This window comes from Cornus florida, unplaced genomic scaffold (assembly GCF_030987335.1).
Source record: "Cornus florida cultivar Cherokee Brave unplaced genomic scaffold, ASM3098733v1 CherokeeBrave_3.0.0_Hap2_Chr02, whole genome shotgun sequence".
Taxonomy (NCBI): Eukaryota; Viridiplantae; Streptophyta; class Magnoliopsida; order Cornales; family Cornaceae; genus Cornus; species Cornus florida.
The window spans coordinates 49,947,392-50,091,570 of NW_026775572.1; the positions used below are offsets into that span (position 1 = coordinate 49,947,392).

Here is a 144,179-nt window from a genome sequence, read left to right on the forward strand (position 1 = left end):
CTTAAATGGAATATTTAATGGAGGAATCGATAATGGAGGATCAGAATCACTTGGCTTCTTAAAATAAGGAAAAGATTTAAGTGAGATCTGGCGAAATCCGTTCTCGTTCTCATTCGATTCTTCATCCTGGAAATATTGTTCATACTCGTCGGGTGGAACCACTTGAATGTTGTAGGTAGGCCATACAGGGGCCATTCTGTGCCAATCCCGCCAATCCCCTGGCATTGTCACTCCTATGGCATACTCTAGTGACATTCTTGAGATCTGCACTAGTTTCAAATTGCTAAGCCTGTCAAGGGGTCTCACTTTTTTAGACTCAACTTCATGTGTTGGCTTTAATTTGGGACAGTAACCAACAAAGAATATCTCAAGGCTTTCCATCCCCCCATTTTCCATCTCTAACAATTCAAGATTCCTCATACGTTGAATGGAGAGTTTCTTTAGCTCCGGAAACCATCCCTTGCAACACTTCATTTCTTTTCTGCAGAACGCATTTGACAGACAGAGGATTACAAGATTCTCAAGACTTTTAAGGCATTCAAATGGGTCCTCCTCTAGCTCGCTATCCCACAAATATAATCTAGTTAGAGAGGGGAATAAATCACCGAAATGGGACAGTGACTCAATGCGTCCTCCGATCTTCAGAGTTTTGAGGGAAATGACAGGTGACAATATTTCCATCTCCATTTGGAGTTTCTCAACTCCAAAAGTTTTAATCGTCAATGAACGGAGACTCTTCATGAGGTTGATGCAAGCACACAACTTGGCAGAGTTATTACCTCTAACCCTCCCAATTGATAGTTTCCTGAGTTGAGTCCACTTTTCAAGGTACCCCAACAGCAGTTCTGTGGCTCTCACTCCAGCAAGTGTTTGCAAGTTGGGGGCTTTTGGTTTCTTCTCTACCGCATGCAACTCCACCACCTTTCTCACAAATGACCCTGCAAAATGAAGGTGCCTAAACTTCCCATACCTCATCATGAAACTAGGCAAGCTTGTGACTTCTGTGTCCCTTATGTCCACAGACTGGAGGTTGGGTAATCTTGATGTCGATGCTGGGAGCTTTTTGATCTTTGTACCCCTCAATCCCAGATAACGTAAATGGACTAGATCACCCAATTGATCAGGCAACTCCTCAATGAACTCTGCACCAGTGAAGTCCAACACCCTCACTAGCCGATTTCCCCCAATCACTAATTTATTGATCATGGTGTTGGTGTTCTCAATCGTTTTTCTCATCCGGGGCACAGGGGGCAAAGCGGTGGGCCCAATCCTGTTTGTCAGCTGGGACACAAAACAAGAGCGCAGAAAGGCAACTTCTCTACTGCTAGAAGGGATGTCATCAGAGTTGCCAGTGATTGATAAGTGACGAATATTAACCACATCACTGTAAGAAGGGATGTCATCACAGTGGACAGTGATTGGTAAGTGACGAATATGCTGCTTATGATCTTTGCAATTCCGTGTGTATGAGCAAAATTCACGGTATTCCTCCTCCTCCTCCACGATAAGGGCAGCTAGTTTTCTCACAGCATCTGTGTTCCTAACCCTGCAAGTTTCAGGCTTGTCCGGCACTGCCCTCCGTACAATTAACTGGCATTGGATGAGCTGCTCCAGGTAGTTTTTTGTAGCGTCTTCTGCGGTGGTGTTTCCATCATCTGCCACAAATCCTTCAGCCACACACAGCCGTTGTAACTTCCTTATCGGAATTTCACGCCCCCCTGGAAAAAAGCAGCAATACAGTAATATATGTTTTAGTGGAAAACACAAGGCATTGTAACAGAGCATGAACATATTGCCATCATCATTATCAGAGTTGGCAGTAGCCGGAAGTGGGCGTTTCTTCATCAGATTCCCGCGAAGCGTATGCCATGCATTTGGCTGCGTCCCTAGCATCGCGAGTTGAGTGGCAGCTGTGACGATGGGAAGGGGCACGCCGTGACAATCTCTAGTCACTATGGCTTCAGCGACCTTTTCTAGAGGATCAGGAGTAGGGCGAGCTTCCTGATTTCTGAATGCAGTCTTATGGAGAAGATCCAAAGCCTCTTTCTGATTTAGTTCCTGATCAATGTGAATTATTCGAGTGCGAGGGAAGTCATGACGAAATGCGTTCGCCGAGTCAACATTCCGAGTGATGAACATGAGCCTGCTAAGAGGTTTTTTAGGGCCCCAAACAGGTTGAATAAGGTCCTTCCAGACTTGTTGAACATCCGGTACATCCTCGACAATGAGTGCTAGATGTTCCCTACTTAATAAGGAATTAATCTCCCTTATTAACCCTTCCTCACTCATATGTTGCCGGGCATAATCTAGATTGGCCTTGCAGTCTGCAGAAATCAGACTTTCGTAAAGATTGGCCAAGTTTTCTTTTCTTTCTAGAGAAGGATCATATGAGATCCACTTGAATGGATTTGTAAAACTTTTGATTATCTTGAACGTATCAAAGGCCTTCTTAACAAGAAAAGTTTTACCAATACCTGCCTTGCCAGTTACCACAATCATTTCCAGTGGATCTCCGACTCCCAAGAATTTCAGAACAATATCCAAATTTTTGTTGTCACAAACATAAATCATGGGTAACATATGTATAAGAAGTTCAATTTTCTCCAAGGTTATCGTGTGAACAGGGATTGGGGGGCGGCGTTGACCGGAAGCTACCTGCCGGAACTGTTCAATGAGGTCATCATCCGCAACAGGGTTGTCCTGGCCCTCATCACTTCCAGAATCGGCCACTGTCTTCCCTCTTAGGTTGAAAGCTTTCGAATTATCACCATTGCCGTGAAGGTTGTCCTGAACCTCATCTCCTCCAGGACCGGTCACCGTCATCTCTCCTCCTATGCTGATAGCTGCAGAATTATACCCATTGTCGTGGGCAGTGTTGCCATCATCCACTGTAGGAGCAGCTGAAACGTGATGCCCGGATAATCTTCTCCCATCCTCACTAATCTTCTTCAGGCTGTTCTGTAGTTGGCGGATGGCAGCCAAATGCTTCTTGAGACTTCTACAAAAGCGGATGTCAGTCCAATGCTTCTTAACACAGCTACAACTGCAGATGGTAGTCAAATGCTTCTTGATGCTGCAACAATTTGTGAATGTGAAGCGCAAACTCTCTGATACTATGCTGTTTCTGTATTGTATTGTCATGATCTGGTCGACTTCATCTTCAATGTCATAGAGAATGCGTTTTGCTTTCCTCGTCCACGGCTCTTCTTCTTGTTGCAAGCCGTCCTGGTCCGATCCTGCACTACTTTCATGATTATGAACATTGTCATAGCAACGTCCTCGACTTGCTTCTTCTTCCACGAACTGTCTTATCAGTTCTTGGACTTGACATTTGAGTGCCTCCAACGCCTTGTGGACGCACCCCTTGGTACGACTAGAATTGCTACCAAGATATTCATTCAGTTTCCGCAACAAAAGAGTGGCTGCACTAGCAGCCACTCCTATTACTACTACTTGCTGCTCTTCTTCTGGTTGTTCCATTTCTTCCTGACCAATATGTCAATGGCCGGTGAGGTACAAATCAAAACAACTCTCACTTCTCATTTTTCAACTCTTCACTTTTTGATGCGAGAATTCAATACTTAATGAGACAAGAATCCCGACTACTGCCTCGTTGTTCCTGGGCTATTTAGCAATCAAGCTCTCAGATTTTACTCTGCTAGTAGCTCGTAAACCAGTGCAGCACAAGGCAGTACAGAGGGTGTTAGCGTCTTGTTAATTGTAAGATCTGGATAACCAGAAAAGTTGAATGGACATAATTACAAGGTGTCCTGTCTGCTGTATTGATTATATCATGGTTGTGTTTATATTTTATTTACATGGACTGAGTGAAAAATCTTCTTATAGTAATAAAGTAAAAAAGTAAGCAAAGATGATGAAATGACTATGAAAATGAGACTTACCAATCTTTGTTGTGTGTAAGATAAGATGAGATATATGTAATAGTAATGTGAAAGGGTCTAGCTTAAAATTCTCGACTCTGTGATGGAAAAAAATATGTATGTACTCGTACACACTTTGTTCACGTCGGGGCTCGAACCCCTCTCTTTTTTTAAGATGGAGAGGTCATACGATTGGGCTTGAATCCCTTTGGCAGGAAGAAGATGTTTTTTTCACCGAAAACAAGTTCAACTTTAGTGCATCCCAAAAGTGAGTTGGTTGTTTATAGTTATTCTGTTAAGAAAATTTTGGAGAAATCTCAGAGAAGTTGAAGTGATACTGTGATAGTCCCTCAAAATATATAGAAACACCTTTCAATGATCAAATTATTTTTTCAGTTGGGAGGGAGAAATCGAACTTAAGATCAAGAGGGTGGGGGGCATTTTAGGCATGGTCCTTTTACCACTCGGGCAACACTATCACACCTCACTAGATTTGATTCACAACTGTGTTAACAAGAGCAATAAGACTTCAAAACAGAAAAACAAAAAATAAAAATAAAAAGGTTAAAAGAAAAATATAAGTGATTGCATTAAAATTTAAGAGTTGGGATCCTGTATATTCAACGGATCTTATTTGTTGCATGCTTGTGAATTGGGTTTCGTTAAAAACAGTACAACACTTATTTATATGTGAGTTGAGATTCATTGGATACAATGGAGTATAGAATCGATCTAGGACTATTTTTACACTAGAACATGTGAAATCATCATTACAAGATTGATGACAATGTGATTGTCACAAAGCAGACATGAAAAACGTGGGGAGACAAGACAAAATGAATCTTTGCTGATATAAAAAAGTGCCAATATGAGGAAATTTAAGGATTCTACTTCTAGAGTATGTTAAATTATTATAATTGTTACATTAGTCTAGTGCTTTAAGCCTCTAAATGAACATATTTGGTGATGAACATTTTGAGTTTGATTCAATATGTGTTGGTTGATCTTGTTTCGAGCTTGTTAAGTAAATAATTTGAACCTTGATAATACATGACTCAACTCACTAGACTCGCTAATAAATTTATGAATTATTTTAAACATAACTCATTATATTAGGTCTAAATTCTGTTTATAACCCATTTTTTCGTTAATCTTTTATACAGAGTATCAAATAGGAGTTTCAGCTCAAAATGGATCAATAAAATAGTTGAGTTTGAGTTTGGTGAGTAATGTAAAAGTTAAACTTGAACAAACCCTATCTAAGATCAATTAGACTCAAACTTAAATCTAAACAGGTGTATGCTTCTGGTTAAAAAAAAAAAAAAAAAAAAAAAAAAATGGGGAGTTAAGTTTATAGTGGGCCCTATTGGCCTGCATTATCTTGAACATGTTAGCCCAAAATCTTTGGCTAAAGATTCTCCTTTTGGAAGAACTTTAGGAAAAAATTATTGTCACAATTCTTCTAGCTTCTACTGAAAGAGATGTTTATGGTTATGATCAAAAACTGACAAAAAAACACATGTGAAACAAAGACTCGCGGCGATTGAATTTATCTATCAAATAAATGCATGCCAGCGTGTGTGTGTGTGTATATATATATATAAAGTTAATGTTTTGTTTATCGTTGTTTCCAAGAAAAGCTGAAAGAAATAGTGTATGGAAATGAGATCACACAATCCAAGATAAGGTGTCGAGAAAGAAAACAGCTTAAAAGTTTTCAAACTGTTTGATGCAAAATTGGTATATTTTATTCAAACATCAATTCTCGTTTTTTTTGGCTTGTTTGTGTAAATGCTTGTGAACCTCTTTTATGCAAATCTGTTGAAACGTCTTGCAAATCCGGATCGACTAAACAGCAACCATCTTTCTGAACCTGGTCCGGCACTCCCCGACGTTCACCCCACATGGTTTCATTTTAGCTCGTAAATCGTTGTCCAAATGGGAGTTTTTGGTGTTATTTCTTAATAAATTTGGAATCTATTCTTTATTTTCTTGTTTTGTTTTATAGTTTCTATGATTTTATCTGATTTGATTTATTTTTCTATACTGTTATTTTGATTTGACCTTTATGCCTTTCAAATGATATATTAAAAAAAAAAATAATTCAAACATCAATTTCATGTTGTTGCAATTTTAGGATGTGTTTAGATAAACAGGAGAGAAAAGAAAAAAAAAAGATAATATTAATTATGAAAAAAAATAAAAGAGAAATAATAGTAATAATTTTAATTCATGTTTGAATAGATAAAGAAAAAAATAATAGTAATAATTTTAATTCATGTTTAAATAGATAAAGAAAAAAAGAAAAGATAATTATTCTTATTTAGATAAGATAGAGGAGTGAAAAGAAAGGATAGTGACCAAATTACTATCCTATCCTTTCATAACCCGTTCACATATTATCCATTTCTAAAATCTAACATAGAATATTTGAAATGTTTCTTTGTGATAGTTCAATACAATAGGTAAAAACAAAAGTAAAAAATAAAAAATAAAAAAATAAAAATAATAGATGAAAACAAAATTAAGATATAAATGAAATAACTTTTTTTTTTTATATTAATTTATGGAGGGTATTTTTAGTATTAAGAATTTACAACTTACTATCCCTCCCTATCTCTCCTTAACTTCTCAAATTATGAAAGAAAACTTATAAGGCCCTATCCTTTATTTTCTCTCTAATTAAGTTATCCAAACACACTCTCACACTATCCTTTTTTTTCTTTTCTCTCCCTATCCCTCCAAATCAACCCGACCAAACACACTCTTAGAGATTATTATAATTTTTTTTTTAAAAAAAATTTAATTTATGTGATAATATCAATAATTTGCCGAAGTGTGTGGAAAACAGGTGTCAATTTGGGAGTTGTAGCCTGACCTTTCAATTCATGTATCAGTAGATTTTTATTAGTAGGGATGGTTTCTATGGTTATAAAAGGTCGTGTTGTTGGGACCTCTCATAAATAAGAAAGAGTCTTGTCTCTACATGTGGTTAGTTTTGGAGTGGAACCTACATTAGATCAGACAAAAATATGTTAATTAAACATATTTTTTTTTAAGATGAACAATTATTTTTAAATTTAAGAGAATAGTCTAATAAATAAATATAAATTCAAAATCTGAAGAAGAACTTATTAATATGTTTAGTTAAGTGAGTATGTATGACCACTCTTTTTAAGCACTACTCAAACTAAAAAAATAAATTATTAATGTACATAAATAAAAAGTGTTTAAGTAGGCGACAGGTGAATATTGATAAAATTAAGGATAATTTTGACACAATGATAAAATTGTTCTATTGTGACATGGAGGTCACATATTCAAAATCGAAAATAATCTCTTTTTTATATAAAAGTAAGATTATATACATCTAACCCTTTTCAGACACCGCAATGACGAGAGTCACATGTCCTGCACTAACCCATTTTTTCTACTTACCTATCCTGAATGAGTTCATAGCACAAAAGCAGTCTCCTCTCTTCTTATGATCTGCTTCCCATTTCCTCATCCTCTTGCTATCTCCAACAAGTGTTCATCCTCTAATCCTCATCGAAATCCTTACCACAATGACCTTCAAGGCCTTCTTGAGCGAGTGGCAGCTGAGAGGCTCATTCCTTATTAGCCTCCTTTTACAGGTCCTTCAATTTCTACCATTCAACACCAGAAAACGCAATCCATACATGCTGCTGACTGGTTGCCTATGGATACTCTACCTGGTCACCGACAAGGTCGCCATTTACGGCATAAGCATAGCTTCAAGGACCATAACTGACCCCACCCTCAAAATCCACCCTCAACTACTATCCTTCTGGACACCCATCCTTCTGCTTCACTTGGGTGGCCCTGACAACATCACTGCCTTCTCCTTGGAAGACAACCAGCTCTGGCTACGACAAATTCTCACCCTCGTCTCTCAAATTCTGTTTGCGGGTTATGTCCTAGTGAGGTCGTGGATGAACAATAGCATTAGGCTCCTCCTACTCATCTCTAGCATTTGCGTGTACATTGCTGGAACACTGAAGTATGGAGAGAGGGCTTGGGCATTCAAACGTGCTAGCACCGGCAGCCTCAGGGCGTCTATGATGAGTGCTGGAGATCCGGGGCCTAACTACACGGATTGTGTGGATCGTCGCTTGTCATCCAAACTCAATGCAGGCATTCCAGAAGACATAGAAGAATCAGTGAACAACTTACCCATTCATCCAGCTGAGGCTGGTAATGACCAGCCACAAGTGTCAAATTTGTACACAGCTTACAATTACTACCAGGCTTTTAAACGACTCTTTGTCGAGCTTATTCTCAGCTATGAAGATGGGAAGAGAAGTCGATTGGATTTCAAGAAGAAGAATGCCAGCGAAGCTTTTGAAATGGTTGGGATTGAGTTGAATTTCGCCTATGATGCGCTGTATACGAAGGCGCTGGTGGCTCATACTCGAGCTGGTTGCATCATTCGGGCAACTAACATGGCTCTAGTCATTGCAGCTTTGCTTCTTTTTGTTGTGATTGACAAAAAAGACTTCAGGGATACAGATGTTTTGATCACTTACCTGCTTCTTGTGGGTGCTCTTGCATTAGAAATCGGCTCGCTGGCAGTGTCCCTCATCTCAGATTGGACCATTGTTCTGTTGAGAAGCTCCTACAGAGATCACCAAAATCTGAAAGGGTTAGAAAAGCCCATCTTTTCGATCCTTAATTGGGTCCGCCAACCGAACAAACCACGCTGGTCTCACTCCATGAAGCAGCACAGCCTGTTGAGGTTTTGCTTGCATGATCAGGAATCATGGTTCGCAAAGCGCCTAGCTAATTTCAATGCTAAGGAATCATTTGACAAGTACTGGTTCACAGAGAACAAGAAAGTCCCCGGGGAACTAGAGAACCGCATTTGGGAGTCTTTGCTTGAAAAAGTCCCCCAGGAACAAGACATACACAATTTTGAGTTAGCGGATCAATACAAGAGCCTCAATACCTGCACAGCCTCTGTATTTGAGAGTTGTTCTGAACTAAAGTGGAGCACTGAAGGGGATTTCGACAAGACTTTACTTCTATGGCATGTAGCCACAGATATATGTTACAACTCTCAAGAAAATCAAGATGAAAATAAAGATACTTCACGAGAGGCAAGCAAGCTCATATCGCGGTATTTGCTGTATCTTCTGATTGTACGCCCATTCACGCTATCTTCAACAGCAGTATTGGGTCTCATACGATACAGAGATACGTGCGCAGAGCTCATTCAGTTCTTCAAAGAAGAGGAAGTGGTCGGACATGAATCCCCAAAAGATCACAAGTGTTGCAGGTCACTGTACAAAGTGCTGTGTTGTAGGTCAGGCTATTGTACTGCACCTGACGTGGAAAGAAAAAGCGATGCTTGTGACAATCTCTTGTTCATGCATACAGATGTACCACCCAAGAAGGTGAAGAAGGACCTGAGCAAGTCTGTGTTATGGGATGCAGTTGTACTAGCCAAACAACTGTTGGAACTGAAACACAAGATGTGGAAGACTATGGCCAGTGTGTGGATAGAGATGCTATGTTTCGTTGCACGTAACTGTAGAGGCGATTACCATGCTAAGCTGCTGAGCGAGGGGGGAGAGCTTCTCACTTGTGTGTGGTTTCTGGAGGCACATCTTGGTCTGGGGGATTACTTCAAAATGGCCATTGCGAACACTGATTGATCTCACTCGCTCTTGTACAAACAAAACAATCACTACTGAGAATATAAAACAAGCAAAAACTGCATTTTTATGAACTCCCTGTATCTTTTGTTTAGCATACTCTTGATCTGGCAATATAAAATTTGGCTCAGCACACCAATGTGTCATGACAACTAGGAAAACTTGCAACTCAGCCTCCCTTTAACCTGGCACTGCACCTGTATAGTTCATCAACAATTTTCAGGAATTGGGTTTACAGTAGCGCCAATGTCATTGACATTTGGGGTTAACGATGAACTTAGTTTTGAAGTAGCTAAAAGCCACCTTCATGGTAGAAGATAACAAAAGGGAGATGAAGTTGAGTGGCTGTATCATTATTCAAAGAGGTTACTCACCTTGGTAGCAAACCTAGTCCAACAGTCCACGAGTTTAAACAACCAGAACACAAAACCAGCTCAACAGAACATATAATACAGTTGAAACAAGGAAAAGGACCGCATAACTTCAGAAAATACCAAAAATAAATAAATAAATACCATGTTGGCCAACTAAAAAATCAACTTCCCAGGTTGCTAAGAATATAAAAAGGCATATGGCTGGAGCTGCCCATCATCCTGGTAAGCATATTCATCAACACTGAAACTTGGGATCCTGAATAAAGGATCCAGAGTTTAAAGTTAGTACACTGAGGGAATGGCTTGCTTTGCCCATGCAACAGTAGACATAGAAAGATCAGCCCTCGTTTCCTTGCATAGACATTTCGGAGAGCGCACCAAAAAGAAAAGATGGTATTTCTCATTTAATTGCAAAGTGAAAATAATAGTTATTTAATCTAATACAAATATGAGAAAACAGTAATGAAATAGAAAAAGCTTCAGCAATTGTTTCCTTGCATAGACAATTAAATTGTTAGGATATACTGAGCTTCCTCATGTTACTAAGAATTGAGAGCCAAAACCAAAACCATTTGGCCCCTAGTGCCAGTCAAGAGCTCAAGTCAAAAGAATGAAATTAAAGAAAAAGGGAAAAAACAAAATTCATCTTCGAAAATGCAATGACATAAATGGAAACTGCAAGTTTCGGAATGCTGCTCAGCGACAACACAACTTAAATGCAAACTTCACATTGCTCATCTTCAAGGTATGAGAATTAAGCCCGGTAGTATCTTCTCTCAAGGGTTCAATCCTAAAAACCGATCACTTCACTGCAAGTACATGATTCCACTATTGACCCAAAACAATTTCTTGTGTGTAAATTCATATGAGCTACTATACCTCCTCCTCCTGGACTTGACCATCTGCAGCAACAGATAGATCCTAAAAATTTACTTTGATGAATGATTATGAAAACTGAAATACAGATTTACCAAATAAAGCCAGAAAGTCTCACCAGCGAGTTGAACAGCAAAGTTGGCTTGAGCATCAGCCTCAGAGTTTAAGTGCTTTCAGAAAACACAACAAATGTTAGAATGTATCAAAAATCCATGGGAGGTTAAGCATCAGCTGGAAAGACGACAGAACAGATACTTTGCCATCAGTGCTAACAACCCAAAGAAAAGTTCATGGTGGACGGTATCAGAAAAGCAGTTCTCAATGTATTTTAGATAAACCCGGATGAAATACAATAAGATAAAAAAATGTTCACACAAGAAGGAAATTACAGAAAATACCCTCAGAACATGACTGATCTCGAAAGAAAGGAACTTTTTCTTCAGTTTTTTTGCCTCTTCACTCAAGGTCGACATATTTTCATTCTTTGCCTTCCATAAACCTTGAATCTGTTACATATAGCTTCCTTAGTATAAAAAACCGAAAAAAAAAAAACAGAGACAAACTAACCAAGTAACAACATGCCACCATGTATTAAGAAGCAGCAGTTAGTAGTGCAATGAAAGCAACATGAATTACTTGCCCTTATACATAGGGTATCTAGGTTTAGAAGTCAAGTATAGCAGTGAGGTTAAAGGTATGTTCCCGCTTCTAGTCTACACAAGAAAATGAAGTTGGTTCTACTAGGCTACCAGCTTTTTCTTCAATATCTAAGCTGGTCAGAAACAGTGACCAAAGCATGGCAACACAAATATCATCGGGAAGATGCAAACTTGGGCCTAGATGCCTAGAAGAGGTATTCATTGGGATCTTTTGTAATAGGTACAAAAACTTAAATCAGAAATATTAAGCTGGGTTGGTTTTGGGTCAGGATATACTGCATTCGCCCACATTTGGAACTGCCATTGGTAGCTGAAACAGGGTCAGTGGAAGGGTCAAGGAAAGAAGTTCCTTGCCCGAAGACGAGAAATAAGAAACTGATAGATCCTAGCATTGTCTGTACCGTAGTGATAAATATTGATCATCAGAGCACATTGACCATCAGACAAGTATTGGGCCGGAGGCGGAGATTAGCATTATTGGAAAACAAGTGTTTCATCAAAGAGAAGTAAATGATATATTGTGGGCTTGGTTCAAGAATCAGCCTCAAGTATAAGAGAGTATGATTATCATTCTCAGTGCATCAACCAATTATCTTTTTGCCTTCCTCTTGTTCTTCCATATGTAGCAAACAACACTTGTTTACTATTGCATCATTTCTCTTCATCAAATAGGACCAAACCATTTTAGAAGTTATTTCCCCCTCCTCTTTTCATCTCACCTTAAGTTAAATTAACCTGTCTTCTTTATAACAAATGCTTTATTTCTTCCAAAGAAAAATGCAAAAAAGCCCTTTGATCTTTTCTGAGATCTGCAAATAACTCCTGAACTAACGAATAGGCAAATAACCCCCTATACTTTTGTACCCTTTAAAATACCCCTACCATCTTCGTTCCATTAAAACGCGGGGCGGGGGGAGTGTTGAAACTCATGAAATTTAGTTATATTACAATTAATAATATCCTTTTCTGTGACTTAACCAAAAAAAAAAAAAATCATTTTGTGTGGACCAAATTGAGAGATAGGACCGTAATTCTAGGCTCTGATAGTCAAAGTACGTAAAGGTCAAACTAGACCTACAGGAGAAGGAGGGAGGGAGGGGGGTGAATAAATAATTGAAATTTAAATAATCACATTGGTCTCGTATTCTTATCTTAGAATCACCTACTTAACTATGACCTAGACGTTCTGCTCAGACTGCTGCTGACAGTTAACGAACCCTCTCCTCACCCAATCCACTCTTCAATTGGTGCTTTGAAGTTCAGTCCTTGGTGGTTGTGTAACTTGTGTGGATTTTGCTACAATGTTAAAGTCCTTGATGAATTTCCATATTCAACAGTTAAAGTCACTCACCATCTATATGAACTGAAGATGCAAGAATTCGTTCGTTTCTTCTTTCTCTCTCTGTAGAATTCTTCCAAAAAATTCCCCCCTTCTTATCCACCTGCAATGGTCTATTTATAGACCATTACAATTATTATTGTTAACTGATTATATTGGGCCTATATTCAAAAGTTTTCTTCCTTCTGGGCCTGATCTTCCAATGGGCTTGATCTTCCTCGGTGGATCCTCCAGGTTCGGCCCATTCCGGGGTGCTTTGGCATGGGCCATACTTCAATTGTCCGACCCGATCCCGTTCCAGCGAACTATATCCGGCCCATGCCACTTGCTGCATCCTCAACTGCCCCCATAATTACCCCTTATTGATTAGGGGGTAATTATTAGAGGCTGCTAATGATAACCTAACGGCTCGAGAAGATCGCGTGGGAGAATGGACGGTTAAATTTAGGGGTCGGCGTTTCGAGATTCAAAAAACTCATCGCTTTCCTGACTCCTCGGCTCTTGGGCTCACCTTGTCTTTATAAGCTTTATAGATGTTCCATCGATCCTCTTTACCGTCTCCATCTCACTTTTTGTTGTTCGAATCCTCTCCGGCGATCTCTTGCAAAAGATCCTCCTTCCAGTGGCCTTGCAGTACTTTTTGCCGTTCTCACTCTCTGAGATTAGTTTCATTTGCATTTTTCTTTTGAAAGACTTCTTTCTCCTCCTCGAAATCTTCATTCATTGTCACCATGACAGTAGATTTAGACGTTCTTCGCATGAAACTTCACCTCCCTGACGATGTAGAAATTAGAAATTGCCCCCGAGAGGTGAATATTAGAACCGGTGCTGGCCTTCTTCCCGGCAAGGTCCTGTTTTCACTCCTCCATCTTAATCTCCTTAGGTTTCCTTTGCATCCCTTCTTTTGCTATGTTTTCAACAAGCTAAATCTTTCCCCTTTGCAAGTAAACCCAAAATTCCTTAGGATTTTGTCTGTTATGCTACTCCTGATTCGTGACAGAGGTCTGGATCTGGACCTCGTAGATCTTCTCCTTTGTTACAAGGTTAGCAAGATCAGAACTGATGAACCGTTTTACCACTTTTTCCCCATTGAGAAGAGGTCCATCTGCACGGATAAAATCAAATCCGAGAAGGGTTGGAGGAAAAATATAATTGGGGTTAGGGGAGCCTGGTTCTCTCCAGCTGCGGAGGATTTCCCTATCTCGAGCACTTTTGGAGAGTGCTCTGTCTCTTTTTACAAGAAATATAAAAACCATAAGAGTGACTGTCCTTGCGAGATTTGCATTCCTCGTTTTTGTACTTTCTTGTGCCATTCCTTAGGCATTCCATGTGATGATTTGAGCTACGGTGTGTGCAGGGATAGGGATAACTACCTGAAGCAGTACGTTCTGACCAACGTTCCCTCCTACTCGGACCTCCTCACCTCAGACAATCTCCTCGAAATCTCAGTCCTCGACAAGACAATGAGCCAACTCCAGATCCCTTCCTTCGGCAGGAAGAAAACTGCCCCTAGGCCTGTTATCACCCCTGCATCAAATTCTTCACCAGCTTCAGCATCTTTCTCTGCTACCCTTTCTGATACCACTCCTTCCACCGATCTATCCGTGACGGCTGCTGACCCGGTCGCTAACACAGCGACTGCCAGTCCGAACGTTACCCCTTCTGTCAGCAATCCTCCTGGTTCTACTACTGCTTCCGCACGGGAAAAGGCAAGAGGAAAAAGGCATCAACCTGATAGTGCCCTCAGTGTCGATGATGTTCCTTTGTCTCAGAGGGTTAGGCCCTCTGGGCCGAATGTGATATCCCTAGCAAGACTTCCTCAGACTAGGCCCCCTACCCCTTCTGGGCATGCCTCCACTTCAGGAATGACGCCATGGAACCCTCGCTTCATTCGAACAGACGGATCGTCTGTTAAACCGACCGAGACCATGTTCAAGGATGGTCAGACCGCAATGGCTTACTACAGGAGCATGTGGACTCCCAAGGACATTGAGGTAGCCAAAGGTCTGTCTCAGAGGGAAGTGTTCAGCCGATTTCCCTTATCCGCCATGGAGGTAACTTCTGCCCCTTAGTCAATAAGTCTTTACACAATCTTTACACTTATTTTCTTCTAACCATCTGCTCGGCTTAACCAGTTGTCCTGTATATCTCTACAGACCCTGTACGGGATGATGGCTATGCAAAAACAAGTTGAGCTTGTAAATGCTAAGGTCCGTGCGCTTTCTGACAGCCTTAATGCAGCGAACAAGGAGAACGATGATTTGGCTGCTCAGAAGACCGGGTTGATAGTTCAGCTTAGTAAGATTGAAAAGGAGAGGGATTCGCTAAGGAAGGAGACTGACTCTCTTCAGGATGAGAGGAATGCATTGCAGCTCGAAAAGAGTGTCTGGCATACCGAGCGGGAATCCCTTAAGGCTGAAAAGGAAGAACTGCTACGCCTTTTGAGTGATGAGCAATCCGCTCGGATGGCCTTTGAGAAAAGGGCTTTGGACGAGCGCAACGCTTTACTCGATACCATCAGTAGGGTAAACGGTGGCATGCTAGCTCTACATGCTCGGTTTTCTAGAGTTGGAGCCCTCAGATATGCTCAGGGGTTCCGAGAGGGTTATGCCGATCGTGTTTCGGATGAGGGTCAGACCGGTTCTACCCCTGATAATGTTGACAAGGAACTGGATATTGACCCTCTTGGTGTTTATACCGATCTAGACTCCACCGCTGCTGAGGGCATATTTGATGAATGCCAAGAGATTGCCTCTTCTCGGATCACTCCTACTCCTTCTGCTACTCTGACTTTGGACATTCTTCCTCTGTCCACCTTGACTCCATCTGTTATTACTGCTGAAGATAACCCTCGGCAGAATGATTCTTCCAACGCTATTGAGGGTAGGACTCAACAGAACGATTCTGTCATTCACCTCGACTCTCCACCTCGTGAGGATGGTGATACCAACAATAATGAGGAGACAGCCCAGCACCATCAAGAGGCTGACGAGGCAAACGCCTCTTAGTTAGAACTCTTTTTTTTTTTTTTTTTTTTTTTTTTTTTTTTTTTTTAATGTACTGACTTTTGTATATTCGCCATCTTTACACCTCATCTTTTTTGTAACTCTTTGAACTTTATTAATGAGATGGCCGACTTCTGATCAAGCTCTTTATGTAAACTCTTTTTTTTTTATTTTTTTTTATATTTTTTTTAGCAAGTGTTTGGCGTTCGGCTCATAGTGCCAGCTGCCACTTACTTTGCTCAGGCGTCTGACACTCGGTTAGAATGCCACTTGCCACTTGGCCCTCTCTTCTTTCTTAGCAAGTGTTTAACGTTCGGCTCATAGTGCCAGCTGCCACTTACTTTGCTCAGGCGCCTGGCGCTCGGCTAGAATGCCACTTGCCACTTGACCCTCTTTTTTTTTCTTAACAAGTGTTTGGCGTTCGGCTCATAGTGCCAGCTGCCACTTACTTTGCTCAGGCGCCTGGCGCTCGGCTAGAATACCACTTGGCCCACTTATTTTTTTTATTTTTATTTTTTTTTTTGCAAGTGTTTGGCGTTCGGCTCATAGTGCCAGCTGCCACTTACTTTGCTCAGGCGCCTAGCGCTCGGCTAGAATGCCACTTGCCACTTGGCCCTCTCCTTTTTTTTTTTTTTCTTAGCAAGTGTTTGGCGTTCGGCTCATATTGCCAGCTGCCACTTACTTTGCTCAACCTTTTAAAGAGGAGTATAATCTTTATAAATCTCAGAAACTTGTACATTCGACTGTGTTCAATTGAAAATGAACAAAATTCAGTATTGAATCTCAACTTTTTATTTATAATACCTCTTCAGAGAAGTAGCATTCCAAGGCTTGTTAACCAGCCTTCCGGCCATGGTTTCTAAGGTATATGCCCCCTTTCCTATGGCTTCTGCAATTCTGTATGGGCCTTCCCATAGTGGCATCATCTTTTTGACTATCCCCACCTTCTTTTTCAGAACCAGATCACCTGGTCTAAAGTCTCTGTGCTTTACTTTCTTGTTATGGCTGTTCGCAAGCGTCTGCTGGTAGGATGCGAGCCTTACCGCTGCTGCATCTCTTTTTTCTTCCAGCAAATCGAGGCTAAACCTTAACATACTGTCATTATGCTCACGGTTCCATGCTAAGATTCGAACAGTCACAACTAAGTGCTCGACTGGTATAACTGCCTCGGTACCATACGCCATGGTGAATGGGCTTTCTCCGGTCGGTCGTCTTGGGGTTGTTCTGTAGGCCCATAGGACGTTCGGCAGTTCATCTAACCACCTTCCTTTCTTTTCTTCTAGCTTCTTCTTGATACAAATAAAGATTGTTCTATTTGTAATTTCCGCCTGTCCATTGGCCTGTGGGTGACTTACTGTCGCCAGCTTTTGATTAATTCCATATTCCTCCAACAGCTCTCTTACTTGCTTACTGTCAAGGTTGGTCCCATTATCCATGACGATTGACCTCGGAACACCAAACCGGCAAATAATATTACTCCAAATGAATCGTCTCACATGAGTTTGAGTAACGCTCGGATATGGCTCTGCTTCCACCCACTTAGTAAAGTAATCTGTAGCCAGCAGCACATACTTGTTCTGAGCTCTGGCAGTTGGTAGAGGACCAACTACATTCATCCCCCACTGTGCGAAAGGCCATGGTGTGGCCATTACGTGCAAGTCTTCAGGTGGTTGGTGAATTAGTGGTCCGAACCTTTGGCACTTATCGCACCTTCTGGACAATTCTTCCGAGTCTCGCGACATGTTCGGCCAGAAATATCCTTGCGCCATTGCTTTGTGCGCTAAAGATCTCCCCCCTGAGTAGTTTCCACATACACCTTCATGAATAGCTTGTAGTATTTGCCGAGCCTCTGTGGGGGTAACACACTTTAAGTAAGGTCCGGAAAAAGATCTTCTGTACAACTGGTTATGCACTACGGCGTACTTCGCAACATTCGCTTTGATTTTCCTAGCCTCATCTCTTTGCTCAGGCACAGTACCATCTCAGATGTAAGTTATGATCGGATCAATCCAGCTTGGCTCATATGGAATAACATTCACTTGCCAAGGATCCGAGCCTAAAGGTTCTTCGAAAATGGATGGCTGGTTTAATATTCCCACTGGAATCACCCTTGCCAATGTTTCTCCAGAACCCGAGGCACTACATGCTAGCCGGTCGGCATCTTCGTTATACTCCCTTGGAATTTGAATGAATTCAATTTTTTTTAAAGTTTTTGGCCTCCCGCATAACAGTAGAACGATATGCTTCCATCGTTTCATCCTTGGTTTCATGCTCACCCCTCACCTGCCGAACAATTAACTGTGAGTCACTAAAAACATTCAAATTCCTGACCTTAAGCTCCTTGGCAAGCTTAATTCCTACCAGCAACGCTTCATACTCTGCCTCATTATTCGTGGCTCCGAATTAAAGCGAAGCGCTTGGCTTAAGGCTGTACCTTCTGGCGTCTGCAGTTTGATCCCAATGCCTGCACCCATCTGATTTGAGGATCCATCAACGAAGAGTTTCCATAAGCAACCACGAAGATCCTCCTTCACGTCCTCTGAATCACATTCTAGTAAAAAATCTGCCACCGCTTGCCCTTTGACTGCTGTTCTAGGTTTGTATGTGATATCAAATGAGCTTAACTCTATGGCCCACTTCTTCATTCTTCCTGAGAGATCTGGTTTGTGCAGGATTATTCTGATAGGGAAAGTGGTTCAAACGATGATAGGATGGGATTCAAAATAATGTCTGAGCTTTCTTTTCGCATGCACTAGCGAGAGTATCACCCGCTTTGCCTTTGAATAACGTCTTTCGGCCTCAGTCATTGTCTTGCTAACATAGAACACTGGATATTGCTTCCCTTCTGCGTAGCGGATCAGAACGCCACTTGTCGCGATGCTGGATACTCCAAGATATAAAAACAGCTTTTCGCCCGATTCTGGAGCTGACAGTACCGGAAGGTTCTGCATATACCTTTTCAGAGCAGTTAACGCTAGGTGCTGTTCATCCCCCCAAACCTGCTTGCCGTGGCTTCGTATTGTGTCAAAAAATGGTTTGCATCGATCTGACAATTTGGAAATGAACCGGCTCAGTGCAGCAATCCGTCCCGTAAGTGTTTGCACTTCTTTGACTGTCGTCGGCTCGGCATTCTTAGTCAGAGCATCTGCTTGGGCAAGGCTTGCCTCGATGCCTCTGAGATTAACCACGTGCCCTAGGAATTGGCCTGAACTTACACCGAATGAGCACTTGGTCGGATTGAGCTTCATTCCATATCGCCTCAACACATCAAACACGTCTCGCAGATGCTTCACATGATCAGCTTTCATCTTACTTTTTACCACCATGTCATCAATGTAAGCTTCCACTGTCTTCCCTATTTGTTCTTTAAAAATTTTGCTAATAAGTCTTTGGTAAGTTGCTCCGGCGTTCTTCAGTCCGAATGGCATAACTTTGTAGCAATACGTCCCGCATTCGGTAACGAAAGAAGTTTTTTCTTCATCAGCGGGGTCCATGGGGATCTGATTATAATCTGAATAAGCATCTAAAAAGGTCAAGCGTTCATATCCAGTAGTTGCATCCACCATCTGATTAATCTTTGGCAGCGGGAAGTTATCCTTCGGACAGGCTTTGTTTAAATTGGTAAAATCAATGCATACGCGCCATTTCCCATTTTTCTTCTGCACAACGACCACATTCGATAGCCAGTCAGGTTAGTACACTTCTCTTACAAACCCCGCATCAAGCAGCTTGTCAACCTCCTCGGCAATAATTCGGTTGCGCTCGGGGGCAAACCGTCGCTGCTTCTGCTTTACAGGTTTTGCATTGGGGTTAACGTTCAAGGAGTGACAAGATACAAAAAGATCGATCCCTGGCATATCTAGGTGACTCCATGCAAACACATCTGCGTTTTGAGACAAAAAATCAACTAATTCTTGCTTTTCCTCCTCAACGAGTCGTTCCCCCACTCTGGTTGTCCGTTCCGGTCGGAACTGATCGATCTGCTCATCAAACAGGGGTTCTTCAGTCAAGCCTACTGGCTCCTCCTCCCCACTCTGCTTGGAGGGAGGCTCCTGTAATTGCTATCTCGGACTTGCTGAACAAATGGGAGCTTTCCCCTTTCCGACATGTTTCAGTGTTACAGAATAACATTCTTTAGCTGCAACCTGGTCTCCATGAATGTCAATCACTTTGGTTCCGTTTGGCCCCAGGCATCTCATTACCTGATGCAGAGTGGAAGGAACACCTTGAACTCTGTGGATCCACCCTCTGCCCATCAGAAGATTGTAAGAGGGATGAATTTCAACAACCACAAAGGTTTCCATCAAAACCCTCTCGGCAGCATGTACCGCTACCTCCACCGTACCGACGGGCTCCACTCGCTTTCCATCAAACCCAGTAGTGGATTCCCGGTGGATTTCAGCCGATCCTGTTTGATCTCGAGCCGATCGAATGTATCTCTTGGCATGATGTTCGCACTACTTCCAGGGTCAATTAGAACTTTGCGCACCAAGCATTTGGCCACTGTCAAACTTACGACCAGCGGGTCCTCATGAGGGATCTGAACACGCAACAAGTCTGTTACGTCAAACTTTATCTGCGTTGATGCGCTCTGTTGGTGCACAGTGTTTACACTGCCTATCCTTCTCTTCATCCGTGCCTGGCGAAGGCGTGTTCGAAGCAGTTCATCTGACTCCTCGGCAGGTTCTGGCCGACCGTGAATTGCATTGATTACTCGAACTGGTTGCGTGTTGTGAGAATTCGACTTCTGATTCTTCTTCACGTGCTCCATTGGTCGGTTCTGTTCCACCACTGGTCCTTGAATATAACTTTCGAACTCCCCTTTGGCTATCAGCATCTCTACCTGTCTCCTTAGGTTCCTACATTCGTTAGTCTGGTGGCCAAAATCAGAATGAAATGCACAGTGCTTAGACTGATCCCTCTGTTCGAGAGGTTGTCTGATTGGTAAAGGAGGTCGGAACTTATCTTCATTTTTTTGGTACAGTCTTGCTAGGGTAACTTTCAATGGAGTAACCAGCTCTTCCTCTCTGGGCCTCTTCTCAGATTTCCACGAGGAGCGTTGCGGCTGAACCTGTTTTTGCCTGATCTTTGCTTTGGTCTTTTCTTCCGTGGATATGACGGATGTCTTCCGAGCGTTTGCCGCCTCTTCTTCTTCCAAGCGCACAAATCCATCGGCTCTTTCGTTAAGTTCATCCATAGTCTTCGGCGTGTTCACCACCAAGCTTGTGTGGAATGGGGTGCCACGGTTCATGGCTAGTATGAATGCTTGAACTGCCGTTGAAGGGTGACATTCAATAACCATGCTCTTGGTAAGGTTAAACCTGGTTAGGAAAGCCTGGAGAAGCTCAACAGTATGTTGCTTCATTGTGAATAGGCTCGAAATATCTTTCGCTGGACGCTTGCTTCCATAGTATTGGCTTATGAACCGATCACACAAGCTTCGGAAACTATCCACTGAACCCCTCGGCAGGTTCTTGAACCAATTCAGAGCTGGTCCGGCCAAACTCGTAGGAAAGTACTTGCACATCAAAGAGTCATTCTCAGTGTTTAGAGCCATTTTCAACTGGATGTGATACACGTGATCGATCGGATCGGTCGTTCCGTCGAACAGAATGAAAACGGGCATGGAAAATTTCCTCAGACTCGGAGCATTCAGAATCTCATCGGTGAACGGTGAATCAACTGTTCGAGCTGCTGAACGGAGTGCTTCATTTTCCCTCTGGAACCCCGCGGTTGCTCTCTGGTCTACTAATCTCCTCTCTGAGCTGAGATAGTCGAACGTCGTCATGGAAAGCCGATAGGTCGGATCGAATGACCTGTCCTCAACAAAGTCTTTGCGCCATGGAAGCATAGCTTTGTGACGATTCAACTCTGTTGCTTCACCTCGGCTGAGCGTTTCTTGATGTGGATCAAAAGTCATAGCTTCGTTTCGCCTGATCTGCTCACGCCGTGGATCCATGTGAGTTGATCCTTCACGATCATCAATACGACGAAGATTTGGCGGCAAACCGTCTCGCCGGATTTCCTCGCGGTGAGGATCTACTAGATTGTTTCCGACCTCCTCACCGTGATGTGCTGCATCGGTACGTGCACCTTCTTCTCCTACCGGGAGTGGTCGTGGAATTACTGGAGCTTCTTGACGCTGCATTTCAGTCCTTAGATCCGCATTTTCTCTCCGGAGAGCTTCGATCATGTTCATCAACTCATCAAGTTTCACTTGCTGGACGTTCTCAACCATATTGGAGTTGTCACCCCCTATCATGATTCCGGATCGAAGCAAAGGCATGAATTACGAACTCCGAAACAGATCTAAGCGTCATCGTTGCAAACTCCGTTAGATCTGGGCTTAACTTCACCGAATCGTGATCACTGTTTGCTAGATCTGAACTTTTCTAGCTTTGAACTCACCGGATCTGACTGCAATTGAGCAAATCACAATTGCGTCATTCCGAAGCAAATGCCTCAGAATCCACAATAAGCAAGAATTCTCTCTGAACAAACTACAATCTCACTGATCTGGATTCAACTTCCAGAAATCACACTGTGTACTCACAAACTTGATTGAACTAATATGGTACTGATCGGGCTCGAATTGATCTTCTTCTCCGTTCCCACAGACGGCGCTAATTGAAGATGCAAGAATTCGTTTCTTCTTTCTCTCTCTCTAGAATTCTTCCAAAATTTCCCCCCTTCTTATCCACCTATAATGGTCTATTTATAGACCATTACAATTATTATTGTTAACTGATTACATTGGGCCTATATTCAAAAGTTTTCTTCCTTCTGGGCCTGATCTTCCAATAGGCTTGATCTTCCTCGGTGGATCCTCCAGGTTCGGCCCATTCCGGGGTGCTTTGGCATGGGCCATACTTCAATTGTTCGACCCGATCCCGTTCTAGCGAACTATATCCGGCCCATGCCACTTGCTGCATCCTCATGAACGGATGATGAGTAAAACAAACAAATCTAGCAATTAAATTGCCAAATTGCCAGACTGCCAGAATACACTAAAAAGTATGCCTTGCCTTGCTATAGGATGCTTAAAGTATACTTGGTAATTGTAATACGGGGGTATTACAGTAATTTTTTTCTAAAAATGTTATGCTCTTTATATAGAACTTTGCAACAATAAAGAATTAGGAAACTACCTTCCCGCATGCTTTGATCAAGAGCCATATATACAATCAATCAAACCAAGTTTCATGAGCTTCAAGCAATCGTTCAATCAAATAGAACTCGCTTGTCTGAGTTCTTATAGGAATTAAAAAATTGAAATAATTTTTAAAATCCACAAATTTCAAACCCTAGCATGTTTAGCGATGCGGAAGCAAGCATATGAACCCTAATTTGGTGAGTGCACTGATTTTATAGTTGCAATTACATTTTTGCCCTTGTTGAAACTTTGAATTTATAGTTTTACCCTTGACAAAGGTAACTCAAATAACTACCTTAACTAATTTTTTTTAATCTGAAATTTACCAACTTAAGTCCCATTGACCTTACACAAACTTCCCTGGGGATATATTTTAGGCCCCAATACGGGATTTAGGATGGGATATTTTAATGGTACATCTTTGTGATTTAAAAATAAATAAAAAATTGCGATTTTTTAAATGATCTTTTAACAGTTTTTCCATTTCCATTTCTTAAGGTTAATTACGTAATCATATCTCTGATGACAGCTAGGCCTCATTTGCAAATGCGGGATAGTTCAGGGTTTTTTTCCCAATTTGTCTATTCGTACTTTATTAATTGTTGTATTTGCTATGGACCGAAGGATGTGTATTGATTGCAGATGTATGTCTAAAAGTTAGACCTCCTTGAATCTTAAATCTCAGGATTAAAGGATCTGAGTTGAAAATTGTTAAAAAGTCAGATGCATTAGACAGACAAGTCTTGCATAGTTAAATAAACTATATGTTATGTAATAGTTGAATTACACTCAATTACATAAATCTGAATATATGATGGCAACAATTTTTAGATATTCACAATCAGAATTCAAATCAAGTGGCATGTAGTGAGAAGTCAGCTCAGACCCAAAATCAACTCATGCACCCTGATTCAGCCTCAACTGGAGAACGTAGATTTGACCAAAGAATCGAGCGTCAAATGAACCAGCTAACAAAACAAGCCGACTCAAACGTATTTGAAAAAGGAAAATAGAAAAATTAATTATTTTAAAATAAATTTTAAAATGAAAAATACCTGAAAACCATAACATTCTAGAGGCAAGTTCTCTCAGCCGGGGGAACTGATCATAACGAAGATGAAGATATATTTAAGATTATTATCAATGCTTTTATTTTCAGGGATTTGCAATATCATTTTGTTGTCCAATTTTGCTAGGTTTATTATTAATCTTCTGCTATTTTTTCTCTTTGCGTTTGACTACTAATAAGTGCATAATTTATACATAATTAACCTCCAAAATTATATTTGTTAGTAGTTTATTTTGTGTTATTTTATTTAATTCTTGTGTTTTTCTAGGTTATAGGTATTTTTTCTGAAAAAAGCCCAAATCCAACAAATAAAGAGGCCAAATACTCTTATGCGCATGCTTTACTATTTGGGCCATAACTCTCCGCTCAGGTATTGGATTAAAGCAAGCCCAGATGTTTCAAAAAGCTTATCCATAGAGAGAGATATCTGTATTTCACAAAGAAGCCCTAAATCTGATGTTTAAGGGGTTAAATTGGGTGTCAAAGTGGACCCAATTTTCTGTGCAAAAATTATACCAGTTATGGTAATTTGACCATAACTTCGACTCGGACATCAGAATGACGTGAAATCAGCGGCTGTGGAAAGATAACTTGAAGCCAAAGATATTTGTATTTCACAAAGATTTTGTGAATTGCATTCCAAATCAGTCAAAAATGGGCTCCAAGTTATTGCAATTATGGAAACAAGATTTTGACGGATTTTCGTTTCTACAATTTCCTATTTGTTTCTTCTGGAGGAAAACCCTAAAGGACCTCTATATAAGAGAAAGCAGAGCAGCCAAGAGATGAGGGAGAGAAAAATATTCAGAAAAATATAGATGATCGATCTGTGGCTAACGAGCAGAAGGAGGACGCTCGTGCAACTGACAGAAAAACCGTAAAATACCTTCTCTACTTATGATTCCGGGTTTGGTTGTAATCATTTTATTTTTCATGGGGTTCTAAATTTCTCAGCCTTCTAAATCTCTTATTAGCCAAGGCGGAGAGGAAACCCTAATCTTGTAACTCTATAATTTTCAATTGTTAAGTTTGTTGGATGTTCATAATTGATTAAAAAAATCTTGTTCTTCATCTTTCAATGCATGTTTCAATACACTTTATGTTATGTGCTTAACCAAGACTGAAATTGAATGTATTTGAACTCTAGCATATAGGTTACTTGTGTCTGACCATGAACTTGTAACCTTCATAAGACTGTTTGAGAAGAATATATAAATTATAATTATTTATGCCTAACCATGGATAAATAGTTGTAGTTTATGTGTTTTCCTTCAATTATTTATTTATGATTTGTGACCAAGATGAAATATTTAATTGAATCTATGTCTAACCAACGATAGACCGTCCATGAATTTAATTGAAAATATTATATATTGGATGTGTGGATATTAAATCAGACATTTAATAAATTCGCAATTGAAAATAGGGCAGAGTTATGAGCACATCTGATGGTTGGGAGCCGGATGGTGGGGCTTTGTCCTCTGATGTTGATGTTTTGAATGTGGCGGAATGTTCCCCTGCACTGGACATCCCACCACCAGTATGGGAGAATGGGGACACGATTGGAATTGATACTCCATTGGCAGTAATTAGAGACGTGCAAAGGGTTGCTAACTTGGATGGCAGAAGTGAGGAGTGGTTTATGGAGTGCATAGGAGGGACAAGTAAATTGCTGGGATTATCATGTGTTGGGGAGGAGGAGCAAACTCATGAAATGTTTCAAGTGGTTGAGGATGAGTAGGCGATGGTGAAGACTACGAAGAGTCCTGGGTGGAAGGGGGGGAGAGAGCTTAAAAGTTTGATTTCCTATGTCAACTATGAAGGGAGGAGTGGGGAGAAGGGTGAGAGGAGGAGTGGGGGAAGGAGGGGGGGAGGGAAAGAAATTGTGTCTTGGAATGTTCAGGGGTTGAATGACCCGAACAAAAGAAGGGTGGTGAAGGTTCTTTTACGAAAATGGGGGATACATGTGGTCTGTTTGCAGGAGTCTAATTTGGCTTCGGCTTCTAATCGTGTTATTAAAAGTCTTTTGGGGGGAAGAGGGGTAGGTATGTGGATTGAGAGGTGATTGATGCTGAGTGGACTGCTGGAGGTATTGTGGTGCTTTGGGATAAAAGGTGGGTCTCGAAAGCTGGCTTGTGAAAAGGGAGGTACTCTATTTCTATGTTATTCTCGCTGGAGGAATATGGTTCACAGTGGGTCTTTTCTGACGTGTATGGGCCAAGAGGGGATGTCTAAAGAAGAGGTTTGTGGGAGGAGTTGGGGTTTGCTAGATGAAGGTGGACAGTTCCATGGTGCATTGGAGGAGATTTTAATGTCGTCTGTATGCCTAGTGAGAGATCCACATGAGGTCTTTGGTCACCAGCCACGACTGAATATTCTCATTTCATTGACACCCACCATCTCATTGATCTTCCGATAGAAGGAGGCCATTTCACGTGGTCTAGTGGACAGGAATCACCAACGTTGTCATGTCTGTATAGATTCTTGGTTTCGGGGGATTTGGAGAAGTTCCCTGATGTTTCTGAGGTGTTTGGCCCGTGCTATTTCGGACCATATTCCTATTCTTCTTGATTATGGAGGGATGAGGAGAGGGAGATCACCCTTCCGGTTTGAAAATATGTGCCTCCAAACTGATGACTTCAAAGATGGGATTCATCTTTGGTGGACGGGTTTCGAGGTTAGGGGTAGTCCAACTTTCCAGTTGGCATCCAAATTAAGGTTGTTGAAGAGTGATATCAAGACTTGGAACAAAGTGTTTGGTAACCTTGAATGGCGAAAGAACAAAATCCTCCAGGAAATCTCATATTTGATTAGGAAGGAGGATGAGGAGGGTCTTAGTAGCAGGGATGTTAGCATAAAGGGAGGAGTGTACGGTTGAGTTTGGAGATATTGTGGAGATGGAGGAGATCTCTTGGAGACAGAAGTCTAGAGCCCTCTGACTCAAGGAAGGTGATCGGAACACGAATTTTTTTCACCGATTGGCTAATGCTCATAGAAAAGGTAACAACATTAGGAGGATTCGATTTAATGGGGTTACGGTTACTACAGAAATGATATCCGGAATGGATTCATGTCTTTTTTCAAGCACTTTTTTGAGGAGACTGCCTCTTGGAGGCCTTTGCTTAATGGGCTTGAGTATGCAGTTATCTCGGATGGTGATAAGAGAGTGGCTTGAGATGCCATTTGGGGAGGAGGAGGTGTTGGCGACTTTGAGGAGCTGCGATGGGAATAAAGCTCCTAGGTTGGATGGTCGTACTTTAGCTTTCTTTCAACATAATTCGGTGGTGAAGGCTAAGGTGATGGGGGCAATTGGCTCTTTTTTTTCTGCATGGATCATTTTAGAAGAGTCTCAATGGTTCCTTTATAACTCTTGTCCCAAAAAAGGATGGAGCAATTGAGGCATAGGACTTAAGACCCACCAGCCTTGTTGGGGCTATGTATAAGATTATTGCGAAAGTGCTAGCCATTCAACTAAGGAGAGTGCTTGATGAGTGATCTCGGATTCTCAGAATGCATTTGTTGGAGGGCATCAAGTTTTCGATTCAGTGTTGATTGCCAGTGAGTGTATTGAGGCTAGGGCGAGAAGTGGAATTCCGGGGATCATGTGCAAACTAGATATTCAAAATGGATTTTTTATGTATATGATGAAGAGAATGGGTTTTGGTCAAAAGTGGAGAGCGTGGTTCTTTTTTCCGCATTTCAACAGCACGTTTCTCTGTTTTAGCGAATGGATCCCCAGCTGGATTCTTTGCTAGTTCTTGAGGCTTGAGGCTTGAGGCTTGAGGCAGGGTGACCCTCTCTCCCCCTTCTTTTTTATCATTGCCATGGAGGCTTTTAGTCGATTGATGGGGAGGGCGGGGGAGCTTGGGTTTATTCAGGGATTCTCAGTGGGTAGATCCCCCAATCAGTTAGACAATATTGGAGTCACCATTGGCTATGGTGCGACCTGACAAACAGATTGTTGAAATGGAGAAAGATTGGGTAGTTGACAATATTGGAGTCACCAGTGAGCTTTTGGGAGTCTCTTCAGAAGGTAATAACGAACATACATTATCTATCCTTCATTCAATTGTGAAAGGGAGTGAGGTTGCAGTGACCAATGAAGTTATGAATACGAAGCCTTTATCATCTTGGAAAGGAGTACAGGAGATAAAGAATCTCATTTCTGAAGTCAACTACGAAGGAAAGGGAGGAGTGGTGAAGGAAAGGGAAAGAACCAGGAGCAGGAGTCTCAAGAAGGGTGGTGGGGAGCTTATTTTATCTGGTTTACAATGAAGCTACGAATCATATCATGGAATGTTTGTGGTCTTAATGATCCGAACAAGAGAAGGGTGGTGAAGGTAGCCTTACGGAAGTGGGGTGCTCAGCTTGTTTGCTTACAAGAAACCAAGCTGGCATCCATTACTGACAAGGAGGTTAAGAGTCTGTGGGGAGGTAGGTTTGTGGAATGGGAGGCATTAAATGCTATAGGTTCCTCGGGTGGAATAATTGTTATGTGGGATAGTAGGTGGTTAACTCGATCGGACGTTTGGGTGGGGCGATTTTCTGTTTCTTGTGTGCTTAAAATGGAAGAGGACAACTTCAAGTGGGTTTTCACTAGAGTCTATGGTCCGGTTGTTGATGATGAGCTGCCTATCCTTTGGGAAGAGCTTCGCCACGTCCAAGGATTGTGGTCCTTCCCTTGGTGCTTGGGAGGGGATTTCAATGCTGTTAGGTCCCCGTCAGAGAGGTCCACAGGGGGAAGAAGATCTCTGGAAATGGATCAATTTTCTGATTTTATTGATGAGCATCTTCTTGTTGATTTACCAATGGAAGGTGCAGCTTATACTTGGTCAAGCGGTAGGGATCCAATCACTCTTTCAAGGCTGGATAGATTTTTAATTTCCGGAGATTGGGAAGAGAAATTCCCGGATGTTGTTCAAGCGGTGTTAGAAAGGGTCACCTCTGATCATGTTCCTTTGGTCTTGGATTGTGGGGGTTTACGTTCTCAAAGATCCCCATTTAGATTTGAGAATATGTGGCTGCGTGCAGAAGATTTCCAAGAGAAAGTCAGAGCTTGGTGGGAGGGTGTTATTGTTTCAGGATCGCCCAGTTTTACAACTTCAAAGAAGTTTAGGGCTCTCAAATTAGCTCTTAAGCAGTGGAACAAGGATGTCTTCGGGAACTTGGAATGGAGGGAGAATAGAATACTTGCTGATTTTTCTGAGATTGATCGTCTTGAGGAGGCGGGAGGGGATATGGATTCTCTACGTTCCAGGAGAGCCTTTTGTCAGGCAGTTTTTGCTGAGATTGCTAGTATGGAGGAGATCTCGTGGAGTCAAAAATCGCGGACTCTTTGGCTAAAGGAAGGTGATCGGAATACAAAATTCTTCCACCAGTTAGCGAATGCTCACAGGAGAAGTAATCATATAGGAAGAATTCGGGTGGATGGTGAGGAGTTGTGGAAAGAGGAAGAGGTGCGTAATGGTATTGCTTCCTTTTATCAGAAGCTTTACACCGAGCCTTTAGATTGGAGGCCCAAACTTGATGGTCTCCATTTTGAGGCTATTTCTGTGCTCGATAGAGATAGGATTGAGAATCCTTTCACTGAAGAAGAAGTTCTTAAAGCTTTATCAAGTTGTAATGGGGACAAAGCCCCGGGACCTGATGGCTTCACTATGCGATTTTTGTCGAAAAGTTGGGCGGTTGTAAGAAATGAAGTAATGGGCACTTTTCAGGAGTTTCATTCTTCTGGCGTCTTTGAGAAGTCGCTTAATGACTCATTCATTGCCCTTATCCCAAAAAAGGGAGGCGCCTCTAACATAAAGGATTTTCGTCCTATTAGCTTGGTGGGTTGTATTTACAAACTTATTGCTGAGGTGCTCGCCTTAAGAATGAAGAAAGTTATGGATGGGATTTTTTCGGACTCTCAGAATGCTTTTGTTGGTGGACGACAAATTCTTGATTCTGCTCTTATCGCTGGTGAATGCGTGGATTCCAAATTGCAGAGTGGTATTCCTGGAGTTCTATGCAAACTTGATATTGAAAAAGCATATGATCATGTGAATTGGAACTTCCTATTGTATTTGTTACAACGAATGGGGTTGGAAGTAAATGGAGGAAGTGGATTGAGACCTGTCTTTCATCTGTCAAGTTTTCAGTTCTTGTGAATGGCTCTCCTGCTGGTTTCTTTAGTTGTTCCAGGGGTATTAGACAAGGAGATCCTTTGTCTTCTTTTCTTTTTCTTGTTGTGATGGAGGGGTTAAGTAGATTTATGCGCAGGGCAAAGGATCTTGGTTTTATAAAGGGTTTCAAAGTGGGCAGAGATTCAGCCCATCAATTGGAGATTTCCCACTTATTCTTTGCAGATGATACCCTGGTTTTCTGTGATGCCGATGCGTCTCAACTACGATATTTGAGGTGCGTCTTGACTTGTTTTCAGGCTGTTTCCGGGCTTAAGGTCAATGTGGCTAAGAGTCTGCTTGTCCCGTCTGCTTGTCCCAGTAGGAAATGTTTAGGATATTTCCTCTTTAGCTGCTGTCCTTGGATGCAGGGTGGGCTCATTCCCTATTCCTTATTTGGGCTTGCCCTTAGGGATCTCCTCAAAGCTAGTGGGGTGTTGGGATTCCGTGATTGACAAGTATGCAAAGAGATTGGCAGGTTGGAAGAAGCAATACTTGTCAAAAGGGGGTAAAGTTACTCTTATCCAGAGTACGTTGTCGAGCCTTCCAACTTATTTTCTTTCTTTGTTCCAAATCCCTTGTTCTGTTGCAGATAGGATTGAAAAAATTCAAAGGGATTTCCCTTGGGGAGGTAAGGGCGATGAGTTCAAGTACCACCTTGTTAGATGGGAGGAAGTTTGCAAACCCGTGAAATTGGGTGGACTTGGAATAAGACGTTTAGTTCCTTTCAATCAAGCTCTCCAAGGTAAATGGTTATGGAGATATGGAAGGGAAAGACATCGTCCATGGCAGAGGTTAGTTTCTTGTCGATATGGGGAAGAGGCTGGAGGTTGGTCTACTCGTTCGGTTACCCTGACGGGAGGAGTCGGTATGTGGAAGGCTATTCGGAAGGGATGGGATGTTTTTTCAGCTCATATCAGATTTAAACTTCGTGACGGTCGTTGTATAAGGTTTTGGGAAGATCTCTGGTGTGGGGAACAACCACTATCTTATGCATTTCCAGCTTATTTAGTATTGCTGTTGATAAACACGCCTACGTAGTTGACTATTATCGGCTTGATAGCAGCGGGATTATATGGGATGTGCTTTTTCGACGCTCTTTTCAGGATTGGGAGATGGACGAGGTATGTGCTTTTCTGGATCTTCTGTATCGGCAGGAGGGCGTAGGCGGTGGTAATGATGTTTTATTATGGGCTCCTCCTTCTCATGGTCGCTTTGAAGTTAGATCATTATTCTTATGTTTGTCAAATTTTGCTAATCGTGATTTCCCATGGAAAACTATTTGGCGATCTATGGCTCCAACTAGGGTGGCTTTCTTTGTTTGGACTGCAGTGTGAGGACAGATTCTGACAATTGATAATTTAAGAAGAAGGGGCAATTGTATTGTTAATCGATGTTGTCTATACAAGGATGATGAGGAGTCCGTTGATCACCTCCTTTTGCATTGCCCTGTGGCGAACGACTGTTGGAATCTCATTATTGGGTTGTTTGGCATGTGTTAGGTTATGCCACATTCTACTAAGGAATTAATTCATGTCTGGAGAAGCTGTCGAGTGAGAAGAGATGTTCGCGATTTCTGGAGAATTGTGCCACATTGTGTATTGTGGTGTATTTGGAAGGAGAGAAATAATAGGATGTTCGAAGGGAATGAGACGTCTACGGCTATGGTCAAACTTTACATTCTTCGTTCTCTTTTCAATTATGTGAAGAGGAGCTTTTGTTCTTCTTCTGATGATTTAATTACTTTCTTGGATTCTTTGGGGCCTTAGTCCCGGTTCCTCTTTTGTAATTGGGATGCGTTCCCTTTTTGAACGCCTTTTTTAATGCTATTTTTACTTATCAAAAAAAAAAAAAAAATCAGTTAGACATTTCCCACCTGCTATTTGCGGATGATACCATTGTCTTTTGTGATGCTAATCTTCATTAGCTGAGGTATTTAAGGTGCGTGTTGGCATGTTTCCAAGTTGTTTCTGGTTTAGAGATCAATATTGGAAAAGGGGAGATTGTCCCAGTTAGGGGGTGAAGGATATTCAAGTATCGGCTAATATGCTAGGATGTGGTATTGGCTCTTTTTCGATCTCCTACTTGGGACTCCATTTGGGAGCCTTGTCGAGGAGAATTTCTGTTTGGGATCCAATTGTTGAGAGGTTTAAGAGGAGGCTTGCAGATTGGAAGAAGCAATGCTTGTCAAAAGGGGAAAGGGTTACTCTTATGAAAAGCACACTCTCAAGCCTCCCGGCCTACTTTATGTCGCTTTTTCCGATGCCCAAGACAATTGCTAGAAGATTTGATGATATTCAGAGGAAGTTCTTGTGGGGCGGTTTAGGAGATAAGTTCAAGTATCACTTGGTTAACTGGGAAAGAGTGTGTTCTCCTGTTAAAATTAGGGGTTTGGACATTCAAAGGTTGGATGTGTTTAATAAGGCACTGTTGGGCAAGTGGTTGTGGAGATTTGGGAAAGAGAGGTCCAAGCTTTGGAGACGTGTCATCGCTTGTCATTACAGGGAGGGTGATGGTGGGTGGCAGTCTAGGGAGGCTAGATTCCCAGCGGGTATAGGCTCTTGGAAACTTATCCGTAGAGGTTGGGATGAACACTCTAAAAGGATTCGGTTCAAGGTTCGAAGTGGAAGAAATGTCAAGTTTTGGGAAGACAGATGGTGTGGGGATCCAGCTTTGGCCCGTAGGTTCCCTCAACTTTACCAGATTGGTATGAATAGAGATGTTGTAGTTGTTGACTAATATCGCCTTGATAATGGGAGGGTGGCTTGGAATATGCAGTTCCGTAGAGAGTTCCATGATTGGGAACTATTGGAGGTTATAGAATTTCTAGCATTCACTATAGGCAGGTGGTGGTCGGGGTGGGCATAGATGAGATGGTGTGGGTGGGTACCTCAAGAGGGGTGTTCGAGGTAAAGTTCTTCTATTTTAGTATTGTGGAGCTTCATAGTCCGGCTTTTCATTGGAAAGCCATTTGGAGGACAAAAGCACCACTGAAGGTGGCTTTTATCTTGTGGACAGATGCTTTGGAAAGCATCCTCATTATTGATAATCTTATAAGAAGAAGTCAAGTTGTAGTTAACATGTGCTACATGTGTAAAAAAATGGGGGAATCTGTTAGCCATCTTCTAATTCATTGCTCGGTGGCAATTGATGTTCGGTCTTTGTTTTTGGTTGCATTTGGTCTTCCATGGGTGTTCTCAAAATCTACGGTTGACTTGCTAGAGACTTGGAGAGGGTGTATAGTGGAGAGCCAAGTCAAAGATGCTTGGAGGGCTACTCCCCTTTGTATATTGTGGGGTTTGTGATGTGAGAGAAATAGCAGATACTTTGAGGGAGAGGAGTCTCCTATTTGGGCTCTTAAGTATGGTATACTCTCTTCTTTATTCTTTTGGGTAAATGGGCGGGATTGTAGTTCAATGGATTGCCTTTAGGATTTTGTTGATAGCTTAAAGCTATAGTGTCATCATGGACAGCGGTTGTCTTCTTTGGGAGCGCTCCCCTTTTGAGCATTTTTATGAAATATTTCTTATCAAAAAATAATAATAATAAGAGTTATTCGACTGTTGATGTATATCATTTAGAGGTTTATGTTGTCGATGGTAAGAAGATTTTGATGTTTTTGGAGAGAAAATATTGAGATTAATTATTAAGGATAAATAGGTCAAGTTAAAATCTAGGTTAATTGTTGAAGGAATTTCAAAATTGCATCCACCAAACAACTTTTTCTTGTAAATTCCTTCAACTGAAAGGCATTTTTTTTTTTTTTTGATAAGTAAAATTTTATTGAAAGCGCTCAAAAAGGGAGCGGAACCCAAAGAAACACAAGGGCCAAAGGTGCCTTAGACCTTCAAAGAGGCCAAAAAAAAACAACAATCTCCTCCGTAGATCTATAATCTCTCCCTGAGACCCAACAAAAAAGAGTGGAAATAATAGAGAACTTAAGCATAGAAATATGTTTCTTTTTTCCATCGAAATATCTCCTATTTCTCTCAAGCCAAATACACCACCAAATACAAAGAGGCGTAGCCCTCCAAGCATCCTGAATGAGAGCCCCAACAGAGACACCTCTCCAAGCCTCGATCAACCCTCTAAAGGAACAAGGCATAACCCAATGAACCCCAAATAATTCAAGCATCAAATCCCAACAGTCTCTGGCCATACTGCAATGTAAAAGAAGGTGATCAACTGTTTCCTCATCACACAAGCACATATAACAATGATTGACCACCACCTGATTCCTTCTCCTCAAATTATCCTGGGTTAAAATATTACCTAGGACGAAAGTCCAAGCAAAGAAGGCAGCCTTGAGGGGAGCCTTAGAACGCCAAATAGATTTCCAAGGTCTCCGGAAACAACCTAAAGGCACCTGAAAAAGGACCTAACCTCGAAACGACCCTATGAGTTAGGATCCCAGAACCAACAATCCGACTCCCCAACTGTGTTCAGTTTAGGAGGCATTTTACAAAGGCAATCCAATGAAAGGAATTTTAGATTTGGGAAGCTCCCCCAAACAGAGCCAAAATCGTTGCACATTCCATGCTTAGACATATGTGTAAATAAAGTCAAATCCTATGATTCTAGCTTATCGTATATCGGCTAATATATCCCTGCTAACACTCCACCTCAAGTTGGTGCGTGAAAATCTGAGATGCCCAACTTGGACAATGCATATTCAGTCACGGTCTTTATAAATATATAGCCAACAACTATGTTTGGCTGCATTAAATTGACTAGCCAAGACATAACCATGGCGCTTTCTCCAAACCACCACGGATAAATCTTATCTCACTGAGTTGTTGTCTCCTTAGACCATAAACCATTGTTAATGTCTCCTCAAACCATAAGCAACCAATCACAGACCATAAACCTATCTCCTCAGGCCATTTACCTTCATACACATGTTTAAAATATGTAGATGAAAGAATAAAAAATGTCTCCTCAAACCATAAATAATCAACAATGTCTCCTCAAACCATTCCCCTTCATACACATGTTTAAAAATATGTAGATGAAAGGATCACCTATGTCTCCTCAAACCACAAACCATAAAAATGTCTCCTCATACCATTCCCGAATGGATATAAATGCTTGAATGACATTAATAATATGTAAAGGCTTGAATGAGACTTAATAATGTAAAGGCTTGAATGAGACTTAAATACTCGTTCATGGCTCTAGTTTTTATATGCTAAAAAGAGCACATGTAAATATTAATTCCAAGAAAGGAAACTGAATAAAATTGTTGCATATTCTATACCTAGACATATGCGTGAATAAAGTCAGATCCTATGATTCTAGCCTACCACATCTCGGCTAATATGGTAAGTTACATCCATGATTCTAGCCTATCATATCTCAGCTAACAGATAGACTTTGATTTTTTTTTATGATAACAATTTTTGTAATTGAAAGAGAATATAATCAAGAAAAGTGTAATAACAGATCAAGATAAATAAATGGTAACTAAACTCAGGACATGGAAAATGAAATATAAACCTGCATGCAGACAAGTTTGGAGTCTCCCAGAACACGAACATTTGTAAACCCCTTTTTGAGTGCATATCTCAACCCTAAAATCACGGCTCTATATTCAGCAACATTATTGGTAGCTATGCCCAAACCTTCACGCAATCTACAAATCTATACAAGATACAGGGTTAGAGATATGAAGTATGAAAAAGAAAATCTAATCCCAAAAAGTGGATTGTATACCACGCTTCCATCATTATTTCGCAGCACAGCTCCTGCACCAGCTTGTCCAGGATTTCCTTTTGAAGCACCATCAAACTCCAGAATACAAGAACGCTGTGTACAATTATGGAAATCAGGGTTTTGTTGCACCATGAATTCAGAAAAGCATCACAATATAAAACTTTCTTAACCTGAGCCTGACAAAACATTATTGAATTTTTATTTATCCAACGTAAAAGTTGACCAAAATTTTGCACAAATCAATGGTGGGTAGCCCCACCACCCAATCCAAGATCCACACGTTTCACTTTATTAACTCATAAGGGAAAAGGAAAGAACTAAAAGAATGGAGAGAGAGAGAGAGAGAGAGAGAGAGAGAGAGAGAGAACATTCATGTTTTGTATCCAATAGGCATCATTACAACATTCACTCACAGTAGAAGACAGAGCTTGGGCCTCGACATGAGAATCTAACTTAACATGCTTTTTCAAGGGATCAATTGAAATAGATGTTGATCCAACAGCTCCCTGCAAAGTAAAATGCACATGAACAAAAGATAGCCAAAATAAAGTCAAGACCCTCCCAAGTCATTGAACATAATATTCAAGCACAGTAGCAAGAATCAATCATCTTATATGCAAGAATGTATATCTGGCTATGGTGCATTCAACTACATACAACGTTACTGGATGACATTTTGCAAAGACTAAATGAACTACATATGTTTTTTGTTTTTTTTTTGTGACATGTAAACAAACTACATACAAGATTAAATAGATGTTCTACACATGCAAAAGATGTTTTTAGCAGCCTATCCACAACCCCCATAATCAGTAAGTAAAGTTTGTTATGATCTAATCAGAGTGATTAGACATCCCTACACTACACATTTTAATGCTGATTCCGATTTTTACTTGGTAATCATATGGATGGAACAGGCAGCAATTTTTTACTAAGTTACCACTGTTTCTTCCCTTGCTTTGTTCCTCTTCCCCTCAGGGAGTGAAGATGGTGTGGCAAGAGCTACTAATGTTTCTGCCTCTTTTTCCTTGTTATTTTTTTTCTTTCTTATTTACATGGATATTTTATGAAGGGCCCCCTTTTCCTTCTTTCATTATTGAGCTTGATTCATGATAATAAAGACTTGTTTTGCAATGCCATTGAGAGTTGAATTCAAATGACCGCTTAACCTGGCTAGAAATATATAATCAATATAGTAATTGAATTATTACCAAATTCAAAAGAAAGACTACCCAAAGCTGCGGGGTTATATTTTTGGTAAGATTTGCTTGAAAAGAAAAAAACAATGGTTTTGCTTTAAGAAACTTCAACAAAATTTACAAATGAAGTGTAATGCTCCATGAAAACTAAACAAATCTGAGAATAAATAATGGGAAGAAAACAAGAAGAGAAGGCCCATCCTTCAAGCTGTTACATTCCATATTTAGAGCTCAAGGCTTGCTTGAGGAGGCAATTGGTAGTGGCCATGATTTCTTGAAAAACAAGGCAGATGACGGAAACCGCCAAAGAATGGCACGTCTCAAACAAAGAAGGCCAGCATCGCAACAGTAAGCTGGAAACCTCTATTCCTGAGCCCGGAGAAGTGCTCCTGACACCTCTCGTGTAAATACATAAGTACATGTTTTGATGATCCGTATTACTTCAGAAAGCGTGATGATGTGAACCAGTTCAACTGGCCAACTAAAGCGGGGCCTTCGGCACTATCTTTTTCATATATTAAACATATTTGTACATTGTAGTATGAATAATCTGATATCAGCATATGTGGTATCACTTTATGTGGTCTGAATAATCTGATATCAGCATATTGAATCTGTGTGATCACATATGCATTCAACCAGTCACTAATTTCTTTAAAACTGAACAAGTAACAATTACAGTATCGAGGTCTATTGTCTGCCTCCAATGCATTTGATTATGATCATTAAAAGGTTAAGTCCAGAGCAGAAAAGGAATAAATTTAGCCCACAGTTCCTCCTATGGAATATCAACAATTACATGCCATTCCTTGTAAGCCACTTATAGAATCAACAGAACTTAGTTATTATCAGATTGTGCCTCTTAGAAGGACCTCATGTATCAATGTACTTGACTCCGCTGCCATTAGTGCATGCACATTTTAATATTAATCAATAAATGGAATGAAATTGGTCGTTCTGCTTTGATTGCCAACCCAATAGAAACATAAGGATATAGAATTTGGGGAAGTGATTGCAAATGCTATCTCTTCTTGTCTCGACTGGGGAGCTCCTTCCCTCTGTCAAAGTGAAAAAAGGCAATAAAGGAAGAAGATCACGTTCGAGGTCACGAGGAGCAATTCTAGGAATAGCCATTCTAGAACAATCAATCAATTTCTCATCATAATTGCTACATCTTTCAAAAAAAAAAATTAAATTAGATTAAATTAAATTAAATTAAAGTAATATTTCATTATAAAGGGAGCTCAAGAGGGGAACAAACCCCATAGGAGTCTATATTTCATTAACGCAAAAGAATAAAGTATGAAGAATACTATATTTAAGAGTATAGGAGTCTCCTCTCCTTCAAAGGATCTCCGAATCCTCTCACGCCACAAACCCCACCATAAACAAAGGGGAATGGCCCCTCCAAACATCCCTGACTCGGCTCTCCACCAGACACCCTCTCCAAGCCTCAATCATCTCCATTGTGGATCTTAGGAACACCCAAGACACACCAAACACAACCAAAAACATAGCCCAAACATCCCTCGTCACTGGGCAATGAAGAAGGCGATTCATAGTTCTTCTGTCCTCTTGCACATGCAACACCAATTAACCACGATATGCCTTCTTTTCTTGATATTGCTGAGAGTAAGAATGCTTCCATGAGCACCACACCATGCAAAAAACGCCACATTCAAGGGGGCTTTCGACCTCCAAATCACCTTCCATGGGAAAGAGTGACCTGGAGTCACCACAAGACTACGATAGAAAGCCCTAATCTCAAACACCCCTATTGGCAGACCCATCCACACAATCTCATCCATCCCCACCCCTCCACCTCCTGGCTATAGAGCAGAGCTAAGAATTCAGCAATCTCCATGAGCTCCCAACCATGAAACTCTCTACAAAACTGCACATCCCAAGTCAACCTCCCACTATCAAGACGATAACAGTCGGCAACCAAAGCATGTCTACTCGAACAAATCCTGAACAACCGAGAGAACCTACATGCCCACCAGAGATCCTCCCAAAACCTTAGATTCCCACTCCGAACTAAACCAAATACATTTGGAAAACTCATCCCACCCCTTCCAGATAAGCTTCCAAATGCCCACCTGTTGGAAATCTCCCCCCTTCCCCCCCCCCCACCCAAAATACCGGCAAGCAATGACTCTCCTCCATAAACATGGCCTCTCACACCCGAACCTCCCAATACCGGCAAGCAATGACTCTCCTCCATAAACATGGCCTCTTGCACCCGAACCTCCATAACCATTTACCTAACAAAGCATTGTTAAACAACTCCAATCTCTAAATATCCAAACCCCCTTTTGAATAGTTAAGCACATCTCCTAGTTCACCAAATGGTATTAAACTCATCACCAATGCCACCACCCAGGAAGTCTTCTCTTGAATCGCTCAACCACGGGATCCCAAACTGAAATCCTCCTCAAAATTGCCCCCCAAGGGCAGACCTAGATAGGATATCGGGAGTGTGCGAAAGCGATAAATTTGTTCACAAGGAACAGTTTACTTTGAATCCACATAAAGAAGGATAAAGTCAGAGAAATATGATATTGTATTTATATAATTGAAGGAGTAAAAAGTTATTTCTACACTTAGCAGTACACATATTTATAATATAAGAAAAACTAATACTAAAGGGAACTAAAAACATAAAGAAACCTAATAGCAAAAGCAAAATAACACTAAAAATAAGCCTAAAAATAAAGTTTCTCTAAAAATTTCAAAAAAAATAGAATAAGAAACCTGATAAATAAAAAATACTAAATCTAAAATTTGAGAGCAATCAGACTTCGTTTACGCCTCAAACAAAAATCCGGAAATAATCGACAGGCCTCCTAACAGATAAGAGAACCCGATTTCAAAGCCCTAAACGAAGCTAAAAACCTAGTAGGCTTTTCTCAAAAAGTAGTTTACACCCAAAAAAACACTCTATAAGGCCGAAAACGAACTTGTCGAACTATTCAAAACTCTATCCTACATCACAACCCCACACCCAAGATTAATTGCTAAGTCCTAAATTATGTCGACTGCTCCGATTGGAACCAACTTGCTCTTTCCAATGTTGATCTTTAATTCTTAAACGACTTGGAAACAAGCCTGAACACACCTCAAAAACCTCAATTGTTCCACCCTAGCATCACAAAAGACGATGGTATCATCCGCAAAGAGCAAATGAGAGAGAACATTTCTCACCGCGAAACCTCGAATAAAAGCCAACTCTTTTGCTCTCCTTATCAATATGTTGAAAGCTTGCATAAGAATGATGAACAAAAATGGAGAGGGGCGTAAACCTCGAGAGCTAACGAAGAAACTATTTGGGGAACCATTAACCAAGATTGAGAGTTGCACTGTCGAGATGCATTGGTAAATCCAATTCCTCCATCTAGTGCCAAACCCCGTCCTCTCAAGCAAATACAGCAAAAAATTCCAACAAATACGATCATAAGCCTTCTCGATGTCCAATTTGCAAATAATCCCAGAAACACCAATTCTAGCTCTGGCTTCCAAACACTCACTAGCAAGATTGAATCCAAAATCTGACGATCGCCAATGAAAGCATTATGGGACTCCGAGATCACCTCCTCCAGAACTCTCCTTAAATGGATCGCTAAAACTTTAGCAAGAATCTTGTAAACCGCTCCCACCAAACTAATCGGTCTAAAGTCCTTAGCCACCAATGCACCACCCTTTTTAGGAATACGGGTAATGAAGGATGCATTGAGACTCTTCTTAAAGTGCCCTCTAGAATGAAAATAACTCAAAGTACCCATCACCGCAGGCTTCACCACCTCCCAATTATGCTGAAAGAAAGCCAAAGAAAAACCAATATGATTACCTCTTCTATAAGCATTAGCCAGGCAATGAAAATACTTCGGGCCAGCTACTTGGTTTGTAATTCTGAGAACAGTTTTTTGTTTTCAGAAAACTGAAAACATAAAATTGTACAAAAAGGCCTGTTTTCGGATAACTGTCTTTTATAGTTCTCTGAAAACAGTTTTCTTTTCTCTGAATTCTTGAGAACTGTTTTCAGAGTTACAAACCAAGCAGTCCCTTCGTATTCCGATCCCCCTCTTTCAACCACAACGCTCTAGACTTCTGTCTCTATAAGACTCCTCCATCAATAGAATCTCACCAAAACTCTGCCTTGCATTCCTCTCTCCTACTCGACTCCAAATCACTAAGGCCACCCTCTTCCTCCTTGTCCAAATATGAAATTTCAAGAAGGATTCTATTTTTGCACCATTCAAGATTGTCAAACACTTCCTTCTTGCAGACTTTAATATCACCCATAGTTGTTAAAGGCTCAAGGCGCACAAAAGCACAAATGCCTCCTGGAGCCTGAGGCGCAAGGTGCAAGGCGAGGCGCGCGCCCGACTGAAGTAAGGCGCACGTTGAAAAAAAACAAAACAAAACCCACCCAATAAAGTATTAAAGATGCAATAGTATATATAAAGATTGCAATAATGTTTGGATGCTAGAAAATTTGAGTTCATCTTGCAAAAATCACATGGATGTGCTATTACTACTTTTAAGTCAAATCAAATCTAATTTTGATTAAGCACGATTTAAGCACGAATAAAACGTTTTTGCAAGTTGCAAGCACCATGTTTGGATGCATTAAATAGAAATTATGAATTTATCTTGCAAAAACCACAAGGATCAACTGATCAAGGATGTGCTATATTTTCAAATCAAATCAATCTAATTTTCTATAAGCACCATGAGTGATTGATTAGGTATATCTCTATTATCTGTTTTAATAAGGAGTAAACAAAATCAATCAGGCGCATCACCAAACACATGCAAGGCAGTAAGGCACTAATCTACAGAAACAACAACTACGCAAAAACCCTCAAAAAAACAGAGGACCAACATCATCGAGATTCTAGACAAGCATAAAAATAAATAAAAAAAATCTGCCAAAAGCAAAAGGAAAGAACTCAAAGAACTGAAAGAAGAGAGAGCCGAGAGAAGAAGATGAAGAAGAAAAAGAAAAAGAAAAAAAAAAATCTGACATTCTGAGGAGAGAAGAGAGAAGAAGAAGAGAGAGGAGGAGGAGAAGAAGAGAGAGAAGAAGAAGAAGAAAAGAAGAAGAAGAGAGTAAAAAAAAAAATCTGACATTCTGACGAGAGAAGAGGAGAGAAGAAGAAGAGAGAGAAGGAGGAGGAGAAGAGAGAAGAAGAAAAGAAGAAGAAGAAAAGAAGAGAGAAAAAAAAAAAAAAAATATGACAGATTCGGTTAGAAGAGAAGAGAGAAGAAGAAGAGAGAGGAGGAAAGAAGGAGAGAGAGAAGGAGAACTGACCGGCAGATCTAAGAGGACCGAGACTGAGAGAGCCGGCAGATTCGAGAGCTTCGCAGATATCGTCTTCGCTGCCGGCAGATCTGTCTCTTTCCACTTTTGCTTTTGGTTTTCTTTTTATTTTTTCGTTTTGTAACTCGTAAGTTGTGTAATAAACAAATAAAAAGTAATAATAAACAATTAATAAACAAATAATAAAGTATAAAAAACTGAAAAAATAACAAAACAACTATAAAAAAGGTCCCTTTTTCAAGAGGCGCGCCTTCTGTGCGCCTGTGGCCTTGCGCCTGTTATACAAAGGCAGCCGCCCTATTCAACCCCAGCGCCTTAAGCCATTGGAGGCGACGTGGTGGCACCTGGAGGCGCCTTTAACAACTATGATATCACCTTTCAGCAACCTAAGTTTATATGCTAAAATGAACCTCGAGCTGCCCCCTAACCTCATAACAGGACCACCAATGCTGGACCCTTGATTTAAAATCCTCCGCACGAAGCTACGGGACCAGAAGAAATCATGGGTTTAGCTGAACATCAAAAGGGCCTTTCGCAGAAACCCTGGGTCCATAACTTTATTGGGCCTACCTCCTTTAAATGATCAAAACTAGAGAAGTCCTTGTTCCCCTTTGGCCCAGCCCAAAAAGAGGAATAAGTGGAGTCACGTGGCCCCTGTGTGCGAGATGGGGCATGTGTAGTATTTTTAAAATTCAAATGATCTCCACCTGATCTGCCAAACCATCTGTAATCCGGATAAGGCTTCCTTTGCTGAACACATGTCCCCCAACTTCTTCCTCTAACGCCACTCGCTTCAGGCATGTGAACCACACTCCTCCTTCTTCCTTCACAATTGGCCTTTCTCTACAACTCCCGACACTCCTTCCACCTTTGAAATTCCTTAACTCCTCTCTGTCCCTTTGCCATCATCTTCCACCAGTCATCTTCCTTCAATAGTAGAGAGCCGTCACCACCTTCCAAACTCTCCGTCATTGGGACGAGCTCGGGAACAGAGTCTTTCATCATGAAAAAAAATCGTCGGTGGGCAACGCTTCCATCACGCACCGTAATTCAAACAATCTCAATGTCTTTTGACTCATCTGCCTCCAAAACCCCCACAAAAATCACCTACCGTCACAAAGAGAGCGTGGCACCAGAGATGCAGAGGTAGCCCATACAATACAACCCTCTTCATCGCCTTCTCCTTCAGCAAACCTGCGCAACCCACCCTAAAACACCATTTGTCCACACAAAGAGTGGCGTTACCCCATTTGTGTCGTCCCTCTCTCAACACACGGCTTGCTTCAACTTGCGATGGGAGACGAAACAGAAAAAGCGAATCAGGCATTGGCAAGACTCCAACTCCATAAGAAATACTCCAAGCACGAGAAGGATCGGGGTAACCCTTTTATTTTACCAATTTGAGTAATAATTAAGAATATTTTTATGAAACAACAAAATTAAACATTACACTATACAAAAATAAAAACAAAAATTTCTTTTATGTTACCCGGACTCGAGTACGGGTGTCGGACACGAGTGCGTTTCTATGGTTCGGATTCATCATTCTCCTAAATTATTGGACATGGAGACTCGGCTAAAAAATGTCCAAAAATTGGACTTGGATACTTGGACACGTTACATACTTCAAAAATAATAATTCCTACTTCAAAATTTACATGTAATCTTTTCACTTATAGCTATTTTATGGACATTTATTTATTAGAAGTTAAAGAGGTGTAAAAGTATGAATGTCTTCTTGTGAAAAAAGAGTTTGAAATTGATACGGAGTCTTAAAATAAATAAATAATTATTTTATATATTGTGAGTCAAAGTACTTGGACACGTTACATACTTCAAAAATTTACATGTAATCTTTTTACCTGTAGCTTTTTTATGTACATTTATTTGTTAGAAGTTAAAGAGGTGACCAATGGATGAGTGGCCCAATGGTACCAAGCCCCTACTTCCCAAAGGGAGCTTAGGGGGTTCGAGCCATAGTGTAGGCATGTGTGTGCGAGTACCAACTACAAAAAAAAAAAAAAAAAAAAAAAGGTTAAAGAGGTGTAAAAGTCTGAATGTCTTCTTGTGAAAAAAGAGTTTGAAATTGATAAGGAGTCTTAAAATAAATAAAAATTATTTTATTTACTGAGAGTCAAAGTAAAATTACGCTTTCCAAAAGTTTTTAGCCTATTATCTTTTTATTAAATAAAGAAGAGCTGTCATAGTGTCATCAACTTTTCAGAAAAGAACAGCTGCCATTAACGTAAAACAGCTGTCACTCCCACTCGAGAAGCCTAAAAGTCTCCATTATCTGAAGATGTGGCAGCAGCACAACCTTTCAAAAAACTGATCCAGTGTGTGAAAATACTCTAGGCTGACTCAAAACACCATGCAAAGGGACCGCGTGAAAAAGGTCATCTTCAACTCTCCGAAAAGGCGCCATTTTTGAACCAGAGAGCCTACAAAACCTTCACAAGCATCCATCGCCCCAAACGATCTGCAAGTTTTTTTCACCAACCGTACCCGATAGACACAAAGGAGAGTCGCCATATCTTGTGTCAGTGCCCATGTCATATTGTGTCGACACGGACATCTTGGCCTCCCATGAAGAGTCCAGGTAACATAGACTGTATTACTTTCTTCTTTTTTTTTAGCCTACACTGTATTACTTAACAAGAGGGGAAAAAAACAACATATAGTGTATTCAAATACATAAAATGTGTCTACAAAACTATACAACATTTGCACACATCTACCCATAGCTTACGATTTGGATTTGAGGAGATCCGACACTTTCTACATCGGCATGGTCGCACCCGATACACTTAGCCAAATCTGGGTAACATAGAGGCTGTGGCTGGAGGGTCAAGAATCCATGTTGACCTTACCTTTGGTTCCAATGTGGGCAAGCATGGAAAGGTTGGAAGTGGTCCCATAACCAGTCAGGCACATTTGAGGCTTTAGGAAGGTAAGAGGTTAAGACTGGGGCTTCACAAACCCAGAAATGAGCTTCAATCTAGGAGGTGAACTTGGTGAATTCCATGCTTGGTGCCTCATTTTCTGTCATCCATGGCTGGTTGTAAAGACTGGTTGCGGTTCTGGAAGTCATTTACCTCCGGGCGAGGTGCATCATGGACAAAACAGTAGCTCGTTAAAGCGAGCAGGTGGGTTCGCAATGGGTCTCTCATGGGACACCAGTTGCTTCTTGTGATAGAGACTTTTGGGGCTACGGTGAACAGATTCTTACACGTGTCCCCTTCCTTTTTGTGGATCATTTGTGATCTGAGGATCAACACTTCAACACATGATTACTCCACTTGGTTGGCGTTTTTACTAACAAGCATTTTGAAATTCTCTGATGTCATGTCCCTTTTTTCTGGCTTTTATGTTTGCTTGGCTGACTTGTGTCAGTAATTGGTGGGCTCTCCGCACAAAGCAAAAGTCATCTCAGAACCAGCTGGATTGGACTATGATTTGGCCTTCCTTTTGGATCTGCTTTTGGGTTTGAGGGTTTTGTACTTGGGTAGAGCCTCTGCTCATTGGGCTTGTTTGTTAGTTTTCCATGTTTTAAAGAAATTCATTATTTATGACTGTTTTTATACTTATCCGGACTCTGGGATTGTAAGAGTTATGGACTAGGACAGTCATGTCCTTTTGAAGAGAGGTGTGTTGGCATTCAGTGCGCTTTCAGAGTTCCATTGTCTATCTTTATACTGTCTTTTCAACTAAAAAAAAAAAACTCTTAAAGTTTAGTGATGAATTTTCAGCTGACTTCTACTGCGTATATCAAATTTTTTTTATAAATCTTCTACTACATATAGCAAAGGGACTAACAACATTCTCAACATGAAAAACTTATAGCACACAACAATTATCACTTTGTTTTTATGTTCTTGAAGGAAAATGATTCAACATTATAATTTACTATGATAATCAACTTACCTCAACTTCTGATTCCAGCATTTCCAGTGATCTCTTTTTTGAAAGATCCTTGCTAGATGTCTCGCCATTGGAGGAAAATGGTTCCTGAAAGAAAATGACATGTCAGTTCTCTAAATTATAGGACAAGTTCAAAAGAATAAGAAGAAAAAAGGTATATTTCGTTATTGTCTAAAGCTAATCACGATAATAACCAGCTCAGGTCCACCTGTTCTATGTAGATTTCTATTTTTAACATAGCAGATTCAACCCCAAGGAAAAGGGAATAGGGGAAGAGAGAAAAATGTTATTTGAACCAACAGGCCAGTGGCCTAGCAGTACCAGGCCCCTACTTCCCAAAAAGGAGGTCAGGGGTTCGAGCCTCAGTGGAGGCATGTGTGTGTAAGGTAAAAAACAAATTTGTTATTTGAGGTAGACGAAGTACATAAAAGACAAACTTTTTTAGGTCAAATTTATAAGCATGATCCTATACCAATTCAGGCACTGATGAAAAGACACTACAGTTAATGAGAAAAACTAAAATTGACTTGTGACCTATTTAGACAGGATACTTGGCAGATTTTCACACCATACACATTCAAAAAATGATATACATTCACCAGGGAGTAAACTAATTAATTACACTTGATAATGTTAAGACAAACACCACGAGCCAAGAACAAACCAAGAACCACGAGAGAAAGTTTGGGGTACACAAAAAAACCGGTGAAACCAATAAACCAAACCAGACCGGACAATTAAGTCCGGTTTTCTAACGGTTCGGTCCAGTCACGGTTCCAAAATAGTGGAACCGTAAAATTATTGTTCAGTTTGATTCAAGCTTATTGCAATTTTGTGGTTTAGCCTTTTGGTTCAAACCTTTGATGTTGATTTAGATTGTGTTCTCATTCTTCTGTTATTTGATTTCTTTGCAATTTTTATCCATGTTCTTGTGAAATCAATTATTTATTATTGTTGGAAAATATGGATCCTAATTGATAGAACAGGTTTTTTTTTAAAAATTATAATAACTAGGCATAGATAAATTCCTTTGCAATAATGAGCAAAAAAGTATTTTCTATAGCTACGTAACTGTGATAAATATTTTAAGTACGATGAGAAAATATTAATGTGTAATGTGATCTATTATCTTACTTGAAAAGGGCAAGGCACGAGAGAGCCGAAAATATCCTCTTTTAGATCTGCAGCTCTAATTGAATAAAGAGCATTCTTGAGCCCACACGAGAGAAGATATTCCTCAGTGTCCTTGGGCATAGAGTAGCCTTTGTACACACCCACAGGAGGATCGCATATCTATCAGGAAAAGAAAAAGGCAATTATACACTTATTTAATAACAAGTCGTGTAATTACATAGAAGAAACAGTTCTAAATGTAAACTTCCTGAGATGGCTTTCGAGGATCAATTAAGCGAAGAAGCAAGAAACATATATCCAGAAAATTAAAAATTAGCATGCTACCATCTGCCAACTGAACTGACTGATTTCAATCATGGACAACCAAAATATATATAGATAGATTTTATTCAAAAAGACTTGCCTCAAAGTATGATGAAACTCTTATGCTTCGTTTGGTTTGAGGGATGGAAAAATGGATGTAAGGGAGAGGAGAAGAGATGAATGAGGCATCCCTAGGGAAGGGAAGGTGTCTCCCTCATTTTTTGTTTGGTTGGATGGAATGAATAGTAGAAAGGATGTATGTGGTGACACATTTTTTTTGTTTGGTCGGAAGGAAGGGAAATAGAGTTTTATATTGTTTTTACTAATATACCCTAATTATAAAAATAAAAATCCATTCCAAATTATGCAACAACAAGGTTAAAAATGGAAATTAAAAACTTGTTGGTTATTATCCTGCTTTCTCTCTCCTCTTCCCCCAATTTTGGGCGGATAGAAAATTACAAAGGAAGGAGGGATGCTTGCTGCCTCCCTCTTTTCCCTTCCCTTCAACCAAACACAAAAAAAACTTCTTTTATCCCCCCTCTCATCCTTCCCTCCAACAAAACATAGCATTAAGATTAATCATCCTCAAAAACGAAAGAGATGTTCCCATTTGGTTGCAAAATGTAAATAATGAGTGCTGATTGCTGACTAGTTTTAACAAATGAAATTTCAACCAAACAAAATACATATACTAGTAGTAGCTTTTCATGCAAGATTTTATGATTCAATACAAAACATAAATGTGCCCATGCAGGTCTATATCCTTCATTACCCTTAAAAAAATGTAAATTGTTCAAATCTCACATAAAAATGAATAAAATAAAAAGATGAGATATTAAACCATTATAAAACACGTGCATTGCTAATTTACTTGAAGAACCAGAAAATGATAAATCACAGCATAATATGGGTAAAGAATAATTACCGAAGATCCAACTTGAGCCTGACAATCACTTAAATTCTTGTAAACACCAACAATATCACCCTTCCGCACAACAAAGAATGCATCCTTCTCTTCTTCCATCATCGGTTTAGGATCCACCTTTTTTGCAGTAGACTTACTTTTGCTGCTGCCCTTTCGAGATGAGTAGCACTGAATGCGAAATCTTGACAACACAAACTCTAAATCAACAGTTCTAACAGACAAATGCTCAAATTTTGTTTTCCATGTAGGAATGAACAATCTACTCAATGGACTCCTTGCAACCAAACAACTAGTCCTTGATAATATGGCCGTAGAATATGCACGAAACAAGCAATTCATCCCAGAAAAGTTTCCCCGAAATTATCCAGATTTCTGGAATAAAAAGTCTCAGATTAAAACCAATTCATATATAATGCACAATTTCTCAAGGACAATTTCCAGTCAGTTCATTTGAAAGCAATACTTTGACTTAACCCTTTTTGTTTGATTGAGATAAAATGGAGGAAGAAGAATTTGACTCAATTCAACTCAAACAAGTTGAATACAGGTTTAATAGATAATACGTGTTTTAATGCTTGTGAGGTTTCCTGCAATTGCGTTCAGAGCCAAAAAAATCACTCAGATCATAATTCACATATTTAGCTTGGGGTTTCAAGACCAAAACATAAGCAAACAAAACAACCCAAGAATGCCCATTTTTAAGGGAAGTCATTGGAATAAACCCCAAGGCGACTATTACTGAAATCAAAGAGATACCCAGCTCAAATCAAGACTACCACTACCATGAACTTGGTTCAATTTGACATGATTATAGTTGCAATGATTTTCAGATACAAGAATGAACCCAAATGAAGCAACTCAGCAAGCCCACACGCCAGACACCTCTGAAACCACAACTTACCAAGTAACCACTTCAAGTGAAGCAACAATCACTAACACAAAGCAAACCTGAAATCATTCCCCAATACCCACCTGAAATTGAAGAAACCCAGGACGTTACTTCAATCTAAAAACAGTCATTGCTGCCTTGTGTAGAAAGAGAAAGAAGTAAAACTTCAGCCCATATCCCAAAACACCTTGCAAATCCCAAAAGGAACCCGACTATTTACAAATTGCAATTGAAGCAATCAGCACTAGCAAGAACCCTAGTACACCCAAACCCAAAACCCAAATGCCGCACTCAGAGTTGAATCGACTATTTTATTGATTTTGGGGTTTTCCTGAGTCTAAAATCATTATTTTAGCATGATTTCAATATCTTTTATTTTCCTTTGCTACAGTTTCTCGGCAACCAATGAACAAATTACGTTCGAGCGAGTGATCAAATCGATATTAAAAAAAAAAGGAAAATCTTCGAAAACAAATATAAACTTACCACTTGATTGTAGAACTAGCTGTGTAAAGGTGTCGAGTCTTGGAAGCCCGGCGCTGCTGTCTAAACTGGAAAGAGAGAGAGAGAGGGGGTGTTTTTTGGAAGGTTAAAATGGAGGATTAAAAAAAAATAAAGAGCGAAAGTAAAAAAAATACGCCGTTGCCGGGGATCGAACCCGGGTCATGTAACAGGCGGATAAGGGCCTTCAGCTTGTTCAAGACTCAAGTTCCACCCAAATTTACCAATTAGTTTTTCAAATCCGGCAAAGGAAGATCCTGTTTCAGTCATTATCTTCACAAATATTTATAACTAAAATTCATAAAATAAATTAAAAAAAATTATATAAAAAATGATATTAAAAAATTTCATAAACTGGGTTTTGATATAGGTAATAGGTTATGAACTTTTGATACTTGCAAACAGATGGATAAACTGGGTTTTGAACTTCTGGTTCTTGTAGATTTTGTAGTTTGCAGCTGCACAGACAGACAGAGAGAGAGGCGGGGGGCGGGGGGGAGTTCAGAGTTGAGAACGAGAATGGAGAGATGGAGGTATTGGGGAGGCTGAAATGATTGGGTCAGGGCCGGCCCTGGGCTTGTTTGGATTGGGCTTTTATTTTAGTACGATGGTTTAGTTGACTTAGGCTTAATTGGATGGGCTAAATTTTTTTTTTTTTTTTTTTGGGTGGGCTATCAAAACCTTCTAATTTGATTAATCATTTGATGTAGGAGTGTAGGACAGAATTTTCACGAGTCTATTTTTGATAAATCAATGGCATTTTTTGGGTCGAAGTGATGCATTGAAAAAAATCCACTAGCTTTAGCTTGTGGGTCATGCTAATTATCAGCTGAAAACCTTCATTTAGAGCTCCAAAATTGTGTTTTATTGTGTTATAAAAGGTTTACGAATTTGACATTGCATCTACCCTTCATGCTAATTTGATTGATCATTCGACTCATACATAAGTGGAATTTTGTCCGCGCGGGTTAATCAACACTTTAATCAGAGAGATCTTGACCTCATTCTTCAAATTCCTCTTAGTTCAATGGGTGGAGTTTGGGATGCTTCCATTAATGATGGTTTGTTTTCTATTAAGAGTGCTTACAGAGTGGCCCTTTCTATTCTCAGACACTAGCATGCTTGGAAGGGGCAGTTTTGAAGCTGTCAAAGGTTTTATTTGGAATGGTACAATATTTTGTCGTCTTTCATGATGTCTCTTCTCTCCAGCCTTAAGAGTTGTAAAGGTGCTTACTTAGCTCGGTTGGCTCGGAAAAACAATGTTGTCACTCACTTGTTGAGCAAAAAGTCTCTTGTAGCCAAATGTGTTTAGAGGGTCGGGCTGCCAGAGGCTCTCCATCCATCCTGTAATGTAAATAATAATAAAAAATCCCCTATAAAAAGTTTACTAGTCTTTGTACACTTCTCTCTATCTGGGTTAATCCCTTTCTATTGAGTTTCCATGAGCTTTCATTATATATTGTTCACATTTTTACATATTTTGGAATTTTTCTTCAGCATCTTTCGGCAATTAAGGGTTGAGAGTTGATTTATTTTCTCGTGTGACCCAAGAGAACAGTTGTAGTGATCTGATTGCACTTGCGCTCAAGTTCAAAAGCAAAATTATCCACAGGGTTTGCACACGTCATCTTGTAATATAAACTTTAAAAGCATTTCATTTTATTGATGCAATTTTTATACAAATAAAAATTAATAATGGCTTTCTCAATTATCATTCTTAAAATATATATATATATACTACCCCTAAAAAAATTTTAAATAAATAAAAAAGAATGAAGGAGGTTGGATCCACTTGCACACCGATCAGCATAACTAACTATTGCTCCTCTGTGTACCCTGGATTCTCTTTTAAGATCACAAAACCCTCCAGCATAGGAGAAAGGGGAATATACCTACAGAATCGGTGAAATTTAGTATCCATCCACACACGTAAAATATAAGAAAAGTTTATAAAACTTTCAAAGAAGAATTTTAGTACTTTTTTGTTGCAAGATCTGCTCTTTCCCCAGCAGCCAGAAGTGCTGGGGTTGAGTGAGTCTGGAAACCGGCCAGTAATGGTCTTGGGTCGACTTGCTTGACCAACAACATCAACCGCTTGGCCTACCCGAACAGGTACTGACAAAGGCTTTAGATTTTCATCCACTGTCAACAGCATTCTTGGCTCGAAGGAAGCAAGAATACATAATGAGAAGGAATTTATGATTTACACAACCAAAATACAGAGACGGAATGAAGAGGGGACGGAGAATGAACCTGCATTCCCAAAACCAAGAAGTAAAGAACATAATGATATTTCCCCAGTATGATGACTTTCATGTCAAGACATGCATGCAACAGGGTTACTATTCCAGCCAGTGAATCATGAATGAAAGAAGAAAAATAAATAGGCGAGATGACGAAAAAATTAAAAATTAAAAATAAAAATAAAAACAATATATAAATATTATTACAAGCATGTGATAGTGTAGCTTAGAAGGTAAATTTGATAAAAACACGTACAAAATTTCACCCAAGTAAATTTGATAATGTAGCTCAAAAGGTTAAGGGATGCTCATTTGAACACATCCAAACCTATATAATTCTTAATTTAGAGCAATAAACATACATTTCATTTGCATATCAGACATTCTAGGAGTTTGTTTAGGCATTTCTGGACATTCCATGGAAATGAAATCATTCCATTCTGTTTCAAATAGCAACTAGTTTGCATGCTCTGAAACTCCATGAAATTCTTTCACTCCATGAAAATTAGCAAGTTATTTCAATATGAATGCTTATCCTCAAACCTCTGCAACTGCATTTATCTCCCAATGAATTTGCATGTATAACAAAAGCCTAAGGTTACAAGGCAAATTCCTTTATTGACAGAGAAACACTTACGGGTATAATAAGAAGCGTTCAGAATGGTATGGAGCAAGAGTCAACAAGCCCTTCCCCAGATGCACAAGACCTTGAGCAATTCGTACCTGCAAAAGTGGCAATTGCAAATCATTATATCTCTATTAGAACCTTAGAGATACATATGTATGTGTCTGTAAGTGGCTCAAGAGAAATTTCCAAAAGTGGCAGCTTGGGAGAAGTCTTACACAGAAGAGAAGACTAGCTTCCTTGTAGTAATAACTCGAAAGGTTCCGAAGCATGCCAGCTATTCTAGCATTGTTGGTTCCTGCACCTATCAACCCCAAGGAGATTATGGCAGCCTGTACAATAAAAACAAATTTTAAGGCTTTAGCCTATAAAGCAAGTAAATTCTATTGACAATAATGAAATGACGACGATGAAAACAACGGGATATAAAGCTAGTTCTTGCATGTCCATACCATTGCTACTTTTGTATCGATATCATGACTAAGTCTACTTCATGTGTCCATAACATTGACCTGATCATAACACCCAATCAACAAACAGGTTAGCAAATCCTACTCATAGAAGGAGACGGCATAAATCTTTGTAACACAATTCACCAATATTGGAAGTCCGATCGACTACCTTAGGATTTGATATGCATAGGAGACCAAGGGCCAAAGGAACTGCCCTTCTGATATTCTGTTCACCGTATTGTAACAGATGCTCTATTAAGCGAATTTACATCTCAACGCCCAGGTCTTCAGCCATTGCTACCATAGCAAGTCCAACTACAGCTGCTCCCTGATGGTTTGCATCCTTCTCAAGATGTTGCCCACACTGACCGAGAAGGTGTTGGACCTATGAGATAAATAGATAGTTAGATTTCATGTATGTAACAGGAATCTACAAGTGCAATTCACTAGCTATTAAATACCTTGAGCACATTTCCTATTCCTGCATAGGCACACGAAAGCAAGTTCACATCACAATATTTTCTGATTTTTTCATTTAATGTCTTTGAAACTTCTGTTGTTCCCTCCATACTTTCCTGTTAGATATAAAAAAGGAATCCCAAAAATAATAGAATAATATAGCTTGTAAGTATCATGTTTACACATTGTACTAAATTTTTTCCAAATATAACACAAAATAAAATAAGAAAACTCCGAGAATATAATTCTCAATGAGGTAATGCAATCAAGAGAGCTCCCTCGTGACAAGAGCCATGAGCTTTCTATCTTTTTCCATTGGATTCAGACAGTTTTTTGAGATTTGTGAAAAATTAAATTAATTTAAATGCATCTTTCAATCCAGTGGTGAAAATATGGACAACTCATAGCTTGTCATGAGGGAGCTCACTTGATAGCATTACTCATTCTCAATTAACTCGAACCAACAGCTATAGTAAATTCTGAAAAAAGGAAACCGTGGCTTGTAATTTAATGTTACCTGCTTCTCAAGGTATAGAAGATCAAGGCCAAGAAGCAAAAGTCGTGTAAGGGGCTCTCCTAATTCTGATTCACTTCGGTCCATTAATGCAAATATAATTGCCTGAGCAACCTCTTCATTACAAGAACCCACATATACCAAGCCCAACGAAATTGCAGTGAACGCAATCACGTCAAGGGGTGCTTTTGCATCTCCAAGGATAGGAGCCAATTTACTGAAGATCTGGAAAATGAATGTAGATCATTTGGCTTCAAGAGGAACAAAACATATTTTAAAGAAAATGAAACAATCAGCCAAGTCAGTAACCTTTGTAGGCCCTTCTTTTTTTAAAAAAAAAAAAAAAAAAAGAAAAAATCCCAAAACAATCTTTATATGCTCAGCAATCTATGGTTGCAGTGACTACAATCTATGTGATTACAGTGAATGCAATCACAATGTTGAATAGATAGAAGGATGCAACTTTCAAATTTAAATAACAAAAAAGAGGTAGCTCATTCCAGCCACACATTATATTATTGCCATGAACTAGAAAATAATAAGTTGGCAAAAATCAAGGGATCCACCTGCTCATTCTTAGCACCTGCATAAGCAAGGCCCAGGCCCATTATTGCTCCGATTCTGATAGAATCATCTTCATTATATATGTAATCAGCAAGCAGTGCCAATGCCTGGAGAAGAAATTCTGTGAGCAAACTACAGATCAACAGTCATAGAGATGTTCTTATGCATGCTAAAAATATTAAGTGAAACTCACAGGATCACAATCATTCTTAGAATTGCAGTTAAATAATTCCGACTCCCAGTAATGCACTCACAATGACATGGTTGTCATTGCTGTGGAAATACTTGTCAATTTGAGCAAGTCCAGAATCAACATCCCAAAGCAAGATCATACCCTACAATGAGGAATAATGATGAGAGTCCGCCGACAATACATTCATTCACAACAGAGAAGACTGATAGTAAAGAACTATATACCAGACTTGCTACAGCACTGGCTTTCCCATGTTCTTTATTTTTGAAAAGCCAATTGCCTGAAGAACCACCACTTGAAGCTTCTGATGGGACTGCGATTAACTTATCCTTCAACTAGAAAGCAATCGATGTTACAAAAACCCACCGACACTAGTTCATATGCGCATGGAGAATACAAAATTTCACCTGTCCAAAGCCAGCATTTAGTTGTAATTTGTATTTTCTAGTATTTGGTATACATGATGCATGTGTGCATTTCATGTTAGTGGGGTAGTAAATGGTCTTGATGAAGAAAGTTATATAAGACTAAGAGGTATGTGAATTAAGTCTCCTAAATACTATGTTAGTGGGAGTTTGTATTTGTCTTAGTGGAAAACATGAGAGTTAAGTATACTAAATACTATGTTAGTGGGATTAGTGGGAGTAATTGGGCATTGAAATGTACGTAATTGGTTACATATGTCTTATAACCTATATAACCTCATGTACTATACCTATTTTATGTGGAGAGAAAAGTTGAAAGAATATAAGAATAAGATGAATTAGGAGAAGTGGAATAAAATACTTTTCCAAGTATTCCTTCGTATCATTCTCTTTCAAAATATTATTGAGTGTTGTGTGTATCTAGGCCACTATTTCCAACAAAGTGATATCAGAGCAAAAGTCAACATGTAGCAGCTAAATTCTGTCTGGCAGAATCAACACTCACACTCACACCAGCACTAGCTCGGCCATCAAGAAAATTTTCCTAAACAAATCCAAGCAAGAACATCATGAGTTTTATTAGATTTAGAATGGAACGAAGTTATAAATTGTTTGTGACTGGAACAAAATGACAACCATAAGCAACAGCCACAGAACAAAAAGATGATGGTCATACTTGTAGCAACAAACATCATAAAATAATAATTACATCAATAAGTAAATATGGATAGCTAGATCAACCTTATAAATGTCCTCGAAAGATTTGGGATCCATAACCTCTATATCACGAGCAAGGGTAAGATAGCCTTCACTTAATTTAGTGTTATTGATGATTTCTTGCAATGCCTCCCTCTCTTCATCATCTGCAGTCATTTCGTCATCAAGCTCAAATGTTATACCCTACATGAAAGAAATTCAGTAAGCAAGCAATTTATCATTGACCTTTCAAAAGAAAAAACCAAAAAAAAAAAAGTATGTTCACTTGATGCTTGACGGGAAGGCAAGAAAAAAGAAACTGCAATTCTCAGGCATCTGACTGTCAGTAATATACTTTCGATTAGTTATTATATACTTTCTATTTCTATTAATCTCATAATAAGCAAAAATAGATCAGCCATCCTACAAAAAAGGAGGGCACAACTGATAATAGCCACTCCATGGACAAGACACTATAGAGGAATCTGTTGGCACCCATTTTGGTAATTTGGGTCTAGGCTCTAATTGGGCTTGATAAACAGTGACATGGTGTCATGGGCCAAGAGTATATGGGCCTAATGAATGATGATGCTTAGACACTCGGGTTACACAAACATTGGGTTGAGGATGCAGTGATTAGTTCGGGCTTGGAAACATAGTTTTAAAGCACTGGATTTGGGTCGTGGTTTATGATTGGGCTGAAGGTGGTTTGGATCAACAATTCAGTTGGAATAAAATTCATCAATGTTATACATGGACGTGGATTACAAGTAACAGTGACGTGGCAGGTTCTACACAAAGTGAAGTTACAGGCTATGTGCAAGACTGCTGCATATTGGATAGAGTATTTTTGAACTATTGAATCAATGTTTATCTAAGAATTTTAGTTTGAATTAAAATTCAGTAATGAGATAGAGTTTTATTGTAATTAGAATACTTATTGGTATGAGTTTTTTTCTAATAATTTCTATAAATAAACAAAAGGGCATGCTGAGATAGTGGTCCAGCATCCTTAGAATCATTATTATTATTTGTTTGCTTTCTCAAGCTTTTCAAGAAAAGCATCCTTGCTATTTCTTCTTTCTCTCTATCCCTATCTTCTTATTCTCGTTCTTCCTCTTTCCTTCTATCTTTCTTTCTCTCTCTCTTCTTGCTATATCTATTTTCCTCCCATTTCTATTTTCTCAATCTTTTACTATAATTTTTCATTGATAAAGTCCTTTTAAGTAAGGCAATTTTGAACTCAAAGAGCAATTTTTATTGTTCCATTTTCCCTCGCAATCACCTGAAAGTCAACTTTCTCAAAGGGACTATAGTTGACAATTTACATTTGAACCATATATTTGGTTCTGGCACGCCCCGGTTTACATCAAATTAAGATCGGATCTTAAGAACCGATTTTAGCGTCAACATTCTTGGCACGCTCGATGGGACCCATCAGGTGAGCAAATTATAGTGAAGATGCCTCCAAAGCTAAGAAATTCGAAAGGGGTGGCGACAAGTGACAATATTGACGAAGAGAACCAGTAACTCGGCATTGGTGATGATGTTGACTCATCTATTCCATCTGATCTTCCCTTGGGTTGGGTACTGGAATCGATTATGCAGAAAATTGATGCCCAGCAAGCATAGATCGGTGAAGTAAGGTCCCAAGTGGGGGAATCAAATCAGATTTTGGTTTCTCAGATACATGAGATGAGGTCTATGACTGGGGAATTAAATCAAATGATGTATGCTCAAATGGAGAAGATGAATCAAAAGCTTGAAACCAGCATATCGGCTAATCAAAATTGATATGATCAAGCCGAAACATCTCATATTAATGAGTCCATATTTCAGCGTATGACGGCACCATTGATATATATATCCCAAGGGCCTCGAATAAGCATCGTACCGCTAAGTGCAGGACTTGGTAGTACAATCGGCAATGTGCCGAATCATACATTCGACATGCCAATGGGGAATCCACTAATCTTATCAGATCCGCCAGCAGTAAATACTGTGCTAGTGTTCCAGCCACCAATGAATGATCAGCATAATCAAAATGTGCAACGTCCAAATGTGCAGCCGATTCCACCAGTGAGAGATCAGCAAGAAGTGGTAGGTAACCTAAACCAAGGTAGGGCTAATCCATTGACACCTCCAACGGCTGCTGGGGGGCAAGTAAATACCAATAATCAAAGGGAGTGGGTTAATCCATTCATTCCGCAGCACCCAAATGATCCTCCAGGAAGAAATTAAGGGATTGATAGGGCTCAGATTTTGGCTTTAATACAGGCCGAAGTAGCACAGGGTCGCAGTCGTGCTCGGCCAGTATATAGAAAGCCCTATCCTGATCATGTCGATGCTCATGAGTTGCCTAGAAATTATCGGTATCCTGATTTTTCTATGTATAGTGGCGAAGAGAATTTCTCTATGGTGCAGCATATTGCAAGGTTCACCGCACAATGTGGAGAAGCAGGTCCTAGCCCTTGGTTAAGGATGAGGTTATTCTATAGCTCTCTTACTGGGGCGGCGTTTGAATGGTACAACAACTTACCGACCAATTCTATTCAGACTTGAGATGAGATGAAGGAGGCTTTCCATACCCAATTCTACCGAACAGAGATAGAAGCTACACTGGCAGATATATCTCGATTATCTCAGTTGCCGAGCGAATCGGTTGAGACTTTTGTTGCCAGGTTCAGAAGGGCTAAACTCAAATGCCGAGTAAGTTTGTCAGAGCCAGAATACATCAAGTTGGCATTGAATGGTCTAGACATTAAACATCGCAAGAGGTTTGATGGGGTTGAGTTTCAAGATCTATTCGACTTAGCAAACAGGCTTCTCGGTATGAGGAAATACTAAAAGAAGAGAAAAAGAAGAAGAATTCTTCTAAGGGTACTTGGTACAAGGACCTTAATTATGAGGTATTCTCGGCAGAAGTTGGAGATGAATTACAAATTGACATTGCAGAAGTTAATAACAAAAAGCCATACGTTTGTGAGGCGTTGGTTAAACCTAAACCGACCACGGGGGGCAATGCATCGTCAACGTCAACATCGGCAGTAAGGAAAGGTCATGCCGATAGTGGGAAAAGTTATTCTTTCGACTTGTCGAAAACTGATCAAATCTTTAATCACTTGATGGCCGATAAGATGATATCTTTGCCTAAAGGGCATAAGATTCCATCGTCAAGTAATTTGAAAGGAAAAAAAGTATTATAAGTATCATAACTCTTGGAACCATGTTACTAATGATTGTACTGTTTTACGAGGTGTATTGCTGAAAACTATTGACGAAGGTACTTTAAAATTCCCGTAGAAAACTTTAGAGACTATGAAGGTGGATATCAATCCATTTCCTACAATCACATCTACAAATGTGATAAGCTTAGCCAAGCAAGAGAATCGGCAAGAGGCTGAAAAGATATCCGGTGAATTTCTTTCTTCAACTGTGACACCTGAAAAGATGGCAGAACTGCAGAAACAATTAAGGGAGGCTCAATTGGCCTTGATTGACCATAGTTGTCGCCCAAATTGTAAAGGAAAGAAAAAACCAAAGGAAAATGTGCCAATAGAGGTTCAACCAAAGAAGAAAGGAATTCTTGAGAGGCTTATTTTCCCATTGAAGCCTGGGGAAGAGCCTCGGCAAGGTGATCCTAGCAACAGTCATTTGAAAGAGGGAAAGCAAACTTGGTAAGTATATACATCTAGCCAATTTCATCCCCAAAATCGGCATCCTAGTTTTAAGAGGCAGTCGTTGGTTCAGTCAGAAATTTGGGTACAGAAAGGAGCCGATTCGTATAAGGTGCGAACTGTGAAACCAAGGACAGACTCAACTAAAGATAAATGGACTCGAGTTAATCATCCAAAATTCCCTAAAGCACAACAATATCAGAATGGAGGCCTAACTCGATCTCAGAAACGTAAGGAACAAAGGAGAAGGGAAAGCCGAGGAAATCGGCATTCGAGATTAACCAGATGAAGAGCATCAGCCGACGTCGCCCAGACGCAACAATGAGTTCAAAATTCAGTTTGGCAGTTTCCCGGATGAAATGTCATGTAATATGGCATTTGTAGTACCAGCAATGTTCCAGGCCCCATCGGCATCAAATGCAAGTGCTGAAAAAGAAACTTAGCCGATTCAGAATTTATCAATTCTTTCTTCAGAATTGGCGGAGAAAGTAGTTTTGAAAAACCTTTGTTAGCAATTACTCAACAACTTGGGCCTTTGTATGTTAAGGTATGGGTAGAAGGTCAACCTATTAATCGAGTCTTGGTAGACAATGGCTCGGTTCTGAATGTTATTCCAGCAAATACATTGAAGAAACTCGGCAAGAGTATGGAAGATGTTATTCCTACTGATGTAGCAATTTGTGGTTTCAACGGAGGATCTACTAGCACTAAAGGGATCCTTCCCTTAGAAGTAGAAGTTGGAGGTAGGACATCTTTTGTGGCATTCTTTATTATTGAATCCACGGCTTCCTATAATTTGTTATTAGGTCGTGACTGGATTCATCCAAATATGTGCATCCCATCATAACTACACCAGATGCTGATTTTTTGGGATGGAGATAAGGTGAAATAGTGAATGCCGATGATAAGCCATTTATGGCAAAAGTATACTCGGCAGATGTTGTTTTGTATAACGAAGAATGTGTTCCTATTCGATTTGTGGGAACAGGAGCCGATGGAAGATCAACCTCGGCGACCATGAGAAGGAGCCTTGCCGATCGTGAAATCAGCGAGTTGCAGCAAGAGAATTCTAGGCCGAAGGTGGAACTCCCTCGGCTTACTATAATTGAAGAATAAGTTGTTTATGGAAATGAAACTTGAAAGAGAAACAGCTGGGCAGCAGGCCTTTAGGGCCACTAGCATTAGGTTACAAGCATACATAGCCGAAAAACGGCTAGAAAAAGAAGCAATAATAGAGCCAGGACCATCGGTTAATCTTACTGAGGTCTATCGATTCGATAATGAAAAGTTAGATGCAATTCAGTTGGAAGACTTGGAATTGGCACTGGCTAAGCTTGATGATCTTAAAGCAAAAACTCAGGATCCATTAAAGGAGGTGAATTTAGGCACTGACACAGAGCCTAGACCAACTTATATCAGTGCACTGTTAGAACTAGAATTATAAGCCGAGGTTATCGGCATGTTAAAGCAATACAGTAACTATTTTGCTTGGAATTATAAGGAAATGTCAGGTTTATCCAAAGATCTAGTGGAACATCGGCTGTCTATCAAAGATGGCTATAAACCATATAAACAACCACCTCGTCGAATGTCTCAAGAGGTGGTAGACAAAGTCAAAGTGGAAATCAAACGATTGTTGGATACTGGCTTCATTCGAACTACAAGGTATGTTGAATGGTTATCAAATGTAGTCCCTGTTATCAAGAAGAATGGAAAATTACGTATATGTGTTGATTTCTGAAACATAAACCTGGCAACTCCAAAAAATGAGTATCCAATGTCGATAACCGATCAACTAATTGATGCAGCTGCAAAACACCAAATTATGTCTTTTATGGATGGACACTCAGGCTATAATCAGATTTATATAGCCGAGGAGGATATTCCAAAGGTAGCTTTTAGGTGTCCTGGATCGATTGGAACTTTGAATAGGTGGTAATGCCTTTTGGGTTGAAGAATGCTGGTGCCACATATCAGCAAGATATGAATTCTATTTTTCATGATATGCTCGGCAAGTTTATGGAGGTGTATATTGATGATGTAGTAGTAAAATCAGCAACAAAAAAGGAGAACTTGGTTCATCTCAAAGCATCCTTTGAGAGGATGAGGGCTCATAAGCTAAAAATGAATCCAATAAAGTGTGCTTTTAGAGTATCGGCAGGAAACTTTTTGGGTTTCTTGGTTCATCAAAGGGGTATAGAGATCAATAGGAATAAAGTTAAGGCGATTATTGATGCTAGTGCACCGAGAAGCAAGAAACAGTTACAGAGGTTACTTGGGCAAGTGAACTATCTTAGGAGATTTATTACTAATACAGCTGGGAAGTTACATGTGTTTTCCCTGCTATTCAAGTTGAAGCAGATGGAAGAATTCAAATGGGATGATACACATCAAAGGGCATTTGACTAGATTAAGAAATACTTGTCAAGTCCTCTTGTCATGATGCCACCAAGGAAGAAATGGCCGATGAAGTTATATTTATCGGCTGCTGAAAAATCCATTGGAGCTATGTTAGCATAAGAGAATGAAGCAGGAAGTGAACAAGTAATATATTATCTCAGCCAAGTTTTAACTCCAGTCGAGTGTAGATATACACCGATTGAGAAATTATATTTGGCTTTGTATTTTGCAGCAATGAAATTAAGAGTCTATATGTTGCCTGTTTTGGTTTATATTATTTGTCAAACAGATCTTCTAAAGTATATGCTATCAAGGCCATTAATCACATGCCCGATTGGCAAGTGGGCTTTGGCACTAATGGAGTTCAACTTTGCATATGTTCCATAAAAGGCAATTAAGGGAAGAACATTGGTAAATTTTCTTACCGATCATCCCTCGCCTGAAATTGAGTCACAAGTATTTGATGGGCTTGACTCAGCATCCATATTCATGACTCCATGGACTTTAATGTTCGATGGGTCGAGTACCAGTGAAGGCTCGGGAGCTGGTATAGTCATAATATCCCCAATAGGGAATCAAATTTCATTTTCCTTCTTTTTGCATTTTAGGTGTTCAAATAATCAAGCCGAGTATGAAGCATTAATTATCGGCTTGGAAATCCTGCCAGAAATGGCAGTTAAAGACGTCCACATTGTGGGAGATTCAAGTTTGGTGATTAATAAAATCTCAGAAGACTTTAGATGTTTGAACTGGCAATTGAGACTATTTCATTCGTTGGCAACCCAATTAGTCAATCAATTTCACAATGTGACTTTGGAATATAGATCAAGGGCCATGAATAAAGTAGCTAAAGATTTAGCACAGACTGCTTCAGAAGTCAGGGTGCCAAGTGGTACGAAGGACAGGATAATGAAAATTACACGCCGATCTCTTCCATCGGCTGAAACAAGAAATCAAGTTATGGAAGAAGTCTTTGCCACTGATGTTGCCGAGTTGGATGATGATGATTGGCGAATCCCTTACATCTTGTTCTTACAACATCCAACTCTTGAAGCCGATCGAAGAATAAAAAGAAATGCAGTCGATTATGTGCTTATGGATGGAGATCTTTATAGAAGATCGGCTGATGATGGTTTGTTATTTCAGTGCATTAGTAAGTTTGAGGGTTTGAAGATTATGACCAAGGCACATTAAGGGATATGTGGAGCTCACCAAGCTGGCATAAAAATGAGGTGGTTGATATGCCGATATGGATATTATTGGCCTGGAATGAGAAAAGATTATATGACTTATGCAAAAGGTTGTATAGACTATCAAAAACATGGTCCAATGCAGTGGGTTCCAACAATAGAGATGCAATTACTAGTTATGCCATGGCCTTTCAGAGGTTGGGCCATGGATCTAATCAGCAAGATTAATCCTCCTTCATCAAAGGGTCATCGTTGGATTATTTTAGCTACTGATTACTTTACCAAATAGGTAGAAGCCGAGGAATACGTATCGGTAACTCATAATACCGTTATACAGTTTTTGGAACGACATATCTTTCATCGATTTGGCTTATTAGAAACAATTGTTGCCGATAATGGATCTGTGTTTCGAGCAAATGAAGTATTACAACTCGGCATTGATATGCAAGTGAAAATGGTAACCTCAACACCCTATTATACTCAAGGGAATAGCCAAGCAGAAGCTTCAAATAAAGTTATGATTGAAATCATTGAGAAGATGATAAAAGACAAGCCGAGGCGTTAGCATGAAGCCCTTTCAGAAGCCTTATGGGCTTATAGAAACTCAAAAAGGACAAGTACAGGAACAACTCCATATCGGCTAACATTTGGCCATGATGCAGTGATGCCGATAGAGTTAACCGTAAAATCGGCAAGGGTAACTTTGCAACACAATCTCATACCTGCCGATTACAATGAAGCCATGTTTACTGAGTTGGAAGATTTGGATGAAGTTCAGAAACTTGCTCTAGACCACCTTATGGTCCATAAAGCAAAAGTAATGAAGGCTTACAACAAAAAGGTGAAGTTCAAGTCATTTGTAGAGGGTGATATGGTTTGGCAAACAATTCTTCGACCTGGAAAAGTGCATAGAACTTATGGAAAATGGTCACCTACTTGGGAGGGCTCGTATTTGGTTCACCAAATGTTGCATGGAGGGGCATATAAGTTGAAGGATTTAGATGGTGAAATGCATGAAAGGCCAATAAATGGAAGGTACCTTAAAAAATATAAGCCAACTATTTTTGAGCTTATGGAAGAAAAGAAATCTCCAGTTAAGTCAAAATAGCTTGGATATATTTTGCTTTTTTTGTTTTTGTGCAAATTATGGATATGTTTGTTTATACAGTGAATAAAATCTCAATATACTTTAAAGATCAAAATATCATTGTAGCAAGACTGTTCAAAACATCACATTCCCAAAAAAGCAAATTGTTTAAAATCATATTACAAACCATCATAGAAAAGATAGCAATAATTGATCAAAGTTGGGTAAAGTTCTTGTGAAAATCTTCAAATTTGGCCTTAAAATCGGCCCAAGAGGTTGGCCTCCGCTTGCTTTTTAGATTGCTCCAACTTAGGCAATTGGGTCTGCAGCGTTTTCAATTTGGGAGCAGCAGTTTCGGCCTGAACTTTTAATTCCATCACTTTGTCATTGAGCTTGGTTTTGTCTAGCTGCAACTGGGCAAGCTTGGCTAGAAGTCTCTTCTCTCGGGTTTCTAACTTGGCAGCTTCTTTCTTCAAAGATTCGTGGAGTTCTTTACCCGTTTTCAACGTTCTAGCAAGCTTCTCTTTCTCTTGGTTCTGAATGGAGTAGTGTTGGAGAACCTAGTTTGATTCAATGAATGCAGTGATAATAGTAGGAATTTGAAGCTGAAATTTTTTTAAAAAGGCCGAATCACTTAAGGAGAATCCAGGGTAGCTACTTAGGAAAGAGAGTGTCTCAGTCAATTCGTTTTTGAACAAGGGGGTAAAAGACAGGTCTTGTTGTACCATGTTGAATAAAACCTGCACAGCATGTGTTACCTCAAAAGGAGTATCGGGAGATGGTCCAGTTGGGATTGCAGGGGATTCAGGATCTAGGGAATCAAACACAGAGTCAAATAGAGAATCCAAAGTAGTGAATGGTGAACTTGGGTTGGATCTTGTAGGCACAATAGGAGAACAAGGGTCTTTCTGCACCTGCAACATCTTAAATCAGTTTCAATCATCATAAATAAATAAATATCATGTTCATTTTAGATACTTACTTCCTTAGAGTCTCCAATTTGTTCTTTCATTGGAGTTGAAGCTAAATGTTAAGAGGAAGCTAGAGAGATCTTTCTTGAAGGTTTTTGTTCTTGCTCCGCTAAAAACTCAACCTTTTCCTTTTGCTCTGAAGAAGGTGGAGTTTCCTGAAATTTATGCCGAGTTAGTCATAATGATTAACCAAAAATATAATCAGGCATTAAAGAATTTTACCATGGGAGTTTTAGTGGTCGATTTCTTTTTCTTGGACACAACCTCATCTTCATCTTCGTCATCATCATTATCAATCAAGACAAAGTGTCTTTTGGCCCTTGATTTTCTAGCAGGCTTCTTTCCCACAATTTTCTTTCTCATTTTTCTCTGGAATAAAAGAATTAGCAGAAAAATGGTCTGCATAAAAGAATGGTTGAAGTTTGATCATAAGAGCTACCTGAGTAACAGTTACAGGAGGTATGCTTTGAAGAGGAGTGTAGAGATCAGGTGGAATTGATGCTGACAAAGTTGGGTTTGTTCCTTCTAGTGCAGAAGGTGGAGCACCTGTAATTTTTTTTTTAAAAAAAAATAACAAATCTATATTGCAGTGTAGATATAGTTGTTGATTAGATACAAATAAAGACCACTACTTACTCTGCTGAGAGCGTGATCTAGTTTTACCTGCTGGAGTTATAGGTGAAGTATGACTGGTGGATTTAATGGGATTATTCTCTGCTGTAGGAGTTGTGGTAAGAACAACAGGTGGGATGTTTTCTCCTCCTTGAAAAGAGAGGGATATGAACTTGTAGGACCCAAGGAGAGTATTGACAAGTTGCACAACTTCTTTTGACCTGGTAAAGCAGATGTAGGAAGACCACCATTCTTCAAAGTTTGGGTCTGTGGCCGGTTCTTCTACGAATTCTTTGTATTGAAAATTGGTTAAGAGTGTCTGAAATTTATTTGTAACATCACGAACTTGGTCGCTATCAGTTAACTTCACTCTTTTATGAAAATTCTTGTTATAAGAAGAATAAGGGGGTACTGGAATTAACTGAGTCAATCCAAACTGCCTGGCTAATTGTGCAGGGTTATAAAACTCTACCCTAGTCTGGCTTTTTGCATGGTGGGGAGCAATGGTATTGCAAGAAATATCTCTTGCAGTCAAGAAATGGCCCCAAGCAGTCTTATGTAATTCAATTTGTTCTGCTGAGGAATCAGCAGTGGGAGGAAGCAACCAAGAGGGGGCCAAACAACAGTCTGAAAAGGGAAGGAATTGAGAGCGGGTTCGAAAGGTACATTGATGATAAAAGAATTGAAAACAATTAAGGAATGATTATTCCTTGGGTTTAGCTCGGGCATACTCGAAAGAAATTAAGGAGTCATTTGTTGAGAGATAAATTTTGGGGACAATTCAGGAAAATAAGCATGCAACCAGAATTGATAAAGCCAGAAAGGTCCTCTAGACCGAGAGAAACTTGAGACAGTGAGGTCCGATAAACCTCTGTATAAAGATGCTAACAGAAATGAAGCTAATGCCATGGATTTTCCTTTAGACAGTGTTATAGTTAACTGGGTGAGATCTTTAGTGATTTGAATTGCAGGGGCATACAAGAAATGTCTACATAACCATAACAACAAAAAGTCTATGTGTTCTTGTTCAGTTACTTTAGTTTTATGTTCTCCAATCATTTCTTTAAGGAATGGCCAGTGAGATTGGACGTGATGTTTAGGGCCATCTTATTCAGGAAAGTAGAAATTGGTTTCTGGGTCTTGAAGAAGGTAATTGATATCTTCCCCTCCAGGTTTGAATCTAGTTAGAAAACAAACATCCCTAAGGGTTGGGGCCATCATCCCACAACGTAAATGTAACGAATTGGTGGTGGGTGACCAAAAGTGTAAAGATGCAAAAAACAGTGGCTTATCTAGGGTAAAAGAAAGCTTATTGAGTTAGATGATGTCAAAGATGCCCATGCACTTCCATAGATCACCTTTAGCCACAGGCACGTGATCCACCCACTCATTCCATTGGGGCATGGGAGGATGCCAATTCTTGATTGACAGAGACGGCCTTTCACCTTCAGCAGTCTGATACATAGGTTTGAGAAAAGGAAGTTGGTTTTCCCCTTGAGGGTAAAAGGAGACAGGGATGGAGGAAATCGATTGACAAATGCTGGACTAAGGCCCTTAGCATTATTTCCTAAATCGATAAGTGTGGTATTGTTCAGTTCAGAGGATGGTAGGGTTTTGAGGGTACTCTTGGTCATTTAGGTATAAGATGTCGATGTTGGTATTGGAGATTCCAGATTAAGACCAGGGTGTTGTTTTTTCAAAGACATATTGCAAAGGAAGAAAAGGGTTTTGATGGAGATGGGAGATTTTGGAAGAGGAGTGTGGCTGATACAGAGATAAAAGATATGTTTTGTGTATATGAATCGTGGGTGGTGATAAGCGCTGAATACTGTATATTCAGGCGCCCTAAATTACATTAACAAAGTCCATTAATTGATTATTTTATGTAAATTAACTCTATTTGCATGTTTTTGTGCATTTTCAGGTTAAAGTGTAAAAAGGAAGCAAAAATGATGCCTTGTGGAATTATGAACAAAAAGGGTGCCAATTCCGAATTTCTGGCAGCGGTAGAACCTGACTTTTGTCACCATTTTCGACCTAGTAAACTCAAGAACTGGACTTCTATCATAACATGAAGGATTTAGAGCTCTGAATCATATTTCTAAATCTTCAAGTGGTTCGTCATTCGGATTTCGGAACAGAGAGTTATGATCTTCTTAACAGAGGTGCGCAGAACTGCCTGGCAGCACTGAAGTACTGCCTTTCTCCCCATTTTCGCCCAACCAGACTTGAGAATTGGGTCTTCATCAAAACATGAAGTTTTTAAAGCACTGAATCATCTCTCCAAATCTTCAAATAGATCATCATTCGGAGTTCGGGGCACAAAGTTATAGTAGTTTTACCAAAGTAGGTTAGTGCTGAGCAAGAAGAGCATGTTGCACATTACACTAATTTAGAGTGCTCGAGACCACTCTTCGAGTGCTCGAAAATCAGCCAGATTGCAGCTCGGAAATGAACCCCTCTTCAGCCCACTTGTGCATTGGTTTCCACATTTCCACCCTCCTTCTTTATGGAGTGGTTGGGAATGTCTTTGAAGGAGAGAGAGAGAGCTTGGTTGAAAGATATAAGGCAACTAAGGGCCACATGCATCCTATCATTCATTTTTAGAAGATAAGAGCAGAGAGAGGAGAGAAAAGAAAGGATTTCTTCAAGCTAACAAAGGGGAGCTCGAAAATTGGAGATGGAGTTCAAGCTTCTTCTTCATTCTAAGGCTCCAATGGGTAACTAACTCTTCTTCTAGGGAGGTGAAGAAGCCTCCCTTATAAGCATACTCTAGTTTTGTTCTTAATTTGGGGAATGAAGTATGTATGTGGTATTTTTCATAATCTAGAGCTCTACACATGTTGTAATGGATCTTAATTTCTATTAATGATTATGTTGAGTTTTATCATCTTGTTTTAGGTTATATTCTCTCATGATTTTATAGCTTGCATCTTCATAGTGGGAATGGAGATGAGATTATGAAATGGTTTTCTTGGCATGTCTTGTGAAGGTTTTGATAGTCCATTCCTAGGAACGATGAACCATACTACACCCCTAGTTTAATGTAATTAAGTAGATGGTTCATACCAACCGTGGATGGATTATACTTAGTCTTTGATTACATGTGCATTTACCATACAAAGTAAGGGATTTGATAGGCCATTCCTAGGGGATTATACTTAGATGGTTTATACTTAGCTCTTGATTGTATGAACTTCTTGAAGATAGTGTAGTTATCATGCATCTCTACATATCATGGTCATTTACATAAGTAGCTCCCCAAGTTAATTGCAAGCTAGCATGTTTATGAGGTATGTGGTGGATTCATTTCCCTAGTCCTCTCCACCTAAGTTTCACTCCTTTTAATCTCCTTCCATTTATTATTTTATGCATCTTTACATTTCTAGCTTAGTGACAAACCAATCAACAACTCTTTATTACACCTTATCACTATAAAATGACTCTAGACACTTAGGTTGCCATAGATTAGCGCAGTCCCAGTGGTTCGACTTACCCGACCAATAGCCCTATTTTACAATGATTCGTGCTATTGCGAAGGTTGATGTATAGTTGATCAACCGATCAATTTTTGGCGTCGTTGCCGGGGACTACAAACGGTTTAGCGACCAAGGTTCTAGGGTTAATTTTAGTTTGATTGTGAATACTGTGTTTTGTGAATATTTCTTGTGTGGTTTAACCATTTTCGTGTTGTAAGATTCTAGGGACTTGAAGCGCCGTGGGAACGCTAGCAAATTGTAAGTCTAGAGGACCCCAGGTAAGTCTCTTGACTTCTAGTTTCAACTTGTAGATACAGTACATGTGTTAATTTTAGAAGTAGTTAATTTACTTGTGAAGCCCTTGTAGAGGCTATTATCTTGTTTAATTTCGTGTACAAGCATCGGTCCTTGTCATGGCCATTTATTTTCTGTCTTGATAATTGAGGAGAAAGGGAACATCGTATGTGGAGTATTGATGATGAATTGTGTTGTTGAATTTATGCTTTGTTGTTGATGTTTGGCCGTAGGTTACTCTCTCTACCCACACTTGACTCGTCTATTGATATGAATTCACTTGAAAGAACTCTTAGACGAAACCTTAGGGAACCCACTCTTACAAGGGATCTTGAAACTGAATTCAATACAATGGGGGATAACGTAGGAAATCCGGGGAATGAAAGGGCTGAAATTCCTAATGTAGAACCAATGACTCTTAGAGATCATTTCATTCCTACCACCTATGCTTCTCCTTCTTGCATAGTAATGCCAAACATCGATACAGCTCAATATGAGATCAAATCAAGCACCATCCAAATGCTTCCATCATTTCATGGCTTTGATAATGAAGATCCATATAAGCATCTTGATGAGTTCCTTGAAATCTGTTCGACCATCCGGTTGAGAGGTTTTCCAGACAATGCACTTCATCTCCATCTTTTCCCATTCTCCCTAAAGGATAGGGCAAAATATTGGTTGAACTCCCTCGCTCCCAATTCCATTACTTCTTGGGCTCAATTGCAACAAGAATTCCTTAAGAAGTATTATCCGGTGAGTAAAACCAACCAAATAAGGCGTTCCATTCTAAGTTTTTCTCAAGTTGATGGAGAACAACTCCATGAGACTTGGGAAAGGCTACAAGATCTTCTTCGAAAATGTCCTCATCATTTGATCCCAAAATGGCAATTAATGCAAGCTTTCTATGCCGGCTTGACCGAAACCCATAGATTCATGGTTGATTCTTCTTTTGGTGGGATGTTCATGTCTAAGAATGCGGATGAGACTTGGACCCTACTTGAGAATTTAAGCGAAAATTCACTTCAACATAATTCTCGTAAGGCTCCGACCGCAACCATTGCAAAGAACACCAACCCTTGTCAACCAAAATCAATAAGGGAGGAATCATCTCAAGTGGATGCCATCGCTCATAAATTCTACCAATTGATGGCACCACATCTTCCTCCTTCATTGTCTCAAAATTCGGCAAGTTCAGTTTGTGCTTCATGTACTAGTCCATTCTATCTCTCGGAAGATTGCCCCACATCGGAGCAATTTCCCAATCCCAACCAAGAGCAAGCTAATGCCATGTTCTCGCGGCCCGGGAACAATCCATATTCCAACACCTACAATCCGGGTTGGCGAGATCATCCGAATTTCTCGTGGCGGCAACAAGCCCCACAAAATTCCCAATTCCAAAACCAAGGGCGGCAAAATCAGCCCTCTTCTCAATATCAGGGTAGACCTTTCCAAGCCTCTTCAAGCTACCGTCCTCCTTACAATCCAAATGTCTCCAATCAACCTCCTGTGTGTCCAACTGATGAGATAGTAGCTGCAAACAAGCAAATGATGGAATCATTAAATAAGCAAATAATGGATGCCAACAAGCAACTCTTGACATCCTTGCAGCCTACTCTCCAAATGGTTTACTCTCATACTCAATCCATAGCTAATCTCGAAACTCAAGTGGGCCAAATAGCTAACTCGGTGAATCAATTGCTTCAAAAGGACAAGGGCAAGCTTCCCTCTCAACCTTTTGAAAATCCTAGAGGAATACATGTAATTGATGACACCCCTCCTCCGAGTGGGCCGACTTATGAACAAGTTCAAGCTATCACCACCCTTCGGAGTGGTAGAGTGGTTGACAACAAGGTTGACGGAGACACAAGTGAGAAAAACCCTCCTTTGAAAAATCCAAATCCAAGCTCTTCAAATCCAAAGTCTTGTCCAAATACCATTCACGGAAATCCCACACATGTCACCCCAAATGTGGAAACTACTTATGAGCCAAAAGCTCCGTTTCCTCAACGTCTTCAAGAGTCGACACATTTTGGGAACAAGAATTGTAAAATTCAAGACATGTGGGAAGTTTTCAAGCAAGTGAAGATTAACTTGCCCCTCTTGGATGCTATCAAGCAAATCCCTCCCTATGCAAAATTTCTTAAAGATTTGTGCACTCAAAAACGCACTTCTAAAAATCATTTGCCAAAAAAAGTGAGGTTGACTGAAAATGTTAGTGCTATCATTCAGCACAGCACTCCTCCGAAGTATAAGGATCCGGGTGCCCCCACAATCTCTTGCGTCATTGGTGACACCAAAATCGAGAGGGCCCTCCTTGACTTAGGGGCTAGTGTGAATTTTATTCCATATTCAGTCTACCAACAACTTGGTTTGGGAGATCTTAAGCCGACTTTCGTGGTTTTGCAACTTGCCGATAGATCGGTCAAGCATCCACGAGGTATTCTCGAGGACGTTATCATCAAAGTGGATAAATTCTACTTCCCGGTAGATTTTGTGGTTCTTGATACGGAACCGGTCCATGACCCAAAAAAGCATATTCCCGTGATCCTTGGTAGGCCATTTTTAGCCACGGCTAATGCATCAATTAATTGCCGAACCGGGGTGATGGACATTGCTTTTGGAAACATGCAAGTCAAACTCCACATCTTTCATGCAACTCAACATCCCTCCAGTGAGGATGATTGTTTTCTTGTGGATGTTATTGATGAAGTGGTCGAAGAATCTCTCCCCTTCATTCTAAGCAAAGATCCTCTTGAAACTTGCATGTCCCATTTTGACTTCTCAAACTTTGATGTTAATCAAGCCATTCAAGAAGTCAATTCCTTGCTTGATATTAATGCTATCATGGATGTACCTCCTTGGAAAATTCCAAAAGAACCACTTCCCCAACTTTCCACCACTCCTCCGGTCCCATCATTGTTATCTCTGCCACAACTTGAGCTTAAGCCACTCTCGGCCCATCTCAAGTATGTGTTCCTTGGTCCAAAGCAAACCCTTCCGGTCATTATTGCCTCGGACCTTCAAAAAGACCAAGAGACTAACCTTTTAGCGGTGTTCCAAGAGCATAAAGAAGCTATTGGTTGGACAGTGGCAGATTTGAAAGGAATTGACCCCTCAATTTGTATGCACCGCATTCATATGGAGGAGGACGCAAAGCCTACTAGAGAGGTCCAGCGCCGGTTAAATCCAAATATGAAGGAAGTGGTCATGAAAGAGGTGATCAAATTGTTAGATGCGGGAATCATCTACCCTATCTCTGATAGCAAGTGGGTGAGCCCCACACAAGTTGTCCCCAAGAAATCCGGTCTCACCGTTGTTGAAAATTCAACGGGTGAGCTCGTGCCACAACGAACCACCACCGGGTGGCGTGTGTGCATTGACTATCGGAAACTCAATTCATTAACTAGGAAGGATCATTTCCCACTCCCATTTATTGATCAAATCCTAGAAAGGTTAGCCGGCCAAAGCTTTTATTATTTTCTTGATGGTTATTCCGGCTATAACCAAGTGGCAATCGCCCCCCAAGATCAAGAGAAAACAACATTCACATGTCCCTTTGGTACTTTTGCCTATCGACGCATGCCTTTTGGTTTATGCAATGCACCGGCAACGTTCCAAAGGTGCATGATGTCCATATTCTCCGATATGGTTGAAAAGTTCTTAGAAGTTTTCATGGACGATTTTTCCGTATTTGGCTCCTCCTTTGACTCGTGTCTCAAAAATTTATCTCTTGTGCTCCAAAGATGCAAAGAGACGAATCTCATTCTAAGTTGGGAGAAAAGCCACTTCATGGTCCAAGAAGGCATTGTTTTAGGACATGTCATTTCTAAGTGGGGAATCGAGGTAGACAAGGCAAAAGTTGAGTTAATCTCTAATCTTCCTCCTCCGAATTCAGTCCGTCAAATTCGTTCTTTTCTTGGCCATGCCGGATTCTATCGTCGCTTCATCAAAGATTTTAGCAAAATCTCACGGCCCTTGTGTAATCTCTTAGCCAAGGATGTTCCGTTTAATTTTGATGACGCTTGCATGGAAGCTTTCATCAAACTTCGCACTCTCCTCTCATCCGCCCCAATCATGAAACCCCCTAATTGGTCTCTTCCCTTTGAAATCATGTGTGATGCATCCGACTATGCATTAGGGGCGGTTTTGGGCCAACGTGTGGATAAACTTCCGCATATCATTTATTATGCTAGCAAAACTCTCTGCGATGCCCAATTAAACTACACCACCACTGAAAAAGAATTGCTAGCTGTGGTGTACGCCTTGGATAAATTTCGCTCTTATCTTCTTGGCTCCAAGGTCATCGTCTTTTCGGATCATGCCGCTCTTAGGCATTTGTTAGCGAAAAAAGAGACAAAACCCCGTTTAATTCGATGGATCCTCTTACTTCAAGAGTTTGACATTGAAATCCGGGACAAAAAAGGGACCGACAATGTTGTCGCCGATCATCTCTCTCGCTTACTTATTGAGAAATCTTCAGAATTCGCAGCCATCCGTGATTCCTTTCCGGATGAGCAACTTCTTCAAGTTTCACATTCTACTCTTCCATGGTTTGCGGATATTGTCAATTATCTTGCGGTTGGCAAAATTCCAGCTCATTGGTCCAAACAAGAGAGGGGCCGGTTTTTCTCCCAAGTCAAGCATTTCTTTTGGGAAGATCCGGAACTATTCAAGTATTGCCCGGACCAAATCATCCGGCGATGCATTCCTGAAACCGAGGCCACAAGCATTCTAAATTTTTGCCATACTCTTGCTTGTGGAGGCCATTTTAGTGCCAAAAAGACCGCTAACAAAGTTCTTCAAAGCGGATTCTTTTGGCCTACCTTGTTTTGGGATGCATACAATTTTTGCAAATCGTGTGAACGATGTCAAAAACTTGGATCCATGTCCCGAAGAGACATGATGCCCCTTACCAACATTTTAATTGTTGAAATTTTTGATGTGTGGGGGATTGACTTCATGGGACCATTTCCATCTTCTTATGGCTATGAGTACATCCTTGTAGCGGTGGATTATGTGTCTAAATGGGTTGAAGCCGAGGCTACCAAAACCAATGATCATAAAGTCGTGATCCATTTCATTCAGTCTCACATCTTTAGTCGTTTTGGTGCGCCCTGAGCAATCATTAGTGATGGTGGATCTCATTTCCGAAATCGTTATCTAAAATCTGTCCTTGCTAAGTATTCCGTCATTTATAAGGTTGCTACACCTTACCACCCTCAAACGAGTGGTCAAGTAGAGATTTCTAACCGGGAGATTAAGCACATTTTGGAAAAAACGGTTAAACCAGACCGCAAAGATTGGTCATTAAGGCTAAACGATGCGCTTTGGGCTTACCGGACAGCTTATAAGACACCCATTGGCATGTCACCATATCGACTTGTCTTTGGCAAAGCATGTCATCTCCCGGTAGAATTAGAGCACCATGCTTATTGGGCCATAAAAAGGTTCAATTTTGATCTCAAACAAGCCGGCTCTAATCGTGCGTTGCAATTAAATGAACTTGAGGAATTGCGTAATGACGCGTATGAAAGCGCAAAAATTTACAAGGCAAAGACTAAAGCTTTTCGTGACAAACACATCGTCAAGAAGTCTTTTGCCCTAGGACAAAAGGTTTGGCTTTTCAATTCCCGCTTGAAACTCTTTCCCGGTAAACTCCGGTCAAGATGGGATGGTCCATACATTGTCACTACCGTCTTTCCTCATGGAGCAATCGAACTTTATGATCCTGCAAGTGGATCACTCTTCAAGGTAAATGGCCAACGGCTTAAGCCTTGCATTGACGGCACAATCCTAACCCGTAAAGTTGAGGAAGTCCTCTTGACAGATCCAATTTATGAGGATTAGTGCATGCTCTAGCATTGTCTAGCTATTGACATTAAATTTAGCAACTCAAGGGAAGCAATTCTTTCAATTTCCAAGCTTCATTCTCTTTGAAATTGCTCGTGCCTTGCAAATTTTCTGGGAAACGGTGTAGAAAAGCTAAAAGTTTGATTTTTCTTAGACCTTCTCAACTCTAATTTTAATTCCCGGAAGTCTCCATCGCTTTCTCGCAATTTCATTAGATTTTTCAAAAGCGACTCATATGCATATTTTCTCATTTTTAATGAAAAGTCTGAAAATTTTCTCAAAATTCTTCATGCATTTGAGATGATTAAAAAGTTGAAAAATTGTAAGGTTTCACAACAAAACTTTCAAAATTTCCCATGCATTGGAATGGAATGAATTTGCAAGTTTAAAATTTTCTCCGGAAATTTCAATCATGCTTTGTGTGATGTTCTGAAAGTTGACAATTTTTCCATGCATTAGGAATTGCAAAGTTAAAAAAAAAAAAAAAAAAAAAAAACAAAATTCAATAAATAAATAATCAATAATCAAATCTTTATATATATACATATTTTTATCATCAGCATAATCATAATGCATGCAGCTTTGATGCCAACATGATGCACGGTTTATTCATGCATGCAAAGGAACTTGCATTGTATTAAGTTCAGGTTCAAGAACTTGCATTGCATGAAATGGTCAAGAAATGTTAGAGTTCAGGTTCACATGTTGCATTAAGGCATCATTGCATTGCTTGAATCCTCATGCAAGCTTTGAGTGCTCCAGTTTTCCTCCCATGCTTCATTCATCCGAACTCCTCCTACCCAACACTCAAGCCCACTGCGTGCACCAGCTTGATTGATCTTCAAATGCCCTCATAAAGCTTGCACTCAAATGCACTCATCAGTTGAGCTCACTGTCCAGGCTTCGAGCACTCGAAGTTGAACTTCGAGTGCTCGAACTTCTCTCACCCAAAGACCCCAACTCTCTGCCTTACTCTCGAGCAATCCTAACCCCATTCCGAGTGCCCAAGCTTCTTAACCCAACTCACTGCCCAAATTTCGAGCACTCGAAGACCAAGCTTCGAGTGCTCGAACTCCATCATCAACCAAGACCTCCATGCAATCTCACCCACCAGCCCACCCAACCTCTCCCTCAATCTCTTATCAACCAACCTCACAACCAACCTACTCTCGGCTTCCTCACAAAACACCATCCCCAACCCACCCACACTCCATGCAAACCATTTCTCTCTCGGCTTCCCATGCAGCCACACCATGCAAATCTCATCACTCGGCAACCCCTCACCCAAGCAAACCCCTCCCAAACCAACCAACCTCCATGCCGACACACCACTCCTCTCGGCCACCCCCACCATCCAACCCTCCCTCTCTCGGCATGCATTCCATTCCCATTACACCCATCCTCCCAAGTTGTAGGTGACATGCATGACACCAACCACCTCACATCCTACCCCCAACCATCAACCTCTACTCCTCTCGGCAACTTGAGACATGCCACTTCAAACCAAACAACCCACACTTCCTCACGACCAAACCACCACCACCTCTTCAAGCCGAGCACCACCCTCCAACTCATGCTCACCACAACCCAAACCAACAACCTTCCCAATCTCTGCATCTCTGCAGACACCCCACCAACCTTCCCAATCTCGGCTTCTCTCTCTTCAACTTCAACCCTACCATGCATGAACCACCTTCAACCATCCTCCACGATCACACCTACTGCAACACACAACCTCACCTCGCAGCCACCATGCATACCTGCATGCATGCATGCAAGCCCCATGCATGCATGCACAACCATCTTCTTCCTTCTCTCACCACACAACCAATCTTCCCTCTCCTCCACAAACCCAACTCTTCCTCTCTCTCTCAACCCCAGCAACCAAGCATGCAAACCATGCATGCTCCATCAACCCTCACTATTCACCCTCCACCCTCGGCACCAACCAAACCAGCCTCTCTCTCCATCCAACCATCACCCTCGACATCAGCATCCCACACATGGTGGCTCACATCTCACACATCCACCTCACACACACATCTCATACACCATGCTTTCACCACCCACCTTGCACACCACCTCACTCACTGCCAAGACTTCGAGCACTCGAAGTCCCATTTCGGGTGCTCGAAGTGTGGAGCACAATGCACCATCCTCAGCCGAGGCCACTGCCCCAATTTCGAGCACTCGAAGACACCCTTCGAGTGCTCAAACCAAGCTTCCCTCTCTCTTTTAAAACCACACAACCTCTCTCTCTCGAACCAAGCCTCCCTCTCTTTCTTTTAAACTCACAAACCCATCCCCACTCCAACCCAACTCTCTCTCTCTCTCGGCTCATCCCCCACCCCACACCAACCAAGAAACCAACTCTCTCTCTCTACCCAACCCAACCAACCTCACCATCCTCTTCACCTTTAGGCAAATTCCTCCCATCCCCACCACTTAATCTGACGATCCATAGGGCCTGTGGATCTCCATTGTTAGGTGAGTTTCTTCCTTCTCTTCCTCTTTCACATTTTTGGTATAAATGGAGGATGGGCTTGCATGTAATGGCGATTTCTGATTATTTGGGAATAGTTATTGCAATTGCAGGGCCACAAATTTTTGGGTTTCATCATCCATCCCACTCATTTTCACCTTCTCCTTTTTGTGGTGCACGCCAGGTGTTCGCCGAAATTCCTCAACCAAGTCCACCTCTCTAAATGTCTCGTGCCGGTCATTCTCGCCCTCTTAGACCCTCTGCGGGTGCCCGTGCTGTCAATCGTAAGAGACCACGTGATCCTTGGGATCGCAAACAACTCAACTACGAGCTTTCTTTTCCGCTCATCGATGCCTTTGATATTCTACCCACAACTTCGTGGGCTGTCGCCGAATTGACTAACCAGCGTCTGCAGCACATTTGCGCGCCCCTTGCCAGGGTTGCCTACCCCCGTGTAGTGCCCTGAAGAGCCACCCATTTCTCTCACTACATCCATTGATGGCACCACCTATGCTTTCACTATGACTGACATCATTCAAGTTTCTGGTTGCCCCATTGAGTGCCCCGATGACATTGTCAATCGTGAGAATCTCCCTTTATATGAGGAGCCGGATACATTAACTGTGGAGCAGATTGCCGCTGCCATTTGCACTGTTGACGATCCTACTAGGCCCCGGTCTTTTATCCGCAAAACCAATCTTCCGGAATGCCTCTCGTTCATTGACACTGTCTTCAAGCACAATGTCTGCCCTTTGGTGCATAGCACCGAGCGTCGGGGCCTCCTTTTGCAAGCCTTATATGCCATGGACCAAGGCCAATGGTTCTCCATCCCAGAGCTCATTTGGACCACATTTCTGAAGTTTTGGCATGACGCTCATAATGCACGGGTTCCGCGAGTTGAAAATCGAAAAATTGCCTTTGCCGTTTTTCATCACTCGGCTCCTTCAGCACAAGGGTTTTGTTGTTCCTCCCCATGAACCAAAAGGAGAAAAGATTAAAATTTTTACCAAGCGCCGGTGGATCAATGTTCTTAGCCATTCTAGTACCCCTCAGCCTGCTGCCCCCCTGTTCATCCAAGCTCCACCTCCTCCTCCTTCTGAGGATGTTTCCACCGCAGCAGCCGCTGCAAGGGTAGAGCCTCCGGTCGACTCTCACCAGGACCAGGCTTTCATCCGGGCTAGCATTGCCGGTATTCATGAGCGACTGGATCGTTTTGAGAATTCTTTGTCCGCGTACACTCAGACTCTATGTGAGACTTCTTCACGTGCTGAAGAAGATCGTCGTCTTGCTGCTGAAGACCGTCGTGTCGCAGCTGAGGAACGCCGTTCAGCTTTCGCTGAACGGCGTAAGACTCAATCTCTCCTCCATTCCATCCTCGCCCATTTACCCTCTGGACCGTAGCTTGTTGCGAGTGTTGGCCCTTATCTTTTTGTTTCATATGTAACTATTTCTCTTGTATCTTTTGTTTTCCTTTTGAACTGTAAGAATTTGCTATGTATAGGTTGCTCTGGTAGACATGATCCCTGTACAGCTCTTTTTATAATCATGTAAACTCTTTTTGAAATGCAAATTCTTTCTGTTCTGTTAACTTTCGGTACATTCTTTTTCTGTATTTATGCTTGTGCTATTAATGCTGTTTGTGGTTGTTTCTTTTTATTCTTCATGATGCTCTCCAGGTTGCGCAGTCCAATTCAAGTTTGGGGGTTTTTGTATCACCATGCCATTTCCTCCCCCAGGGTATTGTTGTTCCTTTTTTTACTCTTTGTCATTTTTGTCTCTAACTTACATCCATGTCCCACATTGAGGACACTGTGTAGTTTAAGTTTGGGGGTGCATCAAAGCATTCTTGGCATAGTTTTGGGTATCATATTTTTGTAAAGCAATGATAGTGTAACTTAGAACTTGTCGGAGACAAAGCATATGTTTAATACATTGTGTATAGAAGCAATTGAGAAATTTTTGAAAATAAAGAAATTTGAATTTGAAGTGATCATGCAAATACAATGTAGTCTGTATAAATGCCTCAATTAGATTCTTGCTGGATTTACACTCTTATAAGCTTCACAATGCACAGATGCACATTGGAAACTTAACTATGAGGCATGCAACTTAATCGACCTTGACCTTGGCCTAGTTAATCTGATTTGATGAACCTAATAGATGAATATCTTTGGCATGATTTAAGTTGTCTAAAAAAATAAAAAAATAAAAAAAAACTGAGAAAGAAAGAAAAAATGACCAGTTGACGTTCGTAGCCTTTCCAATCGAGCTATTAAGCCCTTTGGAGTGTCTCTTCACTTAACACCCTGAAGCCATCTGGTTTGGGAGTTGTTGGCCTAACGCTTGCTACAAGGGTTGGTTAGAAAGCTTAAAAGACTTTAACATTGCACGGTCAGTCAAAAAAAAATTGTAATAAACATGGTTCATTGGAATTCGTAGCCTTTCCAACTTGAGCTATTAAGCCTTATGGAGTGTCTCTACACTTAGCACCCTAAAGCCATTTGGTTTGGGAGTTGTTGGCCTAACGCTTGCTACATAAGTTGGTTAGAAAGCTTAAGGGACTTCAGCATTGCACAACCATTCTATGTTTCGCTTATGAGTTGCAATAAATTGTCAACAAGCAACAAAAGTTGTCTTGTAAATAAAATCATGCCTTAGGGACCTCATTTAAAGGGGAATTCAATGATTTGAAAACTTGTGCTTTGGAATTGGAAAAGAAAGTAAAAGCCGCATGTTGAGAATCCAATTCACTTTCACTAGAGTTTGAGTTATTTCCATTTAAGAGATGACAATTGAATTATTTATCTGGACTATGATGTTGATGCATGCATGTTGAAATGGTTTTTCCCAATTTTTGTATCAATGCTTCATATATGCAAGGTAGTCTCCAGCTCTTTATCTGTTTCAAGTTGTATTTGAGCTATGTTTATGTTTATTTTTGCCATGGTGAATATTTTTGTAATAGCATTCCCTTGTTTTCATTCCATTGAGCTTTACATTTTGGTTTTGCTAAGGGACTAGCAAAATGTAAGTTTGGGGGTGTGATAAGCGCTGAATACTGTATATTCAGGCGCCCTAAATTACATTAACAAAGTCCATTAATTGATTATTTTATGTAGATTAACTCCATTTGCATGTTTTTGTGCATTTTCAGGTTAAAGTGCAAAAAGGAAGCAAAAATGATGCCTTGTGAAATTATGAACAAAAAGGGTGCCAATTCTGAATTTCTGGCAGCGGTAGAACCTGACTTTTGTCACCATTTTCGACCTAGCAAACTCAAGAACTGGACTTCCATCATAACATGAAAGATTTAGAGCTCTGAATCAGATTTCCAAATATTTAAATGGTTCATCATTCGGAGTTCGGAACAGAGAGTTATGATCTTCTTAACAGAGGTGCGCAGAACTGCCTGGCAGCACTAAAATACTGCCTTTCTCCCCATTTTCGACCAACCAAACTTGAGAATTGGGTCTTCATCAAAACATGAAGTTTTTAAAGCACTGAATCTTCTCTCCAAATCTTCAAACAGATCATCATTCGGAGTTCGGGGTACAAAGTTATAGCAGTTTTACCAAAGTAGGTTAGTGCTGAGCAAGAAGAGCATGTTGCACATTACACTAATTTAGAGTGCTCGAAAATCAGCCAGATTGCAGCTCGGAAATGAACCCCTCTTCAGCCCACTTGTGCATTGGTTTCCACATTTCCACCCTCCTTCTTTATGGAGTGGTTGGTAATGTCTTTGGAGGAGAGAGAGAGAGCTTGGTTGAAAGATATAAGGCAATTAAGGGCCACATGCATCCTATCATTCATTTTTAGAAGATAAGAGGAGAGAGAAGAGAGAAAAGAAAGGAGTTCTTCAAGCTAACAAAGGGGAGCTCGAAAATTGGAGATGGAGTTCAAGCTTCTTCTTCATTCTAAGGCTCCAATGGGTAATTAACTCTTCTTCTAGGGAGGTGAAGAAGCCTCCCTTGTAAGCATACTCTAGTTTTGTTCTTAATTTGGGGAATGAAGTATGTATGTGGTATTTTTCATAATCTAGAGCTCTACACATGTTGTAATGGATCTTAATTTCTATTAATGATTATGTTGAGTTTTATCATCTTGTTTTAGGATATATTCTCTCATGATTTTATAGCTTGCATCTTCATAGTGGGAATGGAGATGAGATTATGAAATGGTTTTCTTGGCATGTCTTATTAAGGTTTTGATAGTCCATTCCTAGGAACGATGAACCATACTACACCCCTAGTTTAATGTAATTAAGTAGATGGTTCATACCAACCGTGGATGGATTATACTTAGTCTTTGATTACATGTGCATATACCATACAAAGTAAGGGATTTGATAGGCCATTCCAAGGGGATTATACTTAGATGGTTTATACTTAGCTCTTGATTGTATGAACTTCTTGAAGATAGTGTAGTTATCATGCATCTCTACATATCATGGTCATTTACATAAGTAGCTCCCCAAGTTAATTGCAAGCTAGCATGTTTATGAGGTGTGTGGTGGATTCATTTCCCTAGTCCTCTCCACCTAAGTTTCACTCCTTTTAATCTCCTTCCATTTATTATTTTATGCATCTTTACATTTCTAGCTTAGTGACAAACCAATCAACAACTCTTTATTACACCTTATCACTCTAAAATGACTCTAGACATTTAGGTTGCCATAGATTAGCGCAATCCCAGTGGTTCGACTTACCCGACCAATAGCCCTATTTTACAATGATTCGTGCTATTGCGAAGGTTGATTTATAGTTGATCAACCGATCAGGTGGTTAGAAGAAGAAGAGTTTACGTTAGTTTTATTTATGGATTAGATAAGTAATGTCAATCGGCAATTTTTGGAACTGATAACATGATGGGGTTTGGAATCTATATGGTGTATATGAGATAAGCTACAATGGGTGCGTAGTTCAAACTTTTAGAAGCCTAAGTTCCAAACGGCTGCCAAAACTTGGGGGGCATTGTTAGCACCCATTTTGGTAATTTGGGTATGGGCTTTAATTGGGCTTGATAAACAGTAACATGGTGTCATAGGCCAAGAGTATGGGCCTAATGAATGATGATACTTAGACACTCGGGTTGCATAAACATTGGGTTGAGGATGCAGTGATTAGTTCGGGCTTGGAAACATGGATTTAAAGCACTGGATTTGGGTCGTGGTTTATGATTAGGTTGAAAGTGGTTTGGATCAGCAATTCAGTTGGAATAAAATTCATCAATGTTATACATGGACATGAATTACAAGTAAATAGTAACAGTGACGTGGAAGGTTCTACACAAAGTAAAGTTACAGATGTGCAAGACTGCTGCAGATTGGATAGAATATTTTTGAACTATTGAATCAATGCTTATCTAAGAATTTTAGTTTGAATTTAAATTCAGTAATGAGATAGAGTTTCATCGCAATTAGAATACTTATTGGTAGGAGTTTGTTTCTAATAATTTCTATAAATAAACAAAAGGGCATGCTGAGATGGTGGTCCAGCACCCTCAGAATCATTATTATTATTTTTTTGCTTTCTCAAGCTTTTCCAAGAATAGCATCCTTGCTATTTCTTCATTCTCTCTATCCCTATCTTCTTATTCTCGTTCTCCTTCTTTCTTTCTCTCTCTCTTCTTGCTATATCTATTTTCTTCCCCTTTCTATTCTCTCAATCTTTTACTATAATTTTTCATTGATAAAGTCCTTTTAACTAAAGCAATTCTGAACTCAAAGAGGAGTTTTTATTGTTCCCTTTTTCCTCGCAATCACCTGAAAGTCAACTTTCTCAAAGGGACTATAGTTGACAATTTACATTTGAACCATATATTTGATTCTGGCATGCCCGGTTTACATCAAATTAAGATCGGATCTTAGGAACCAATTTTGGCGTCAACAGAATCAGAAGCAAACACAATAAGCAAAGCATGCTAAAATTACATACTCAGAAAATTAGGAAAAATGTGCCACTAATTGGTGTGAACAAGTTCACCAGACCTCTATGGAAATAGTAACATGAATAGTATGTTCATAAGAAAAAGACAACATACAGAGACAGGTACATATAATTTCCAGGTAAAATCAAACTGGACAAATGGTTTATCAAGGAAACTACGACTTCCATCCATACCAGAACTCAAACTGCATCATCTATTATAACTAAACAAGGAAATAATGTAGCAAAACAAGTAGTATGTCTCCAGTTTGCGAACAGCAATAAGAAAAAGCTTGGTGCATTGGTAAAAACTTGACGAACGAGTATTAGGATGCGGGTTGTTATGAGAGCAATCACTTTATGCAAAACAATGCAAAAAATTAGGTCCGACTCCAATCTATCCTTACCAACACCTTGCATAGATGGGAACAATATTGGGTAATGGTCTCATTTGCACAGCAAAAAGATGTAAAAGTCAATGAAGATGAGAAAATAACTTAAACTTAAGAAATCAATACTTACATGCCGAGCAAGGATGTAACATAATTGCTTCATTCGCAGCAGATCATCACAAGATGTAAAAACCTGTTTTACATACTGCCAAGGTGTACATTGAAATTTTAGAACCAACATAAAGAAGGATGCGGGAAGAAAAAAACATTTAACCTTTCTATTAATTTCATCACAAATTTAACAATACTTACACCACAAATTTCAAATTTTCATATAAAAAAATAAAAATAAATAAAGTCTGTCCATATTCCTAATAAATTACAGACTTGCATGTTGTCTAGGAATAGCGCAATCTGAAGTGCAATTGGATATTCTTCAAATTTTAGATAGATCATGTATGCAATATCTAGGACTAGCATATCATCTGGTCGAGGAAGACATCTGCATTATTTTGAAACTTAGAGATCTCATGCAAACTATCAACAAAATCCATGAGTCCCCCACAGATTTACAATTTTGCCCATAAGATATTACTTACCTTGCCGCACTAGTTAGGTACAAGTATGTCCTTTCATAATTTGTACCGTCTACATACTCCAGTAACAAATCAAGGTCTTCAACCTAAAATAATTCAAGAGATCATTTTTATGTAGTAAATTATAGTAAATTCATGCACAGATGCAAAAGAAAAAACAAAGACGAAATAACACGTCATACCTCCATCAAAAGATCTACAGCCTCAGATTCAGCATTGTGCTGCAATGCAGAAAAAATAATAATTAATTAATTAAAAACAATAACCAATAGTTCTCTGATTATATGACAACGGCCACAATACCGAAATAAAATACTAGAGGTTCATTACAAACACTTGTTTTTGACCCATGCTAATAATTAAAACTGTATTTTTGTTACAATGGTCATACCTTCATATGGAAGGCAACTATTTGTAGTACAAGCTCCATTAGATCATCTATTGGGGGGCCTCCTCATCCTGCAATGATTCATATAAAGGAAGAATATTTTAAAGTCTTAACAATTAAAACTACAAATTAAATGCTATAAAGGTATTATATACAAATGAGATTGTCACTACCATTCCAAAAAAAAAAAAAAAAAAACAATAAAATTACACTTCTTTACAATTGAATAACTAGACTGCGACAGCACTAATCCCACACCCGACATATATGTCGACAATGTAAAATTGGCTTAAAGAAAGATGGACTAACTAATTTGATCATATAAACAAAAACATTATGAACACATTTGATCAGATTCTATAGTATGGACATGAACACAGAGCCCTTTTTACTGATTGAAAAAGGAAATTCAATAAAGGGTTGATTAAAAACCTGTTTTCAGTTCCCAATAAGCAAAGATTATCATAAGATTTCTGAATGATATAATAGTCTAACCTGTCGTTTTGCATACTCTTGTGCAATTTCTCTGGCTAAGTTTCTATCACAAACAAGCAATAATTAATTATTGGTATGCAAATAATTTGGAGGCAACAAGTTTAATATAATAAAATAGGCGTATAATTAATAATTTAATTGTATAAAGACAGATGGTTCTCACCTGACATACTCATGACCCCATTTACCAATGTCACCTTCAGAAGCCAATAATTTATATCTAGACTATCCTGAAATAATTGTCATATGAAACAAAAATTAGATAAACTGTAAAAAAAAAAAAAAAAAAAAAAAAAAAAAAAAAAAAAAAAAAAAAAAAAAAATTGTGTTTTTAGAAAACCATGCAAAGGATAACAAAAGCATGTTATAATGATAAAATGAAGTAGAAGTTACACTGTCCCTATTGCACATGTTGTCCCTGTCCCTATCCTGCTTTAGGACACTGCCTCGAAGTATGACCATACTCTCCACAAGTGTAGCAACTACCCTGGAAAGTGCCAAATGGCCTCCTCTGTCGGTTAGCCTATGGCTGACCCTGTCCTGCCTGTGGTACCCCATTCTGCTGCCTCTGAATAGGTGCCCCATTCTTGTGAGCATCTGAACCACCCTTGTGCTTCTTCCAAGGCTGTTGTCCTTGGAATTTGCCCTTGTCATTCTGTCGCTGTCCATTGCCATTCCCTTTCTCAACTGACTGATTAATAGAGTCTCTGTCATCCCACTTCTCACCTCGTGCCTGTCTGAAGTCCACGGTCAACTAGTACTGATGTAAAGCAGCGTCCACCACCTGAGCATAAGTAGTGTAGGTTGGACTACCTGTAATAGCTCGCTTAATAGACCACATTAGTCCCTTAACGAAACTATCGCGCTTCTTCTCTTCTGTATCCACCTCCTCTTGAGCAAAAAGAGATAGGCGCGTGAACTGCTGCTCATACTCTGCCACTGTCATGTTTCCCTGCTACAAATTAAGAAACTCAGTCTTCATAGCTGCCCTGACTGCATAAGGCAAATACTTCTCATCAAAACGTGCACTGAACTGATCATAAGTCAATGACATTCTCTCCTCTGCGGTGGTAACTGACTCCCACCACTATAGTGCATCTCCAACTAGCTTGAAGGTTGCAAACATCTACTTCTAAACCTCCGTGCACTGAACCAGACGAAGATGTCGCTCAATGTCCTATTTCCACTGGTGAGCTGCTTTCGCATCGATGGAGCCTGAGAACTCAGGTGGGCTCCCCTTTATGAAAGAACTCCTAGCCTTCTCCCAAGTATCAGTCGGTACAACCGGTGCTGGTATTAGTGCCTGCTGAACCTATAGTTGATTCCGAAGTACAGATGTTACCCCTGCTTTTATAGCCCGAGCAATGAGATCATTGAGATGAGGAGGATACTCTGGATCTCTGACCAGATCCTGAGCCTGGTGAACCTCCTCCTACTCTTCCTGAAACTGACCATCATCATCCTAAAACCTAGGCATTTACTGCTCTTCCTCCATTTGCTGACGCCGCAGGCGTTCCTGTTGCTTAAGTGCCACTCTCCTCTGTTGACTGTTTCCATGCATGTTCTGTCCTCTTCTGGCGTTAACCATGCTATTAACATAGAAAGATAGACATCAGTATAATTTAAACAAACCGTAAAGGAATACAATGAATCCTAAACTTAAGCTCTAATCAAGAAAAAACGCTACGCGAAAATCTTATATGATAGAATCCTAGAGACACTGAACCTGGAATGCTCTGATACCAATTGTGATACCCCTCGAATCTGAGACATGAATTAATCAAGCCTAAGCCTAAACCCGAGAGAATATCAAATAATTAATATATAAACGAACACAAAATACAAAAAGATTTAAGAAAATAAATAATAATAAAGCTGAAAGAATTATTAAATATAAAATCCTCAAAATGATAATGAATAATAATCCAATTCTCCAAAATTTTCATCTAGTGGACCCCTAAACAAAATCCCAACTGAACTGAATAACAGAAAATAAAATCCCAAACTAAACATAGAGAAAAGTCATACGTAAATAGATGAATGAGTAACTGTCTCCGATAAGCACGATCAAGCTTTAAGACTGGAACCGTCCCGTACCTGAAAAGAATAAAAGAGTGGGTCAGGTCCACGAACAAGTTCTATTCTAACTGCAATCCATACAGTGACCCGATACGCAGATACATCCTAGATATCTCACAATATCTATCTAGTCTATAACAATATATATATCCACACTAAGGGATATTCACTGGACTACAAACGGGGTCTCAACTTGAATAGAAGGCAACATGCAAAAATGCACCCAAAGGTGGACATGAATACCTAGACCTAACAGGGTACACCTCAACTTATCATAGCCAGCTACATATCCACCGCATATACGCGCCCTAACCATCGACACTGAGACCCAAGCTCATGTCGTGGTACCATAATCATATATGTAAAGTCCGTCCACAACCACAGTATGTCATTCAATTATATATTGGTCTGACATACAGTTTATAATCCAGTTAGTCACTAAACTTATTCAGTTGATCTGACTTAACTACCCACAACAATTAGTCCATGTAGTCACTCAACTTAGTCAGTTGATCTGACCTAAATATAAGTAGGATTAAACTTTTACAATCCATTCCTTTATTCCATTAGGGCAAGTCTTAGCGTTTTGAGCTAAACCATCCCTCGTATGCCACAGTCCCATACATGTGCATACAATTCACAACATCCAGATAATTGACATAATTTAATATAATAACTCAGTAATTATAATCCAACACATAAATCCATGTAATTGACAGAATATAAGTTAATAATTCCTCAGTTAAAATCCAGGTTATCTTCCATGTAAATTACAGAACTTACGTAACAGTTCAGCAATTTAAGTCCAAAACCATGTAAACTACAGAATTATAAATAGCAGTTTAGCAACTAAAATCCGAAATCATGATCTAGGTAATTGCAAAATAGTGTATAATATCTCAGTAATTAAATCCAATCCTTAACTCATGAAATTGCAGAAAAAGACAAATATTTCAGCAAATAAATCCAGAGGATGCATAGGTTAAATGTGATAACTAAATGACCCTACTGTGCATCTAAAACAAGATTTAAACTCATGCTATAATCCGTTAAATCGCCGAATTAAACTAAGCAATTAATTTCCCTCCAATCGTTAACAGCATGCAAAGTGATTTTATTTCACACTGTTCATTCAATTAATTTAACGAGGTAACTTATGAAATTAGAGGTCTTAATAACACCTGAAGTTAAAAATTAAACCCCCCAGTAAAGTCCCAAAACTGATCGGGAAGAACCAAGCACTCAAACAGTACCCGCTAAAAATCCCAAAACGCGCAAACATGAGAGGGCCTGCTCTCAGATCTTGGAAGTAGGCTCCCTAAAGCATGGAGCCGGCTCCATGCCTCTTGGAGTCGGCTCAAAAGGGGTGGGAGCTGGCTCTGAACTCCCCAAAGCTAGCTCTGCACTTTGAGGGAGCCGGTTCCCTCTTTCATGGAGCCTGCTCTCTCCCTCTTGAGAGGCCTAATCCGTTCCTGCTTCGTCTGCTCCGTCTCCGGCCTCTTCCAACCTTTCTGTTCTTCATTAATACTGCTCTAGACAATCTAATATCTATCTAGTATCATCCCAGTCCTTTGTTTACAACAGTAAGAACTAATACAACAATTAAAACAGTACCAATTTGTTATGCTTTAAACATAGACGACGAACACCAAACTTGCAAGAATTATTTCAGACAAAAATTAAACACATACAGAAAATCAATTTGACATAATCTAAGCATGCAAGATTCAATTAACGTTTAATTAAAACCCTAGAGACTATCCAGGTATGCACAGAACACAGGCCAATGAGAGAGAGACAGAATAAAACTTGCCTGTGTAATTTTGGAAATCAAAACCTTGTTGCCATCTTCCTAAGTTTTCTGATGACGTCCATTCACCGTCAACCTCCTATTGCTCTGGTTTAAATCCCCAAACAAAACCTCTCCTTCCTCCTTGGTAGCCCTAACTGATGCCTCTGTTCTCTCAACCCTCTCTTTACGTGAACAGAATTTATGTTTTATGTTTTTAAAACCCTAAGCTAACGTAACGATATATTTATAGGCTTGGAAAAATATAACCCTAATTCTAGTTATGGTCCGAGAAGGAAAAGAAAACAATAACACTTAGAATCTAAGTCAGATCAGAACCCTAATTAAACATTACAATTAACAATACTAATTTAATCCAATTAATTCCATTTAATCTATTTAAATTAATTAATAAACCATTAACAATTAAGACAAGTAACTTAATTAAAGAGAATAAAACAATTAAACAAACAACAATTCAATTAAATAAAACAAGTAATCAATTAATTACAAAAACAGGCAATTAAACAAATAAACAACTAAAAATGCAGTAAAAATAACCATAAAAATGCCGAGACTATCTATTTAAAATTAGGGGTATTACAGTCAAAAAGAAAAAAAACAATTCTTCGAGTTCCAACTACCTCTCTCCTCTATATATTCATATACAGTAAGCCTAATATACACATGAAACAATCCAATTTTGGTTTTGGTCTATTTAAACAGCCATCCTCAACAACGAAACCTTCCTTACTGCTAGCTTAAACACATTGCTAGCGAGTCCTTCACCAACTGCAACTTCGCCGTAGACATGGAGATCCTACATATTCACTCCAATGACACTACTGAGCGCACGCCCAAAGCACTCCAATCCTAAGACTGCTTGCGCTCTCACGTCAAAACCATCAAACCTCGAGGAACGATTTCTCGAGTAACCGCTGTTCCCCCATTTGTAATAAGGAAAAATATTTGGTAAGCACACTTTATCGGCCTTACCCATTTTTTTTGTCCCCATTAAAATGGACTTGCTCACGGCTTTCTCTTGGGAAAATTCCAAAGCATTAAGTTCCGTGATTTACCTTGCTATTAGTCTAGGCCACTACCTTACAGACTTGAGCCAATCATTATATATATATATATATATATATATATATATATATATTAAAAAAAAAAAAAAAAAAAAAAGAAACTGTCCACACATTTTTCACTACCTCGACATCTTTCTCCAATAGAGATTTTTGCATCTCACCTCCAAAAAAATCCTTACCAAGCTTGCTCAGTACATCGAGCACCACTCGACACTTTAGATCCTCGATATACCTCATCGAATTAGTATTGAATTGCCCCGCTGACAACCCACCGATTTCTGGCAACCGTCGATTTTTTTACGCTCCCAGCCGCGTCGATAAAACCCCGTCGATTTCACCCGTCGATTTTTCGCTACACCACATTGACATAACCCATTGATCTCCGGCGATAGCTAGTTTGGTCGATGACCCAGTGCTTCTATTTGTCGACAATCTATCAATTTAGACCTATGTTGGTCGATGACCCGACTATTCTCTTATCGGCAGTTTCGTCAATGGCCCAGCTATTCCATTTGTGCAACCAATTTGGATTCACCCACCCGTCGATTTCGTGACCAACCCTCTATTCATGATTTTCAAATGAGTCACCCCACTGCCCTAGTCAGACTGGGAGGCTTTTTAGCCCGCAGCTGACTACTACAACTCCAACAACATAAACGAAGAGAGGAGTTGTCGAAGAGACCTAACTCGAATCTCATGATTCGTTTGACTGTTGTGGGAGATATAGGAGTTTATGTCAGCAAGCTTGCGACTTTGCTTAAACAATTCGCGGATCTTGCACATGTTATATGATTTGTTTGCCCCACTCCACAAATCGACTAAAGTCCAGAAAAAATCAATTTGTTAAAATCGATGACACCTTCATCGACGACCTCGCGTTCCTCGACGCAGTCTGAATTGCAGTTCGAAGCCAGAACTTTACGTAGCACCTCCAAGGTGTTCTGTTAAAACAAATGTGTCTTGAAGGATTTTCCTCTCGATGTTCGACCCATTTTAATATATATATATATAAATCCTCCATGGATTTATTTACTGTCTTATACATCTATACAAAGTCTACTTTGTCTTTTACACTGCTACGCACCATCTACCCATAATTACAAGCAATTCTAAAGCTACTTGTTCTTTCAAAAGATTAGTGAGAAGAGATAAGCTTGAATTATACAGCACCATGTCATTGACAAAGCACATACCCATGTATACATATACATCACACATACATGTGTATTACTAGCCCATACATAACTTGTACAATCAATACTTTATTCTCTTTATATGTTTTTATTCTTGTATGCTATGAATAAAATATTAAAGACTTGAATGCCTAGTGTTGGTGGGCATCCTCATGCCTCCTGCTTGACGCGCAGCTATACAATCCAACAAGCACCTATGCAATGGAATAGCAGCCGCTTGGCTCACTCTTAAACTCTCCCACCACTCCACTCATCACAATATTGAGTCGAAATCCACCCGTGCCTATCATTTCCATTGGAGTGCCATATGCCTTTCACTTGGGTGCACATACCATCGCGGTGGAGTTATAAAATTTTATTTATGCATGTAGACATAAAGACAGTACCATTTGATATTAAAAATAAATATCCATACAAAAGTTTACACTAACACATAATCATATGTCTAAGTCGGCTTTAATTCACTGATTGGACTAGACTTTGTTACATAACTTTCGAAACTATTCTTCTCAAAATACAGTGTACTCTCGCTATAGACTTTTACTTACATATATTGGTGGGTGTGTGTGTATATATATATATATGCATATAAAGGTGCACCTATCTATTATCCTCTAACAAGTAACACTAGTTTTTTATGGAACTTTATTGGAAAAGTCCACTTGCCAGCTAAGATGCACCTGTCATCTTGGTGCTTATATTTTGCAAGCTTATGTCATGATATACACGAACATACACACTTGGATGTTCTCACAACTCTCATGACATCTCACTTGTACGGACTTCCCTATACACACATATCCAACATGGAAACATATATTCAATACACATGTACATGACACATGACATTAACTATCAAGACATTTTTTTTGTTTTTTTAGCTACTCAGTGTCTAAAACCAACAACTCGACACCCTTCTCGAAGTGCAGCCCTGTAACTTAATTTGTCGCGAGGCTCACTCACTGCTTCCAGTAGCCTTGTAACTCAATTTGCTGCTAAGCTCATTCACGACACTTTAACAAGTAAACAACATGGAACCCATGTGTTCTACCCAAACCCACAAGCTATTATACACCTTGACACATAGAGACATCGATACCTCTAACTTGGTAGCTTGACCTCTGCTCGAGTACTAACAAATGCTTGCTATTACAAGAAATAATGCTCGTTACTATTGGCCGAACCCACCTTATTACATGGTTACTAAGGTCTCACAAAATAGATAAGGTGGCTAAAGATGTGTGGGCAGATTTTCTTTGCCTCCTCGAAGTCAAACTTAGACATACACCTCATACTGCACTTGAGGCCCCTCAAAATCAGTCCCATACTGGCTAATTCGTGCGCACTCTCTCTCTCTCCTTCTCTCAAGCTCCTAGCAACTTCGACTACAAAATACTTCGTAAAAGTTTCTTAGCCAAGGAGTACTTCTTGAGACATCTCACCTATGATGTTCGGGAAAAAAAAAAAAAAACAACGAGGTCATTTGCCACTCTCGCCCGACCTCAACAATGCATTATTTCGTAACATATCTATTCATATCTCGCTAAACTCAAGACCCTTGACCCATTATCGCATCACATGATAAAGGACCTTTGTCCCTTAAGCTTTGGGCCTCTATGTATCAATGTGAGCCTTGCCACACAAGTCCTCAAACCCAACACCATCTCTACCAGCATGAGATATATATCACAAAAAATTCTAAATGCATCTCCACCTTAAATTGCTTCACGTTGCAGTACTGAATGTCCTTCACTTGACTTGCACAAACCATCGAAATCACAATATAAATATTTTCTCGATGGAACTCTACCCACGGTGGTTGCAGTATTGCATGCCTTTCACTTGGCTCATACTCACCTTCGATATCGCATTTTTTTTATTTATTTTTTATACAGTAACTCCCCTCATCAGCACGCTTTTCACCCGACTCGCATCCCTAAATATATATATATATATATATAAATTCATGCACACATACCCTTTTGTAATTTCTACAAGGGGGGACTAGCTATATATATATATATACATGGACTAGTTATATATATGTATATACATTCCTTCACTCGGTTGGCACATCTCATGGGTTTGCTTTCTACTATCAACTCTATTTATTTTAATTACTTTTTAGCCTTCCTGTGGTGTCTGTTGCACACACACTCAGTCTTTACAACTGCATATTCTAAGCACCGCACTTTCACATGGCACACGTTCCATCAAGCCACTTTATTATTTAATGCTATTGTCCACAATAACATGCATGCTCGCTTACTTTGTAACTTTCAATATATCTAAGTATTAAGTATGACTAAACACACGTGTCTTGTCATACTCTATACATTTTTCAAAACATAAGCAAAGGAAAGATTACTCTCAAGACATCTCACCTGCGAGGTCCGAAACTTTATATATGAAATAAAAAATCTACTTATCACGTGGACGCACTCAATGTTTAGGAAAAACATTATATCTCCTCGACACAAGAAATACTCACTTATGCAGTAGTGTCTCATTCTAGTCATTTGGCTCGCACACTTACTCATCTTTAAGTTTTCCCACTTTACTTAAATCACAAAACGTTGGCACCTCACATGGTCATCAAATTTCATCAGTATGTTACGCTTATATGAAAACCTCGAGCAATCTGTCCTCGAGTACCAAGACCTTGAACCATCCTCAAATTCTAAAACCTCCACCGATATGATCCATCTTCAAGTACTAAAACCTTAAGCGATGCAATCCACCCTCAAGTACCAAAACCTTGGCAATCGGTCCTCAAGTACTAAAACCAAGGCTACAAGGCCGACCATTTAAACCTTTCTCGAGTTCTTACACTTAAAAAGATTGGATTCCAAATGTTTCTCAAGTTATAACACTTAGAAACTTTGCAAAATAAAACATTCCAACCTAGGCTACCAGGCCTACACATCCTTTATACACAACTATCCTTCTATCTTCTACAAAGTCTACTTGTACAGGGGGACTATATAAAGCCATTGGCACTACACATACCACACTTGTGTTGTCATATTTCAAATTGGTCATTTCACTCGCACACTTACTCACAGTTTGCTCATGCGAGTGCTCACTTGCACTCACTCTTGCCAGTACTCACTTGCACTCGTTTGTGCCATTACCGTATCACACTTTATCGTGCAAGTACTTATTCATACTCGATCGTGCTAACATAACCTAACTCGTGTTTCTCATTTGTTTCGCAGTGTCTTTTGACATCCACTTGGCTTGCACACTTTTATGCACTCTAACTATCGCACTCATTCTTGCAAACACTCACTCGCCTTCTATCGTGCCCGCACATTCCTACCCGTGTATATCATTTTGCGTTGCAGTGTCTCTTGCCATCTACTTAGCTTGCACATTCTTTGACACTTAATCTCTCTCACTCATTCTCGCCAATACTTGACTCGTACACTTTCTCGACCCAGGCATCGCGCCCAGGTACCCAAAACCCTGGCACCGCGCCCAGGTACCCAAAACCCTGGCACTGCGCCCAGGTACCCAAAGCCCTGGCACCACGCCCAGGTACCCAAACCCTGGCATCGCGCCCAGGTACCCAAACCCTGGTACCGCGCCTAAGTACCCCAAACTCTGGCATCGTGTCCAGGTACCCAAAACCCTGGCATCGTGCCCAGGTCATCAAACCTGACATCCCACCCAGGTCATCAAACCCTGGCATCGCGCCCAGGTACTCAAGCCCTGGCATCACGCCCAGGTACCCACTGGCAGTACGTCCAGGTACCCAAACCCTGGCATCGCGTCCAGGTACTTAAACCCAGGCATCACGCCCAGGTACACAAATCCTACCATCGCGCCTAGGTACCCAAACCCTATCATAGCGCCCAGGTACCCAAAACCCTAGCATTGCGCCCAGGTACCCAAACCCTGGCATCCCATCCAAGTACTTAAACCCTGGCATCCAACCCCGGTCATCAAACCCTGGCATCCAACCCCGGTCATCAAACCCTGGCATTGCGCTTAGGTACCCAAACCTTGGCATCACACCCAGGTACCCAAGCCCTAGCATCATGCCCAGGTACCCAAACCCTAGCAGTGTGTCCTAGGTACCCAAACCCTGGCATCACGTCCAGGTACTTAAAACCTGGCATCGCGCACAGGTACACAAACCCTAGCATCGGGCCTAGGTACCCAAACTCTGTCATCGCGCCCAGGTACCCAAAACCCTGGCATTACGCCCAAGTACCCAAACTCTGACAACGCGTCCATGTACTTAAACCCTGGCATCGCGCCCAGGTACACAAACCCTAGCATCACACTCAGGTACCCAAAACCCTACTGTCGCGCTTAGGTACCCAAAACCCTGGCATCGTACTCAGGTACCCAAAAACCTAGTATCGCACCCAGGTCATCAAACCCTGGCATCGCGCCCAGTTACCTAAGCCTTGGCATCACGCCCAGGTACCCAAACCTTGGCATCACGCCCAAATACCCAAACCTGGCAGCATGTTCAGGTGCTTAAACCCTGGCATCGCGTCCAGGTGCTTAAACCCTAGTATCGCGCCCGGGTACACAAACCCTGGCATTACTCCCAGGTACCCAAACCCTGGTATCGCGCCCAGGTACCCAAAACTTTAGCATCACGTTGAGGTACCCAAACCTTGGCATCGCGCTGAGGTACCCAAAACCCCGGCACCGTGCCCAGGAACCCAAACCCTGTTATCGCGCCCAGGTACCCAAACCCTGGCATCCCACCCAGGTCATCAAACCCTGGCATCGCGCCAAGGTACCCATACCCTAGCATACCATCAAACCCTAGCATCGCGCCTAGGTACCCATACCCTAGTATCGAGCCTAGGTACCCAAACCTTGGCATACCACCTAAAATCCTGGTATCACGCTTAGGTACCCAAACTTTGGTATCGCGCCTAGGTTACCAAACCCTCGCATCAAACCCTGCATTGCGCATCACATCCATGTCACTAAACCTTGGTATCACTCTGGTTCATTAAGCCTTGGTATCGCACCAGGTCACCAAAACCCGATATCGTACCAAGTTAAGCAAAATCTTGCGTAAGCACAACTTTCGGTCATTTATGCACGGCTAGCCTTCTACGAATTCTACAAAGCTCACTTGCGTAGGGGGAGTAAATATAGGTGTTAAATACATCTCACTTCAAATGGCCCACATTTCTTGGTCAAACGGTTAACGGACTATGCCACATCATCAACAATGGCCCACAAAGCTCGGCCAAATAGTCAACAAGCGACGCCACATCAGAAATGATGGCCCACAAGTCAAACAGTCAAACGGTCTAAGTTACGTGACACTTACCACGTCAATACACTTCAAACAGAAGATCAAAGACTTGAAGACCTGAGTTGGGTGCAGGACTCAGGATTACTTGGGATCCAATGAGGTTCTTGGTTTAGTGAATGAAGTTCAAGGCTCCTCAAGTTAACACTCGACCTGGCTCGTAGAGAGAGATACCATTTTGACTCCTATACATTTTAGACCCATCTTAATTAACATTATTTTATAATGTTACTGGGCCCCACATATGATGTCATATGACATTAGCCAATCTCTTACTCGGCCTATATAAGGATGTGCTCCAAGACCAAGTAAGGGTAGAGCAAAAAGGGGGAAGAGTAAATAAGCTCTCATGCTTTCTCCATACACCTTTATTAAGGGAGTCAATGGTGTACTATTACACTGCCATCTTCGTACTTTCTCTCGAGTTTACCTGTGCTTCCACCTCTCTCAGTCCACCTCGGATTCTATTATGTTATCTGGATTACTTAAATTTATATATGATATCACCATTTATATGTATTTTATAGTGTTATGAAAACGAACCCCTACACCTTATGAACACATACCTCTCCAGCAGCCTCTTCCCGACCGTTTGTAACCTCTACCTCTGTGACCTTGGTGGTGCGTTGTGTCGCGTCACCGCAAGCTTAGAGAGTGCATTAAGGCGAGGGCCAAGTTTTACATTTATAAAAGCCATTACTACCTACACTAAAAATATAGTTAGGGTGAGTAGGGATCGTCCCAAGGGATTGGAGTCGAATTTGGTTGTGGAATCGCTATTAGGGTTAGTAGGTCGAGTGATCAAACAAATGGTTGGTTGGTTAAACTAGAGAGCAAATTAAACTAAATAATTGAATGCAATAAAGAGTAAGTAAGAGAGAGAGAAATCTTGGGGTTTAGAGGTTACCACCAAACAATACTTTTTTACACCCTTAACAAGTGACTAATGAGGGAAATAAGTGTTACAATATTGAGGGGTGTGTGTGTTTTTGGTTGATTCAATTAGCAAGGGTGACCAATTAAGTATATATTGTCTAAGTAACATCTGAAAAGCACAATACATCTAACAATTAAGTATATATTGTCTAAATAGCATGTGAAAAGCACAATACATCTAGCAAGTCATTAATTCTTTCATAAATCTCACAAACCAAATACACCACAAGGTTAGAGACATATGCTACTTGCATTCAAAAGTATGGAACATCAAACAATAAGCATGAATTGTCCTCCCATCTAACAACTATGATACCACTACACTACAATTAAGCTAATGACATGAAATTAAACTAATTAAGCTAAGGGAGAGGCACAATCCATCAAGAAATGAGCATGAATCATCTAAAAAATTACAAGAGCATTCCATTAAGCACTATGTTTTGACAATCTCTAGATCTATGGCATTAATACACATAGACATACATCAATAATACAAGAAATAGAGACAAACACATGAACATCTATTCTAGCATACATAGACATATGGATAGAATGAAATGAATAATTGGAAGCATTAAACCATATAAATCATTGAATAAACAAGATCTATATATATAAAAGTGCCAAAACATGTATTACAACACTAATCCCTCAATAATACACAAAATCAAGATGTAGAAAGCATGTTTGGGGCTAACTCTAGCCCCAAGAGGATGTCTAGCCACTCATGGTAGTGTTTCTCTAACCCTGAAGGGCTAACTCCATGGTAGAGATTTGCTCCTTGGTTGATGAAGAGTCTCCAATGGTGTCTCTAGCCTCCTCCTCCTCTAAGCTTCCTCTCCAAGAGTTCTCTATGGAATGATAAGATAGGATGTGATATAATATGATATGAGGCAAAAAGTAATCCTTATCCTTATATAGGTAGGTCAAATGACACCCAAAATAGGCTGGGGTCATGTAGCAAATATTCCCCAATGATTGGATGAAGGACAACTTTTTGTAAGCTGGAAATTTAACTTTTTCGCACTGGAGGAAGTTCGATCGATCGAACCTTAGACTTGGATCGATCGAACATGGCTGAGATCTATCGAACTGAAGTTGGATCGATCCTCAATGGCAGTGCTTTTTGGATAAAAACAAATCTGAGATATTTTGAAGATATCATTGGGAAAAGGACAAAAGTGGTTGATAGAGTGGTACAACTAGATAAGATCAATCATTTGAATAAGGATAAGGTAGTTCGATCGATCAAAGAATGATATTGGATCGATCGAACTTTTGGGATCTCTGAAAATGTCATCATGGCTCCGATCCATCTTGAAGTGCTGAGATCGATCATGTTGGATCGATCGAACCTTGATCTGAGATCGATCGAAGATGTTGATTTCCACCTTTTTCTTCCTTTTGCTTCCACTTGGCTCCTTTCTTTGATTCATCCCAGAATTGCTTCATTTCTGCTCTTATTTGGCTGAGTTAGCTTATTTTCGGGATAAGTGCCTGAAAATAGAAATAATACGAAATCAATCTAAAATGGTAAAGTAAGATAGATAAAGGTACTAGAATGCCTAAGTTGAAGGGGTTTAAATACGCACTTTTCAGCGCTCATCACACCCCTAAACTTAAATATTTCTAGTCCCTAGTAATGAACTAGAAAGTAAAGGAATGAAATGAACAACTAAATAATTATGAACTAGAAAACAATAAATGGATAACGCCACTTTCGTAAGGAACACGATTGCACTTAGCATATGTAATAAGCCTTTTAAACCCCTAGGTTACCCCTAGTGGACAAGTGAAGTCTCGTGAGGGTTTCCAGAAATGATACCCACAAGCATTAAGCTCATTCTCACAAAAGAGACACCAATATTGCAAACAAGCATTAGGAGAAAACTACATCAAGTATGCAATTTTTCAAACATTTCCAAGCAATCTCCCAAAATTTCAAAATCAAGCAAACAAGTATAGTCCTCCACACATCAAGAAAATGATCATGCAAATCAAAACAACTCTAGAATCCTTTTGAGTGGACCGGCATCAAATATGTTGTTATCTAAGCTAACTAAAGAATTAATCACATCCTTACCCTCAAACTAGCACACAAATCTAGTACCGATCATCAATACAAAAAGTGGACCTTTTATTAAAGCTTTATTGTTTTAGGTGCGCTTATTCTTTTCAGTCAATTTTTTTTTTTAGGACCAAAGATGGAAGCATGGTGCAATGTGTTGATCTATTAAGCTTTCTAGCGATTCATGAGTTCGAGCGTTAGGTCAATGACTCTCAAACCAGACGGCTTTAGGGCATTAGGCTTTCAAATACCCCTACGGACTTACAAGCTCAAATCAACTAGGCTACAAATCAAGACAACCTCCATCTAATCATTTCCCACTTCTCACCTTTTGGGAGAAGTTCTCACTTTTTATTACTTTAGCAACTTCTTTTTTTTTTTTTTTTTTTCGAATTCAATTTTTAACCTAGAGTTTGGGCCATCCACCTTTCGGCGCGAGAAGTTCAGTGCTTGATGAGGCTAGAATCCCGGCTACTTAGTGAAAAGGGGTTGTTATCTACCTTTATCAAGAATGAAAACTTTCAATGCACTACTAACCCAATTCGGATATAACCAATTCAATAATAAAAAAAGCATGTACCCCACAAATGAATGCTAGTATGCGCCTGTGCTAGTATAAAATACTAAAGTGAATCTCAAAACAATCACAAAATCAGGATGATGTGAACAACAAGTGCAAGCAAGATATCAATCTTTCAAAAAATTTACTCCTAAATGGTATCCATAAGGCATACAAGGAGTATTAGACTCTCAAGTCAAGCAATTTTTAAATTTTAAGCAATATAGTCCTCAAAAGATCAAAATCATCGCTAATCATGGACCAATATAGAAAATTCCTCAAATACACAAGTCATGCTCAAAAATTTTGAATTTAAAAGCAAACACTGTAACATACACTATTACCCCCAAACTTAAACTGCACAATGTCCTCAATGTGCAAAGAGAACAAGGGAAAGAGTATACCGATGCAATTAAGGCTGGGACTGAAGTATCCAAAGTGGGTGGCATGGCCTCCCCAAACTTGGGATTAACTATGGTCCTGAAATTTGGCACTCGGATAAATTCATCAGATAACAAAAAAGGATAATCAGTGCACAGTGGACATGCAAGTGTAAATGAAATAAAGCAATGAGAGAGGTATAAGGGTGGTCTTGAAAATTATGTAGCATTTTCTCTCACTGTAGTCACTGTGATGCACCTGATGGAGTCAAACAGACAGATATGAGAACATAGTAGATGGCATCCATAGCAAAAACATATATAAAGAAAATAAAGTATGGAGTACATTAAAAGGTCAAAGCCGACATATCCGGCTGTAAATAATATACAGCGACAAAAATGAAGTATAGATCATAGAGGTGAAGTATAAAAAGATAGAAGAAACTGGGAATCTCATGTGGACAAGGCAGGGCGAGCTCCGCGGATATCGTGAGATAAGTCTCGGAGTGCAGTCATGACATCCGTGCGGAATGTAGCAAAATCATCTCGGTGGGCTACAGCATCGGCTCGAATAGCAACAGTATTAGCTCTGATAGCAACTACTGCATTCTCAAGAGCCTGAAGACGCTCTCCAAAGCTGGGGGTCTGACTAGGAGTCTCAGGTACTAATGAATCAAAAGAAAGATCCTGAGTGTGCTCCTGTTCGTGTACTGGTGACCCAGCTGGAGAGTGCTGCTCTGCGTCATCTGCAGGTCACTCTAAATCAATATCTATGTGCTCGACAGCTGGACCTACTGGTACATTGTCCGCTGCGGGATCTGCTGCTGCCTCAGCTTCAAGCTCCTCTGCAGCCACTACTGCGTGGTCCTGCAGTCTAGTGATAATAGCATTGTAGTTCTTGTTCCAGTCCTTCTTCAAGAAGTGACAGGAACCTCTCTCAGGTTGCTCCTGAGAATGAAAAGAGTAGCGCTGATCAATCAATATCTGGGTGATGAGGTGGCCGAATGGAAGAGACTTAGCCCTTTCGGGCTTCTCCTTACTGATATACTCGTCAAAGAGCTTCTTCATCACGCTCCAGATGAGCGCGGGGATAGATACCCAATGGCCTGTATAAAATGCGTAGAGAGCTGTCAGATAGTCTCCTCGCCGCTGAATCTTGTGCCCGGCCATATGTATGTTCCGAAAGAGAATGAAATTAAAGAACAATAGGTCATCTGGAAGAAAGGTGCGGGTGGCGAAAGTCTCGCTATCGGCATGGTGACCTGTCAATAAAACTACCATGTCGGTATAAGAAGGCTTGTGGAGCCTAAGATAAAGCTCCTGTAGCTCCGAAGGGCATCAGTGTGGACAATGGCATGATCTGGCTAGTGTGTCCACAGTAATAGAAATTTGATGGCCATTTATGGTAGTGACCAGCTCTGTCGTGATACGCGGGGACGATCGGAGGTTCTAGTAGAACATCCGTACTAGCCGCGGGTAGACTGGCTCAGTAATTGGGGCAAGAATAGCTACAAGGCCCCTCTGGATAATATCATGATAAGCTGATCGGGTCAACACTGATCTGGAGAAGAAACCTGTGTTGAAAACTGACTCATGATCCACTGTCATATGTGCATATCTAGGCGCGGGCCTATCACGCTCTCGAGCTGGCTGAGCTGGCTGGCGTGGTGGATATAGTAATGGTGAATGCTCAGCTCCGGCATGTGATAGAGATGGTGATGGTGTAAACGCAAGCTGAGCTGCAGAAGCAGATGGAATAGGATCATCCTCAGCCTCATGAGCAGGTGACTGAGGTGGAGTAGGCTCTAATGGCCCCTCATGTACATGAGAGGGCTCTGCTGGCTCCTCCGTCCTAGGTCTGACACGTCTCTGAGGCTCGTGTTGCCTCTTGGAAACAGTCTTGCGCTTAGTCTTGGCCTGAAAAATAATTTAAAAACTTGCAAGGGGAGTCAGTGCTAGAATAAAGAATTGAAAGCACAAAATATAAACATGCATGTCAAATAAGATAGACAAAACATATAGATGACATGAATCTATGCAAGTGATAAGATATAAACATGCTAAGAAATATGAGTATGAAATGCATCCAATGTGGAATATCATAGGCATTGGGCATATATGAGATAACATGAATATAAGACATGATGAATGAAGTGTGTGTGAGATCTGTGAAGTTCGATCGATCATAAAAAGGTTTGAGATCGATCTCAAAACTTCGATCAATCTAAGAAATAAGTTCGATCGATCTCTCAAGATAGATCTAAGATAGAAGTTCGATCGATCGAACTGTGCGAAGATGAAAATCGAAAGGTCATAGATCTGTGACGTGGATGGCACGAGGCCTTCACGAACAGTGTCGTGGGCCCATCAACACAACATATAATCAATCCTACTCCAAAATCAATTCGAAAATCAAAAATATACTAAGCATATAAACACAGTGCTTCAAGCTTCATCAATGGTGGATTTAATCAACAATATATCTTAGATCTAACATGGATAGCACGAATACATAAAATAGAAGCTTAAATCACAAAGTGGGTTTCGGATCTCACCTCAAGTTGCGAGAGAAGATGAGAGGAAGATGGAGATGAAAATCCGAGAAGAGAGAGAGAGAATCAATGTTTGGATCTCGCCGGAGAAGATGATGAAGATGGGTGCACAGTGGTGACAGGAAAGAGGGACAAGGGTTTGGAGGGTTGGATCGATCTAATGAATCGATCTTGAGACCCTCAAGGTCTATTTTTAAAAAACTTTTCCCGATCAGTTTGATCGATCGAACTGAGATTTCAGATCGATTAAACTGAGATTTTAGATCGATCGAACTTTGATTTTGGAAATTTTTTTTTTTTTTTTAAATTAAAAAGTCAAATGAAGTCAAAACAAAAGTCAAAATAGAGAATTGAAGAACTGAGATCGATCTAAATAAAATGTTCGATCGATCAGATAGAGAGCAAAAATATGTAGGTTTTTGGTTCAAAATTTTGGTTAAGTGTTGGAACTTGCAGATTGATCCAATGTTGAAGTTGGATCGATCGAAGAACTTCAGATCGATCTTGAAATGTTTTCGATCGATGAGACAGAGAGCTGAAATATGCAAGTTGATGCAAGCTCAAAATTTTTCTAAGTGTTGGAGCACGAGATCGATCTAACTTTGAAGTTGGATCGATCTAAGGTCTTCTGATTGATCTGAAAATAAGCTCGAACGATGGGACAGAGAGGTGATTTGGATACAAGTGGATGTAGGTCAAAAAATTTTCTAAGTGTTGGATGCAGATGGAAGTTCGATCGATCGAACTCTCATTTAAGATCGATCGAACTTATGTAGAATGCTCAATCACAACATAAAGATTCATGTAATCCTAATCACAGTTCCTAGCAATGCGTATGAACCAAAAATAAGTATCTAGACTTCACAAGAAATGAAATTAAAGATAGAAATGAGAGAGGAATAGGGTTTTGACACCCCACGAAATGTTTTTGCTAGTCTTTAACGTCTTTAGCAAGACATTGGGCTCTTTTAGCCCGGATCAAAGATCTTGTAATGCATCCCCTCCTTGTTGGGGTGATAAATGCCTTGAACTCCACCCAACAAATTGTTCTTTGAAGAACTTGATGGATTAGGCTCAAAGGAACTTTTTGGTCCTTGGTCAAAACAATCACAATCTTTGGGCTTCCATGCCCTTTCAAAGCAAGAATTTAAAACAACTTTCTTTGGTTTCAAGGTTGAAGATGATCTATTTGAAGTTTTGGTCTTACACAAAAGCTCACTTCCTTGACATTGAAGATCATAGCATTTCTCTACAACATTAACTTCTCCTTCATATTTGTCAAATGAATTGAGGGTTAGATTGAAAATATTTAACTTCACCTTTATGTGGCCAAATGAGATCATTATTACCCTCGTCCTACAATTAATGTTGGCATTTGCGGTTGCCAAGAAAGGACGGCCAAGGATAACGGGAATTTGGCTCTTAGGATTTGGAACCGGTTCCGTGTCAATGACAACGAAATCAACGAGGAAGAAAAATTTGTCAATCTTAATCAAAACATCTTCAATTATACCCCTAGGCTTCTTGATGGATCGGTCGGCAAGTTGCAAAACCATCGACGTCGGTTTCAAGTCTCCTAAGCCTAATTTCACATACACCGAGTATGGAAGAAGATTAACACTTACTCCTAAGTCTAGAAGAGCCCAATTAATGACATGATCACCAATGATGCATGAAGTGGTAGGTGAACCGGGGTCCTTAAACTTTGGTAAAGTGTTATGTTGCAAAATTGAGCTTACTTGCTCGGTCAAAACCACTTTTCTTGGTGTTTGGCTCTTGTTCTTCCGCTTTTGGGTGCACAAGTCTTTTAAGAATTTGGCATAAGCTGGAATTTGTTTGATTGCATCCAAATGTGGAAGATTGACTTTCACTTGCCTAAACACGTGCATAATTTCATTGATTTTGGCCTTTTGCTTGTCTTTTGAAATGGACCGTTTTAAGGCATCCGGAAATGCAGCTTTTTGTTCAATACTCTTTTCAACATTTTCTTTTGAAAACTCTTCAACACAAGAATTTTTCAAATCACTTTGTTTCAAATCATTTTTCAACAAAACCTTTTCAAATTCATTTTTCAGCAATTCTTTCTTCAAATCATTTTCAAAATCATTCTTCAAACCACATTTTGAAGCTTTCTCATTCACAAGATCATGTATATGCAATGAAGGAGGAATGGGATGTGAAACGGGACGGGTGACAACTTGAGGTTGTACTGGTTCATTCTCTTCATTGAACTTTTCGACTTGATTGTCCACAATCCTACCACTTCGCAAAGTAGTGACCGCAATAACATGCTCAATGGTGTAGCCTTCCGATGAGGAATGGGTTTTCACAACACATTGTTGCTTAGGTGGGGCATTCAAAGGCATCTTTCCCTTCTCTCTTGCATTAAGAGTGCTTGCTATTTGGCCCTACTTGGGTTTCTAGCTTCGCAATAGATTGAGAGTGGGAATGAAGTAATTGTGTGTTTGCCTCAAGAGTGCCCAAAGCATTCAAAACTTTTTCTTCAAAGGCGGGACTTATAGCATTTCCTTGGGAATAAGATTGGTTGGGAAAATGAGCGTTAGCAAATTGATTCCCTTGTGATTGATATGGTCTATAACCTTGGGATCCTTGGTTTTGAAGTGGAGGTGGAATGTACTTCCTTTGAAAACCGCCTTGGGAAGGGTTTGAGCCCTCTCCTTGGTTTTTCCAAGAGAAATTCGGATGATTTCTCCAACTTGGATTATAATGAGTACCATAAGGATTGTTCCCTTGGTTCACAAAAGCTGCATTGACTTGTTCATTAGGTTCATTTTACACTTGTCCGTGAGGGCAATGAGAAGTAGAATGAAGAACACTAGAACAAGTCATACATGTTTCATTTGATGCATGATGAGAAAGGTTAGGAAAAGAAGATACTTGGTTCGCCGAGTTTTGGTTAATCAAAAATTGATCAAACCTTTGAGATAAAGACTTCATTTCGGCGGCTATTTCATTTAAGTGGTTGACTTGATGTAAGCCAACACTCTTCCTACCTTGTGAATTTCTACCATTCTTAGATGATAATGTTCTACATAAAGAGTTTTCACTTATGCTTTGATAGAGACGCCACATATCGTCTTCATGCCTATCAATGTATGAGCCACCCATGGAAGCATCAACCATGCCTTTGTAGTTGTCTGATAAGCTCTCAAAGAAATATTGAACTAATTGCCATTTGGGCATGTCATGATGTGGACACTTCCTAAACAATTCATTGAAGCATTCCCATGCCTTATGAAACGTTTCTCCATCCCCATGTGAAAATTCTCGAATTAAGGTTCTCATGGCATTGGTCTTAGAAACTGGATAGTACTTCTTCAAGAACTCTTGTTGCATTTCTTCCTAATAAGTGATTAAAAAAGGCCTAAGATTGTTAAACCAATATTTTGTCTTGTCTTTTAAGGTGAATGGAAAAAGTTTGAATCTTAAGACCTCTTTCAGCATGTCCGTATATTTTACGATGGAACATACTTCAGGAAACTCATCCAAATGCTTGTAGGTTCTTCACTTGGAAGTCTATGATAGTTAAGAAGCATTTGAATGGTTTGTGGCTTAATTTCATAGTGATGTGCTCAAAATGGTGGCAATTGAATGCATGTGGGTGCATTGTATTCATTAGGCACATAGTGATCTCTCAAAGCAAGGGGAGGATTAGCAATTGGAGGAGCAACATGGGCACCTTGATTACCTTGAATGATGGGAGGTTGTGGAGCATAGATTGGCCTTGGCATTCCCAATGGAACTTGGACTTGTTGTTATGGTGGATGAATGAATGGCCTTGGCATGCCTAATAGTACTTGCATGTTATCATGATGTACATTGGGGTGGAGGATACCTTGTTGGTCTATGTGACCAAGGTCCTCCACATGGTCCTTATTATATCCTTCCATTGATGAAATGGATTGACTAAAACTACCTCTTCCCCTATGATTACGAATAACCGATTCAAGATGCAAATTAGGAGGGACAAGAGTAGGATTTAATAACCTACGACCATGCATACACAATATAACACAAACAAGCAATAATGACAAATACTTCACCTTAACCACAAATCAACAATCAACAAACTTCTTCCACATACAATGATCCCATACTCCCATGCTTGAACAATCATGCAAAGAAAAGTAAAATTGCCTCCACGCGGGCTCACGATTTAACTAGAGATTGAGTTAGAAAGATCTCACAAAGGTCCTATAGCACTTCAACTCCAAAATTTTTAGCTTAGCTTAGCAATTTTTTTTTAAATTTAGCCTTTTTCTATGCTTTGCTTAGCTCCTTTGCTTGGATGCTCCTTTGCTCAATGCTCCTAGTCAAAGATGAACAAACACAATAAATAATCAAAAGAAAAATAAAAATAAAGTAAAGACACGATCAAAAGAGTATTAATTCCTAATTGATTCCATAAATACGACGTTACATAATCCCCGGCAACGACGTCAAAAACTGGTGCGCTGTGTCGCGTCACCGCAAGCTTAGAGAGTGTGCATTAAGGTGAGGGCCAAGTTTTACATTTATAAAAGCCACTACTACCTTCACTAAAAATATAGTTAGGGTGAGTAGGGATCGTCCGAAGGGATTGGAGTCGAATTTGGTTGTGGAATCGCTATTAGGGTTAGTAAGTCAAGTGATAAAACAAATGGTTGGTTGGTTAAACTAGAGAGCAAATTAAACTAAATAATTGAATGCAATAAAGAGTAAGTAAGAGAGAGAGAAATCTTGGGGTTTAGAGGTTACCACCAAACAATACTTTTCTACATCCTTAACAAGTGACTAATGAGGGAAATAAGTGTTACAATATTGAAGGGTGTGTGTGTTTTTGGTTGATTCAATTAGCAAGGGTGACCAATTAAGTATATATTGTCTAAGCAACATGTGAAAAGCACAATACATCTAAAAATTAAGTATATATTGTCTAAATAGCATGTGAAAAGCACAATACATCTAACAAGTCGTTAATCCTTTCATGAAGCTCACAAGCCAAATACACTACAAGGTTAGAGACATATGCTACTTGCATTCAAAAGTATGGAACATCAAACAACAAGCATGGATTGTCCTCCCATCTAACAACTATGCTACCACTACACTACAATTAAGCTAATGACATGAAATTAAACTAATTAAGCTAAGGGAGAGGCACAATCCATCAAGAAATGAGCATGAACCATCTAGAAAATTACAAGAGCATTCCAGTAAGTACTATATTTTGACAATCTCTAAATCTATGGCATTGATACATATAGATATGCATCAATAACACAAGAAATAGAGACAAACACATGAACATCTATTCTAGCATACATAGACATATGGATAGAATGAAATGATCAATTGGAAGTATTAAACCATATAAATCATTGAATAAACAAGATCTATATATATAAAAGTGTCAAAACATGTATTACAACACTAATCCCTCAATAATACACAAAATCAAGATGTAGAAAGCATGCTTGGGGCTAACTCTAGCCCTAAGAGAATGTCTAGTCACTCATGGTAGTGCTTCTCCAACCCTCAAGGGCTAACTCCATGGTAGAGATTTGCTCCTTGGTTGATGAAGAGTCTCCAATGGTGTCTCTAGCCTCCTCCTCCTCTAAACTTCCTCTCCAAGAGTTCTCTATGGAATGATAAGATAGGATGTGATATAATATGATATGAGGCAAAAAGTAATCCTTATCCTTATATAGGTAGGTTAAATGACACCCAAAATAAGCTGGGGTCGTGCAGCAAATATTCCCAAAAAATTGGATAAAGGATAACTTTTTGTGAGCTGGAAATTTAACTTTTTTGCACTGGAGGAAGTTCGATCAATCCAACCTTGGACTTGGATAGATCGAACTTGGCTGAGATCTATCGAACTGAAGTTGGATCGATCCTCAATGGCGGCACTTTTTGGATAAAAACAAATCTGAGATATTTTGAAGATATTTTTGGGAAAAGGACAAAAGTGGTTGGTAGGGTGGTACGATTAGATAAGATCAATTATTTGAATAAGGACAAGGTAGTTCGATCGATCGAAGAATGATATTGGATTGATCGAACTTTTGGGATTTCTGAAAATGTCATCATGGCTCCGATCCATCTTGAAGTGCTGAGATTGATCATGTTGGATTGATCGAACCTTGATCTGAGATCGATCGAAGATGTTGATTTCCACCTTTTGCTTCCACTTGGCTCCTTTCTTTGATTCATCCTAGAATTGCTTCATTTCTGCTCTTATTTGGCTGAGTTAGCTTATTTTCGGGATAAGTGCCTGAAAATAGAAATAATACGAAATCAATCTAAAACAGTAAAGTAAGATAGATAAAGGTACTAGAATACCTAAACTTAAGGGGTTTAAATACGCACTTTTCAGCGCTCATCACTTGGCATCAACAAGATCTGTTTGGTAGTAGTATTTTTGGAAGAAGAAAGGGTAAAATGGGCATTATATTTATTGAGAGGTGTTTTCACACAAATTGAAAAGAATTGGGTTATTTTTTTGTACACCTTTTTAAATAGTGGGTAAAGGTACTATAAAAGGTATACTTAGGGGTGTTTCTTACACTTATCCTGAAATTATACCATTTGCATTTATTGATTGTGTAATACCCACTTCAGTAATGTGAGGTGGGCATGACGATTTCAACCTATAATTTCTCTTTAATTGGACTAAACTTCAAGTCAAATTGAGGGCCCACCGACACATAAAGATAAATCAAGCCCATACCGCGTTCAAGTTGAGTCAAAACCTTACAAACATGGGCAGTCTGGTAAGCATATCAATCTGCCTGCCTTGACCTTGACCTTGACCTTGAGTGTTAGTAAAATTTTGACTTCATAAAGCTCTTGCTTATAGTTATAGTCAGTCGATCAAGATATCAACCCGCCTGCCTTGAGTAAAGTTGATAGTTTGACCTCACAGAATCTGTTGATTTTGAGTAAATATTTATTTATTTATTATTATTTATTTATTTATTTTTTATCGAGCGACATCATTGTCATGCCTCCGCAAAACTCTGCAAAAATAACCTGATATAAAAAATTATTAAATGAATGTCTAAAGGTCCTGGAGCCAGCTTTAAATTTTTTAAAATAAATACTTTCCTTTATTTATTTAAATAATGTTAATAAGCCTATTTTAATACAAATACTCTAGCAGGAGTGCCTAAGCTAACAATAAAACTCTTAAGTTTTACCACCATCAAAAAGCCTAATCCAATTCCTTCTACAGAATTTTTTTTTGGGTTTGATTTGAATTTTATAAGAAAGAAAAAATAATTAATTAAAAATAAATAAAAGACATAATGAATCTAAACACTACTAAATAGTAAAATATTAAGCTAAATTAGGAAGCCAAATGTAAACCTAGTTCTGTCGATGTCTTTATAAAAACTGAAAATGTTTTTCTTTTCAAATCAATAACATGTGGTTATTGCAACAATTACAATTAATGACGAATAAAATAATATAAAAAAATAAACATATCTGTGAATGTAATAGTGTTAATTGTATTTATAATCATCCCAACCAAAGAAAGTATTGGATGATGATAAGGTGATTAAGCTAAATAAAGATATAGATGACTTCAATTTAGATAAGATCTCACACGAAAACTCCAAAAAGATAATTTAAGTGACGATCACATTCATGATGACCTTCCTAAAGCTTGGAAGTTTGTGTAAAATCATTCAATTGATCAAAGTATAGGTGACTCTTTCAAAGGTGTTGGCACCAAATCTTAAGTTAAAGAAATGCGCAACCATAAGACTTTTGTTTCTCAAATTAAACCTAAGAATATTCAGGAGGCCAAAAAGGATAAGTCGGACACCATTGTGAGAAATAAGGTAAATTTTTTTGCTCAAAGGTATAATCAAGAAGAGGAAATTGATTATGAAGAAATCTTTGTCCCTCTAACTTGACTTAAAGCTATTAGAATATTATTTGCATTTGTTTCCCATAAGAATTTCAAGTTATTTCAAATGGGTATGAAAAGTGCATTTTTAAATGGCATATAGAAGAAGAAGTTTATGTAGAACAACCACCGGACTCTAAAAGTTATGACAGTCCAAACAATGTGTATAAATTGTCAAAAGCTTTATATGATTTAAAACAAGATCTAAGAGTTTGGTATAAGAGACTAAGTGAATTCTACTTGACAATGGTTTTATTAGAGGAAAAAATTGACAATAATTTTTATTATTATTTTTTTTTATTTATTTTTTTTTTTACTACAACCATTGATAGCAACTTGTTGATCATTCAAATTTAAGCTGATGATATTATATTTGGGTCAACTAATTGTGAGCTATGTAAAGAATTTGCTTCTATCAAAATAAGTTTGAAATGAACATGATGTGAGAACTCAACTTCTTCTTAGGTTTGCAAATCAAATAAACACTTCATGATATTTCCATTTGCCAATCTAAGTATGTTAAAAAATTGCTAAAGAAATTTGGCTTGGAGGAAGCCAAACATGCCAAAAGTCCTATGAGTTAATCCTTTAAACTTGATAAAGATGAAAAGGCTAAAGATGTGGACATAAAGAAATATAGAGGTATGATTAGTAGTCTTTTATATGTAACCGCAAGTAGAGAAAGGATATCATGTTTAGTGTTTACTTATGTGCTAGATTTCAATCACGTCTTAAAGAATCTCATTTATATGTCGTTAAACGTAGTTTTCGATATTTATGTGGCACTATTGAATTAGGACCTTGGTATTCAAGAGACACTTCTTTTAACCTTGTGAATTATTTGGATGCCGACTTTGCCAGATGTAAAATTAATAGAAAAACCACAAGTGGCACTTGTCACTTCCTAGGACACTCATTTGTATCTTGGTAATGTAATAAGCAAAATTTTGTGGCCTTATCAACAACGGAAGCCAAGTATTTAGCAGTCGGAAGTAGTTGAGCTTAGGTTCATCAAGTATTTATACCATTTATGTTTAATTTTGGGGATTCTGTTGTTGTATATGATTGCTTGATCTTGAGTTTTCAATTTGGTTGTTCTAAACATGAGAATGTTTAATTTCTTCAATTAGTTTTCAATTCATCTTTATGTTGTCTTATGTTTTGATGGTTGATGATTAATCTCAACATTAATCACTCTTTGTAATTGTGATTAATGATGATTGATGGATGTATAATTTAAATACCCGCGGATAGGGGAAGATTATTAAATTAACGCACTATCTCATAAGATTGAGATAGGCTCTATAGATTATGATAAGGATTAAGCCTACAGATCATGATAAGGATTAAGATAACGGTAAGACTACGATATATCCTGACCTAAGCCCTATAAAGAAAGGGGCTAATCGACGTTTTAAGGTATGCAATAGATACCAACTCAATTTCTTGATTTCTCCATAGAGATTACTTTGTATACTGACTTGTTCATCGGAGCCTACTCCACCAGTAACATGATGAGCGCTGAAAAGTGCGCATTTAAACCCCTTAAGCTTAGGTATTCTAAGACCTTTATCTATCTTACTTTCCCGTTTTAGACTTATTTCGTGTTATTGCCCTTTTTAGGTGCTTATCCCCAAAATAAGCTAATAAGAGTATAAAAGAAGCTAACTCAAGCTGGATGGAAGAAAGGAGCAAAATGGAAGCAGATTGAAGCAAAGTGCGAAAATTTAGCAGGTTCGATCGATCACAAGGACACTTCGATCGATCGAAAATTCATCAATCTAGACTCTCTAAGATGGATCCAAGCTCTTTTGTCCTTATCCAAAGATCCCACAAAGTTCGATCAATCCAATAATTCTCAGATCGATCGAAAAGATTCCATCCTATCCTGTTGTACCACCCTACCTACCACTTTTGTCTCATTCCCTTAAAATATCTCAGATCTGTCCTTATCCAAAAAGGTGCCGCCATTGGAGGATCGATCCAGCCAAAGTTTGATAGATCTCAGCCATGTTCGATCAATCATAGCACAGGTTCGATCGATCGAACCCTCTCAAATCTAAAAAAAATATATATATATATATTTCCAGCTCATTAAAAGTTGTCTCATTATGCAATCATTGAAGGAGCCCTTGTGTACGAGCCTAGACCATTGGGTGTGACATTTGAGCTACCTATATAAGGAATATGAGTCACTTTTACATATATGTTTGTAGATATAGGCTTTGGTAGATAGTTTTTGGGAGATATAATTCTTAGAGAGGAAGAAAAGAGAAGAGGAGGAGGCTAGAGACATTCTTGAAAGGTTTTCCATCTTCCTCAAGAAGAAGAGCATTTCTACCATGGAGATAGCCCTTGAGGGTTAGAGGACACCATTCATGAGTGGCTAGACATCTTCTTGGGGCTAGAGTTAGCCCTAAGCATGCTTTCTTTACCTTGATTTATGTATTTTTTAGGGGATTTGTGTTGTAATACATGTTTTGACATATTTATATACATAGATCTTGTTTGTTCAATGATTTGTGTAGTTTAATTCTTCCAATTGATCATTTTATTCTATCCATATGTCTATGTATGCTTGAATAGATGTTCATGTCTTTATCTCTATCTCTTGTGTTGTTGATGCATGTCTATGTGTGTTGATGCTATAGATCTAGATATTGTCAAGACATAGTGCTTAATAGAATGCTCTTATGGTTTATTTGATGGTTCATACTCATTTCTTGATGGATTATGCCTCTCTCTTGATTTAATTAGTTTAATTTCCATGTCATTAGCTTAGATGTAGTGTAGTTACCTTAGTTGTTAAATGGGAGGAAAATCTATACTTGTTGTTTGATATTCCATACTTATGAATGCAAGTAGTATATTTATCTAATTATGTGATGTGTTTGGATTGTGAGCTTAAAGAAGGATTAATGACTTAGTTTGATGTATTGTGCTATTCATTGTATTGTTTAGACAATATATACTTAATTAGTCATCCATGCTTGTAAAAACAACCACACACACTCACTATTGTTGCAACATATGCCTTCTTCTCATTAATTGTGAATTGATTGTATAGAAAAGTGAAGCTTAGTGGTGATTTCTAAGTCCCAAGATCTCTCTCTCTTGTTTTCTCCATCCTTTAATTACTTGCATTATGTTGATCTTGTTTAATCTTAATTATAGTTTAATCAACCAAACAACCTACCTTTGATCACTCGACGTAATAACCCTAAGCCTTGTTTCCACTACTAGTGCACCCTCAATCCCTTGGGATGATCCCTACTTACCCTACCTATTTTTAGTTAGAGGTAGTAGTGGCATTTATAAATTTAAAACTTGGCCACATTGCACATTCACTATCTTTTGCACATCCTTTAAACGTTGGTGCGACGGCTTACCAAGTTTTTTGGCACCGTTGCCGAGGATTAAATTGGCAACGCCGTGTTTTGGAAACAATTAGGGATTAGTACTATTTTGATCGTGTCTTTTCTCTATTTTATTTTTGGTTACTTATTGTGTTTGTTCTTATTTGGATAGGTGAAATTGAGCAAGGAGGTTAAGCAAAGGAAACTTCAAAGCAAGGAGCTAAGCTAAGCACAAAAAGGACTAAAAATCTAAAAGAAAATGCAAAGCATAGCAAAGTTTGGAAGTTGAAAATGAATTGAAGTTGCTTAAGGACCCTTTATGAGATCTTTCTAACTCAAGCTCTAGTTAAATCATCTGCCAGCGTGGAGGCTTGTTTTTCATTTCTTAGATAAATCGTGAGCCCGCATGGAGGCAATTTACTTTTCTTTGCATGTTGTTTAAGCATGGGAGTATGGGATCATTGAATGTGGAGATTTGTTGATTTATTTGTTACGGAGGCGAAGTGATTGTTACTTGCTTGTTATTTGCTTTTCTAGTGTATGCATGGTCGTAGGTCATTGAATCCTACTTTTGTCCTTCCTAATTTGCATCTTGAATCGGTTGTTCGTAATCCTAAGGGAAGAGGTAGTTCTCATCACTCCATTTCACCAATGGAGGATTTGAATAACGACCATGTGAAGGACCTTGGTCATATAGACCAATAAGGCAACCGCCACCCTAATGTACATCATGAAAATGTTCAAGTACCATTAGGCATGCCTAGACTATTCATTCACCTACAACAATAAGGCCAAGTTCCATTGAGAATGTCTCGGCCAATATTTGTTCCACAACCCCCCATAGTTCAAGCTAATCAAGGTGTTCGTCTAGCACCACCAATTGTGAATCCTCCATTGCATTAAGAGACCATTATGTAGCTAATGAATACAATGCACCCACTTGCATTCAATTGCCCCCATTTAGAGCACATCACTATGAAATTAAACCATAAACTATTCAAATGCTTCCAAATTACCATGGGTTTCCTAGTGAAGAACCTTATAAGTATTTGGATAAGTTTCTTGAAGTGTATTCCACCGTGAAATACACTGACATGCCGGAAGAAGTGTTAAGGCTTAAACTTTTTCCTTTTACCCTTAAAGACAAGGCAAAATATTGGTTCAACAATTTTAGGCCTTTTTCGATAACTTCTTAGGCGGAAATGCAACAAGAGTTCTTGAAAAAGTACTATCCGGTTTCTAAGACCAATGCCATGAGAACTTCAATTAGAGAATTTTCTTAAAGGGGTGGGGAAATGTTTCATGAGGCATGGGAAAGGTTTAATGATTTGCTTAGAAAGTGCCCTCATCATGACATACCTAAGTGGCAACTAGTTTAATACTTCTTTGAAAGTTTATCGGATAATCACAAGGGTATGGTTGATGCATCCATGGGTGGTTCTTATCTTGACAAGCATGAAAATGATGTGTGGCAATTATATGAAAGTATGAGTGAGAATTCAATGCATAGGTCTTTATCTTCTAAAAATGGTAGAAACCTAAGAGGAAGGAAGAATGTTGGCTTATATCAAGTTGACAACTCCAATGACATAGCCGCCAAGGTTTGATCAATTTTTTATCAACCAAAATTCGGCGAATCTAGTATCTTCCTCCCTTACTCATATTCATCATCGTGCATCTAATGAATCTTGCATGACTTGTTCAAGTGTTTTGCATTCTACGTCCAATTGTCCCTATGAACATGTGCAAAGTGAGCCCCATGAGCAAGTCAATGCTACATTTGTTAATTAAGGGAATAATCCCTATGGCACTCATTATAATTCAAGTTGGAGGAACCATCAAAACTTTTCTTAGAAAAGCCAAGGGGAAGGCTCAAACCCTTCCCAAGGTGGTTTTCAAGGGAAGTATGTTCCCCCACCAATGCAAAGCCAAGGTTCCCAAGGTTTTAAACCATCATCATTTCAATCACATGGCAATCAATTATCTAATCTCATTTTCCAAATAAACCATCATATTCCCAAGGAAACTCTAGGAGTCCCGCCTTTGAAGAGAAAGTTTTGACCGCTCTAGGCACTCTGGAGGCGAACACTCAATTGCTTCATTCTCATTCTCAATCCTTTGCTAAGCTAGAAACCCAAGTAGGGCAAATAGCTAGTACCTTAAATGCTAGAGAGAAGGGGAAGATGCCTTTGAATGCCCCACCAAAGCAACAATGTGTTGTGGAGACTCATTCCTCATCGAAAGGTCACACAATTGAGCATGTCAATGCAATGACAACCTTGAGAAGTGGGAAGGTTATTAACAACCAAGTACGTATTCCCAATGAAGAGAGTGAACCGGTGCAACCAAAAGTTAACACCTGTCCCGTTTCTCATCATATTCCTTCTTCATTGCACATGCATGATCATTCAAATGGGAAAGTGTCAAAAAGTGATTTGAAAAGTGAGTCCAAAATTTATTTGAAAGATGAAGTGAACAAAGCTTTGAAAAAGGATCTTAAAAATTCTTATGTTGAGGACTCTTCAAAGAAAAGTTTTGAAAAAGCTTTTGAGCCTAGAGCTCCATTTCCGGATACCTTGAAAGGATCCATTTATCTTGATAAGCAAAAGATCAAGACAAATGAAATCATTGAAATGTTTAGGCAAGTGAAGATTAATCTTCCACTTTTGGATGCAATTAAGCAAATTTTGGCTTATGCCAAGTTCTTAAAAGATCTTTGCACCCAAAAGAGGAAGAACAAGAGCCAAGCACCTAGGAAAGTGGTCTTGACTGAGCAAGTGAGCTCAATCTTGCAACATAACACCCTCCCAAAATTTAAGGACCCCGGTTCACCTACTACTTCTTGCATCATTGGTGATCATGTCATTAATCGAGCTCTTCTAAACTTAGGAGCAAGTGTTAATCTTCTTCCATACTCGGTGTATGTCAAATTAGGCTTAGGAGACTTGACACCGACGTTGGTGGTTTTATAACTTGCCAACCGATTCATCAAAAAGCCTAGGGGTATCATTGAGGATGTCTTGATTAAAATTGATAAATTCTTCTTCCCGGTCGATTTCATTGTCATTGACACAGAACCGGTTCCAAATCCCAAGAGCCAAATTCCCATCATCCTTGGCCGTCCTTTCTTGGCAACCTCAAATACCAACATCAATTGTAGGACGGGGGTAATGAAAATCTCATTTGGATATATGAAGGTGAAGTTGAATATCTTCAATCCGACCCCAAATTCATTTGACAAGCATGAGGAGGTGAATGTTGTAGAAAAATGCCTAGACAATGAATGCGAAAGAATGGAGTCTTTTCTTAAAACCAAAACTTCAAAAAGCTCATCTTAAACCTTGAATTCCAAAAATGATGTTTCAAAATCTTGCTTTGAAAGGGCATGGAAGCCCAAAGATCATATTAACAAGGGACCAACACTTTCCTTTGAATCTTATCCAACAAGTTCTTTAGGGAACCGTTTGTTGGATGGAATTCAAAGTACTTATCACCCCGTCATGGAGGGGATGCATTATAAGATCTTTGATCCGGGTTAAAAAAGCCCAACGAGCAAGACGTTAAAAACTAGTAAATGCTTCGTAGGGTTTACAACCCTATTCCTCCCTCAATTCTATTTTCCCTTTCATTTTTTGCGTCGTCTAGATATGTTCTGGAATTCATACACATGGCTAGGATTTTAATTGAGTATGCATGCACTTTCATTCTGAAAATAGGCATTTTGTCCAAGTTCGATCGATCTCAAAAGAGGTTCGATCGATCGAACACCCATCCCTACATCCAATCTTTGCTCTGTTCCATCAATCTGAAATTTCTTGCATAAATCAGCCCTCTGTGTATCGTTCGAAAGTTTATTTCAATCGACCTGAGAACTCCAAGATCAATCGCAATTGTTCTTGGATCGATCTTCACTCCACACTTAGAAAATTTTTTAGATCCATGAAAATAGGCCTCTCTGTGCATCGTTCGAACTTCTCTGCAGGTTTTCACCTGTTCGATCGATCGAAATATCTTTTTGATCGATCGCAGTTTGATCGATCTGTGCCTCTTGTTGACCTTGATTTTGACTTTAATTGCATTGTTGTTTTTATTTTATTTTATTTTATTATTAAAAAAAAAATTTATTATTTGTCAAGGTGAGATTGATCTCAACATTTAAAAGATCGATCTTGTTCGATCGATCGAAAATTTTCCCTGATCAATCGAACCTGTCGGGAAATGTTTTTAAAAACAGAACCTTAGGGTCATTCGATCGATCCATAGATCAATCTACAGACCACCTCAACCCTCGCCGCTGCAACCCATTTCTCTCCCATCTCCGGCGACCTTCTCGAGGCTCGAATCTCTCTCTTTCATCTTAGGACTCGTCCATCTCGTGATTTCCACTTCTCTCTCTCGGATTTGGTAAGTTCCAAGTTCTCCCTTTGCTTTTGACTTTCAATTTACCTATTTGCGATGCTTGTCATGTTAGATCTAGGTTGCTTTGTCTGAATCTTACCATATTTTAAAGCTTCCATGATCGTGTATATATATGTATCTATACATATATATATATATATATATATAGTTTTGTATATATATTTCATTTTTAATTGATTTTTGAGTGTTCCGGGCTAAACAAGTGACCCATATCGTGTTGTTGATGTATGAGAGGGCCCCACAAGTTTGCTTGGGTGCCCCCATGCCTTCCACGTCACAAATCTGTGACTTTTCAAATTTCCCTTCCCAGTTCGATCGATTAAACTTTTCTCAGATCGATCATATAAAGATCGATAGAACTTTTCTCAGATCTATCTCACATTTTTGTGGTCGATCGAACTTCACAGATTTACATCCCACACTTCACACACTTCCTTTTGTGATTCCATGCTATCTCATACATGCCCAATGCCTGTGTTTTCCACATTGGATGCATTCCATACTTATATTGTTTAGCATGCTTCACTTACTGTCACTGTTTATTTAGCCCCGTCATCACTTGCATAGATTCATGTCTTCTGTTGTCTATCTTGTTTAACATAAATGTTTCTATATACTATGCTTCAATTATTAATGCCAATACTAACTTATATTGCAAGTGTTTTTCTTTCTGTTTTGCAGGCCATGGCTAGGGTCAAGACTGTTGCCCGTGGACATTATCATCGCCGAGTCAGGTGCAGATTAAAGGGGCCAGGTAAGCCTTCTCATGTTCAGGAGTACCCCGAGCATTAGGCAGGACTATCCCAGGTCCCTGATCTTGAGCAGCTACATGATATAGAGGTAGACCCCACTTAGTCCCCATCAGACGATTCTAGACTTCGGTCTTCAGCTTCTACATCTTTATCATCTCATGATGAGGCTGAGCGTACTTTATCACCTTCTCCATCTCCGCCCCATCCATAGTCGGGCCAAGCATTTGACAGACCGCTACCGAGATACTCACGCTTTAAGGTGGCATATGAGTCGGTCTTTAACATTTCATTCTTCTCTCGGTATATCTTAACTTGGGTTGATTACGAGGATATTGACCGCCGGGGCATTTCAGCCATTTTAGCCCCAGTCACTTACCCAGTTTACCCGAGGCTTGTTCGGATGTTCTTCCAGAACCTCCAACCTGCCCTAAGTAACCTGGCGAAGCTGCGCACTATAGTTGATGGCCATCCTATCCGCATTACCGTGGAGTCTTTGGCCCGATCCTACCGATGCCCGCATGCCTACCCTCCCAAGCTTGAGCTTGATTATCCTATCTTGGAGAGGCAGCCTTCCTATGCATTTATGGCCGAGGCACTTACAGGACATTACAGTGAGGGCGACACTTTTGTTACTCATACTTATCTGCCCAATGATCTGTGGTTATTTGATTCGATCCTGTACCGAAATGTCTTCATGGCCGGCCACAAGATCCAGAGGCGCGGCGATTATTTGACAGCTTTATATACTCTATACACAGGGTGTTGGGTTTCTATTTCGGCCCTCTACTGGACAGTGATGGTGAAGCTCTATACTGACTACATCAGCAAGGCCAAGCCTAAGCGGGCTAAGTATCTTCCATTTGGCCATCTGATCACTCAGATCCTCCGGGATCAGCGTTATCCATTCCGTCCGAATGAGGGTTCAGAGACAAGAGCTTGCCATTTTGGCAAGAAGGACTGGAATAAAAGCTACAATGCTCTTATTAAAAGTCTTTTAGAGGACACCGTGATAGCAGCAGAGGAGGCAGAGGAGGAGGAGATGGCAGCAGCATGAGAGGTAGACGTACCAGCAGCGGATGATCTAGCAGTCGATTCGGCTGCAGTCCATATGGACATTGAATTAGAGTAGTATCCTGCAGAGGGTCTACAACATCATTCTCCAGCAGAGTTGCCAGTTCATTCTCCGAAGCAGGCTCAGGATGTACCACAGTTTCCCGATCTAGTAGTACCTGAGGCTCCAGTTCAGACACGCGGCTTTGGAGAACATCTCTAGGCTTTGGAGGATGCTGTAGTCTCTATCCGTTCAAACACTGTCTCCTTCCGAGCTGACATTTCTTCTCTGCGTACGGATGTCATGACTGCGCTGCGAGACATATCCTATCCCGAGATATCCGCGGAGCGCGCCCTGCTCGTCCTACCTCCTCAGCATAATCTTCATATCTCTCTATTACCTGTTTTACATACCTACAATATTTGCTATATTTGATACTGTTGCGATATTTTACGGCCAGTCTGTTGGCCCAGACATTCTGATGTACATTATTTTTATCTTTTGCTATACATGCTATATTTTGTTATATTTTGGATGTCATACTGTGTATTGATATATCTGTTTGTGATTGACTCCATCAGGTGCATCCTAGTGACTTCAATGAGAGAGAGTACTGCCCAAATTTTTAGGACCACCCTTTTTTTCTCTCTCTTTATTTCAATTCTTGTCCCAATTACACTTGCATGTCCACTGTGCACTATTATTATCCCCTTTGTTGGCTAATAAACTTTTATCCAGTGCCATCTTTTCAGGACCACAGTTAATCCCAAGTTTGCAGGGGTTATACCACCCACTTTGGATACTTGTGTCCCGGCCACTCTTTCTTATAGTTACACTGGTATACTCTTTCCTTTATTCTCTTTGCACATTGAGGACATTGTGCCATTTAAGTTTGGGGGTAACGGTATTAATTGCAGTATTTGCTTTCAATTCAAAATTTTAAGCATGACTTGTGTATTTGAGGGATTGTCTATGATTGGTTCATAACTAGCCATGATTTTGATTTTTTGAGAACTATATTGCTTAAAATTTATAAAAATTGCTTGACTAGAGAGTCCAATACTCCTTGTATGCCTTGTGAATGCCATTTAGGAGTAAAGTTTTTGAAAGATTGATATCTTGCTTGCACTTATGGTCCACATCATCCTGATTTTGTGATTGTTTTGAGATTCACTCTAGAATTCTACACTAGCAGAGGCGCACATTATCATTCATTTATGGGGTACATGCTTTGTTGATTATTGAATTGGTTATATCCCAATTAGGCTAGTACTACATTGAAAGCTTTCATTTTAATAAAAGTAGATAACAATCCCATTTCATTGAGTAGCCGGGATTCTAGCCTCATCAAGTACTGAATTTCTCACGCCAAAAGGTGGAGGGCCCAAACTCTAGGTTAATAATTGAACTTGTTAAAAAAAAAAAAGTTGCAAAAGTAATAAAAAAAGTGAGAACTTATCCTAAAAAGGTGAGAAGTATGAAATGATTAGATAAAGGTTGTTTTGATTTGTAGCATAGTTGATTTGAGCTTGTAAGTCCTTAGGGGTGTTTCAACACCTAGTGCCCTAAAGCAGTCTGGTTTGGGAGTTATTGACCTAACGCTCGACCTCATGGATCGGTAAAAAGCTTAATAGATCAACACATTGCACTATGCTTCCATCTTTGATCCTTAGGATTAGAAAAAAAATAAAAAATAAAAAAATAAATCGAGTGAAAAGAATAAGCGCACCTAGTTTAATAAAGCTTTAATAAAAGGTCTACTCTTTGTTTTAATGATCGGTACTAGATTTGTGTACTAGATTGAGGGTAAGGATGTGATTATTTCTTTAGTTGGCTAAGATAGTAACATATTTGATGCCGGTCCACTCAAAAAGGATTCTAGTGTTGCTTTGATTTGCATGATCATTTTCTTGATGTGTGGAGGACCATACTTGCTTGCTTGATGTTGAAATTTTGGGAGATTGCTTGAAAATGGTTGAAAAAGTGCACACTTGAGGTAGTTTTCTCCCAATGCTTGTTTGCAATATTGGTGCCTCTTTTGTGAGAATGAGCTTGATGTTTGTGGGTATCATTTCTAGAAACCCTCATGAGACTTCACTCGTCCACTAAGGGTAACCTAGGGGTTTAAAAGGCTTGTTGCATATGCTAAATGTAACCGTGTTCCCTACAAAAGTGGTGTTATCCATTTATTGTTTTCTAGTTCATACTTGTATAGTTGTTCATTTCATTCCTTTACTTTCTAGTTCATTGCTAGGGACTAACAATATCTAAGTTTGGGGGTGTGATGAGCGCTGAAAAGTACGCATTTAAACCCCTTAAGCTTAGGTATTCTATGACCTTATCTATCTTACTTTCCCATTTTAGACTAATTTTGTGTTATTGCCCTTTTTAGGTACTTATCCCCAAAATAAGCTAATTTAGCCAAATAAGAGCTTAAAAGAAGCTAACTCAAGCTGGATGGAAGAAATGAGCAAAGTGGAAGCAGATTGAAGCAAAGTGTGGAAATTCAGTAGGTTCGATCGATCACAAGGACACCTCGATCAATCGAAAGTTCATCGATCTAGACTCTCCAAGATGGATCCAAGCTCTTTTGTTCTTATCCAAAGATCCCACAAAGTTCGATCGATCCAACAATTCTCAAATCGATCGAAAAGATTCCATCTTATCCTGTTGTACCACCCTACCTACCACTTTTGTCTCATTCCCCAAAATATCTCAGATCTGTCCTTATCCAAAAAGGCGTCGCCATTGGAGGATCGATCCAGCCAAAGTTTGATAGATCTCAGCCATGTTCAATCGATCACAGCACAGGTTCGATCGATCGAACCCTCTCAAATCCGAAAAAAATATATTTCCAGCTCATTAAAAGTTGTCTCATTGTGCAATCATTAGAGAAGCTATTGTGTATGAGCCTAAACCATTGGGTATGACATTTGAGCTACCTATATAAGAAATATGAGCCACTTTTACACATATATTTGTAGATATAGGCTTTGGTAGATAGTTTTTGGGAGATACAATTCTTAGAGAGGAAGAAAAGAGAAAAGGAGGAGGCTAAAGAAATTCTTGAGAGGTTTTCCATCTTCCTCAAGAAGAAGAGCATTTCCACCATAGAGATAGCCTTTGAGGGTTGGAGTACACCATTTATGAGTGGCTAGACATTTTCTTGGGGCTAGAGTTAGCCCTAAGCATACTTTCTTTACCTTGATTTATGTATTTTTGAGGGGATTTGTGTTGTAATACATGTTTTGACATATTTATATACATAGATCTTGTTTGTTCAATGATTTATGTAGTTTAATTCTTCCAATTGATCATTTCATTCTATCCATATGTTTATGTATGCTAGAATAGATGTTCATGTGTTTATCTCTATCTCTTGTGTTGTTGATGCATGTCTATGTGTGTTGATGCTATAGATCTAGTGATTGTCAAGACATAATGCTTAATAGAATACTCTTGTGGTTTATTTGATGGTTCATACTCTTTTCTTGATGGATTGTGCCTCTCCCTTGGTTTAATTAGTTTAATTTCCATGTCATTAGCTTAAATGTAGTGTAGTTACCTTAGTTGTTAAATGGGAGGACAATCTATACTTGTTGTTTGATGTTCCATACTTATGAATGCAAGTAGTGTATTTCTCTAATTATGTGATGTGCTAGGATTGTGAGCTTAAAGAAGGATTAATGACTTAGTTTGATGTATTGTGCTATTCATTGTGTTGTTTAGACAATATATATTTAATTAGTCATATATGATTGTAAAAACAACCACACACACTCACTATTGTTGCAACATATGCCTTCTCCTCATTAATTGTGAATTGAGTGTATAGAAAAGTGATGCTTAGTGGTGATCTCTAAGTCCCAAGATCTCTCTTTCTTGTTTTCTCCATCCTTTAATTACTTGCTTTATATTGATCTTGTTTAATCTTAATTGTAGTTTAATCAACCAAACAACCTACCTTTGATCACTCGACCTACTAACTCTAAGCCTTGTTTCCACTACTAGTGCACCCTCAATCCCTTGGGACGATCCCTACTCACCCTAGCTATATTTTTAGTTAGAGGTAGTAGTGACATTTATAAATTTAAAACTTGGCCACATTGCACATTCATTATCTTTTGCACATCCTTTAGACGTTGGTGCGACGGCACACCATAACACACCGGTGCTTGTAGGATCACATTTTCTTCTCTTTGTTCAGGAACTCAGATTAGATCCGAGTTGCGTGGAATTCTGCATCAACAATGATCATGTAATGATTTTATCTGGATGCAATTGCAATTAACACGATGAATTATGCTTAAACTTGATGGATTGTGTTACATCATTAGTTTTATTATAGTAGGTAGACAATTCATACTTGATTTTGATAGTTCATGCTTGTTAAGGATAATTGTAGTATTCTCTTAAATTTTGATATGTGTTTGTAGCCACATCCTCATTGCATGCACATGTTTTCCAAGAAAATATCATCTGATTCGATCTCTTTTGTTGGTTGGGTCCAGAGGTTGTTGGAGCTTAATCTTGAATCAATTTGTTGATAATTTTCTTCAATTTGTACTTGAGGAATACTGCTGATGATTTTTTATCAAGGACTGATGAAGCTTGATCTCGAACAATGTTATTTGGTAATTCTTCAAAGTTGGTGAATCAAGAGGAAGAACGACATGATTTCGGATGTGCTTGTTGTTCTTCATCTTTAGAGAATTTGTTGAATTTAAGGAAGAATGACACGATTTCGGATATGCTTGTTATTCTTCGTCTGAAGAGAATTCGTTAAATTTGAGAAAGAATGATTTGATTTTGGATGTGCATGTTGTTCTTCATTTCAGAGAATTTGTGAATTTGAGGAAGAACGTCACGATTTTGGATAAGTTTGGTGTTTTTCGTCTTTTGAGAATTTGTGATTGAAGGCTAACGAAGCTTGATCTCGAACAATATTGTCTGATGATTCTGCGAACTTGTTGAATCACAGGGAAAGAACGACACGGTTTTGATGTGCTTGTTATTGTTCTTCTCCAAGGCTTGGAGCTTGGCAGAGATTTTGTGTTCTCTTTGAGTCTTCTCTCTCTAAGTCTTAATCCCTCCGAGTCTTTTGGTTTTCTAGATCTCTTAATGTCCTTATTCCTCTCTCTGTGCCTATATTTATAGACTTCCTAGATGAATATGATGATAACACGTGTCTTTTATTGATAAACACACAATCATACTTAAGATGCCACAATGGTATGTTTCGCTCTTAAAAAATAATAATGTTTTAATATTTTTTAATATTTATTATTATTATTATTTACTTTTCCCCAACGGTTATATTTCAAATGACAACATTTTTCTATATAAACACTCGCTTATAAATTTTTTAGGATTTTTTTTTTCTTGTTTGAAAATCATCTTTTTTTTGCCCAATAAAGCCGTTTAGGCATGGCTTGTGTTAGCCAAACAGTGCCTTAACGATTCTTATTTCAGTCAATCTTGTGCAGGAAGGAAAAAAAAATAAAAAATATTCTAACTTTTTTGGCCTAAAAAGCCGTTTAGGCAATATTTATGTCAGCCAAATAATGTTTTAACGGCTCTTTTATTTCAATAAATTGCAAGTAAGAAAGACCAAAAAAGGAGTTTTTGGCAAAAGGTCTGGGCCAAAAAGGCCCTTATGACCATTACCATTTTAAAAGAATTGGACTGTTGAATAAAAAAGGGGCCCACAAGTAGGCCTACAAAAAACCGGGCCCATTTTTTGCGATTGGGTTGGAGCACCCTGGAATTTGGACTTATGGCTCACGGAAATGAGTTTCTGCAAGTCCAATGGACATGCAGAAGACTCAAAAATTGTCTTCAAGCCTTCAACCTAACTCACTAAAAATGTACCATTTAAGAGACTGGACCAGTTGCAGTCACTCTCTTGTCTGGCCCCTTTTCATGGCCTCATGACCATACAGTCTTTGATAAAAATAAAAAAATAAAAAAAATAAAAAAAAAACATACAATATATGTTTTTTTCGCCCTTGAATTAATATGCAATCTAAGCATATTACATATTATATATGTATAACATCCTTAGTGGCATACACACACACACACACACACACCCTTCTAACTCTAACGATGGCCTCCGGTTACCATCAATTGAAGGACTTAACGTTACAAACCTTTTTTTTTTTTTTGATGTCAAACAATGAGTCAATTAAAGGGTAGATGGGATGTCAAATTCTCATTTTATCATATAAAAAAATAGTACACTTGGCACACATGTAATGAAGATTGGACCCATCATTACTGAGTTTCCGTATGTTCAAGGCATCACTGATTTGAATTTGTGGACTTGGGTCATAGTTCCACCATAGATTTTGGCATAGCTTTCCAATTCCAGACCCCATAATTTATTACTTGATTGACAAATGAGAGCCTCAGACCTCTGTGGCATTTATTAAGACCAGTTGGGTTTTGTACTTACTTGTGTATATGTGTACACACACTGTATATAATATGTACAATGAACTACTCCTTCAATCTTAGAAAGAGTTGTGAGTCGTAAATTTAATTTTTAAACTAGACACCCCTTTTGAAATGGAGTGTAACGATTCTTATCCTAATCAGATATAATATTATTTATTTTTTATTTTATTGAATTTTTTAAAAGATCATCCATTTTAATACTACTTCTGATTAAACACGCTTAATTCTGAAATTCTGGTAGATTGACGGCCAACACGATTTTAAAACGCGTTATGCCATAAAAGTATGTTGAATCTACATATTACATTTACTCTATCCACACCCAAGCGATGTAGAAATGTGTAATTGTAGTTCGCCCAGCGTGATAGTCTCGCTCACAAGGTCACCACACCGAGGGAGTATTATGTGGTTCTCCATTCATTTAGGTGGTTGCTTTTTTTCTTTTTTCTTTTTTTAATTTTGTTTATGTGAGATTTATAATCAAATAATCAAAGAAAGTGAGTTATTAATTCGGCTTTTAATTATTGACTTAGTATTATTATAGCTTTTTTATTTCTTCTTTAGATTGACATGCCGGCTTTGCAATTTCATATTTGAAATTGACATATAACTCTCACAATAATGTTTTGTTCAAATGGAAGAGATAGAAGGGATGGATGAGAGAGAGAAGAAGGAATGCGTGAGACATTTCTAAAGCAAATATTATATCATTTCCTCTTTTTATTCGATTAAATAAAAGTGGAGAGAATAAGTTCACAATTTGCTCTAATAGTTAGAAACAAAGTTGTTTTTAATATTATACCCATCACTATCTATAATATTATAATTTATTGATAAAAATATTATAAATTAAAGCTTCTATAATGACCCCACTTGCCATCCCTCTTCTCTTCCACCCATATTTGGAGGGATAAAGATTTAAAAATAATGAATGATAATTCATCTATCTTATTATCATTTCCCCCCTTATCTCATTCCTATCAAAGGAAATACGTTTATTCCTTCGTTATAATCTCCCTCCACCCCTCTTCTTTTTTTCCTACCAAACAAAACATAATACTCTCAAGGAAGAGAAAGTATTTAATACTCTCATAATAGTTTCATCTCCCTTAATAACAGAGGAATTGAGAGTTTTTAAAATAAATAAAGAGCTTTTGGGATATTACATGGCAAAATACCCTCCGGATATTTTTGTTTAAGAGAGAAGTAATAATAATAATAATAATAATAATTCAAGGGTCACGTAAATAAATAAATAAAAACAGTGCTGAAAATGATGTTCCACTTGGTATTGTAAGGCTATTAATGGTCATGCTATGTGACAAGCCATTCTATGGCCCCTGTGACTGTCCAAGACAAGAAGAAATAGAATAAATAAAGAGACATCATCCTTCCTACCAACACCACCCCTGGATGGGCAGCACTGCTCTCTCTGTATGATGTTGAGTACAGTATATATATTTTTTCAAATTTTGGTGCCTTTACAGAACAAATCTATAAAAACAATGCAATATAATGGACTTAATAGATGAGGAAGTTGAAATGATGAAGAAGCCAGGGTTATAACGATAATCTATAATGAAAATAAGGATAATAACTATTTTTCTCGACGAAAAATAAAAAAAGGGGAGAAATTTCAAAACCAAACCTAATCGCCAAATAATCTCTTATAAGGGGGAGGTCGGTCTATACAAAATGTACGACTTTAAAATTACATATAAAAATCTTATACGCAAGTGATTGATAATAATTTACTGATCAGAGTGTACTCGGTCAATACAACGTTGATAATAGTCTCCTTTACTACTTCTCTTGGCAGCAATTCTAATGTCCATTTTATTAAAAGGATATGAATATATTTCACACATGGTATTTTGCTTTTTCAGCTGCACCATCATTATGTGTTGGATGTCATCTCTCCAAGTTGTATTTATGTGTGGTTTCCATTCAGAGGGACATGCCCAACGACTTATTGCTCCTCACTATGGTCATAGTTCAACTTTGTGGTACATAAAATTTGTATATCTTGGTGTTAAATACAATTAGGTCGGAAAAATTCAACTCATGTTGCAAATATTTATATCCAAGTGACTCGGGTTGAAGAATTCTTATAATATAAAATGAAGACGGTTCATTTTATAGCATCTTCTCATTCTTTTTTTCTCACTCTACTTGCACGTCTCTCTTTAAAACTCGATCATCGTTGCGTCTTTTAGGAATGACAACAGAGCGGAGTTGGGACAAATTTGGCTAAATCCTACTCTGCTTCGAAAAAATTTATCATACCAACTCTGTTCTTATTCCGAAAAGAAAAAATCTGCTGCTAATGTGAAAGAAAATAATAGAAATTACAATTGGTAAAATTCTATTCCGAATCGAAAAAATGTACTGCTCGTGTGAAAGAAAATAATAGGAATTTCAGTGTCTGCATAGAGATGTATATACTCTTGGGTTATGAATAGCTGGCACTAACTAACAAGTCCTGTTCAAATTGAATGCAATACAGGTCCATTGAAAATTCAAATGTACAATAAATAGATTTGTTCTACTAAACTTTTTTTCCTCGAACCCAAACAGACATGTGATGTGTAATAAATTGACCTGACATTTGTGTCATTAGTAGGAGGTTGTTAGAGCTTACTCTTGACAATGACAATGTACATTACATATATGATACATCCACACTTTCTTGAGAATACACATACTATGTATACACTACGTTTTTTTTTTTTTTTTTATTAATAATAATTATTATTTTATTTTATTTTTTGTGAATAGATAGGTATAACTTTCATAAATACAAAACACAGACATGCCTACGGCTGTGCCTACGGGCAAAGCTAAAGGCACTAAAAGCAAACCAAAAAACCACTCACAAGTCATACACCCTGAGTGGATGGGACACAATACCTTTCCGAGCTATTAAAATTCATTTTCTATTTTTTACTTATCACTATCAAGAGATTAAATATGCTAATTTTTTTTTTTTTTTTTTGAATATTAGCAGAGCATCCAGCTCCATGGACGAGTGTACAGAGTCCCCCTCTTTCTAGTAGTTTAATGAGGTGGAACAAAAAGTTTCGAACCCTCAAAAAAAGAAAAAAAAAATTAACATAACTTTCTCCATTGTATTATTGATTACATCTAATTTAAGATTGTATAGCATTGTTAGTATACATGATGAAATAATTTTGGACGAAATTATTACTAAAAAAGAAAAAAAGAAACTATTGGAAGACATGGTTTGAGAGATCCATTCTGATATTCTCCCACTCTTGAGATTGCATTTATTTGCTTCAAATTGGTGGAGATTGTAGGAAAGGCACCACCAACCTCTTTGAATTGCCCCTTGGTTTTGGAATCTTCTTCTCAAAATTGTTGGTAAATAATTTTTTGGTCTTTCCTAATATAGAAAAAGGTCAAAGTGAAAGTAATGTGAAAGACAACCCCTCTTCATCCATGCTTCTTTTCCCACAGTGAAAAATGTGGATGGAAGAATCTTCCCTATTATTTTTATTTTTATTTTTATTTATTTATTTATTTGGTTCTTTTCATTTTTATCCTTTGGGAAAAGCCATTTATCAAATATGAAGAGTAAACAATGAAATTATGCAATGCCACTTTCTTTCATTCTTCTCACTCAACCAACTATACAAAAAATAAAGACTCATACATTTTCTTAATTATATCTCTTTTATCTAGAGGTGCAATTTGAACGTATCAATTCAAACTCAATTTGAGAACAACCAAATTTTTTCTCAATGTGAACAATTAATTTTGTGATTAGGGTTGAGCTTGAGTTAAAAAACATTCAATCTAAACTTAATTAGAATTGGGCTTATGTTGAGATATTCGAGACTGAGCCCAAATTGAACCTGAACCTGATTTTCAATTTTAATTTTTAATACTTCTTCCGTCTCAAAATAGGTACCGAACTTCTCATTTTTATCCATCCTAAAATATTGTCTCATTTGAAAAGTCAATGTAGTATTTACAATATTATCAATTTAACATTTTTGCATTGAATTTATAGTAAATCACATCAATGTGGACACTAAAGACAAATTTGATAATTCATTCACTAATAATACAACAAAAAAATAATAAAAATCATCATCTTAAAAGTTAAGACTTCCAAAGAGAATAATTAAAATGGGACAGAGGGAGTATTATATATATATATATACACATATATATTGTAAATTTTGATTCCCTTCCCTTTTCCATTTCATTTTGTTTAAATTTTAATTCATTGTATATTAATATTTTGGAGAATTAATTTTCAGAGAATTTGTTTGTAATCTTTTAGAAATTTACATTATGTTTTAAAATTATTTATATATACTTGGAAGTAAACAAACCCAATATAAATCGATTTTTAGTCTGCTTTCTTTCATCTAAGCTGAACCTTAATAATTGTATTGTTGTAAAAAAAATCAGTTAAATTTAACTGGATTATGTAACGGCCCTCAATTTATTCAGACACAATATTGTCCGTTTTTTACTCCCTCAAATCCCTAGACTATAAACTTTTCATGATGTCACCCATCCTGATACAATTACGAAGTTCTAATGGTTTCACGGTTATTACAGCTTTAAAACACCTAAGTTTTTCGCTCTTTGTTCTTTCTTCTTTTTGGTAAGTCTCATTTTTCTACTTCACAAATGCACCATGAAAAATACAGAAATATCACTAATAAATCCTACTTAAAGAAAAAAAAAATTCTAATAGTTTAGATAGTAGACTTAACTCTTTAAAAGTGAAAATATAACATTGACAAAAAAAATTCAATTGCTAAGAAAATATAAAAGATGTTTGAATAGGTACATATATAAGAAATTTAAATCCAAAATTCGCTTTAATTGTAAAAAGGTTAGAAATGAAAATTTTAAGTGAAACAAGATTTTAAAAATTTAATGATCAAGTCTGATACAAGCATGACCTCATTCAGTATTGTTTTTAAAGCATCATAATGTGGCACCCCATTGGATTGGGTAGTAATTGTATCATTGAAAAAATATTTGAACATCATTGTATATGTCACACACAACCCTTCTCATAAAAACATTGTCATTTTCTCATGGCATCAACAATCAACATGGTAGGCCTTTGTTTTTCTTTTAAATCTTTAGTAGCCGCCACCCACTGGCCATTAGGTAGCAACAGGACCCTTCCAAATACGTTCCTCCACCACCAATATTGGGTCTTCTTCAACAAACAGGTATTTTAAAATTTTAATTTGATAATTCATTAACAAATCGTAATAAATAATTTTAGATTGAAAATTTAATTCGATAATTAAATAACGATTTATTTTATAATTTATTAACTAAACAAATTGAATATGAATTTTAGTTAATTCGATTCAAAATTCGATAATTCAATAACGATTTATTTTATAATTTATTAACTAAACAAATTGAATATGAATTTTAGTTAATTCGATTCAAAATTATACAGAGTATTCTATATAATATATATTTACATATTATAAAAACATTATTATTATTATTTTCTCCGCCTCTTCTTTCCTCACTCTATTTTTTATTACTCCTGAATGTTTATTCATCAACAAAGAGTAAATGATTTTTTTTTGTTCCTTATTATTTTATATTTTATTCATCTTTGTCTTCTATCATTTTTTTCTAATCATTATTTTTTATTCTTTTTGACATTAATTTTTTTTTTTTTTTTTTTTTTAAATTACACCCTTATCGGATCAGATTATCATATCGAATATAAAATTTTGTACATAGATTTATTCACAAAATATCTGTCAAATTATCGAATCGGGTCGAATAAAAAGCTTATTGAATTCAAATTGAATCAAGCCAAATCCAATTCATTTACAAATCTAAAGATAAGTGGCAAAACATAACTCGTTATTCATTACTTTGACAAGAGATTCACAAGTTCACTTTATATTTATGAAATTTTGAAATTAAGGTAAAAGAGTATGGACTAAACTACAGTCTCTAATGACATGTTTGTATGAGATAGCAGAGTCAATTACACTTTTTTTTTTTTTTTAATTTTTATTTTTAGCAATTGTGAGAATTGAAATTGTTAAAGTAAAAGAGTACATTAGCCAATTAAATAGTAGTATATATTTGTATATATACATGCACGTATATTGTGACAGGTCAATCATCAGAAATAACTAATCAGTGCAATCATGGTGGGGAAATAGGGGTTTTTGGAAAAGACATGCCATGCTTTGTTGGTTTTGTCATTACTCCTTTAATTTAATTTGTCTAATGTAATCTTGTTTCTTAGTGACCAATCATGTTCCATGAGAATCAAGAAAAATATTAAATATTAAATTGATGGCTAATTTGGAGGATTTGGTCTTCCTTTGGTGGAAGAGAATGGGAAGAAAGGAAAGGAAGAAGAAACAGTGAAGGATAGAAACCAGGGACAACATTAAAAAAATAAAAATAAAAAAATGCTTTGGCTCTTCGTGAGTAATATAATTATATGTTTGGCTAATTTCGTTAGTCAAAATAAGCTCGATCGAGTTATAAGTTTTTTAGTTCAATTTTAAGATTTTAGATCGGAAGCGGAATTGAAGTTTGATTGTGAATGATAACTTGATATACTTCGAGTTGGTGAAAACTACACTTTAGAAAGGTAAGTTTGAAGGTGATGACACTTGCATGATTTGCATGTTTTCGAAAATTGAGCGAAACTAAATTTTTTTCTAAGTGTGAAACTTCCGTTCAAGTCTGGCCAACTCGAACCGGTTCAAGTTCTACCGATGTTTTTGGTAACTCTGTTTCCTAATCTATTTTGACTTCCTATTTTGCATAGACTTTTAGTTTAATGATCATGCAGGAATTTGACTTATTTTCTAAGTACAATTATAGTTTCTAAAGTTTATAAAAATATTTTTTTTCTTACTTAGGGTTTCACGGCTTTTTGCATCAAAATTCTGATTTTATTTACAAAGCATATTTTGTGAGATTTTTTTAAGAGTATATACACTACACACACACACACGAGTAAATTATGGTATTGTTCTTAACCTGATCGAAGTTCAAGCTATTGAAGATTGCATCTATATATATCAGAGAAAACATATTGTATTCCTTCGACATCAATTTTAGATTTGAAGAAGAATATTTTCCGATCAAACTTTGAAGGGGTCAAGGCACCAACAGAGTGTTGTTGATCTACTAACAATCCTTTTACAGGGTTGAAGGCGTAAGTCTGAAGTCGAGAGTTGTTGGACGGAAGGTCGCAAAGCCAGGGGCGTTCAGCGAGTTGGGTCTGGTAGAGTGAAGGGGTGTGAGCCTAAATCAAAATTCGGTGTATTTTGCTTCATACATAGTAGATCGATTGTTTTATGCTCGGAATAGCGCAAAAAGCCTCGAGGTTTTCCAATTGGTTTCCTCACTAAAATCTGGTGTTACTCCAACTTTACTTGCTTATTATTTTACTGTGTGATTGTTAATTAACCGGAAAATTTACTTGAGTTAATTTGAGTAAAGAAGCATGTGATTAAATCCCTCTAAAATGGTTTTTAAAACTTAACTTTCCACATTCTATTCCGTTACACTACTCACAATTGGTATCAGAGCCAACCTCTACATATTGAGTTGATCCTTGTGGAAATTTATTTTTTAAAAATATTGTCTTTGATTTCAAAAATCTTTCATCATGTCTTATATTTTGAAAGATGGAGGTTCTAATCAACGTGATCATTTATTTGAAGGCGATAATTACTCTTTCTGGAAAACTAAGATGAGAGCTTATCTGCAAAATCAAGAAGGAAAAGTCTGGGTTATTGTTGAGACAGTCTATAAGTCTCCAACTGCCACTAAAGAAAAAGATGGTAAAACAATCACAGTTTTAAATGATATTTTTTCTTATACTACTCTTGAAAGTGAACGAAATGATGCTAATGGAAGAGTTTTGTATGCAATTCTCAATTCTGTTGTTTCATATGAATATGCTAGAATTTCTGATTGCAAAACTGCTAAAAATGCTTGGAAAATTTTGCAGGTTACTCATGAAAGAACGTCAAAAGTAAAGTTGTCCAAAATCTAGATACTTTCTCATAAGTTTGTGATGAAAGAAGGTAAAACTTTTACTGAGTTTTATTCTAATCTTCTTGAAATTATTTATGAACTTCGTCACTTAGGCAAGAGAGTCAGTGATAAGAAAATTTGTAAGAAAATCTTGAGGTCTTTACCTAACAGATTTCATATTAGGGTAGAAACTATCACTGAACACTGAAATTTGTCTATTGCTAAGGTAGATGAGGTTGTGGGTTCTCTTAAAAATTTTGAGATGCATAATTGTGTTCAAAATTAAAAAGAAAACAATTTAGCTTTGAAATCAACTCAGGTTGAAAATAGTCATGATGATAATTTTGCTAAAGAAATTGCACTTATAACTGATAGTTCAAGCAGTCTCTACAAAAACAAAAGAACAAGAATAACAATGGGGCCAAGTTTCGTAATTTTGACAAAGGTTTATCATTTAGAATGAATGAAAAGAAAGAAGAAGAATCAAAATTGTTGACCCTAAAAACGGCTGGCTAGAGCCGATCTTAAATTGATGAGTTGCGGGCGTGCCAGAACCAAATATACAGTTCAATTGTGAATTGTCAACTTATAGTCTCTTAGGGAATGTTGACTTCAGGCGATTATAGGAGATAGAGAACAAATAAACTCCTAAATGAGTTCAATATTGCCTTAGTTAAAAGGACTTTCTGTAAACAAATTATAGTAACGTAACAAGGGAATAGAAATGGGGAGATAATGGATATAACAAGAAAAGGAAAGAATGAGGAGAGAAGAAGAGAGAGAGAGAAAGAGAGAGATACTGAGAGATTGAGATAGAAAGATAGAGATAAACAAGAAATAGCAAGGATGCTATTCTTAGAAAGGCTTGAAGAAACAAACAAATAATAATAAGAATTCTGAGGGTGCTGGACCTCTAATATAGCATGCCTCTTTGTTTATTTATAGAAATTATTAGAAACAAACTCCTACTAATAAGTATTGTAATTACAATAAAACTCTACTTCATCACTAAATACTAAATTTAAATCCAAACTAAAGTTCCTAGATTAATTCTTAACTAAAATCTAGTAAACATATAAATCTTATCCAACATAAAGTTCAAAAACATTTAAAAAATAATCCATCTGATCAGTGACGCCCTTGTGTATAGCTTTGTTCTCATGTGAAATATGTCACGTCATTGCCCTTTCTCTTGTAATCCATATCCATGTATAACACCATGAAGATAAACAATTGGCATTTATCACTTTCGTTCCTATCTATCTGTTACTTCAACTTTATCCAAACCAATTCCATCTGTAATGTTGTAGATAATATTCCATGCAACAACTCAATCTTCTTCTAACTGCATCATTATTATCCAACCGTAGCCCAAGTCTATTGTTCAGCCCATGTAGAGTAAAATGTCTTGCAGCCCAAACTTATTACCACATCTCTTCAACCCAGTATCTTCTTATGGCCCAAACCTCTGCCATATCACTGTTCATCAGGCCCAATTATAGTCCAAGCCCAATTCCAAAATGGGTGTCAACAAAAATAGACGGAGCTTACTTGTTAGAATTGTGGTGGTAAGGGTGGTCATACCTCAACTGTGTGTGTTAGTCCTAAAAAAGAGTCGAAGATAGGAATAAAGTAAAAGTTATGAAAGTTTCAGTTTTCGATAATGTTTTTCCTAGTGATAATGAATCTTGATTGCAATGATTTTTCTTTTGTTGCTTTTTTTATTTATTTATTTATAAAGGTCCTCATGTGATTACCTTGTTTGATTCAGATATTTCTGACGATGAACCTGAAGAGTCTTATGGTGAATAGGTTCAAGAGGATGAAATTAATGAAAAATATCTTCAAAAGATGTTTGCTGAAACTGTCGAAGTAAAATTAACTATCAAGAAATTGACAAAAGAACTTCAACAAGTTGAAACAGAAAGAGATGAACTGAAAAACACAAGTTGAAGAGAGCCATCTGAGAATTGTCGAAAGAAATTCAGTTATCTCTGACCTCAAAGGAAAGGTAAAGTTCATTGAAAGTGAGGTAAGTAACACTAACTCTGTCAAAGATTCTCTTGTTTCTAGGGTTGAATTAAAGAAATTACAAGATAAATTGATTATTTTTACATCTGGACTTGTTAAATTGAATAAGATGATTAATATTGTTAAATATGTGAACGATAAAACTTGTTTAGGATTCATTAAAGGCTTATCTAATAATCTTGGTAAAACAGTCTTTATGAAACCTGTTCATCAGAATGTGCCTAATGTTTATCCTAAATTCGTTGATTCATTCATGCTAATATGTCTTATGTGCCTAATGTGTTGCATTGTACTTTTTGTGGTAGGACAGGACATAACCAGTATTATTGTTTTAGGAAGAAAAAGAATTTTTTTTTTATTTTTTTTTATGGTTTTCATTCTCGTGGGTCTTATGCTAAGAATATGGTGCATGCTAAGAAAAGTAGGAATTTTGATTCACCCAAAAATTCTAAAGGTAAGGATTTTCATGAAAAAAGTTCAAAACTGAAAAAAAATTTAAAAGCTGAATGTGAAAACTATCTGGATCAAGAAGGAAAAATTAGTCAATTATGTGCTCGTTGATGATATGAAACTAGTTTTCAGTAGGCCATTGGGTGTAAAACCCCTCAAGTAGGTCCTAGGAAGTTTGTGTGATCATAGAATGTGGTTATTAATGAAGATCATGTTGCCATTGGATCACTTATTGTAGTCTAGGGTTTGTTTGTGTTTTTTTTAGAAAGTAATGATCATATTTTTCTTGATGACATATGTGAAAATTCATTATATTGAATTTATGATCTATTTTTAAATGCAATTTGGGACAGATGATAATTTGACAAAATAGATACTTGGGATGTAATCTATACAATGAAATACAATTTGCTATACTTATTTGATTTTTAGAAACGAATCTCTCAAGTTCATAATCTCCATGTGCATTAGTTCGTTTATGAGGAAATTGATTGAAAATTATTGGAATGTTGACTAGGTTATATTGTTCATAAAAGTTATAAATGTTATTTTAAAAAAAAAAAAAAATAGAACAAGAAAGAAAAAAATGTTTGAGCATGAAAAAAATAAAAAAATAAAAAAATATTGCTGAATATATTTACTAAGGAAAATGCTACCTATTGAGTTTGGGTCGAAAGCTCCTATTAGACTTTGAAGTGGAGTTATTTGAGTAGAAAGAAAGGTGAAGATAGGTCAAAATGGGGAATTACCGTCTACTCTTTAGAGTGAAAGCCAGCTTACTTAAAAAAATTTGCTAAAAAACAATCTTATTGTGATGCTTTCGATCCATATGATTTAGACAATGAGCCAGTGAAATTTCATTGAAATTTGAGGAAATTGGATTGCACGCGCACACACATGAAATTGTTAGATGAATTTATAATTTTTTCTTAAAAATTGCAAGTTGAATTTCATGTTACAATTGCCTTCTGAGAGTTGACGTTATTGAAAATTCTGTGGTGTCATGCATTTGTGTTCATGAATATTCGTAAATTTTTTGAAATTTTTGGATCATGTGTGGACTTGAATTATATGGAAATTATTCTCTCAGATATATATATATATATACTTTTTTAAAAAAAAGAAAATTTTCAAAAATCCAAAAAGAATTTAATTTTTAGGTTCCTTTTTTTTTTTTTTTTTCCTTGGATGTCCCATGCATGTAAATATCAATATGGTCATATTGGGATAATTTGAACAAAGGTTTTCAAATGTTTCAAGTCTAGAGGACTTGAACCGATTTAGCATCACTTGAATTGGTTCAAGTGCTTAAGTTGCATTTTGTGATTTTGCAACTGGACGACTTGAACCGGCTCAAGTCCCCCCTGAACTGGTTCAAGTTGCCGCATTAGGCCACTTAAGTCATGTCACATGCGCGTGTTTCGGTCATTTTAACCCTCCTTTGCCCCGCGTTGCTGCTTCCATTCTCTACCTCACTTGCATCCATCATTATATTACATCCTTCATGCATCAATTTTTGAGGTAATCATCGTTGTTTTCAGCACTTTATCCTAAAAACTACTATTATTTTGAATTCGAACATATATTTTTTGTTATGTATATAATTATATATGTGTGTGTGTGTGTGAAAATTTATTGTAAATTGTAAAATTTAGGATAAAGTACAACAATGTCCCCTAAGGTTTGCCAAAAGGACACTCAGATGAAAGTTACTTATTTTTGAGACAATGACACCCCTTGAAGATTGAAAAGTGGACAAAGGCACCCCTTGAAGCCAACTTGTATGAATTAGACTATATATATATATATATACATCCCAGATGAAGAATATAGAACATATATCTATATTCTTCATCCGGATATATACATCCTTAAAACAGATTAATAAATTCGATGAAAGTACCTATGCGTGAATTAATAACAAATTTTTTGGTAAAAAAAAAAAAACCCTCTACCACAATTTCTCAAAATAGCAAAATTGATAACCCATAATTTCTCAAAATAACAAAATTGCATATTTCTTTTATTGTAATAAATTTTCAATTTCTTACAAAAAGAAGAAAGTTTGACTAATCTATAAGAGTATCTATGGGTGCTACTTATGTCTGTCAATGTTGTTCAATTTTGTATAAAAAAAATTGTGAGAGATTATGAATGGGTTATCCAACCTCTGAATGATGTCTTTCAAAAGATAATTGATGCTACTGGGTGTAACTTCGGTGCGTAGCCCACACTGCATTCACTATTTTAGTTATTTAGTTATTCTCCATTCTATTTTTATGGTACTAACAAAATTGATAACCCCCATTTGTTAAAAAAAAATAATAATTTGATTATGCCACAATTTCTCAAAATAACAAAATTTTAGTAAAAAAAAAAAAAAAGAACAAGAACAAAGAAAACCCCATATTAGTAAAGAAATCAGGAACAAAATTTTCTTGTAAAGACCCTATATTTAGAAAACTGCATAAAGAAAACCCCATATTTTCTTTACAATATTTTTGTAAAGAAAATCCCATTTTAGTAAAGAAAACAGGAACAAAATTTTGGTTAAAAAAAAAAAAAAAACCAGTTCTGATATTTTGCAATTCAAGGGTTGTTAATCTGGCACCAAGTGGCGTTAATTTGTGGCCCTAAAATTTTAGTGGCAATTGCGTCATTTTGACAGGTTTGAAATTTTGCAACAAATTTGAATTTAATATTAAGGGGCAATTTTGTCTTTTCATTTGAGTGTCCTTACGACAAATCTCATGGGGTGTTGCTGTACTCTACCCTAAAGTTTAAAAATATATATATATATATATATATATATATACATATATATATATAATGAATAAGGTATCTTTAATTTAAATTATATATATATATATATATATATATATAATGAATAAGGTATCTTTAATTTAAATTTTTAATTATATATTTAATGAGAAATGATAACTATATTAAATTTTAATTGGGAATAATTTTTTCTTCTTTATAATTATAAAAAGAACTGAGGTTTTTATTTTATTCTCCATTAATCTGGCTGTAGACACCCCATTTTTAAAATTCGAGCGCGACACTAACAATTGTGAGAACCATTTAAAAATTAGAAATTAAAGTTCTAATATATGAGTTTCTTTTACTGGTAAAATAGAGATAAATATATATATATATATATTTATTTATCTCTATTTTACCAGTAAAAGAAACACATATATTAGAACTTTAATTTCTAATTTTTAAATGGCATTAAGTCCTACGAAATGTATAACTCTTAACTCAGATAGAGATAATACACTGCTAGGGAAAATATAAAGAGATAATTTTTTAATAATTTTTTTTTAAAGGTGAAAAAAATCCTTAAAAAGTGGATTAAATGTGCACCTAACACTCTTATATTATAATGTTGCGTTTGGTGTGTATGAATGGAATGGAATGGAATGCCCATTCTAACCATTCTTTTGTTCGGTATGCAATTTAAAGTGGGAATGACCATTCCATTAGAATGAAAAATCATTTTATAATTAAACCTATGGAATGACCATTCCATTTCCAAGTGAATTTTTTTTTTTTTAAATCAACTTCCTAAAAATACCCTAATGTTACAAGTTCAAAAATCACCCTTATCTTCCACCACAACCACCTCTCCCTTTCACACTACCACCACCACCACCACCCCGACTTCCACCACTACCACCGCCGCCGCCGCCACTACCATCGCCACAACCACCACCGCCTTTCACCACCGTCACAACCACCACCACCTTTTACCACCGTTACCGCCTTCTACTGCCACCACCTTTAATCACCACCGCTTTTCACCACCACCGCCGCCACCTCCTTCCACCACCACCGCCTTCTACCACCGTCACCGCAACCACCACCACCTTCCACCATAAACCACAGTCACCTCCATTTGCTTCCACCACCACCACTACATTACTACCACTGTCTTCCACTAACACCATTGTTGCCTTCCTCCATTGCCACCACCGCTGCTTTCCAACAACACCACCTATACTACTACCGCTTTCCACCTACAACACTATCGTCACCACCATCCACCGCCGCTACTGCCACTATTTATTTTTTAAAAATTATAAAATAATTTCATTTTATTAATTTAATTTATTTGTTACTAAGAGAGATATTTTGAAAAACTCAATTTGAAATTTATTCCATTCTAAATTATAAATTGGTCCAATCAAAGTTATTATCATTTCATTCCTATACATTTCATATTTATAATCAAACAATAGAATGAGAATAGTCATTTCATTCCATTCTGATTCTCATTCCATTCCCACATGCATATTCATATACACCTAATGTAATATAAGGTTATTATTATCATTTTTTATTATTTTTTTTATTATTAACTTACACACCCCCTTGAAAATTTTTGAAAGAGTAAAAGGGTAAAACATATATTACAACATTACTTTGCGTTAGATTTCTGTTTAAAGAGTATTTTTTCACAATGTTAAATATATATATATATATAACTTTTTTTAAATAAAAATAATAATAATAATAATATGCAAAGTACACATTACGAATGTTTTATGCACGTTCACCCATTTCCATCACTTATAAATCAAACAAAACTTACATGGTCATGCAATGCATTCACTCAATCAAAAAAGGGAAAGGAAGAATATGAATTTTCTTAACTCTCCTCCGATCACCGTGGATTATCTAATAGTTTACCTGCGATTATTACTAATATAAACTCTGGCGGCTATGCACTTGTACTATTTGATTTGTCTTCTAATCATATCAAATGTTATAAAAGACCATAAAAAAATAAAAAAATAAAAAAATAAAAAAAACAACAACGTACATGAAAAATTGAAAATGGTAAAAGAAATGAAGCAACATATTTAAAAGACTTTCTTATGTATCGATAAATCTATTCATCGCTGATGTGGTCCAATAACAAGTGCACAAATAGACTGTAATTACAAAATCAAGAAAGTGATAGAATAAGGAAATCGAAGAGGGTGACTAAATTTATTCCAAAAAAAAATTATTATTCTTATTTATCACTTTCCTAATTTTGTAATTACAGATTATGTGTGCATTTGTGATTGGACCACATCAGCTATTAGTAGGGATGACCTGCTCACTAGTGATTAGGCAAGTATTGTCCTTTAAATAAAACCAACAAATTGACGTTTTCCATTAACTTACAAATTCATATTATATATTATTTTCTCAAGCGGAACGATATTCACACAATTTTTATTTTATTATTTTTTATTTTTAAGGTAACTAAGGTCACCATTCACACACATTTCACCTATGAAGCACAGACACGAATACGAAATACGGGTATGACACGACACGACACGACACGACAAATTTTATAAAAAAATAGGATATAGACATGGCGAGGATATACCTATATATATATATATATATATATATATTCAAAATTCACAATACCATAAATCTAACCTCCTCAAAAAAATACTGCAATAAAAGAAATACTTCAATTAATTAAGAACAAAACAAAGTTATAAACAACTTTACAGTTTACATTTTACACACATTCACAAATATAATTGTTTTATTTTTCTCTGTTTTTCTTGCTACGGTCTAAAAGTTTATTTAATTTTAGTACTGAGATGAATGAATCAAATAAAAAAATAAACATAATGAAATCATAAAATTTAAT

The 144,179-nt window shown here is 38.5% G+C and overlaps 2 protein-coding genes and 2 pseudogenes across 7 annotated transcripts; 1 reads left to right on the plus strand and 3 right to left on the minus strand.

Moving 5' to 3' along the window:
• Positions 1-7,447: 7,447 nt before the first annotated feature.
• LOC132296219 (uncharacterized) lies at positions 7,448-9,556 on the plus strand. Its single transcript, XM_059794432.1, has one exon. It carries the CDS (start codon positions 7,448-7,450, stop codon positions 9,554-9,556), a length of 2,109 nt encoding a protein of 702 aa, XP_059650415.1.
• Positions 9,557-10,310: 754 nt separating this feature from the next.
• LOC132294941 (uncharacterized) lies at positions 10,311-50,600 on the minus strand. 6 transcript variants are annotated; one of them, XM_059792984.1, is made up of 11 exons: positions 50,260-50,599; positions 50,088-50,152; positions 48,713-49,084; positions 47,482-47,640; positions 46,351-46,434; positions 36,318-36,410; positions 35,905-35,997; positions 35,689-35,832; positions 11,196-11,312; positions 10,925-10,976; positions 10,311-10,832 (listed from the first exon to the last, which is right to left on the minus strand). In XM_059792984.1, the coding sequence occupies exons 3-11, from the start codon at positions 49,049-49,051 to the stop codon at positions 10,804-10,806; spliced, it is 1,110 nt and encodes a 369-aa protein (XP_059648967.1). In that variant the 5' UTR covers positions 49,052-49,084; positions 50,088-50,152; positions 50,260-50,599; the 3' UTR covers positions 10,311-10,803. The 6 variants fall into 6 exon arrangements, with proteins under 6 accessions (XP_059648967.1, XP_059648969.1, XP_059648970.1 ...); XM_059792986.1 differs by having other exon boundaries at positions 50,240-50,599; XM_059792987.1 differs by adding an exon at positions 49,614-49,684 and having other exon boundaries at positions 50,088-50,599.
• Positions 50,601-51,918: 1,318 nt separating this feature from the next.
• Positions 51,919-95,980, minus strand: LOC132296220 (26S proteasome non-ATPase regulatory subunit 2 homolog A-like; annotated as a pseudogene).
• Positions 95,981-116,579: 20,599 nt separating this feature from the next.
• Positions 116,580-116,678, minus strand: LOC132297738 (small nucleolar RNA R71; annotated as a pseudogene).
• Between the last annotated feature and the right edge of the window lie 27,501 nt (positions 116,679-144,179).

Bases quoted from the DNA above. Each gene is read 5' to 3' on its own strand.
- LOC132296219 (XM_059794432.1), top strand. From the start codon at position 7,448: ATGACCTTCAAGGCCTTCTTGAGCGAGTGGCAGCTGAGAGGCTCATTC.
- LOC132294941 (XM_059792984.1), bottom strand. From the start codon at position 49,051: ATGAATTGCTTGTTTCGTGCATATTCTACGGCCATATTATCAAGGACT. The intron at 47,641-48,712 runs GTAATTATTCTT...TTTTCCTGATAG, and splicing joins AGGCTCAAGTTGGATCTTCG to ATATGCGATCCTCCTGTGGG. The intron at 46,435-47,481 runs GTAAGATAATAG...ATTTTCTTTCAG, and splicing joins TCGTGCCTTGCCCTTTTCAA to GAACCATTTTCCTCCAATGG.